We start from the raw sequence: 137,400 nt of genomic DNA, 5'->3' as shown, positions 1-137,400 counted from the left end.
CCTGTACTTGAGATAGGCTTTCTATTTCACTCATTCATTCACATTGTTATGATAGTTTTCAGTGTAGTTATTTCTCTAACTGCACTCATCACTCTATGTGGTGAGCTTCATGTCATGAGCTGCACCTACAGGGATAAATGGGGGAAAATAAGTGTTGGGACTTGGAAGTAAAAGATTAGAAATGAGCTTTGTAGGACAGTATCAAGGTCACAATACAAGATGAATATTATGCATATATAAACTATATGCATACAGTACTATCAATATATATTGTACACATGGTTTTTGGAATGGAGACCAAGGAGAATAAATTTCCAGTGACTGTCCCAACATAAACCAGTGCTAGAATGGCCCACCCTCCTCCCAAAGCGCATTCCCATTAATGTAGGGAGAGGTAGGGGGAAAGCCTGATGACCCCTATAGTGTCCTACTGGACCGGAGCCCAGGGAGGGCCTGGAATCCAGGGGAAAAAGAGGGGGGCGGCTGGGGCCCTGCGAAGAATCCCAGCACTCCCCAGGCTAGGGAGAAGGCCTCTGGCATGGGGCCTCCCCAAACCCCATACCTGACAAGAGCTGGCCTCCAGAATCACAGGGGAAACTGGAAGCCAGATATCTGCCCGTCCTCCTCCCCATGCACCTTCCCCCTGTAGTACGGAGGGAGGGGGGAAGCTTGAGGACCCCTAAGAGTCCACCTGAACCCACTTCTGGCCATCTGAGCTGGCACCTATGGAAGGCCTGGAGTCAGGGGAGAAAAGGGGGATGGCAGGGGGCCTGCCAAGCCTCCCAACACTCCCCAGGCTAGGGAGAAGGCCTTCAGTATGGGGCCTCCCCAAACCCTATACCTGGCAAGAACTGGCCTCCAGAATCTAAGGGGAAACTGGAAGCCATATAATGACTATTGCTTTGTAATATAATTTAAAGTTGGGGAAAGTGATGCCTCTTATATTCTTTTTCCTAAAGATTGCTATAGTTATTCATGGGCATTTATTGTTCCAGATGAATTTTAGGAGTATTTGATAAAGTCCACTAATTTAAAGATTAAACTCATCCTAGGAACACCTCCACAGAAAGATATAGAATAATGTTTGATACAGATCTGGGAGTGGTGATCCAATCTCATTGACAGAGGAAATTAACTATCATAGTATAAAATATATTATAATTTAATATATAATAGTATATAATACATTAGCATTGCATTGTGCATAGACATTTGTGTGGGAGTTCTGGCTGTGATCGGAGACCTGGGGATCACTTCTGAAGATTCTTGGCAGTGATACAGGCATTCAACGCAAGAGCCTAAAGATATGGAACTGCTCAAGCTCCTTAGTGCTGGGAACCTCGAAGACTGCTCCTGGCAATGCCCAGGGGATATTGTGGTGCAGTGAATCACAGTACAGTTGGCTGAGCATGCAGGGTAAGCAGCTTGGAGGTTACTGCTGGCTTTGCGTTCAGTAATCAACCCTAATAGGCCCAGAGGACCATATGATATGCCAGTGATTAAACCTAGGTTGGCTGCATGTAAGGCAAATGCCTCATCCACTGCACTATTACTCTGGCCCTTCTCTGTTGTTTTTCCATATCAGTGTTAACATTCCCTTTCTTATCAAGATTTTCTCTGCTTGGAAAACATAGGCAGAACTAGGAAGCTTGCCACAAAGAGCAAGGGAGTGCAGTTAAGGCAGAGAAGGAACCTCTCTGATAATGACAGATGGAAACAATCTGGTTGATCATTTCAGAAATGGGTGCTGAAAGAAGGTAAAGAGATACACATGATACCCTTTCAGTAACAATATTGGAAACCACAGTATAAGAAAGAGAAGAAAGGTGGACTCCAGGGCCTTCCTTGGGTGCCAGCCCAGAGAGCCAGTGAGGTGGGTGCTGGTGAGGAGTCTAGAGGGGACTCCAGGATTTCCCCACCTCCCATCCAGCACAAGAAGGGATGAGGGGGGTCAGAGGCTGGCAACATTTTTTCTCATCATTTCAAAACTGTGTGGGAGTGCTAACATATTATATTATAGTATATAATAGATAGCATATAGTATATTAATATATAATATAACATAATATAATATATAATAGTATATTATAGATAGTTGGATTTTCTAGAGATTAATGTATGGTTGCAATATGCAGAATGTCATTGTTGTTTTCTGTCCTTCCTGCCTTGGCACACCACCCTAACAATCTCATTTCTAGTCCTTTACTTCCTCACCCCCAACCATCATTACCCCACATTTAACCTCAGTTCTCGGCTCCTCAAAAAGCAGATCGTTACCCCCACACAAAGACAGCTGCCAAATAGCACCCTAAGTGATAAGATAGATTCTCAGGTTGAGAAGATCAAAGTTGCTATTGATCTACTCTCAAAGGCCTCCTTTTCTTCTCCTTCCTTCATTGTAGACCTTTGCTTGCTAAGAGACTCGGTTTCTGAGAAGTCTTGCCTCAAGAATTTTTTCTAATACAGGACTATTATGAGCTATTTATCAGACTGCACAGGCTGAATCACAGACCAAAGTGGTGCACCGGACTTAACATCCCCCCAACTAATTCAAAAGACATGAAAAGAACATGTATATATCCTTTGAATATGTTATATGTATTCCCATAACAGCTATAACCCTTACTAAATATTCTATTATATAATGACAAGTTCCTCCACTGTTTTGTTTTGTACTTATCTTTGTGATCTGTTCAATAAGGAATTCTGGTAGAAGAGTCCCTCAGTTTAGAACTTATGTTAGAAGAAAGTTATGGGGATTGCTGGATGTGTTCCCTCGACCCCCATATGCACCAATAGTACTTTGTGGCATTGTTCCTCTTTTGCATAGACACATTAAAATGGAAAAATATTACACATACAAACAAGTTCTTATCTAATAGAGATATGAACACACAAATCTTAAAATGCAGTGGGGTCTTACACCCTGAACATTGTCATAATGACCTGACTCAGGCCTCAGAAGAACGGGCATTGTCCATTCACCCCTGAACCAGAGATACCATCTATGAAACAACCATGGCTGTCAGTAATATCACCCGGAAGCAATCCTCTACCAGGAAAGACCCTACTGCTCCCTGGCATCAGACTTACTTCAAAGAGGGTTCCCTTAACACCCAGAAGACTTAACAGCAACAACAACCTGCTTTCAGGGCAGGGCTTTCTATATTGCCCTCTAATTGTGAGGTGAAACTAGAGGACACTCCACATCATCCTGACTTCAATGTAGGATATACACAGAATCCAGGATTTTTAACTACAGAAAACTGACACCAACAACAGCGAATGTGTGAAAAAATTTTTACTAGAACCACAGAGAATGACTCAGGTTGGACCAGAGCTAGTCTTATGCCAGAAAACTTCAGGGGTAAGGTCTCCTATTTAGGCCAAGACTTTTCCTTTCCATTTTCCCCATATTTTGCTGGGCCTATGCAAACAACAATTGCCACTCTGACACCATTTTTACTGTATTTCTTTAACTCTTATTCTACAACAAGAAGAAGAAGAAGAAGAAGAAGAAGAAGAAGAAGAAGAAGAAGAAGAAGAAGAAGAAGAAGAAGAAGAAGAAGAAGAAGAAGAAGAAGAAGAAGAAGAGCTTACTAAACCTTTAGTTGTGGCTTTAATGAGTTCATCGGTAATTCAATAATTTTCAAAAATATACTTGCTACTGAACTTTTCTTATTTCCTTTCTCTTTCATCTCTTTAGTTTTTCTTTCTATTTTTTAAAAAATTTGCTCTTGTTCTTCCTGAAACAAATGTATTATGATCAATTGTGTCAACTATATGATGTCTTTTCTTTAAATATAAAAGGGGAAAGGAAGGAAGGGAGGGAGGGAGGAAGGGAGCAAGGGAGCAAGGGAGGAAGGGAAAGAAAGAAAGAAAGAAAGAGGGGCGGGAGAGATGGCTTGGAGGTAGGGCATTTGCCTTGAATGCAGAAGTATGGTGGTTCGAATTCCATATGGTTCTCCGAGCCTGCCAGGAGCAATTTCTGAGCATAGAGCCAGGAGTAACCCTTGAGCTCTGCCAGGTGTGACCCCCCCCAAAAAAAAAGGAAAGAAAGAAAGGAAGGAAAAGAAAGAAAGGGAGAGAAAGAAGACAGAAAGGAGAGAAAGAATGGAAAGAAGAAAGAGAAAGAAAGAAAAAGAAGAAAGACGGGGCCGGGAGGTGGCGCTAAAGGTAAGGTGCCTGCCTTGCCTACGCTAGCCTTGGATGGACCGCGGTTCGATCCCCCGGTGTCCCATATGGTCCCCCAAGCCAGGAGCAACTTCTGAGCGCATAACCAGGAGTAACCCCTGAGCGTTACCAGGTGTGGCCCAAAAACCAAAAAAAAAAAAAAGAAAGAAAAAGAAAAAAGAAAGAAAGAAAGAAAGAAAGAAAGAAAGAGAGAAAGAAAGAGAGAGAGAAAGAAGGGAAGGAGAGAAAGAAAGAAAAAGAAAAAAGAAAGAAAGAAAGAAAGAAAGAAAGAAAGAAAGAAAGAAAGAAAGAAGAAAGAAAGAAAGAAGAAAGAAAGAAAGAAAGAAAGAAAGAAAGAAAGAGAGAAAGAGAGAAAGAGAGAAAGAGAGAGAAAGAAAGAAAGAAAGAAAGAAAGAAAGAAAGAAAGAAAGAAAGAAAGAAAGAAAGAAAGAAAGAAAGAAAGAAAGAAAAACAAAGAAAGAAAAAGAAAAATAAGGAAGGAAAGATAAAAAGGAAAAAAAGAAAGAAGGAAGAAAGAAAGAAAGAGATGGAAAGGAAAGAAAGAAGACGAAAAGAAGAGAAAGAAAGAAGAAAGAGAAAGGAAGGAAGGAAGGAGGGAAGGAAGGAAGGAAAGGAGAGAAAGAATGAAGGAGAGAAAGAGAGGAGATGGAGCCAATGCAATAGCACAATGAATGGCTGAGCTGGGTTTAATCCTCAAAATTTTATATGGTCCCCCAAGCCTGCCTGGATTAATTTCTGAGCACAGAGCCAGGAATAACCCCTAAGTACCACAGGGCTTGAGAGAGAGAGAGAGACAGAGACAGAGACAGAGACAGAGACAGAGAGACACAGACAGAGAGACAGAGACAGAGAGACACAGACAGAGAGAGAGAGAGAGAGAGAGAGAGAGAGAGAGAGAGAGTGAGAGAGAGAGAGAGAGAGAGAAAATAACTGGAATAGAGGCAGGCAAGGGGGAGGATGGGATGGAAATTGGGGACATTAGTGGAGGAGATGTGCTTTGGTGGAGCCATGGATGTTGGACATTGAAACTCAATCAGGAATGATTTTGTATCATGAATGACAATTGTGTATCTCATGGAGATTCAATTTAAAAAAATCTATTTAAAAATGTGACCTCAGCACCTCTCACAATAAATATTTTTCCTCTGCCTCTCTGGAATCATCTTTCAGGAAGGCTAAGACTATTGGAGCACTGAGAGTCTCCACATTGGAACCCAACTAAAAGCACCAGGTCAGAGCTGTGCCCTGGCAGGGAAAGCCTCCATGCACTCAGTTCTAGCATCACCTTCATCCCAGCCTAGGCCCAGGGTCTAACCCAGCCACCTGGCTACCTGGCTGCCCACACAGCCTCCTCTGTCCTTCTATGACTTTTCTTCTGATTCATACATAGACATGCTCACTCTTGCCACATCCAGCAACCGCCCTGATAAGTTCACATCTGTCCATATCTTATACCCAGGAGTGTATCACCATGACTACAATTTCTCCTATTTAACTATTTCTTCCAGGCTTTGCTCAAACCCTACCCTAAAGGTGCAGACCTCCTAACAATTTGATAGTCTCACCTCATCCCTTTTGCATTCTTTGGATGATCTTTATCCCTAAAAGTTTGTGTTCAAATTGCATCTAGGAGTCCATGTCCCCAGCCCTGGATTGTGAGCCTATCAGAAGCATGTCTGTGTTCCACTATTTCAAACTTTTCTTTTAACACCCAGCACAGCCAGTGTCTCTGTTCATTGGGGCTGCAATAGCAAAGTGCCATTGATTAGGAAGCTTAGTAACCAAAATTGATTTCTCACAGCTCTGCTGGCTGGGAGGCCCAAGAGCAAGGTGCCAGCAGATGGTATCTGGTGAGACCAGATGCCTGCTTTGCAGTTGACAACCTTTTCCTATGTACCTAATTGGTCATGAGCAGAGGGAAAAAGAAAGTTCTTTCTTCTCTTCTTGACAGGGTACTAATCCCCTTTCTGAGGGTCATACCCCATGGTCAAGTCACCAACAGTGTGACCTCCTAACAGTATCATGATGCAAACTAGCTTAAACCTATGAATTCTAGGAAGACACATACATTCGATTCACAGGATGTTTTTTAAACAAATACTTCCTCATTTTTCTGCATTTTTGCAATCTTCCCTAAAGCAAACATTTTTAGTGCTTCTTTCCACGTTGACAAAGCAAACATGGGTTTGAGACACATTCACAACACCCGAACTTAATTCTACAGGTGCAAAATAGGAATGGTAATGAGTTAGCTTGCTAAAGACATATGTTTTCTTATTTCCAGCTGATAAAATTAAACATAACAACAGCTTGAGGAAAGACATTTTGTTTGGCTTTAATTTCATTTGTCTGGGGGATAAATTGTCTATGACAATAGACTTTGCCTTATTATAGTGTAAAAGATGGTAACAGATGAGGTGTTCGTAGTCCCTTTACAGGTAACAAGATAGTGAATGGCTTAAAATATATCATATTAGTATGATATTCTCACCTAAGGCAAATCAATAGCACTATCTTCCTATTACTTGTGGTCATGTGGCATAGGATAAAAGTAGAGGCAGATTGTTTTGGAAGTGGCTCTATTCACTATCAAAATGTGCCATTTTATTTATTTAAAACATTGAAATCACCCACTTTATATATATATATATATATATATATATATATATATATATATATATATATATACCACAATTGTCATCTTAGTGTCCAGTTAGAAACTTAGTGATGTGCTTTTCTGCAGGAGTCAAAACCCTGGAGCTCTTCGTCTAATGCTACTCCAGGCATTTGTGTTATACAAGACCACAAAAGGAACGGATGCACCTGAGTCTCCTGGTGTCAACCCTGCCCTGAGCCCAAGGGAAATCTATCCTGGAATGAACTCAACGCCAGAGTCTGAATTTGTCCAACCGCTAAGACTAGGGGTCTCCTCACCATCTCCTCTTCTCTTTGTTGTCTTCTGGCAAGGACTTGTCCATGTTTGTCTTCATGGTGTGACTCTGCAGTAGAGCTTTGAGAAACAGTGATTTGGCAAAACTGTTGTAGGTGAATTCAAACTGCTGGAAGGAATTGTTTTATCCTTCCAAAGAGATCTTATTTCACACCCTTTGTGACTTGTGTCTTCGCCCCCTCTGGGCACACCCGTTTCCACTGAAAATATGTGAAAAATAAAATACAGTGAGCATCGCACACCATGGATCAGTGCAGGTTTGTCATTCCCCCACACTCCACTCCAGGGTGACTTTATTACTACAATAGACAGTAAGAACCAGGAAAGGTTCTGAGCCCAGAAGTTCCTGAACCCATTAGATATGCCTAAACACATCTTGAGTTCTTTGTACACACAGAAGTTAAACTGAGCCTTGTCATAGGGAAAGCTTTGCATTATTTATTTTTTTATAATCTCATCTGTTGCATTATTGATGGTCCCTTAACAACTTCATTCTTTGCACTGTTGATGGTCTTTTTCTAATCTCATAGATTCTTCAGTAGATTCTTTTCTGAAGAATTCACATTTCTCTGGGTAGGGCCTTAGCTTTCTGCATCTCAATGGTGCCTCAGTTTCTTCTCTCCAAAGAGCTCCAGATTTGCATTAAAGGGATGTGGTCTTCATGACTTTGAGCTACTTTAGAATTAGATCACTGCTTAAATTTTATTATTTCACAGAAGTACATTCCCCGAGCCCACTACCATGCGTCTGCAACAGATATAAACCCAAATTTGAGGGTTATCATAAGAAACCACTAGATTGAGAATGACTTGAAGCTACAGATTAATTACAACCTCTGGTGGCGCTGGAAGAGGGTTGGGGTTGTGTGGCTACAGGGCCTGCCTTGCAACTGTGAGGCCAAGCTTCATCCCTACCCTGGGTAGAGCACTAGGTAGAATCCTGGTTGTTCTGCTTGTAATCCCTGATGCCTAGAGTAGCACAGTCAAATGTAAGTGAACCCCACTACTCACCAGCATGCTCTCTGGCAATGTAGCAGTTAAAAGGCTGTGCAAACACAAGACAGGAAGTGAAAGCCCCCATGAGCACCACACCCCAGCAAGCATATGACACACATACCCCCAGTCATTGCAACAACAATATCAGCAGAGCAAAGGGGAGGGTAAATAAAAGAGCTACAGCAAGCGACCCATCCCGACTATCTGGTGTGTTCTCAAAGATCTGAAAAAGAGAATTCACAAAAATGCCAGCTTATGGCCTTGAGATCTTAAGCATGTGCTTCTTTGTATTATTCTCCCTTTGTTGGTTTGGTGAAGCAAGATAATTTTTATTCAAACTTACAAGAGAGATATGCGTTTAAGGCCCAACACGGGCTTGAAAAAATGAGCCTAGCTTTGTTGGTTTGAGATTAGATAAATTATGCTGAGGCTTATTTTTAAACACATATTCGGAGCAGAATGGGATTTCGCTGAACAGGGAGACTCAACTGAGCGTTCTTACATCTGCCTGTCAAAATTTTCTGGATAATCCAATGATTTTTCCTGACTTTGTTCTCTATGCACTTCACCTTATCCCACCACACACAGTTTTCTCTTTACACTCTCTTTCCCCAACCCAGACCCTAAGCCACCCCAGGCATCCTGGGGGTGTCTCTGCCTCTCCAAAGCTGTTTCCTTGGTTCAGCTCCCTGTCTTTGCTCATAATATTGTCACAGCAGCACTGGTTAACAAAGGCCTATGTAAATGATAGTCCTAAAGAGGAAAGCCTTTGTTTTATTTATTGAGGGGGATGTGTGTTTGTCAGAGATTAAACTCTGCACTTCACACATGCAAAGCACATGCTACCCACTAAACTTCACCCTCAAAATCTATTTTACTTTTTGTTTAGATTTCTTTTTTGTTGTTTTGTTTTTTTGTTTCTTTTTAAATATCTTTAAGCATGTTTGTAGTTGAGTTTTAGTTATAAATAAAAAAAGAACACCACCCTTCACCAGTGTAATATTCCTATTGTGGATGCCCTCCATTTCCCTTCTCCCCCGCCTTCTGCCTGTCTTCGAGACAGACATTTCATTTCTCTCACTCACTACCATTGTCATGGTAGTTGTCAGTGGAGTTATTCTGGTTTGCTTGTTTTTTTAATGCTAGGACTGTTTGGTGCATGTGGGAAGTTCCAGGAACCAAACTTGTGCTTGAAAGGCAAGTGCTTTTGACAACTGAATCATCCTTCATGTCCATCATTTTTTAGTTGGGTTGTTAGTGGGTTTTTTTTTTTAAACTATCCAATTTCAGAAATTAGATATAGAGATATATCAGATATATGCTTTGCAAATATTTTATCCCATTCTGTAGATTTTCTTTTCACCCTTTGTTTTTGAGCTATGCCAGGCTATGCTCAGGACTTAATCTTAAGGTTGTGCTCAGGGATAACTCTTCATGATGTGGGGACTAAATGTAGTACTGGGGATCAACCTGGGTCAGCTATGTCCTAGGCATGTGCCCTACTCACTGCACCATCCCTCTGGTCCCTCGGTCTATTTTAAATCTCTCTTTGATATCCTGAGTGAATTAAATCCATCTCTTCACTTTACATATGTTCAATTTTATTTTTACTTTTTTTTTCTTTTTTTTTTTTTTTTTGGTTTTTGGGCCACACCCGTTTGATGCTCAGGGGTGACTCCTGGCTATGTGCTCAGAAATCACCCCTGGCTTGGGGGGGACCATATGGGACACAGGGGGATTGAACTGTGGTCCATCCGCTTGCAAGGCAGACACCTAACCTGTAGCGTCACCTTTTTTTTTTTTACTTTTAAAACTTTGTTATATTTTGGTTTTGTTGTAGTCAATGACTACTCCTGGCTCTGTGTCCAGGGGTCATTCCTGGCTGTGATCTGGAAACCTTATAGTGCTGAGCTAGAACCCAGGTCTGGCACATGCCAACATGGGCTGCTGCCTACTGTTCTATAGCTCTAGGTCAAGAGTAACCTTTGAGGTATAATAAAACTGAACTGATTCTCTTCGTTTGCAATTATGCAGACAAGAGTTAATTTTAAATTTGACTTTCGTAAGTGACAAAGAACAGCAACTAACATGCAAACAAATTAGGAGGAAGGCTTATATATTTTAAAAGTTCCAATAGCTTTGAACACCTTCAAGTATTTTTGGACAGCCCCTCACCAATTAAATAAATAGCTGGTGTGATAATTAGAACCAAATTGCATTTATTTACTAATTACTAATTTATTCTCTTTTGGTCTCCCTAGGACTGCTCAAGGAGCTGTTTTGTGATACTAGCTAATCCCAACAGACAGTGGGCTTATATTCTGGATAACACTCTGTGGAGCTGGTGGGAAGCTAACCCCTAGTAAGTGGGTCCTATGGCTCTGGGGATTCTACTAGACCCGTGTTCCTAAACTTTGAGCTATCTCCCCAGCTCTAAAATTGTGTATTTAGATTTTGGAGCCACTCTAGGCACAGGCTTCTGGCTCTGTTCTCAGAGAACACGCCTGCTGTAGCTTGGGAATCATATGGGTGCTGGGGATCAAACATGGGTTGACCATGCACAGGGTAAATGTTCTACCTGCTGTACTATTGTTCTAGCCCCTCATGTATTTTTATTTTTTATTTTAAGTTTTTTGAGTCACACCTGCAATACTCAGAAGTTACCTCTGGCTCTACACTCAGGAATCATCCCTGGGGGATCATTTGGGATGCCAGGGATATAGCCCCAGGTTGGCTGAGTGCAAGACAAGTGCCCTACCCATTGTGCTATCTCTCCAGTCCTAATCTCTCTATTAAAGCAACAGTCACAAAGTAAAATTTTATTAATATGATTACTTAAATATTTATTTTACTTTCTCTCTTTCTTTCCTTTCTTTTTTCTTCCTTCCTTCCTCTCTTTCTTCCTTCCTTCCTCTTTCTTCCTTCCTCTCTTTTTTCTTCCTTCCTCTCTTTCTTCCTCTCTTCCTTCCTTCCTCTCTTTCTTCCTCTTTCTTTCTTTCTTCTTTCTTTCTTTCTTTCTTTCTTTCTTTCTTTCTTTCTTTCTTTCTTTCTTTCTTTCCCTTTCTTCCTTCTTTCTTTCTTTCTTTCTTTCTTTCTTTCTTTCTTTCTTTCTTTCTTTCTTTCAGCAGAGGAAAGTAGACACTGATGGAGGATAACGTTCTGGAATATGGGGCATGAAACTCTAATATGGACACCTATTTGTAATTTAATAGTGTACTAGGTACATTATGAACCATGGTACCTAAAATTACAATTTTAATTAAAATAAATTATCTCGGGGCAGATAAGGTGCTTGCCTTGCATGTGGCCTACCTGAGTTTGATCCCCAGCATCCCATATGGTTCTCCAAGCACCACCAGGAGTGATTTATGAGTGTAGAACCAGGAGCAACTCCTGAACATTACTGGGAGACTTCCAAAACAAACAAATAAACAAAACCTATACTTTTCCCTTATTTGAATGGCATTCAAATTAGGGCCAGTTAGAATTGCAAGGTCTTTTTCAGACAGTTTATTTATCTTTTTCAGATAGTTTATTTATATAGCTTTTATTGGCCACACCCTGTGACCCTCAGGGGTTACTCCTGGCTATGTGCTCAGAAATCACTCCTGGCTCTGGGGATCATATGGGACACAGGGGAATCAAACCAAGGTCCATCCTAGATTGGCCACTTTCAAGGCAAACGCTCTACCACTGTGCTATCTCTTCGGCCCCTGAACCATTACATTTAATTATTCCACAAACATTTTTAAAACACACACTTTGTGCTGGGGGATTTAGAGGTAGAGAAGAAATCATGTTTCCCCAATATTAAAACCACAATGTTTAAAAGGAAAAGGGGGGAATATATATATTCCCTATATATATATATATATATGTGTGTGTGTGTGTGTGTGTGTGTGTGTGTGTGTGTGTGTGTGTGTGTGTGTGTGCGTGTGGAGAGAAAGAGAGAGAAAAGAGAGAGGAAGAGAGGGAGGGAGGGAGGGAGAGAGAGAGTGAGAGAGAGAGAGATTGCCAATAAGGTATAGAAGATAATGCTTCTAGTACTATGAGAGAACATATAAGGGGGGTAGAAAGAATAGGAATAGTCAGTTCTTCCTGGAGTAGAGTCAGAAACCCAGGACGGGGCTGGAGACATACATTAATGATTCCAAAAGCTGGGACACAAGCTTTGTCGACAATGCCTCCAGGCTTGATTCCCTGCACCACATGGACTTCGGTGCACCACTAGGTGGGGCCCCAAATCCAAACAAAACCAAGAAATCCAAGGCTGAGTTACTAGGATGCTTTTCTGGCTCCGATTCAGTTTTTCCCTTCATTAACACTTATTTGTACGAATTATCAATGCTTTCATTCAAGATTTGTTATGAGAGGAACATCTTTAGGTTTACAGTAATAACAGATCAGCACCTTGTTATCTCTCAAAAGGCAAGATCCAATTGCCTTCAGGGTGTGTAGGGAATCGCTCTTTGGAGCCTCTGGGCTCCTGTTACCATCACCAGCTTCTTCAACTCTCACTTAAAAAAAAAAAAAAAAAGTAAGAAATTTAGTAGAATCAGTAGTTTCCTGTACCAACTTGTATTTTTCAAACAGTAAAGTGAGTCACTCATTTATGATCTTGGAATAAATTCACTGGGTTGAAGAAGAAAAAGCAGGAGGAGGAGACAAAAGGTATCTGAATAATTTAATGTAAACATTGCTGAAAACTTTTTTCAAATTTGTGGTTTTATGTGAAATCACAACATGAAATATGTGGGTTCATTTTTTTTTTTCTTTTTGTTCCTGAGTTACACAGTTTTGCTCAGAAATTACTTCTGGCTCTAAGCTCAAGGGTCACTTATGGCAGGACTCAGGTTGACAAGGATTGAACTCCAGGCAGTTAATACTTCTATTTTATCTCTCCAGCCTTCATAAAATGTATTCTTTAAAGTGCTACAGGCAGAAAGTTAGGCCATTGGGATTAGACTCTAAGTACCTTCCTGGAGATACGTGTAGCTGTCAGCAAATATTTGTTGAATTGAACTGATTATACAAATTTACAAAGTACACAAATTATGCGAATTTACACAACAAACACTTGCTAAGGCTGTGTAAGCAGCACTGACTATTGCAACCCCTCATTTACACATAGAAAAGGACAGAACACCAGCAGGCTCTCAAAACTCATCAGATTCAGCCAATGCTCCTTTCCAGGTAGAAATCATTCCACTCATTTGCATTGCTTCATAAGATTTCATCTACATTAATACCCCACCCCACCCCCCATTGCACAAAGTAGACCAGAAGAAGTGTAGACAGTGTTTGGTCCTTGTCAGCCCTTTGCTGATCCAACCCTGCCCCTCAGTCACTGAGAATTGATCTGTCCTTGTTCCCAGATGAGGCTATGATGGTCCTGGTCCTCATGTCTCTTTCTCTGTGGGCATGGAGTGCTTCTTTTTTCTCAAGTGGTGCTGGGGCTAAATCTGACTCTGCATCTTTGTACCACCTTTCAGGCCCTTCTTGTGTCTTAAATCCTTCTTTATAGACCTGGTCTCAAAATCCACACACTGTTTATAACTGAGATACCAAGGCCTGTAGATGACTATAGAGCTAGGATTCGACTGAGAGAAGTCAAGTTGTTCGCACCAGAGAGGAATCTAAGATTATGCAAAACAGACATTGCTCAGTTATAGCAAGTGACTAAGAATGAAGTGTTTCCAGTCTATAGATCCCATGGCTACCCTAACTCTAACCTTTTCTTTTTTCTTTCTTTCCCCTATTCCTCCTTCCTCCATTCCCCCACCTTCTTTACATTTCTCCCTCCTTCCTTCTCTGCTGTTCTTGGTGCTTACTCCTGACTCTGTGCTCAAGGATAACTCCTGGAAGTGCCTCCAGGACTATATCTGGTGTATGGATGGAACTAGGGTCATAAGTATGGCTACTTATCTGTTAACCAACCTGTTCCAGCTTTGCATTGCAGCATCCTCTCTAGGATGACTGCAGTAGGTTTAAGTGTTCCGTTGACAGGTTTCTTTCTTTTTCTTTCTTCTCTTTCTTTCTCTTTCTTCTTTCTTTTTCTTTCATTCTCTTTCTTCTTTCTTTTCTTTTTTCTTTCCCCTTCTTTCTTTCCATCCTCTTTTTCTCCTCTTTCTCTCATTCTTTCTCAATTTTTATTTCTTTCTATTTCATTTTTATTCTCTGTTTCTCCTTTTCTTTTTTCTTTCTTTCTCCTATCCCTCCTTCCTCCATTCCCCCACCTCTTTACATTCCTCCCTCCTTCCTTCTCTGCTGTTCTCGGTGCTTACTCCTAACTCTGTGCTCAAGGATGACTACTAGAAGTGCCTCCAGGACTAGATGTGGTGTTATGGATGGAAGTAGGGTCTGCCACATGCAAGGTCTTACCTACTGGTCCTATCTTTCCTGTACCATTTATTTGCAGCATTTACAAAGGATAATATAAAATGTATAGATAAATTATGTCACTGGTTCTGTAGATCTTGGATTGAAAAATGAACAAGACACAGGAGGAGCAAAATTTTTCCTAGGGTCAATCTTCCTAATATTTTGGGTTCTTTTTATTTACTAAAAGGACTCACCTCTCATTTTTAAAGTTCTAGTCTATGTATCTCAGCATTTTCACTATACAATTTAAAGATAACTGCTCAGTCTCCTATTCTGATAAATTAAATTAACCAAATACATAACATAATTATTCTGAAGTGGTGGAATTTTCCTACCCAAAAAAAAAACATTAGAGAAGACAGAAAATAATTGGGAAGGAGAACATAGTTCAGGGTTAGGGTAGATAGATATCAGTCACAGTGAACACAGCTATATCTCAAGTATGCTAATATGTTTTGTATGGACTGTACCTACTAGAGTCAAAGGCCTCAAAAATAGGAAAAATATAGTCTGCATTGTTACTAAAATGGATATCATCTCTTTATAGCAGACCATTTAAACACAGAAGTATATTGTAAAACCAGAATTGCTGATGATTGAAAGGCTGCCTGGAGCCCAATTATCAGCTACATACCTACTGGCAAGTTAGGCTGAACATCACATTCCAGGCCTAAATCTGAATCCTGACAGGTCCCATATTTCCTGAGTCAAAATGCATCAAACCTATGTGGTAGTCCTGTCCTCATGCAGGAAGCATCTGTCCTGACAAGCCAATTCACACCCACACTTCTAACTCTTCAGATCCCAGAATAGAATCTGAGAAGTGAACCATCTTGTTCTAGAAAAAAGCAGGAGCCCACTAAGTATCAGTCTCTACCTCAGTTGTATATCATCAGCTGAAAAAGTTGCAAAATTTGTCCAGTCCGATACAGACAGCTATCAGGGATGATTGGCCTTCCCCACACAGGTTTTTTTTTTTAATCTCTGTGAAGCAGTCATCTATCAAATATTAAAAGAAGTCACTTCTAAGAGTAATATGTGGACCTTCAGATTGAAGGTCACATTGAAAAGTTAGAATCCCAAACACAGATAGATTCATAGCCACAAGAAGATAAAAGTACATATATACAGGGGCCAACGTGATAGCACAGTGGGTAGAACATTTGCCTTGCAGCAGCAAACCCAGTTTGATCTCCAGCATCCCATTTGCTCCCCTGAATTAACCAGCTATAATTTCTAAGCACAGAGCCAGGAGTAACCCTTGAGAGTCATCAGGCGTGGTCCAAAAACTGAAAGAAAAAAAAATTACTTAAGGGGCCGGCGAGGTGGCACTAGAGGTAAGGTGTCTGCCTTGCCAGTGCTAGCCAAGGATCAGGACCGTGGTTCGATCCCCCAGTGTCCCACATGGTCCCCCCAAGCCAGGGGCAATTTCTGAGTGCTTAGCCAGGAGTAACCCCTGAGCATCAAATGGGTGTGGCCCGAAAAAAAGAACAAAAAAAAAGTGACAAAAAAAATTACTTAGACCCAAACAGTTTTTTCCTCTGAACTTTGGGTAAAGACTTATTTCCCACACCTTACTTTGTGTGAGAGGCCAACCCCAATTTCTCAATTATTTTGGGAATCAAGGAGCTAGCTCAGTGGACTGGACTGAATTCGAATTCTAGCACCTCAGGATCCTCCAAGTGTCACCTGGTTAGCAGTTCATGTGGCTCCTAGCATCGCTAAGCCTAAGCACCAAACCTTCAGTTGGCCCTTGGAATTGTCCTCTGGATGCCCAAGCATTTGCTGGGCATCAATGTCAAATTGTCGAATCTCTTTAATAGTCTGCTCAATTATCTTATCCTATCAGACATCAGTTTATAGACCTTTATCTTCTTGGAAATGATAATCTACTCCCCTTTTCTGCCCTCAGTAAGAGGAACTTCTCATCTCCACAGATGAAGGTCACAGCTCAGATTCGAGGCACTGGTCAGTAAATTGGTGCTGATCTATAGGCTGATCTGTGGATTAATCTCTGATCTATTGGTCTTTCACTGACAAACTAGAGGCCAGGCCATTTCTGGGAAAAGAAGAGGTTGAAAACCACTGATCTAAGGCTCCTCTCCATCCCAGCTCTTTGGTACATCCTTTGTCAGAGAGGTCTGAAATATTCCTAAGATTTCACCTGTTGACAAACACATACAATGGCAGCCTTTTGGAACCTCATTATCAATCTATAAACCAATTCTCATTTTTCAAGAATTTTTTTTTTTGGTTATTGGGCCACACCAAGTGGTGCTCAGAGGTTATTCATGACTCTGAGCTCTGAAATCACTCCTGGCAGGTTCAGGGGACCATATGGAACACTGGGGATCGAACCCAGGTTGGCCACGTGCAAGGCAAACCCCCTACCTACTGTGCTATCACTCCAGTCCCCTCAAGAACCTTCTTAATTGGGTTCCCTCCACTAGATCTTTTTTTCCCTTGCTGCATGGTAAAGTCATTCTTGAGGATCTTCTTCTTCTTCTTCTTCTTCTTCTTCTTCTTCTTCTTCTTCTTCTACTACTACTACTACTACTACTACTACTACTACTTCTTCTTCTTCTTCTTCCTCCTCCTCCTCCTCCTTCTTCTTCTTCTCCTTCTTCTTCTTCTTCTTCTTCTTCTTTTATTCTTAAGGATCTTCTGTTGTAATAGTCACGATGTAGGCAGAGTAGGAAGGGATTAAATTCCGACCAAGTGAACCAACTCTTGGAAGCCTGTGAAGCAAGTTATATCATTCAGTTGACTCTAATTACTGGAGCAGACCAGTAAATGAGAGGTAGGGATTATTGTACATCCAGCAGTTAATGAGAGGTATAGATGTTTTGCTTTGGTACAGATGAGAAAGCAGGGAAGGGCATTTTAATGGTTAAATCCTTTGCCTGGTCTTGCAAGCTTTTGAGCTCCTTCTTGAATATAAAACAATAAAACTCATTTTTTTTTTCATGGAGACTTAGAAATTGCAACATAGACTCCAGGGCAATTTATGTCAAAATGTTTTGAAGTTTACATAAGTTGAGGTCATGACACATATCCATGTGATTAGCTTATTGGTTATTGTTGTTGCTGTTCATATCCATTTTCACACAAATCAGAAAAGCTGTTATTAAAACCACACAGAAATACAAACATAAAAAGACAAGTGAGGGGCTGGAGAGTGTTTGCCTTGCATGCAGAAGGATGGTGGTTCAAATCCCAGCATTCCAAAAGGTTCCCCGAGCCTGCCCAGGGCGATTCCTGAGCTAGAGCCAGGAATAGCCCCTGAGCGTTGCCAGGTGTGACCCAAAAACAAAAACAAAAACAAAAAAAAGGGGGGGGGCCGGAGAGATAGCACAGTGGTGTTTGCCTTGCAAGCAGCCGATCCAGGACCAAAGGTGGTTGGTTCGAATCCCAGTGTCCCATATGGTCCCCCGTGCCTGCCAGGAGCTATTTCTGGGCAGACAGCCAGGAGTAACCCCTGAGCACACCATTTTTGGGTGTGGCCCAAAAACCAAAAAAAAAAAAAAAAGACGAGAGGCCAGAGCAATTGTCCAGCTGATAGGGAATTTAACTTATATGGGGCCACCCATGTGTGATCCCGGGCACCACATATGGACCCTAGAGCCCAACAGAAGTGGTCCCTGAGCATAGATTCAGGAGTAAGTCCTGAGCATAATAGGGTAGGAACCAAAATATGAAAGAAAATTAAAATTATACAAGTGACATTGGGCCAGTCATTGCCATTTCTCATCTGTAAAATGAGGAATTGTATAAACTATATGATTTCATTCTTCTCTTCTGACAATATTTTATTCTGTGCACCTCAAAAAAAACTTTACCATCTAATCCTTAAATTTGCACATTAATTAAATTGAGCATTTAGATTTAAGATGCTATACGCAGGGGCCGGAGAGATAGCATGGAGATAAGGTGTTTGCCTTGCATGCAGAAGGACAGACAGTGGTTCAAATCTCAGCATCCCATATGGTCCCCCAAGCCTGCCAGGAGTGATTTATGAGTGTAGAGCCAGGAGTAACCCCTGAGAGCTGCCAGGTGTGATTCAAAAACCAAAAAAAAAAAGATGCTCTAAGCACAGTAGGCAGAGCACTTACTCTGCATGTACTGACCTTGTTCAATACTCAGCACCATGTTTAGTCCCTGAGCCCCACCACAAGAGTGAGCCCTGAGCATCACTGAATGTGCTTCCCCTGCTTTACTCCCCCTGCCTCAAACGACAACAAAAACTAAAAAGAAAAAAGACAACATAAAGTCTAAAAAAAGAGAAGATTCTGTAAACTGGTAAAAATTCCCTTATCTCCAGTGTCTCCAATGATATAAGATTACAAGCCTTTGATTTTTGACAAATGAGTTTTTCAATACAACCTTCTACCATTATCATTGTTTCTTTTTCTACATTTTGTTTTAAGCTTTGAGCCACATCCAGCTGTGCTAAGCCTTTACTCTTAGCTCTTTGCTCAGGGATGATTCCTGATGGTCCTCATAGCAACATAGGAAATGCTGAGAATCATACCTGGCTCAGCTGCATAAAAGACCAGAATTTAAGCAACTGTACTATCTCTTGGACCCCTATCAGGTCATCATATCAAGACTTTTAAGACTAAAACTTTAAACTCTGGATGAAATATCACTCCACATTTAATGTACTGCTTATGAATGACCTTATTATATCTATAGCCTTACTTTTTTCATTCACCATAAATTATACTTGATCTCATCCTGACTCAGTGCTTTTTCCCATTGTGTGGCCTAGAATGTGGTCAGTCCAGCTTTCACATCTATATAACTTCCTCCTCTTGGAAAGGGACAACTATCAGCACTGGGAAATGCATTAAATAAAAGTATAGGTAATTAGGTCACCTACCCATCCATCCATTCATCACACATTCAGTTAAAAATGTTTGTTTTCCTTCCACTACTCTGCCACAGTACAATCAACCCAACAGCTGACAACTGGTCAGTTTCCTGATTCTTTTTTTGGTTTTTGGGCCACATCTGGTGATGCTCAGGGGTTACTTCTGGCTATGCTCTCAGAAATCGCTCCTGGCTCAGGGACCATATGAGACGCTGGGGATCAAACCCAGGTCTGTCCTGGCTCAGCCATGTGAAACGTGTTTGGGACACTAGCATCTGTATTTATTAGTGGTTCTCATGTATTTAAAAATACTTCATATAAAATACAACATAAAAATGAGAGTAGGGATTAAAAAGAACTATTTCTTCATTCTTCCTAAATCCTCACATATGATAAATGCCAAAGTTTACAAAGCTGATGTTTGACAAAACCTGGTTTATTTGGTTAATTATATGGTATTATTTGGTTTATTTATTATTATTATTATTATTAATGCTCTCAAGGATGAGTTCTCCAAATGTGCTTCTAATTCATTATCATCACTATCATCATCTGAGATCTTAATAGAAATGAAATATCTCAGCCTATCCCAGATTCACCGAACCAGAAATTGTGGTATTCAGTTGCCACATCTTGTTTACACAAGCTCTTCAGTGGTTTGGCTACATAATCAAGTTTAAGAATCACTGTCAATGGGGCCAGAGAGATAGTACAATGAGTAGGGTGGTTACCTTATAGATGGTCAACCTGGATTCAATCTCTGCCTCCCTTATGATCCTCTGAACCTGCTAGGATTAATTCCTAAAGTGGTTACTCAGAGCTGATGAAAAAAATTTTGATAAAACTTTGCTGATAAAATTTTTTATCAAAATCATGAATAAAAGTTACATGTTTATACCCTCAGGAGTCTACATTACAATATAGAAACAAAGAGGCTTTTTGGTGATAGATGTGTAACTTTATTATTTTTTATTTATTTTAACATGTACATTTACTTTGTCCCTCAAGCCCCCAGATTGTAGTACATTATAATATTTCTTACACAAAGCAATCCAAAACCACAAAATTTATGCAGTTCCCTTAACATTAAAAGCTGTAGTATTGTTGACACAATTAATCATAATACAATAATTCATTAAGAATGAGTCAAAGGAGCACAGTAAAGACTGTGTTCGTGTGGAAATTATTTACATAGGTCCAGCAAAATATAGGGGACATGGAAAGAAAAGGCCTTGGCCTAAAATACAAGGAGACCTTACCCCTGAAGTTTTCTGGCAGAAGACCAATTCAAGGCTTCAGGCATATTAGATTGTCCAACCCAAATCATTTCTGTAGTGCCAATAGCCTTTTATTTTTCACACAGTCACTGTGTCAGGTTTCTGTAGCCAAGGATCTCAGAATATGACCATGTAACTTTATTTTTTTAATTTAATTATTATTTTGTTTTGTTTTCTGGGCCACATGCAGTGGTGCTCATGTGTTACTCATGGCTCTGTGCTCAGAAATCATTCTTGGTAGGCTCAGGGGATTATATAAAATGCCTAGGATTGAACATGGGTCTGCTGCATAAAAGGCAAATGTGCTATCTGCTGTGCTATTGCTCGGTCCCTGGAAGTATAACTTTAAAAGCAATGTGTTATGAAGAGTTTACAGGAATGTTATAGCTGTTGAGTTTGCTTTAATTAGAAGGGGAAAATAGGATAGAGGAAGCAAGATGGTCAAAACATCAGCATTTGTGAAGTTCTGGGGGTGTCTTTAAGGGAAGTTGTCATATTGAATTCTCTGCAATGTGTATAATTATTTTTAAAAAACTAAATACTGTATATGAGGAGAAACTGAAAATACTACTCTTAGATATCTTAGATTACATAGACAGCTTTGTGGAGGATAGGACATGAAAGTGAGACGTGTCTTAAATAGAAAAGTTTCTTTGGTATGTTATTATGTAATATACAGCAAGTGCTCCTTAGAATGTTTTTTTACATTCAGAAGGTCTGGATTCAGAAACCCAACTGGCTCTAAGTGCTTTCTTCTTGCATAAGATCCACAGCACTTATGGTATAAGAAATTAGAGAAAGGCTCTGTATTGTTCTTAACCCCAGTGTTGCTGGGGATAAGCAGATAATTTATTACTTAGCTATTCTTTTTCACACACTTAACTTAATTGTGAATAAAAAATGTTCCTTATGACTTTTTCCTTGATAGTGTGAGCACAGAACTGACTTGGGAAATAGGTGTAAAATAGATTTTTATGACATTAAGTTGTAAGGAGAAAATTTTATGGTGGTATTCATTGGCTATATGATGCAGGCAGCACACTCCTCTGGCTCTGCCCTTTCTGGATGGGCTGACTTGCCTCTAAGGGAGGGGAGTCCTCTGTGGATGAAGCCTCACCCTGGATCAAATCTTAGGCCCGAGCATGCAACAGAGAAGACAGTCCGGAGAGAAATGCTTCTGTGATCCAGCACAGTTCTTAGTGTGATTTTTTCTTCTTGTTGCGATGGTGTTCTTTTCTTAGAAAGAGCGCACGGCCGCGTAGCAAAGCGAAGCAAAGCCTAGCAGGTTTTTATGTTCTGGAGTCCCGCCCTGGAAATGGCCTCTGGGAGAGCAAGTTTTCTGGAGCCTCTTTCCGGCCCACTCCCGAGAGGTTCACGCAAGAGGACAATAGACAGACATACACAGGTAGCACTCACAGTTTTTCACAGTCGGGCCCAACTGGGCAGGCGTAGTTTTGTCAGGAGAAAATTTTATGATGGAAGGCAATGAAGTCATTAAATTTATGAAGACGTTGAGGGAGACAGAAGAGAACATTCTATAGCTCTGCCTAAACACTGATAATGAACAGCAAGCTTGAATTTAGGTACTTTTCATACCTCCCTACATTCTTTTCTCCCTGTAAATCCAATAAATATACAAACATAACCATGTGCATTGTGTTGCTTTTTCATTTCATCTTTTCCCCCTTTATTTGATTTACATAGTTGTTACCAGTAGGTTTTATAATGTTCCATTTCCTATTCCCTTTGCTCTACCTCTTACCCCAGATTTCCTCTCACCCCCTAACCTGACTCTTTGACAGTTATATTTTGAAGTTTAAATTTTGCAGTTTGGGTCCTTTGCTTATTGTAGTGTTGGATCTAGAGGTTTAGAGATAAACAAGTACTTCTGCCTTTACATGTAACCCTTATCCTTTATACCCAAGGTCCCTATCCCTTATCCTTACGTTACTTCAATTGCTTTCTCCCTCCATTTCTCTCTTTTCTTGGTATTTTTATTTCTGAAATCCAGAGCCAATGTTTTGTAAATCACTGTTACCTACTATTTCTTAGACATATTATTCCATATACCACAGAGTAGTGAAAACATTCATTGTTTGGCCTTGTCGGGTCTGACTCAGAGATAATAGAGCAGGTAGGGCATTTATCTTGCATGTGGCTCACCCTGGTTTAATATCCAGCACCCCGTATGGTCCCCCAAGCACCAATAGGAGTGATTCCAGGGCGAAAAAACAGGAGTAAGTCCTGAGCACTGTTGGGGCGGGAGGTGGGGTGGGTGGGAACAAACAAAAATCCTTCAAGTCGAGCAGTGCTGAAGCAAGTTGCATGATTTTATCATTCCTTGTGACCAAGTAGTATTCCAATGTGTGTATAAACTAGAGCTTCATTATCCACACTTCTGTTGTTGGTTCACAGTTTACAACTTGGTTTCACCCAAAACAAAGACCATTCCTGGTTTCTTTGTATTTTTTTGTTTACAACTTGGTTTCACCCAAAATAGAGATTTTCCTACTTACCATCTTATTTTACATGTCTCAAGCATCCCTGGGCAGAACTGGCTCAGGATAGACCTCTTATTCTTACTCCCCCGCCTGGAGGTGGTCTCTGTACTCAATTAAAAACTGCAATTCTTGGGGTCTGAGAGATAGCACAGCAGAGATTGCCTTGCAAGCAGCCGATCCAGGACCTAAGGTGGTTGGTTCGAATCCTGGAATCCCATATGATCCCCCGTACCTGCCAGGAGCTATTTCTGAGCAGATAGCCAGCAGTAACCCTTGGTCACGGCCAGATGTGGCCCCCAAAACAAAACAAAAACAAAAACAAAAACTGCAATTTTGGAAGGCAATTCTCTTGATCAACAAGGCACAAAACTTCCCAACCACACGTGATTCACCCTCTCAGCCTGGTGTGGATTATTTGCTGTGGCAACCCCTGCTCCAAACTCATTTCCTCATGTGGGATATGAAGTGTGGTGCCTTTATATTCTGTCAACCGGTTTCTTTCCACAACTTGGTTACTGTACTAAGTATCACAACAATGGTAAGTAGACATACATTTTCTCCAGTGCATGCTTTTGCGTTTTGTGGGTAGATGCACATCCATGATTGACCCTCTTTTTTTAAGAAAAAAGAAAAAAAGAACCCCTGGCGGTGCTCAGGGGTTACTCCTGGCTGTCTGCTCAGAAATAGCTCCTGGCAGGCACGGGGGACCATATGGGACACCGGGATTCGAACCAACCACCTTGGGTCCTGGATCGGCTGCTTGCAAGGCAAACGCCGCTGTGCTATCTTTCCGGGCCCGAAAAAGGGTTTTTAACAATAGTACTATATTACTGTTTTACACGCATGGTGCTGCTACACCATATCTGCCACCAGAGTGCCAGGATCTCTCCACTATGATACCAAGGTCAAAGAAACCGTTTTTTACTTCCCAGATGGAGTGCATAAGGCCCTGAAGAGGTGTCCAAAAGGCCCAATAAAAACAGAAATATGCTGAGCCAGGAATAAGGAAGCTCTTCCACAAAGCCTGGATTCCAAGGAAGAGAATTCAGTGAAACAGGTGCCAGACTCAAATCAACAGGAAACTGGGAGAAAGATGGAGGTTTGGGTTGGGTCACTCAACAAACAAAAGAAGTGGGTGTGAGTCATTTTTGGTTAGGCCTGTGCTGTGGGAATTGATGCTATTATCTTGGGCTTGTGTGGGTTTGGCTGGTTCACCTGTGAAGTGGGAGGAGCCTTAAAGAGATGACAGCTGGCACACACTTGGCCAAGTGACTTCCTAAGAAAACTCTTTTTTGTTTTTGGGCCACACCTGGCGGTGCTCAGGGATTACTCCTGGCTGTCTGCTCAGAAATAGCTCCTGGCAGGCACGGGGGACCATATGGGACACCGGGATTCGAACCAGCCACCTTAGGTCCTGGATCGGCTGCTTGCAAGGCAAACACCGCTGTGCTATCACTCCGGGCCCTTTAAGAAAACTCTTAAATGGGCCAAATGACACCATGACATTGATGCCAGTTATCTCAAGATACCACTTATCTCAAAAGGGCACACATTCCTAACTTTATAAAACTAAGGTCTTAGGTAAAACTTTTGTATTAGTGATATAAAAATTGGGGAGTTGAACTTCATCCAAAAGCCACAATATTTTTTCTTGGGGTTGGAGTAGTAACATGGCTGGTAGAGCATTTGCCTTAAATGCAGCTAACTCACATTCAGTCCCTGATTGCATATGGTCCCCCCAGCCTTCCAGGAGTAATTTCTGAATGTAGAACCAAGAGTAATCCCTGAGCACCGCTGAGTATGCCCCCCCCAAAAAAAAGGCCAGACGAGAGATGGCACAGTGGTGGGGCATTTGCCTTCATGAGGTTGACTCGGGAGGCACCCAGTTTGATTCCAGGCATCCTATATGGTCCCCCAACCTGCTAGGGCCAATTTCTGAGTGCAGAGCCAGGAGTAACCCCTGAGCGCCTGTGAGTATGGCTCAAAATCCATCAATCAATAATAAATAAAGTTTTTTTTAAAAAAACAAACAAACAAAACCCTCAACAGTTTAAGGAATATTTGTGTTATTGAGGGTTAGAGACTTAAGGAATGACTGTTCTTGAGGTACTAAGGATGGAGGAAAATAGATACACTAATCTCATTTTAGATCCACACTGCTTTATCTGCCTTGGACTAGAAAACATTAATAATGAATGCTGGTTGTACCACTGGAAACTATCCTCCAATCAACTAGAGTCATTACAAATGCAGACTCTTTAAAAATACAAGAGAAAGCAAACAGTAGATCTGAGGATATTTGTACTAGAATCTCTGAGAAACAAGCCTATCTGGACGTGAGACATAAAAGCATTTGGTCTAGGAAAGTACTATCATTAAGAACAACAATGCTTTCTGTCATCTAAAAATACAATAAACTATGAATAATGATAATGATCTCCAGTAAAAGTACTAATAGATTCCAATTAAAAATAAATGCAACATTTTAAACTTTATTTTTAAAAAGCAAATTCATACCAAGAAAGCAGAATCTTTATTTCTCAAATATTTTGTGAAAATGTCTAAAACTGTGAAGAAGGTTAGCGGCCAGGAGATGTGAGGCTTGCCTTGCTTATGTCAGATCAACTATGAATTCAATTCACAGCACCACATGGTCCCCATGAGCACTGCTGAGTGCAGCTCTGGAGAACACCAAGCACTGTTGGGAGTGGCTTTGGGGCCACCAGGATCACCAGACTGACCTGAGTATTCCCTGCACCCCAAGACCCAAGAAACACAGTATCTTTGGGTCCTTATATTGAACAACTAACTGGTTAACTAGAATTATTGGGAAGAATCCATGTCTCAAGAGCACCACTTGGGAGTCCACACAATCTCCTAAAAATGTATGTTGAAGGATTATTAATCATAGAAGATAACAATAACTCATTAAGGAAAACAAAAGCTGTAACCATGACCCTATCTGATGCCTAAAACAACCAATTAGCCTAAATTTAACATATACGCTTTACTTTAATTTCATTTTTAACTTTAAACACAGCCAAACCTAACACTTACACAAACCTAACCCAACACCTACACAAACCTAATCAATTCTACCCCTAATCCTAACCCTATACTAACCTTGACTATAGCTCAGACCTATGCTTACCAATTATCCAAATTTACCCAATCACCCTTTACTTAATTTGCATTTTTAACTCTGTATACAGCAAAATCTAACACCTAACCTCTAATCGGTTGGCCTAAATCTATCAATTAATCAAATTTTACAATTGCCACATATTTGGCTTGCATTTCAAATTTTGAACAGCAAAATTTAACATCTAATCCCTACATAAGCCCTAACCTGAACCCCTAGCACAAATCTTAAAAATAACCCTAACAAGTACTAACCTTGACCCAAGACTATGCCTAAAATAATCATTTAGACTAAATTTAACAATTGCCTGGTACTGAAATTTTATTTTTAATTTCACAATAAAGCCTATCACCTAATTCCTACTGGGTCCCTAACATAATTCTAGGAGTCTACATTAACTCCAGCAATGAATTGGGATTATTCTGTTTTAACGGGCATTTTTAGGAAATTAGAACATCTGTCTCTCTTTATAGTTAAACTAAAATTAAACTGTACAGAACAACATACAATAAAATATTATTCCTTAAAAACAACAACCTTGCAAAAATCATATCTATGTATCAACTAATTAGGAGCACCAATTGGTGCAAACAGAATTGGTGGCTCATATCTTTAGGCTTGCAACCAGAAATGATGACTCATAGTTTTTTCTTACAGTACAAGATTCTTGAACTATTTTGTGTTGTGCAATGAACTTGGCTTATGTGCTGAAACTTACAGTTGCCTCATAGTAATATTCTTTTAAATTCAGAAAGCAAAATAGAAAAAAATGCTGGAAATATCCAGTTATGAAGCCTTTTTATCAAAAGATAGATAACATCAATAACTATAATAATAAATCCAAATAATTTTCAAAGTACCTACATCAATTTTGTGTTTTCTGTTACGACTAGTAGTTTGTCATCTATATTAATCATTGACTATAACACTAATCCAATTAGAGATTGATGAAATAAATTATTTTTCTAATTCCAAGTTCATGATCTTGTGGTGAAGAACCCTAATTTAATCTAAGTTCAACTAAATTCAACTACTACCTGTTAATAGTATGTGTTAGCTTGCCATATTGGAAAATAGTTATCTGTCGCAGCAATTTTTTTTTTGTTTTTGTCTTTGTGTCACACCCAGCAGTACTCGGGTTACTCCTGGCTCTACGCTCAGAAATTGCTCCTGGCAAGCTTGGGGGACCTTTCGGGATACCGGGATTCGAATCCCCATCTTTCTGCATGCATGGCAAATGCCTACCTCCATGTTATCTCTCTAGCCCCTGCAGCAGCAATTTCTATAGTCAGATCTCCAATTGCAAGATTATGTGGAGTTCTCTGACATCAGACCTTTTATCATTTTAAGTAAGTTTTATTCCATCTTTATGTCCAGCTCTGCTTTGACAAGTTTACAAGTTTCCTGTATGGAATCAGCCTTGTAGTACACTTGCAACATTATCTGATAAGCATTGTACTTTGCTGTTAAGTTGAAAATTGGCCAACATTTTCAGCCTCTAAGGTTTATAATTTAGGAAGCTTCCCTTAGTCACCTTCTGTAACTTGTTGTGAGGAATTTGTACATGATTTTGCCAGGGGCAAATCCTTGCTAGACATGTTAGGAAAGTAATTTATTACTGACATTCTTCTTCTTGGATTAATTGCTCCAGAATACTGTTTCTGAGATTCAGCCATGAGTGATTGTTTTTTTTTTTTTGCATGAGTAATTATTTTTAAAAAATCATCTAACATTTTTAATAGAAAACATATTTTACCTTTTTTGTGAAGACTATGGCCTGTTTATGTTTTCACAAGTTAGTCACTTTATCTGAGTAGGCTTGGAAAGAAGCAGTCATTATATAAGTTTGGGGAAGATAAACTAAAGAAAAAGGGGAAAGAGAGAGACAGAGACAGAGAGAGACAGAGACAGAGAGAGTGAGAGAGAGAGAAAGAGAGAGAGAAGAAAAGTATCTACCATAGAAGTGGATGGGGATAGGGGAAGGAGTGGGGGAATGGGATGATGATTGGGGAAATTGGTGTTAGGAAATGAATACAAATGAAGGGTTGGATGTTGGAACATTGTATGGCTTAAACTCAACTATCAACAATATAGTTTTTTTGTTTTTTGTTTTTGGTTTTGGTTTTGGTTTTGGTTTCTGGGCCATACGAGGTGGTGCTCAGGGAGGTTACTCCTGGTTCTGCCCTCAGAAATTGTTCATAGCAGGCTTGGGGCAACATATGATATGCCAGATTGAACCTGGGCTGGCCATGTGCAAGGCAAACTCCCTACACACTGTGCTATTACTCCCACCCCTCAATAATTTTTTAACTCTGTATCTCATGGCGATTTAATTAAAAAAAATAGAGAGAGAGATATAGCTGGGGCCGGAGAGATAGCACAGTGGTAGGGCATTTGCCTTGCATGCAGCTGACCCAGGACAGATGGTGGTTTGAATCCCATATGATCCCCTGTGCCTACCAGGAGCGATTTCTGAGCGCAGAACCAGGAGTAACCTCTGATTGACACGGGTGTGACCACCCCCCCCAAAGAAAAAAATTAAAAAATATATATATATATAATATATAGCTAAAGCTAGAAAAGAGAAATTGATTATTTCTGCCAGTACAAAACTACAAAAATCTCAACATATTCTGTGCTTTGGGGAGAAAGGAAAAGTGAGATGAGACTGTGAGAAGGAACATTCTGGAGCTCCTTTTGCTCAACTGCCTCCATGTTGCCAAGCACTTTCAATAAATAACACACAGCTGTTCCCTTCTTTATCCCAGACAGTCTGGCTTTCATTTCTACAACTTTATCAAAACTGTGCAAAACTTCCTCTTTTTTGGAAGAACTCAGACCTCTTTTTCAGATCTCAGCTTCCTTATTTTTGCAGCAAACTTTGCTGCCACTGATTTGCTCTTCATTATTGAAACACTTCCTTTTATTTCACTGGTACCATACTCCCTGGAATGTCTTGCTTCCATTGGCTCCTCTTCCTCCAGAACCTAATCATAAGTAGAATCAATAAAAATCACAATCTCAGGTGAGTTTCACCTTGGACCCTGTCTTTTGTCCCCAGAGGCCTACATGTTTTCAAAAAAATATTTGATTATCCCTACCCACAAGGGTCTCCAGATGATGGTGAGCACAGGAGGCAGGTGAAGAACTGAAGAGTGAGCTAGGCAGGAAGTGCACAAAATCTTCAGATAATTCAGTCAGTGCATACAAAATGAGTACAGAAATGTATAATGAGAACATAGCAAAGGGACATCTCACCCAACTTGGTTGAAATGAAGAAATTAATTTAATTCAATAGACATTAATTAACATTCATTCACCAAACAGGAAGGACCTACTATGTGCCATTACTAAACCAGACTCTAAGACTATTGAGAGTGAACATGGTATGCCTTGTCCTTGATTTCACAGAGCTTATAATGTACTAAGAAGGAGAAACAGGCACTAAATGAGCCATAAACTTCTCTAAATTTGACGTGTTACCAAGAGAAAAACAAAAAATACCTGGAGATGTTTAAGGGTGAGTTGTAATTTGGCCAAGCAACAAGGAATTTCCTGAGGAAATGTATGGACAATGAGGCATGAAACCTGAGAATAAATGAAGTAGGCAGTGTAAAGAAAGGGAAGTCAGAAATACCCTGATTAGAAGGAAGGGGTATTTGACATAGGACTTTGCTTGATGTTAAGATGAGGAGGAACGAGATAGGTTGGATCAAAGATGATTTTCAGGGTCTTAAGGTAAAATAATTTAGACTTGATCTCAATTTCCTAAACGAAAGCACACCACCTTTAGTGCCTGTATAGATGGTTGGAAATGTCAAATTTTAGTTCAGAAAAGATCAGTCTAACTGATGGTTGATTAGGAACAGGAGCCAACTAGGAAAGAGGCTATTTGAACCTTCTAGATAAAAATCAAGAAACGTTTGTTCTTGAGGTCAATAGATATGAATATGTGCAAAGATCTGAGAAGTGAGTAAGAGAGAGAGATATAGGATATGATGCCTGGAAGTTAGTGGTGAGATGTAGTGGTGAGATATAAAAACCCTCATAGGAGAAGCCATTCCTTTTACAAAAAGGTAGACTATAGCTGTGGGCCACATTTTGTATTTGTTCCCATTTTGTTTCTTCACTTCCAAATAAGATATATGCAGTGTGCATAGGAATTTGTTCATAGTTTTTGTTTTTACTATAGTCCAGCCTTCCAACGGTCTGAGGGACAGTGAACTGGCCCTCTGTTTAAAATTTTTGAGAACCCGAGCCAGAGAGATAGCATGGAGATAGATAGCATGCAGAAGGACAGTGGTTCGAATCTGGGTATCCCATATGGTCCCCCGAGTTTACCAGGAGCGATTTCTGAGCATAAAGCCAGGAGTAACCCCTGAGAGCTGCCGGGTGTGACCCAAAAATAAAAAAAAAAAGTTTGAGGACCACTGTGAGAGGAACATTACCTAGAAATGTTAGAAAGTTGAGGGTAGAAATGGTATGTCACATAGCAGGCCTGGACCTTCAGGGAGTCCAATAGTTGCCATGGCTATGGCTATGACCATAGTGGGGGAGCAGCCCAAAGGTCAGTGGATGGTGGGTCCCGAGAACACTTAGTTACTCCTTAGAAGTAATGGTGACTGGGGCCGGAGAGATAGCATGGAGGTAGGGCATTTGCTTGCATGCAGAAGGACGGTGATTCGAATCCCAGAAGCCCATCTGATTCCCCCGAGCCTGTCAGGAGCGACTTCTGAGCGTACAGCCAGGAGTATAACCCCTGAGCCAGGCTGCCCGGTGTGGAACCCCCCCCCCCCAAAAAAAGAAGTAAAGGTGACTTCACTTCTTCCTTTGTTCTCCTGCCCTAGGGATAGGGATGGCTTCCAGATCCTATTGATCTGGACAAACTCACTTAGAGATTTTCAGCTTTCCAGTGTCCTATAAGTAACTTCTGTAGCAAGTCAAGAAAGAGCCTGAAAAGGAGGCAGAGAAGGAAGGGTCTGAGTGAATTAGGGATGTGGATGAGGTGTCTCATGTACCTGCATGGCAGAGAGACTTTGGAAGGAGGGAATGATAAACTATTAAAAAGGGGATGTTAGGGGGCCGAAGCAATATAGCACAGCGATAAGACGTTTGTCTAGCATGCAACCAATACAGGAGGGACAGCTGTTCGAACCCCGGCATCCCATATGGTTCCCTGAGCCTGCCAGGGGTGATTTCTGGGCACAGAGCCAGGAGCAACCCCTGAGCACCGCAGGGTGTAACCCAAAAACCAATAAAAGGTGGGGGGGGGGGATGCTAGGATCCAGTTACTCTACTTTGCAGTACCATCTGCAAAATAAAATCTTTTAGTGGAAGTGGTCAAGTCACCGATGGTAGTTATTTATGAAGGTGTTCTCATGTAGCCTAAGTGTAGGTGTCTGGCCATCTAAGTTCATGTGACTATACTCTATGGAATTCACACAACAATGAAATTGCCCAATGATGCATTTCTCATACTGTATTCCTTTTGCTACATAATAATAATTTTATGTCTACATGTATTGAAAGCCAAATCTTGGGGAGAAAATTGCACACCTATCTCTGTAGCAGCATTATTCACGGTAGCCAAAAATGGAAGTTGCCCAAATGGAATATCAACAGATAAATGAGTAACAAAATGTTAAAAAGAAATATTATTTAGCCTGAAAAGGGCAGGAAATTAAAGAAACAATTATGAAAGTACACACTTCCAGTTAGAAAATAAGTATGGGAGATGTGATGATCAACACGATGCCAAACCGGCATATGACATATACTCGATCTAATAGTAGATCCCTGAAGTTCTCATTACAAAGAAAATATGTTCTCTGTTTTTGTTTGTATTGTGTTTATAAGAGATAATAAACTCTAAACTTCACTGTTGTAAAATAGATGCCAAATAATGATTTGACTTGTGCCTTATAATTTAGAGATGCACATCATTTACTGTATGTATATCTAGTTATATCTCAATCACACTAGAAAAAATATTAAGAAATAATCTGATGCATGCTACAACATGGATGAGTCTTAGGCTAAGCAAAATACGCTGGTCACTCAGAGACACATGGTGTGTGATTCCTCTACTACCAACTATCCAAAGTATATAATTAATTGTTATTAATAAAAAAGAAAACATTATTAACAATAAATATTTACATATAACTGTTAATGATTATATTGTTAATTGTATTAATAATAAAAGTGACTTTATTAATTAAAGTAAATGAGAGTGACCTGAGGCTGAGAGGACTGGGAGAAGTTTAATGCATATAGTTTCATCTCTGTAACATGGTTGCTTAACAGTGGGAACATGGGGCCAGAGTCATAATATAGTGGATAGGATGTTTGCCTTGTGTTTAATTGACCGAGTACCTAAAGCCCCACCAGGAATGACCCCAGAGCCAGGAGTAAGTTCTGAGCACTACTGTATATACTCCCCCAACCCAAATCCCAATGTGAATAAACTTAACACAAATTGTGTATTTAGAATGGTGAAGACAGTACACCATATATTATGTGTGTCTTACTATAATCAAAGAAGATTTTTTTGTTTTTGTTTTTGTTTTGCCTTTTTGTTTTTGGACCACACCCTTTGACGCTAAGGCCTTACTCCTGGCTATGAGCTCAGAAATCACTCCTGGTTTGTGGGGACTAGATGCCAGGGGATCAAACCACTGTCCATCCTAGGCTAGCGCTTGCAAGGAAGACGCCTTACCTTTACTGCCACCGCTCTGGAAGAAGATTTTTCTTATCTCATGCCTCAAAGTCAAGGTAGTGAGAAAAGGTGGGCTCTAAGTGAGAAACCTAACAAAAATTTAATTTCTTTTATTTTTAGGTCCTTCATCTTTCAAGAATTTGCAGCAGTGTCAGCATTAGTGAGGGAAGCCAGGACAAAGTTCAGGAGCTGGATGACTCTTAGGGGCTCTGGACTCTAGTTATGCAGGTCGGATGTCCTGAAATATTTTATTCATCTGTAGCCGAATCTGCTTACAGTTCCTCCAACTCACACAACTGGGTTCTGCGAGGGTACTTGGGGCTCAATGTGATAATGAATGTTCTGAAAAAGACCAAAGTCTAGAGTCCTCTCCTTCCCTCCTCTTTTTTTTGGGGGGGGGTTTGGGCCACACCCATTTGACACTCAGGGGCTACTCCTGGCTAAGCGCTCAGAAATTGCCCCTGGCCTGGGGGTACCATATGGGATGCCAGGGGATCTAACCGTGGTCCATCCTATGCTAGCGCTTGCAAGGCAGACACCTTACCTCTAGCGCCACCTTCCCGGTCCCTTCCCTCTCCTCTTATCCCCATCTGATGGCAAGGTCAGACTTTATCAATTGATTCCCGTGTCTCCAAGAGTGAGCCTTCCACAGAGTATTTTGTTAGCTTTGCTCTCTCATTGGGTTCTAAGTTCTTCTATACTTGCAGGGTCTCTATGAAGTCCTTCACTCAGAATGTCAATGGTAAAATGATGGATTTCCTCCAGACTTCCCCCTTTTTTTTCTGGTTTTTGGTCCACACTCAGTGATGCTCAGGAGTTACTCCTGGCTATGCACTCAGAAATTGCTCCTGGCTTGAAAGACCATATGGGACGCTAGGGGATCAAACCACGTCCATCCTAGGCTAGCTAGCGCAAGTGCAAGGCAGATGCCTTACTGCTTGTGCCACCGCTCTGGCCCCAGACTTCCAACTTTTTAAGTCTATGTGATGCCATTCTGAAAGAGTTTTCTGAATTGCGACAGATAAATGAAGGAGTCCCTCAGGTCCTGCCTGTATGGGCCAAAGCTCACTCTTCTACAGATCACACACATGACAATCATCATCTGTCCATACAACATCTCCTTTAAAGTTATGTCTGAGCCAAACCTCACTTACTATCCATCCCTCAGTCCGTTGGTGGATCTGGTGCTCAGCTGCTTGGAAAACCCTCACCTCCAAGATCTCAGCACAAACATTTCTCTAGGCGTTGCAATATTCTACATCTAATCTCTACCCTCATTTGCTGGGGACCTTGACTGTGTTCCTCACCCATCCAGTTTCCTCTCCTCCCCTGACTCAGGGAATATGAAACAGTTGGTTCCAATGAAAAATGCTGGATAGGCACTATCCAGTTATCTGCAATAAACTCAAAAGAACTCATTTGGATTTATAATTAAAGTTCATCCCCTGGATAGATTGACTGACCTCTGGACTGAAAATATGATGATATGAGAAATGATTAACATAATTTCCTGGAGCAGTGTACTCAAATGTGAAAGGTTTGTGGACTGAAGTGGAAACTATTTACCTGTAAATAAAAGTTGTTGACTAAACTCACTAGTAATGTTTTCATGGATTTAACAAGTATTTTTCAAGTATTTTTATATAAAGGAATGTACTAGGAAACATTTGCTATTAAGGGATAAAAATACTTATTGCTGGGCCCGGAGAGATAGCACAGCGGCGTTTGCCTTGCAAGCAGCCGATTCAGGACCAAAGGTGGTTGGTTCGAATCCCGGTGTCCCATATGGTCCCCCGTGCCTGCCAGGAGCTATTTCTGAGCAGACAGCCAGAAGTAACCCCTGAGCACCGCCAGGTGTGCCCCCCCCAAAAAAAGGAATGTACTAGATATTGAAAGGAATTAAAAACCAAAGGTACTTTCCTTGGCCTTATGGGTTTTGTGAACTGGAAAGAAGAAATAGGATGTGCACATGAGTTATTGTCATAAAAAGTGAAAGGAGAAGGGACTTAGAACTGTCACAGCAAAACATTGGACAGAAAGCAGTGTAAATAAGAAAACTAGGAAGGCTTGCATAGAAGAAATAATTTTATCTGAGCTTTAAAGAAGAGCGAGGGTTTGGGTTCTTTTTGAGGGGAATTTGAACAATACTGAATGGTGCTCAAAGGCTCTTCCTGCCTCTGCTATACTCAGAAGTGACTCCTAATAGGGCTTGGAGGACCACTTGTGGAACTGGGAATTGAATGGTGATCAGCTCCATGCAAGAAAAATACTATGCTATTTTCTCAGTCCTTGTACTTTTATAAAATGTTAAATATGTACTTGATTTTGGAGGGAAGCAGTTTTTAGATTCACAGCACAAGTATGTGAGGGAGGGAAGGGAGGATGCATTTACCATCTGCCCTCACACTATGGGATTGACCCTTCTATTCATATCTCCTACAGTGGTCGGCAACCTGCGGCTCCCGAGGCATATGTGGCTCTTTACACTTTTAATTTGGCTCTTCTGTGTGCCGGGTAGTCACTCCAGGAGTCAGGACTCTGCTCCTAGCCTCTGTCAGTGCGCGCCCTGTGTGGCTCTCAAAATAAATTTCAATCGTGGTTTTGGCGAGATTTGGCTCAGTTGAAAAAAAAGGTTGCCGACCACTGTAACCCAATGGGACATTTGTTATAGTTGATGATCCTCCACTGACACACGAACTTCATTGTAGATAATTCTTCACACTCTAGTCCTGAGGACAAAGGGGAAGCAGATCTGGAAAAAGGCCACCACAGAAGATAATCCAAACCAGACTGGTGAGATGAACCATGGATCTGGGGACCTTTCCACCACATGAAGAGAGAGAAGGAGATTCCCTGGAACCACAGTCTTTATTGGGAAGAATAGAACCACCCCGGCAGGTAGAGAAGAGACTGAGGTAGAGAGCCTATCCAGAGGTTCTTCCCTCCCAGGTAGGATTTAGATATGTAAAGAGGAAGCCATCTTTGATTAGGGTGAAAATAAGTTAACCCAACAGTCCATAGTTTAATTGAGGGTTTTCTTTTGGTTTTATGCATTCTATGAATTCGAACAAATGTATGGAAAGAGTCCACCATTGTAGCATGCACAGAATTGTTCCACAACCTGAAACTCTTCTGTCTTAATCCTTCTCCCCTTAATCACATAGAAGGGTCAATCCCGTAGTGTGAGAGCAGATGGTAAATGCAAACGCCCTTCCCTTCCTCACATACTTGTGCTGTGAACCTAAAAACTACTCCACTCTAAACATTATAATATTTATTATAGCAACATTTATCAAGTTGTTCATATTATAGTCATTTCAGGAATGAAATGTTTAAACACCAATCCTATTACCAGTGTGACCTTCCCTTCATCAGTGTCCCCAATTAAATTGACTTCTTTTATTTGATGATAGACATTCAAATCTTTCTTGTCTATTTTTTGTGGCAAACTAGTTTATTTTTTTTAGTGCTGGATTAACATTCCACTGCCTGATTGCATCATAATTTATTTACCCACTGACTTGGTGAAGGGCATATTATTTGTTTTAAAGTTTTGGCAATTATGAATAAAATAAATATAAAATTACATGTGGAGATTCTTGTATGGATAAAAGATAGGGCTCTTATAAGAAAAAATATGCATGCCAGACAGAGAATATGAAATCTTAGTACTTGTTGCATTAAAAGAAATTCAGAGGATGAGAAAGTGAGACTATGCAGGTTGAAGACTCAGATATGGAAACCTTGAATGTCAGGATACTCTTTTTTTGTTTGTTTTTGTTTAGGGGTGACACCTGGTGGGATTATTTCTGTCTCTGAGCTCAAGAATTACAACTGATGGTGCTTGGGAGACCATTTTGAATGCCAGGGATCAAATCCAGGTAGGCTGAGTGCAAGCCAACCTCCTGCTGTACTATTGTTCCAGCTCCAGAATAAATACTCTTGGTTTTGTTCTACAATCAGTGGAGGGTTATTAAAATAGAAAATTATTAAATATGTTTTGAGGATGAGAAGGTAACAATGATAATAGAGTCAAAATGTATTTGAGAAACTTTACCTCAAGTGAGATTAGAAACCAGGTGAACCAGAAAGAACAATCTAGATGAAGGCCTAAAAAGGCCTTTAGCATTAAGAAGGCCTTTATCAAGACCCTGGAAATTGCCCCATGGGCTGGAGCTTATACTCTTCATGTGGGAACCCTTATTTCAATCCTTAATGGTATCAGTTTCCTGAGAATGACATCTAGGAATGACATCTGCATACTGAGCAGCTCTTGGACCCACCAAGAGCTGTTGTTACAGCAACAAAAGAGCAAACAGAAGTAGGTCTAAAGTAGGACATAGAAATGGAAATGAAAAAGGAAAAACAGGGGCTGGAGTAATAGCACAGTGGGTAGGGAATTTGCCTTGCACGTGCCCAACCCAGGTTTGATCCTCAACATCCCATATGCATGCAGCAGATCCAGGTTCGATCTCCAGCATACCATATGATCCCCAAGCACTGTCAGGAGTAATTTCTGAGTGCAGAGCCAGAAGTAATCCCTGAGCTTTTCCAGGTGTGGTTCAAACACATGCCTACACACACCACATACATACATACATACACACACACACACTACCCCCACACAGAAAGAAAAAGAAAGGAAAGAAAGAGAAAAGGAAGAAAAAGGAAGGAAGGAAGGAAGTGACAAAGAAAGTAAAGAAAGAAAGAAAGAAAGAAAGAAAGAAAGAAAGAAAGAAATGTAAAGAAAGAAAGAAAGAAAGAAAAAAAGAAAGAAAGAAAAGAAAGAAAGAAAGAAAGAAAGAAAAAGAAAGAAAGAAAAAGAAAGAAGAAGAAGAAGAAAGAAAGAAAGAAAGAAAGAAAGAAAAGAAAGAAAGAAAAAGAAAAAGAAGAAAGAAAAGAGAAGAAAGAAAAAAGAAGAAAGAAAGAAAGAAAGAAAGAAAGAAAGAAAGAAAGAAAGAAAAAGAAAGAAAGAAAGAAAGAAAGAAAAAAGAAAGAAAGAAAGAAAGAAAAGAAGAAAGAAAGAAAGAAAGAAAGAAAGAAAGAGAAAAAAAAAAGAAAAAGAAAGAAGAGAAAGAGAAAGAAAGAAAGAAAGAAAAAAAGAAGAAAGAAGGAAGGAAGGAAGGAAGGAAGGAAGGAAGGAAGGAAGGAAGGAAGGAAGGAAGGAAGGAAGGAAGAAAAAGGAAAAACAGAGGACTGAATGTGTTGTTTTGAGAAGTTGTTCAGAAGTTCCAAGTGCAGTAAGTTTTAAAAAGAAATGAGAAAATGGAAAATAATCACTTCAGGTCAGGCAGTTCTTAGAAGAAAACAGGAGAGTTCTTAGAAAGGCAAATTCCTGTTTGTTGATAGAGGTCAACTCCACTCTACTGAGAGCTTGGGAAACAGTCTGGAAGCTTCTTTAAGCATAACCCTTTGATTTCTATAGATTTTGTGGCGAAATGAAAAAAATTTATATAAGAAATGTGTTGTTTTGGGGGCCAAGCGATAGCACAGTGGTAGGGCATTTGCTTTTCACGTGCTGATCAGAATGGACCTTGGTTCAATCCTAATGTCTCATATGGTCCCCAAGCCAGGAGCAATTTCTGAGTGCATAGCCAGGAATAACCCCTGAGCATCTCTGGGTGTGGCCCCCCAAACAAACAAAAAATAAAAATAAAAAAATGTGTTGCTTTTTTTTAAGGCCAGACCCAGAGGTGCTCAGGGACTAATCCTACCTCTAGGCTTATAAGTGAGCTCTGACAGTACTGTGGAGCTGGATATTTGAACTGGTATAAATTACATGCAAGACAACTGCCTAAACCCCCATGTTATCTCTCTGGCCCCCAAACTATGTTGTTTTTTAATTCATAGAAAAGTTATATTAATTAATTTATAGAGAACTAATTTCTGTAACATTTGTTACATGATTTGTCATGAAATTTTTTCTGGAAAAAGTTATTAAGTTTTCTTTGACTTAATTTTGTTTGTTTGTTTTTTGGGTCACACCCAGCAGTTCTCAGGGGTTACTCCTGGCTCTATGCTCAGAAATCACTCCTGGCAGGCTCAGGGGACCATGGGATTCGAACCACCAACCTTCTACTTGCAAAGTAAATGCCTTACCTCCATGCTATCTCTCCGGCCTTCTTTGACTTAATTTTAGTTTCACTGGCAACCATTACATGAAATGAGCTACCAGGACTTTCTCTCTGCCATTTGCAGCAAACTAGAGAAGAGATTTTTGTATATTCAGAGGCCCTGGAATGAAAGAGCTTCCAGGGCAGGAAATAAGAATGTCCATGTGACTCCCTGACCAAAGAAGGAGACAGCTATTTCACTGAGGGCCCAGAAATAGACTGTGTGAAATAGTGAAGGTCTCCATTTTGGACAACTTGGCTCTATGAAGAAAATCTCATGATGGAGAGCCTGGCCTCAAGAGAGCATCCAATTAAATAGTAAAGACATTGGAAGGATAATGCACTAGGTAAGTGGATGGCAGGCCATTTGAGACAGTGGGCTTTTTCCATTCAGACTAAGTCGGCATGTCAAGACAGTGTCCTAAGTCAGAGATATTTACAACCTGTCAAAGTGAATACAGCTATCACCTTCTCGGCAGAAGAAATGCTTTGGCAGAAAAAGATACATTTAGTTGTAGGAATGAACCCACTCATTTGCCGTGGAGAACAATTTCTAAAGAAATCAATTGGGTGGAGGATATTGGAGAGATATTACAGGGGTGAAGCACTTGCCTTGCATGCAAATGAGCCCAATGTGAGCCCCAACGCTGCATACGGTGATGCTCTGAACACCTTTAGGAATGATCTCTGAGCTCAGAACCAGGAGTAAGCCCTGAGCACAATCAGGTATGGCCCTATAACTCCAAACTACAAATACACACAAAGAAACTTAGAGGAAAAAAAAAACTTTCATGTTAGGGAAAAGAATGTGTAGCCATTTCTCAGATTTTTGTACTGCAGATTATCATGCTAGCTGAGTTCTCAAAGGGTAGCAAAGACCTCTCCTACCTCCTACCCAGCCAATGGACTTTAAAAGCAATAGGTGAGAGTAGAAAGGTGAAAAGGAAGGCGATCTTTGGACAAGGTTTCATCTGAAAGATAGCATACACCCATCCTCTCTTATCAATCTGATCCTTATTAGCATAGAGACAATTCATTTTGGCCTTTAACCCAGCTCATTTTCAACTTGCTCTTGAAATCTTCCCTCAGAGGACTTCTTCATGTTAGAAGACCTCTCCTTTATGTAAGGGACCTCTTTTTGTTTTGGGGCCACACCCACAAGCACTCAGGAGTTATTCCTGACTCTGTGCTCAGAAATTACTCCTGACAGGCTTGGTGGACTATATGGGATGCCGGGTATCGAACCCGGGTCTGTCCCAGGTCGGCAGTGCAAGGCAAACACCCTACTGCTATACTAGCACTCCTGCCCCAGGGACTTCTTTTTGTTTCTTCCTTTAAGTTACTGAGAATTCATCTCCTGTAGGGCACAGTTAAATGTGTCTGACATCTGATGTCCAAAGCCAGTGTTCGTGACAAAAAAAAAACAAAATAAGAATTTGGGGTTGGAGAGATAGCACAGCGGAGGGGCCGTTTGCCTTGCACTCAGCTGATCCAGGATGGTGGTTCGAATCCTGGCATCCCATAAGGTCCCCCCAGACAGCCAGTAATGATTTCTGAGTGCAGAGCCAGGAGTAATCCCTGAGCACCACTGGGTGTGACACTCCCCCCCCCCAAAAAAAAAGAAATAAGAATTTTACATCTTTTACTAACACAGAGGTGGAAGCAATCAGAAAGTGCCATAAGATAGGGTCAAATGACACTGTCAATAATGAGAAGGCTCAAATGAGGAGAGAATGCTCCTGGCTAGAAAGGTGAGGCAGCTTCCTGTGGGAAGGGATGTCTGCATTGATGCATTGAAAAAGAGAAGCCATTTAAGTATGCAGAAATGGAGCATTTGACCCATATTACATGAATCATATATACTCAAACCACGTTCACATTGCTCAGTTTAATTTCAGATACTTAATGTGTAAAGAATTTGTTGAAATGGAAAAATGGTGGTATATAAGCTATTTTTTTTTTAATTTGGGGTCTGGTACCAGGTCTTTTTTTTTTTTTTTTTTTTTTGGTTTTTTGGTTTTGGGTCACACCTGGCAGCGCTCAGGGGTCACTCCTGGCTCTATGCTCAGAAATCACTCCTGGCAGGCTCAGGGGACCATATTGGATGCAGGGATTCAAACCACTGTCTTTCTGCAAGGGGAGCATTACTTTTTTATCAAGGCTCCTAGATAATTCCATGGTATTTATTAACATGCTATTACATTCTGCTTCACTAAAGAGGTAAGATTACAATGTGTCCTTGATTGATAAAGAAAATGTTAATAAGTTTATGTAGGGGGTGCATTTCCACTTTCCAAATTGGGGATTGGGTAGCATAATTTTTTCCAAGAAAACATACTGTATATGAAATTTGGGGAGGGATTTTGGGTCACACCTGGCAGTGTTTGTTTTTTTGGGGGGGTGGTCACACCTGGCAGCACTCAGGGGTTACTCCTGGCTTCACGCTCAGAAATCGCTCCTGGCAGGCTCAGGGACCCATATGGGATGCTGGGATTCAAACCTGCTTGAAAGGCAAATGCCTTACCTCCATGCTATCTCTCCGGCCCCGTGGCAGTGTTCTTATTCCTGGCTCTGCACTCAGGAATCACTCCTGGAGGGTTCAGGTGACCATATGGGATGCTGGAGATCAGTTCCAGGTCAGCCGCATGCAAGGTAGGAGTCCTATATGCTGTGCTATTGCTCTGTCCCTGTATATGAAACATTCTTAATATTCATGGGACAGGAGAGGTAGTACAGCACATAGATGCTTACCTTAAATGCAAATAGCTCAGGTTCTATCCCTTGCACTACATATGGTCCTCAGATCTCTGCTGGCATAATCACTGAGCACATAGCCCTGAATAAACCCTGAACACTGCCAGATGTGGCCCCAAACAATCTTCAAAAGTTTGTTCTTCCCTTTAAAATACATAAGCAGGAAAATAAACTAGAAATGCAAAAATAGTAAAACCACTATCAACCACCACCACCTGAGGCTGTTGTCCAGAGAATTTGCAAGCATACACCTTGTACATCCTCCATGCATTTCAGTTGGATTTTCAAAATTTTCCTCTTATTGCCTCAGATTATCCACCAATGGAAACTTGGAAAGATAGTTCAGTTGGTATGGTAATGGTATCCTCTATGGTCCCCTGAGCACCTCCTGGAGTGATTCCTGAGTATAGAATCAGGAGTAACCCCTGAGCACAGCTGGTTATAGCCCTTCAAAACCAAAAATAAATAAATATAAAAAAAGAAGAAAAAGAAAAGACTATCCATTAATGGGAATTTCTAAGCAATGTGTTTTCCACTCATTGTATTCTTATTTAGTTATATTTCCAGTCATTTTCTAAAATTCCAATGCTATTTTCTTTTCTTTCTTTTTTTTAAGGCCACACCCAATGATGCTCAGGGGTTACTCTTGGCTATGCACTCAAAATTGCTCCTGGCTTGGGGAACTATATGGGGATGCCAGGGGATGGAACCATGGTCCCTCCTTGGCTAGCATGCCACCACTCTGGCCCCTCTAATGTCATTTCTAAAGAGAACCCTGCACCTAAGCATCTTTCATTCTCTCAATGAACATCCAGAAAATAGAAAAATCTAAAACAAGTTTAAACTAGAAAGTCCTCTTCACAAAGACACACATGCAGTTCAGGAGAAGGTAACAGCAAGTAACACGCTCCTTTGGTGTACGAGGTACTTAGTGACATATCAAATTACTAAATCTAAACAATGACAAGAAAAATACAAAAGTGATTGGGAAATGTGGAGAGCCACTAATAAAAACCTGGGACCTAAACCTTTTAATTTCTTTCTGCTGGTTTTCTGGAGACAAGAACTTCACTCAAGAAAAAAACTTCTTGGATAAAGACATTCTGCAACTGGTAGTTTTCTATATGATTGAAAACAGATGTGTGGAAGTTATTTGCATATATTTAGAATAATAATTACCTTAGGCTTTGAAATGTACTGTACGTTTTCTTCCTTTAGACTCTACCTACTCAGCTATTTTGTTTGTTGGGCCACACCCAACAGTTCTCAGGTTGGGTGGGTGGGGATTACTGCTGGCTCTGCTCTCAAGGATCACTCGGGACAGGGTTCAGGAGACAAGGGATCAAATCTGGGTCGTTCAGATGCAAGAAAAACACCTTACTCATTGTGCTATCTGCAATCTCCAAGCACACAAGTTTAAGAAATACATTTAAGGGATTGAGTATACAAATGAAAAGAAAGATCATTTGCCTGGCAAGTAAGAAAACATGAATTTAAACCTAGGTAATGAGTGTCCACACACACACCCCAACACTGCTGGGTGTGGCCCCTGTACAAATTTAAATTTAAAACCTGATATCTAATAGGATAGGTTGATATCTAAAATGAATATAGTTTTGTTACTATACTTTAACTTTGATAACCTCAATAAAAACTATTGAGTTATAAGCAGTTGAGGGAAATGGATATTTACATATATAAAAGATCATGACATTATTATTATGTATGTTTTTGTAAAATAAGTACCTTTATTTAGGGAAAGGGGAAAGAATCATAAACAAGAGAAAGCATGATCCCAACCTGATTATGTGAACAAGACCAGAAAACTGACTCTGCAGTTAATTAGGAGCTGCTAAAAGTAAACCACAAACAACAAAAGTCCCTCCTTGAGTTTTTTTATATAAAGACCTATTTCACAAAACAAAACAGGTAGAAACCGAGGCTGAATGTGATTCAACATGATCCGGGATCCTGGTTATTTCATCTTACCAATATTCATATACAAGTCTTTATATTGTTTATAGTCATCTTATGGGTATCATGTCCAAAGACTTCTGACAAAAAGGGGGATGGATATGGAGTAAAGCAACCCCCACAAAAATAATCAAAAAGCAAAGGCAAATGAGTCATCTCTTTGGAAAAGACTTCCCATTAGGAACATTCCATGGCATGCATATCCGTGTCTCTAGTCAGGTCCACTCTTGCTGCTCTATCCCTCAGAAATATAAGCAAACCACACTCCTATAATTTTAATTTTTCTAGTAGCCACATTAGAAAAGTAAAAGAATGATTTTAAAATATTTCATTTGCCCTGAAAGGCCAAAACAACTTCAACATGTGATTGGAATTTTTTAAATGAAGACATTTTTCACAGTTTTCAAGCTTGTGAATCTCAACTTAAACTAGCCACATCACTGGAGACTTAGGAAAAATGAATTGGGGTATAGGCAAGTCCACCAGTAATGGCTGACTCCTGGATATTAACAGATATCTCTTTTAGTAGGTAATTTGTTGATAATATCTGTAATGGTGCTACAACTTTCAACCAGGAGTCAGGCAAGCAAAGGAGAAATTGTCTTTCAGAGACATAATTTTATCGCTTCTGCCATTCCTTATATGTGTGTAACAGAGAAAGCGAGTACATATAACCCAGCCTCAGACATGCACAGCTTTAGCACTTTACCACTGACTTACTTCCTTAATTATCCCCCAATTTATTAAGCCAGTGTTGTTGATGATCATTTTCAAAGTTTCTCTCGTTCATTTTGCTGAATCTTCACAATACATGGCAAGCAGGGTTATTTGAGGTCATCTTTAGTTTTACTTTGGTGGTTACTATAGCAGCCATCCCTATCATTTACCATCTAACTACAGAGTTCAAACATGCCCCACCCTTGAATGCTCCAAGTGGCTCCAGATTTTACACAACTGTCAAAACATTAACTTCTGCTCAACTTTCTCTTACATTTTCCATCACGTCCTATTTTTCTTATTCTTCCTGCCTTGCCCTTTACACTTTTATTTGGAAAGCAGTAGCACGGGGCTTTGTTTCTAGAGTCCCCAAGATTTAGTTGCAGTAAAAAAAAAATTGTGTGATCCTTCTTGGAAATTAAAGAAAAGAAATACTCCCCCAACCAACTAACACTAGATTAAGTACAAGTGTCCTCTTATATGGTTCCCATTGCTTTCAAGATGATAATTTAGTGTCCTAGTACTTTTCTGAGACAGAACATTAAAAGTCTATTTATGGCGAATGGTGACAATAGAGATAATTGGCCGATTCCCTGTGGGTCAATAACGGTGCCAGCCGGCGAGGAGAGTGGCAATGAATGTGGCAGAAGAGCAAGTCCTACACCAACAGCAAATCTGCGAAAAAAAATTTTTTTTTTACCAGGACCACAGAGAATGAATCAGGGGTTGGATAGCCTAGTATGCCTGGAGCCCTGAGTCGGTCTTATGCCAGAAAATTTCAGGGGTAAGATCTCTAGGTACTTAGGTCAAGGCTTTTTTTCCCTTTCCATTTCCCCTATATTTTGCTGGGCCTATGCAAAAAACAATTGCCACCCACACTGTTTTTACTATATATTTTTTAACTCTACTCCTTTAAAAAAAAACAAAAAACAAGAGCCTACTAAACTTTCTGCTAATGCATGAATGAGTTCATGGGTGATTCAATAATTTCAAAAATAAACTTGCCACTGAACACTTTCTTTCCTTTTTCTCCAATCTCTTTAGTGTTTGTTTCCATTTTCTGTTTCTTTTTTGAATCAGGCTGCTTTTGGTCTTCCTGAAACAACTGTATGAGGATCAGTTATGTCAACTCTGGAAAGCATTTTCATCAATCAATAAAAAAAATATATATTAAAAAAGAAGATCATTGGTGGTGGGCATGCCCCCTGATTCAATGTCCCTAGGTACCTAAAAAAATTAGTGTGAAAGATTTGCAATCCACTTTGGTCAAAATAAAAATTAAAAAAAAAAAAAAAAAAAAAAAAGAGTGAGTCCTACACACGAAGAAATAGTTGGAGAAACTAAAGGCCGGGCCTAGCATTTTCCTGGGTGGCTATTCCCTCTTCTGCTTCTCCTTCCTCCAGCCCGGTGCGGCTCCATCCTCTCCGGGTCTGCGCCTCGCTGCCCTTGCAGGTTTCCACTCCAAGCCGTGCTCCGACTGGTACCCGCCGACCTTCCCCGGGGACCGCGTCCGCGCCTGCGCAGAACGTCTTCTCGCGCGACTCCTTCCTCCCGCGCCACCACCACGAGCGACCGCTGTAGGTCGGGACTCCTCCTCCACTTCCTCCTCTTCCTCGTCCGGAGCTCGGCATCGCGTCCCCACCCGCGGGCGCGCGCCCGGTCTCCCGCAGCTCCTCCCGACGCGTCTGAGAAGCGGGGCCGAGAAGGCAGAGCGCGGGCCGCGGAGCCCCGCCCCCGAGGCCGTCGTCCCGCCTCTTCATTGGTCCGAGCGCCCGTCCGTCAACACGGGTAGCGTAAGCTCCGCCCTCTCTGCAGGCTTTCTGCTTTCTCATTGGTCCGCGCGCCCGTCCGTCTCCGCCCCTGGGGGCTCCGCCGGCTCCGGCTCGGGCTCGCCTCGTTCACAACCCGGGTCTCGCTCAGTCAAGTCAGGCAGTCAAGTCGGGCGCGGCGCTGTCGCTCGGGCTGGCCTGGGCGCTGCTGTGCGAGGCGACGGAGCCGGAGCCGGCGCCCGTCGTGCGAGGCTCGGGCGCGGGGAGTGAGCATCGCTTCCGTGGGCCCCAGGGCCGCGGCCTCTGCGCGCGGCGGCACCACCTGTCGCGGGGGTGAGACGTGGGCTGGGGCGCGTGGGGTGCGCGGCGCGGCGCGGCGGGGTGCAGGCGAATGGCTGAGGGTGCGGGGTGCGGGGTGCGGGCGGACACGGCCGGTCGTCAGGTCGCGGTGACCCCCGCCCGGCCCGGCCCGGGTTTCGGGGCGCGACTCCCCGGCTCCCCAGGCCCCGCGTGGCCCCCGCGCTGCGCGAGCATCCTCTCTCCAGCCTCTCGGCTCCACCCGCGTCTCCGTCGCACCCCGATCCGCCGGCGATTGAGCTCCGCAGGCGCGAGTGGGGGCCGCGGGCTTGGGCCCCCGCATGGTGCCCGTCTGCGCCCGCCCGTGCGGCCGCTCGCGTGTCGCTGGCGGCTGCGCTTTCCAGGAAGTAAGTTGCTGCTGCAGGCCCCCAAAGTTATGAGTTTGGGGCCCCAGAGATAGCTAGCTAGCAGGTAAGGCGTTTGTCTTGCATGCAGGAAAAAAAAAAAAAAAGGACGGGGTTCGAATCCCCAGAGGGTCCCCCGAGCCTGCCCGGAGTGATTTCTGAGCGCAGAGCCAGGAGGAACCCCCTTGATCGCCGCCCGGTGTGGCCCCCAAACAGAACAAAAGTTCCCAGCTTGCTTGCAACGGTTCGGTGCCTGCACTCCGAAATGGCATCTGTCCTGGACCGGGGTTGGCAGGCAGGTGCGGAACTAGCCAGCCTTCCTTCCATCCATCCATCCATCCATCCATCTCAGCCTGCCAGGTGTCGTTGGCCTGCGTGGCCTCCCCGGCCTTGAACTTGTAGCCTGCCTGGAAAATTTTTTTGTTTTGCCTCTTGCTTAGAAAGGCGGTGGTTTCCTAGTGCGAAATTGCCATCAGGAATAATGGCTCTCAACAGAAGTGCTGCTTTCATATAAAAAATACTACGCCTGCCTCTTTGGTTTCCTATCCTTTTGTTTGTTTGGTTTTTGGAGGTTGTATTTTTTTTTGGGGGGGGTTCACACCCGTAGGCGCTCAGGGGTTACTCCTGACTCTGTACTTAGAAATCACTCCTGGCATGCAGGGTGCGGGGGATCAGATGGGATGCCGGGATTTGAACCACTGTCCTTCTGCATACAAGGCAAGCGCCCTACCTCTGTGCCATCTCTCCAGCCCGGGCTTGGTTTGGGGTGTGTGTGGTGTGTGTGTGTGTGTGTGTGTGTGTGTGTGTGTGTGTGTGTGTGTGTGTGTGCACTCAGCTGTGCTCAAGGGTTATTCCTGGCTCTGTACTTAGGGATTACTCCTGGTGGGGCTTGGGGGATCATAAGGGATTCTGGAGATCCGAACCCCGTTTGGCCACATGCAAGACAGGTACCCTTCCCACTGTACTTTGCTCTGGCCCCTGCTTTACCTTCCTAATGCTCTAATGCTTCTGGCAACCTTTTTTTTTTTTTTTTTTTTTTGGTTTTTGGGCCACACCCGGCAGTGCTCAGGGGTTACTCCTGGCTGTCTGCTCAGAAATAGCTCCTGGCAGGCACGGGGGACCATATGGGACACCGGGATTTGAACCAACCACCTTTGGTCCTGGATCAGCTGCTTGCAAGGCAAACGCCGCTTTGCTATCTCTCCGGGCCCCTGGCAACCATTTTTAAACAGTGCATTTAGTTGTCATTTCTTTTGGTTTCAGTGGATAAGTATATATTGATAATTATGACCTGGGCACTGTTTTCTATGTATATTGTCCCCAAAGAACTCTTTGAGGGTTGGTACTTTAATTAGCTCCAACTTACCGAGGCCTACAAAGGAAAAGTAACTTGCCAAAAAGTACAGTTTTTACCCGACAGCGCCTAGCACAGTGCTTCTCAAATAGTGGGGTGCGCCCCCCCAGGGTGGGGGCACGAGGCTCGGCAAACACTGTCATAACAAGCTAAGCCCCGTGTTTATGTCTCTGTATGTCTCTGGAGCCGAGAGTTGCTGTGTCCTGCTTCAAACCCCCGATTCGAAAAGCTATGCATTGCAAAACGTGCTCATTGTAGCCATTAATCCAGAGAAATGTTTTCTTCTTCCCGGGGGGGGGGGGGGGGGGGGGGGCATGACAGAAAATAATTGAGAATCACTGTCTTAGCTGCATTCAACTCAAGGGATATCATTGAAAAGCCCCCCACCCACCCACCTCTTAAGTCTGAATGCACCTTAAACATCGATCATTTGAAACTAATTGCAAATTTGTGCTTGATGACAGAAGTTTTCATCTTTAGTTCTTATGTTTTGCTCTGGATCTTTAGTTTTTTAAGCATTCGGAAAGTTAAAGTAGTTATTCCTAATACATGTACATAAGTGTATATACGGTAGTTATAGTAATCACTGTTACAGTTATGTAATCTGTCTACAGTCTTTTCTGTCTATAGATTTATGTACCTATAAATGTATAAACTATGCATTTTATGTAGCTACTCAAAATATAAACATAATCTTTCTGCATTTAGATGATAGATTATAGAGTTATCCTTTGTAATTACTATGGCAAGTTACATGACTATTATGTAGTCTGGAGAAATACAAGAAAAAACAGTTTAACCCCATTTTGTAATTTTGAATCTTTCCATTATCAGCTTTGAACACTGACGTGTATCCTGTATCTCATTTATATTTTTGTTAGTTTATTTTCTGGGAATTGAATGTAGGACCTCACAAATGCAAGGAAGTGCTCCATTGCAGAACAAAGAGTTATAAAAACTTAGAATTCAGACAAAGACTAGATGGTTGCTGGGTTGCTGTAACCTTCCTCATAAATCACTGGGAAATGTTGGGTCATGCTTTTATAGAAGTTTTTCTTTCTTTTAAGAATTGAAACTTTACCCTTGGAGGGGAGTGAAGGAAGTCCAGTGGTCTATAAGGTGGTGGTTGATTTTGGTACTTTGGAAATGGTATGATGTAGTAGGTAACATGTACATTAGAGAGCTGTAAATGGTTCCTTTAAAACATACAGTTTTAAAAATCAGTATTATTTCAACAAAATGAATTATTTTTAAAATAAGTTTATTTTTTAAATATACATAACAAGCTCGGAAACTTTTCCTGCAAACGAAATGCTTTAGGGTTTGCCCTAAGAAGGGCATTATATAGGGTTTTTATGATATTTGGTCTCATTACATTTGTTTAAAAACACATTTTGAAATTGTTTTAAGAGGGGCCGGAGTGATAGCACAGTGGTAGGACGCAGGACCGACCTGGTTTTGATTCCTGGCGTCCCATATGGTCTCTCAAACCAGGAGCGATTTCTGAGCGCATAGCCAGGAGTAACCCCTGAGCGTCACCGGGTATGGCCCAAAAACCAAAAAATAAATGCATAAATAAATAAATAAAATTGTTTTAAGAAAAAAATTGTTACCATTTGAGAACTTCTTTTGTAATACTTTTTTGTAAAATAACTCCTCCTATGATGTGTTTATGCATAACTTACATTTAATTTTATTTAAAATAATCTATTTTAAAATAACTGTTAAACTAGAAAAATATTTATGCTAGTTTCAGACAAATTTAATAACCAATACTTTAAAATATAACACTAAAACCTACAGTTACTTACTGTATATCTTCATATTATATAACTGGAGTTGTTTTCTACATTTTGATTTTATAAAGAGGTAATTATTTTACTAAAAATCTTTTAGGGATCAGAGTGACTCACTAGGCTGAGCAGGGAGCACTGAAATTTGCATACGTAGGCCTTACTTTCTATTCCCAGCACTACCTGTCCCCTGAGTTCTGCCAGGTGTGACCCCAAACAAACAAAAGTTTGAAAATCACCATTATGGTTATATGGCTACATATTCTACCTCCTCTGTTCAGTCTGTACAAATTTCAATAGAAATTAAATATATTTTGATTTTAAGATGAATTGGATTGTTCCCTGTATTTTGTGCTGTCTAAATTCTCACTTTGATCCAGATATCTCATTTGAGATAATTTAAATGTTAACTATGATTATTCAATTGAAACATGGATTTTGCATTAGAAAATGATGTAGAAACTAACAGGCACTTAGTTCTGGTTGCTTGGCCTTTAGCTACTAATAACAGTAATGCGTAGAGACTGACATTCATGGGAGGTTGGCACTGTGATAAGCATCTTGTGTGGATTATGTCATTTAAATCTTGAAACAGCCTGCTTTCCAGGTTCTGATGTTTATCATTTTCCCATCTGAATGATGAGAAAATTGCAACTCTGGGAGACTGAGGCTTTAATTTATTCCAGGTAACAGCCGGTAGTGACACAGCCAGGATATTTTTTAACCCTACTACTTAATTTTGGCATTTGTGTTTCACCACTCAACTAGACTGCCTTGATTCATTTTCTGTTGAATAAGCCTTCTAGTCAAGTAGTTTTTTTCTTTATGATGCTATAGCTCTAGAATCTTGATATTTTGGGGATGGAGGACACTCGAAGCTATTCTATTCTTGGCACTTAAAAATCACCACTCTGGTTCTCAAGGCACCATTTGGTGCTAAGGATTGAACTGGGTCTCCCACACGCAAAGCAAGTGCTCCAACCATTGAGCTATCTCCACTGCTCTAGGTCTTGGTAGTTTGTTTATATGATATGATTTTAATATACCGTTCTGAGAAACTAGTTCCCTTCCTCTGTCTTAATTGGTGAGAAAAGTGAAACTTCTGAGTCAGTTTTCCTTCAAGTGAAATGGATTAGTACCCAGACTTGGACTTCATGACCAATTAAAAAATATAGTGAGTGGGCTGGAGAGATAGCATGGAGGTAGGGCATTTGCCTTGCATGCAGAAGGTCAGTGGTTTGAATCCTGGCATCTCATATGGTCCCCTGAACCTGCCAGGAGCAATTTCTGAGCATTTAGCCAGGAGTAACCCCTGAGCACTGCCAGGTGTGACCCAAAAACCAAAAAAAAAAAAAATATATATATATATATATATTATACTTTTATTATAACTCAGGTTATCTGAGTTATAATAAAAGTTTTAAATTGTGATTTTATGACATTGGATTTAACAAAATACTACCTACTATATATGTACATATATAAAAAATAGATACATATGTAATATTAGTGTGTGAAATTAGGGAGCATTTGGGACCAGATAAACAATCTCCAAGTTTTACTCTTATCAAGGTTAAAGAGCCTGTTAAAAAAAACCGCTACAGGGGCCGGAGAGATAGCATGGAGGTAAGGCGTTTGCCTTTCATGCAGGAGGTCATCGGTTCGAATCCCGGCATCCCATATGGTCCCCCGTGCCTGCCAGGAGAAATTTCTGAGCTTGGAGCCAGGAATAACCCCTGAGCACTGCCGGGTGTGACCCAAAAACCACAAAACAAAACAAAAAAAAAAAAAAAAACCGCTACAGTTGACCATACCCATCCTTTCTGGAAAGAAAGGACATTTTGGGGGGCCAGATAGATAGCATGGAGGTAAGGCATTTGCCTTGCGTGCAGAAGGACGGTGGTTCGAATCCCGGCATCCCATATAGTCCCCCGAGCCTGCCAGGAGCGATTCCTGAACCTAGAGCCTGAGCGCTGCCGGGTGTGACCCAAAAACCAAAAAAAAGAAAAGAAAGGATATTTTTACCACCAAAAAGCTAGGACAATCATGATTATAAACTAAAAAGCTTGATAAAGTGAGAAAATAATCACATTGTTCTAGGTTGTTTTTTGTTTGTTTTGGTCATCTAGTCACAGAGTAGTGAAGAAAGTGTCCTTACCACACTAATTCAAGAACCATTGGAGAAAGCCTGGGTAATAGCTATTTCTAAGCTGGCATTAGTGAGTCCAGATTCAAATTTAAGTCTGTCTGACTGTAAAGATTGTGCTCACTAAGACATGACCTTTCTTTCATTTGGTCTCTAATTAACGCATTGATCTCCTCCTTTCTATCCCCAGGTATGGGGCCAAGGAGAATAATCTCCAGCAGCCAATGGCCTAACAGTTTTCAGTTTATAAACACCAGAGAGTAAGGTCCACTGCCTCCAAGGCCTAGGCAGTGTGAATGGCACAACAGGGAAGAAACCACAGACATATCTCAGTATTCAAGAAACGCTCTAGTAAGCAGCTTGATTTTACTTATTTACTCAACATTAATAGCTCCAACTCTTGGTTTTCTGTTTTTCTCACCTCATCCTTACTATTCTTCTGGCATTCTTTGGAGTGAGATATCCACTTTATCTTCCTGCCTCCAATTGTTATAATGTCTACTTATCTGTCTTGTCTTTCTGTCTTGATTCTAATTTTGGTAGATATTTTGTTCCTTGTTAATTTTTATTTAAAGACTTAAAATTACCTTTATATTTTAATTTCTGTTAATAAAACAGTATTTTGATGTAACACCCTACCCACCCTTATTTGGGGGGCCACATCCAGTGGCATTCAGGTTACTTCTGGCTTTGTGCTCAGAAATTATTACTGGCAGGCTCGGGGGATCGTGTTGGATGCCAGGGATGGAACCTAGGTCAGCTGCATGCAAGGCCCTACCCACTGTGCTAAGCTCTGACCCCTTTATCCTGATTTTTTAAATTGTAATATTTTGTATTAACTGTTCTACTTGGTCATCACAGTTATATATGAGGTAGATTTGCTGATTTTTTGAGATTTCAGATTTTTTGAGAACTGAATTCGCAGGCCTTGTTCAACTTTAAAAACTAAATTGGACATCCTGTGAGGTAGAAGATAGGGAAAACCTTGATCTCTCCACAGATGACTAGGAAATCTGTATCCTGATTGGCATGAAGCTATCCACTCACTCCACATCACAGAATTCAAAACTTGCATCTAAGTTGATTTTGTGTGTAATATTCTGTCTCTGTGCATAAACATTAGCACAGAAACTATAGTAAAAACTGGCTATAGGCAGTAAGCACTTGACATGTTGTCTAGACATAAACTTGAAAGTATTGTTACTGAGTTGGTTTCTGTTAACATATAACATATGTGAAACCAGTGCCAAAGATAGTCCTGATTTTTAAAAAATCAGAGTTCACAGACAAAAATTATGCTATTAAAGAATCTAAAAATTATATCCACTACTAAAGGCAAATATTGAAAAGGCCTTTAAATATTTAAAGAAACAGAAATTAGTATGAAAAGAACCAACTAGTAATGTAGATACAAAATGGAATAAACTACTTATCAGAAGTAATTAAGAGAACTATGAGAATTTAAATATGGGTTGGGGCTAAAATGATAGAAGAGTGGATAAGCCACTTGCTTTGCACCCGGCAGGATTGGGTTTGATCCTGGGCATCCTAAAATGTCCTGTGGGCTCTTTAGGAATGATCCATGAACTGAACCAGCAGCAATCCCTGAGCACTGCCAGTTGTTGCTCAAGAAAAAAAAACATTTATTTTTTAAAAATAGAAAATATTGTCCACTTAGCGAAATGAAATTTTAACTTGAAAATATAATTTATGAAGAAAAGAGAGGGAACTTCATAATCAAGAAGGAATTGGTACTATAAGAGGCTCAGGGGCTGAAAACTTTAGAATATAAGGTAAAATCAGGATTAGAGTATTGCACTGCCAGTAATATTGGGTATGGTGATCTATGTCTCTCAACTTTAGTTTTCTCATTGATGTTTAGAGATTTAAAGTTAATGTTAATGTTTAAGTTTAAGATTTACGTAAGTATAGCAACTATTGTTGTGATTTAATTTATTTTCTATTTTAGAAAAGAAAATCCCATTCACCAGTGCAACATTCCCACCACCTATGCCCCCATTTTCCTCCTCCCCTACCCCTGCCAGTATTCGAGACAGGCATTCTATTTCTCTCATTACCATTGTCATGAAAAATTGTTAGTGTAGTTACTTCTTTAACTGCACTCACTACTATTTGTGGTATGCTTCATATCATGAACCAGTCCTTCCAGCCTCATCTCTATTGTCTCTGGGTATCATTACAATACTGTACTTTTGGACTTTATTTTTCTTAAATCTCATAGGGGCAGTACTCACAGGGGACCATATGGGATGCCGGGATTCAAACCACCGTCCTTCTGCATGAAAGGCAAACGCCTTACCTTCATGCTATCTCTCCAGCCCTGATGAGTGAGGATATTCTGTGTGTATCTCCCTCTTACTTATTTCACTCAGCATATTAGTTTCCATGTCCATCCATATGTAGGAAAATTTCATGACTTCATTTTTCCTGACAACTGTATAGTATTCCATTGTGTATATGTACTACAGTTTCTTTAGCCACTCATCTGTTGTTGGGCATTTGGTTTTTTTCCAGATTCTGGCTATTGCAAATTATTGTTGTGATTTTAAAAAGTTATTTAATATATAAATAGGCCTGTTAAAATAGTTTATTTTAAGGTTTATGCTCTTGGTAATGTGATGCATGCATTAGGGAAGAAATTATATTGCTTATCATTACATATAAAACAAATACTTTTTGTTTCTAACACATGGCAGTGCTGGAGTGAGGACTCACATGTGTCCCCACATATACATACATATACAGGGCATGTGTCCTGACCCCTAAGCTTTCTTTCTTACCATATGAGTGAAATATTAACAGTGTTGGCAGACCTCCAGTACTGCACATTTACTGTCATAAACATCGTCCATACCAATGTGTTTTCTTGAGAGGCTAGGTCTTAACATAGTACATCAATTCTTCAAAGTCTGGTGGATGAAATAATAAGTGATAAGGGGACCAGAAGACAACCTCAGCCTGCCAACTGAATTGTTTACAGAGTCTGAGAATAATACTCATATGACATCCTGATTCATAATCTTGGTCTCTGAATTAAAAACTTTGTAAAACTGAACCAGTAAAGATCCAGCCACTGCCACACCACCGCTCAAATCTCATGTGTGGGATGTTTAGACTCTGTGGACTTGTGCATCTTTGTCATATACTGTTCTTTTAAAACCTTATGAAAAGTAAGAGCCATTTTTAGTTAAAGGATATTTCAAACTGACACCATAACCTGTTTCTAAGTCTTATCTTTGGGGCTGGAGAAATAGCACAGAATCAGGAGTAACCCCTGAGCACTGCCAGGTGTGGCCCAAAATCCAAAAAAGAAAAAAAAGACTTCAAGGACATGACAGTCTCTTATATAAGTTGTCAAATTCAGAGAACTTGATTATATAGCAAGTCTGTTTGAACTACCATATGTCTTACAGTTTTTCAGTTGTCTCAATAATAGCATTTTTTTCACTGTGTAGTCTAGATCTTAGCAGGATTTGTATTTACTTGTCAGATTGGTTTGGTCTCAATAGCAATAATTAAAACTAAGAGTGTAGTTTACCTGTACAATCCCTGGTACAACAAAACAGTGATGCCCAAGTTAGTTTTAAGAAATCCTATTAGTTTTGTTATGTTTCATCATTCTCACCTTCATTCTTGATGGTACTTAGTATATAAATATTTGTGACTTTTTCAGATGAAACACCCCTGTTTTTATGAACTACTCAAAATAAGTATACCCATAAACAAGTAGATTGTCAGTTGCAGGTATTAGGGGAAGGAAAAATATGGATTAACTGGGAGGATTAAGATTTTTTTGAAAGTGAAAAGAGGTAACATGACTGTACATGATGACTCATGAATCTTCTGAACTGCTCACAATAAAATAGCTAATTTTATGTTTTGTGACTTTTACTTCCATGAATATTATTATTATTATTTTTTGTTTGTTTGTTTGTTTTTTGGGCCACACCCGGCAGTGCTCAGGGGTTACTCCTGGCTGTCTGCTCAGAAATAGCTCCTGGCAGGCACGGGGGACCATATGGGACACCGGAATTTGAACCAACCACCTTTGGTCCTGGATTGGCTGCTTGCAAGGCAAACGCCGCTGTGCTATCTCTCCGGGCCCATGAATATTAATTTTTAAAAAGGGGCTGGAGTGATAATAACAGCAGATAGGGCACTTACTTTGCATGTAGCTAACCTGGGTTTAATCTCCAACACTCCTTAGTGTTCCCTGAGCTCCCTAGGAGTGATTCTTGAGTGCAGAGCCAGGAGTAATCTCTGAGCACCACCAACTGTAGCCCCAAAAGAAAAAAGATTTAAAAATTCCAGTGTAAATGGTTTTGCTGCACCTTCATATAAAGATCATGGATTTCTCTGCAAATAGAAATTTCATTAAAAAAATTAGTGCTCAATATTTGCACTGATTTTTAATGATTAAAGAAATAAATAGGCAGTACAAATTGACTTTTTTTTTTTTTTTTTGACATTTGGCTTTTGGCTTTTGGCTTTTGGGTCACACCCGGCAGCACTCAGGGGTTACTCCTGGCTCTGTGTTCAGAAATCGCTCCTGGCAGGCTCAGGGGACCATATGGAATGCCAGGATTTGAACCACTGTCCTTCTGCATGCAAGGCAAACGCTCTACCTCTATGCTATCTCTTCAGCCTCACAAATTGATTTTTATTAGGAAAATTGATACACAAAGAATCACTTCTATTTCCAGCAGTAAATGTTTAAGATTTAATTTATTTAAGAATTTTTATTATGAAAAATTCCCACATGTTTGTTGGATATGAAAGGACAAAAACATATTTTCTAGCCAATTTTTATGTATTTGAAATTATTTTAATTTTAGTATTTCAATATTTAATTATTTGCAATTAAATAAATTTTCCAAAGATAGAAAATAGCTCATTATAATTAAACATTAATATATTAAAATATAATACATTAATTTTATGAATCTTGATTAAGATTCTGGGTACCTTCTCTTTATCTAAATATGTATGCATCAGTCTTTCCTGTTACTTACTTCTCCACCCCTAATCTGAATTCCCATTCTCATCTAAGATGCAGTCATATGACTTCCTGGTTTAGTTTTGTTTTTGCTTATTATTTTGTTTTTGGGGCCACAACTAGCTGTGCTCAGGGCTTATTTCTGGCTCTGTACTCAGGGATCACTTTTGGCAGGAATCTGGTGGCCATATAGGCTGCTGGGAATTGAACTCAGGTTGGCCACAAAATTGTAAGCACTCTACCAATTGTACTATTTCTATAGCATCCTTTTTGCCTTTTTTCTCCCTTAAAATATGGAACACTCGGGCCCCGAGAGATAGTGCAGCGATAGGGTATTTGCCTTGCATGAGGCTGACCCAGGACCAACCTGGGTTCGATCCCTGGCATCTCATGGTCCCCAGAGCCATGAGCGATTTCTGAGCTCAGAGCCAGAAGTAACATACCCCTGAGTGTCACCAGGTGTGGCCCAAACAAACAAACAAACAAACAAAAGGAACACTTAATAACTTTGCATATCATCCTTTCATAGGCACAATGCTATACTTGTATCTTTTCCATTTTAGTGTATGTTCTGCTAAAGTGAACACTTGTTTTATAACTGATAAGATTTTCGTTAGTAAGTGGGAGATAGACATCTTGTCATATTAGTGTGATTTATAAATAGGCTAAATGTTTAATACAGGGTAGTAATTAAAACATAAAAACATGTCAGTGATATTCGTGGAGGGACACTGACACTGGTGAGATGTTTGGAGCTGACGTATTGTGTGCATTGTACTATATTGCCTGCATTGTAAATCATGGTGCCTAAATAAAGTAATTTTCAAGAAAAAATAGCAATGAAGATTATGCAAGAATTTTGAATACTATAGGGAAAAGTCTTCACTTTTTACCTATTTTTACCCTCTAACAACCATTATAACCTGTATAAACATAATTATAATTTGAAAAATATTCTAAATGTTTTTGGAAACTGCTTGTTGCATATGTATTTCTAGCCCATGTTTCACAGCAGCATTTTTTTTTCTCTTTGTGTTTCCTAGGTGAAAGAAAAGATGTTGTCCCGGCTAAGAGTAGTTGCCTCTCCTTGTTCTCTAGCATGTCGGCATTTAAGTACAAAAGAGAAAGGCAAGCCGCTTATGCTGAACCCAAGAACAAACAAGGTTTGTAATGGTAACATCAAGATACATTTTCCTTCTTCTCCCCCCCCCCCCCACACATTTTCCTTCTTCTTAATGAAGGTTTTATCTATTTTACACTCAAGAACTAAAATTTCGGGTTTTTTTTTTTTTGTTTTTTTTTTGTTTTTTTTTGTTTTTCGGGCCTCACCCATTTGATGCTCAGGGGTTACTCCTGGCTAAGCGCTCAGACATTGCCCCTGGCTTGGGGGGACCATATGGGATGCTGGGGGGATCGAACCGAGGTCCTTCCTTGGCCAGCGCTTGCAAGGCAGACACCTTACCTCTAGCACCAACTCGCCGGCCCCAAACTAAAATTTCTTTAAACTAAAGTTTTAGTCATTCAGTTAATGCTTTTTCTGCATGAACTTTATACACATGGTAAGACTCTTGGCAGCTGTTTACCTCCAAAATGTCACCTCTCCTAACTTCTATCAACAGAATGTGTTGGGCTCTATTTTCTTGTTCTAAGAACAACTGGATAGTACTTTTTGTTTGTTTGTTTTGTGAGTCAGACCCAGCAATGCTAAGACTTATCCTAATTCTGTATTCAGAAATTACTCCTGGTAATGCTCAGGGGATCATATGGGATACGTGGGGATTGAACCCAGGTCTAGGACAAGTGCCCTATCTGCTGTACTATCTCTCTGGCTCTGAACAGGACTTCAGCTAGAGTTGAGACATGTAGATAAATTCAGTTTAAATTCTACCAGTCACTAGGACCCTTGCAAATTGGGATTGTGAATAAAATATTATCTCACATCTGCCCCCTCTGTGCCTTTACCCAGATTTTATGAATACAATTTACCTTACACAAGTGGGTTTGTCCATTAATCACACTATTGCTTAAAGGAGAGAGACCTCTGATCTCTGGGGTGGAAGTGATGGGCATTATTAAGATAGTATTTCCTTACTCACTTATCTCTGTTCTCTCCTTATCTGGAGCCTTACTGGGTTTACTAGGAAAGTACATTCTTCTCTTTTCAGTGGCAGTAATAAGTAGTCAGTAAAATAATTTCTTTGATGAAGCTTGCAAATGGTTAGGTTTACTATAATCCAAAAAATCTATAAATTGGTACTATCATAAAAATTTACAGAGCACTCCATTGCAATTGCAGAATGTACATTCTTTTTTTTTTTTTTTTTTTTTTTGGTTTTTGGGCCACACCCAGCATTGCTCAGGGGTTACTCCTGGCTGTCTGCTCAGAAATAGCTCCTGGCAGGCACGGGGGACCATATGGGACACCGGGATTCGAACCAATCACCTTAGGTCCTATATCGGCTGCTTGCATGGCAAACACCACTGTGCTATCTCTCCAGGCCCAGGATATATATTCTTTTTTTTTCTTTTTTTTGTGAGTTTTGGGTCACACCCGGCAGTGCTCAGGGGTTATTCCTGGCTCCAGGCTCAGAAATTGCTCCTGGCAGGCACGGGGGACCATATGGGACACCGGGATTTGAACTGATGACCTTCTGCATGAAAGGCAAATGCCTTACCTCCATGCTATCTCTCCGGCCCCGGATATATATTCTTAAGCACACAAAAAATATTCTCCAGCATTGACAATATGCTCAACAATAAATATACAAAAATAAACTCAATAAATATAAAATTATTTAAATAATCCAAATATATCATCCTAATCATCCAACCACATATGGGACACTGATATTAAAAATAAATAGATGGCTTAATGGGCTGGAGTGCATACTTTGTAAATAGGAGGCCCAGGTTTGATCCCTGGCACCACATCGTCCCTGAAGAGCCTGAAAGTAGCCCCTGAGCACTTCTAGGTGTGATCTGAAAAAAAAAATAATAAAAGACTAGGCAGGTGGTTCAGAGGGCTGGAGCACATGCTAAAGAATTAAAAATATTTGGATAGCATACCATAAATAACCACTCAATTGAAAAGGAAGACATAATAACAATTAAAAGAGACTCTGACATAATTAAAAACACATATAGGGTTTGAGAGATAGCTCAAAGGATCAGGGAACGTGTTGCAGTCAGAATCCCAGGTTCAATCTGTAGCACTACTGACGTCCTGAGCATTACCAGAGGTGCTCCCCCCCCCCCCCCCGCATGAAACAAAAGCATCAAAAGCATCTACTAAAACTTATAAAAAGATACTGTAAAAGCAATGCTATGAGAAGACTGTACTATAAAAAAACCTATATTTTCGGGGGGGGGGGTTGGGAGGGTCCACACCTAGTGGTGATCAGAAGTTACTCTTGGCTCTGCAGTGGGTAGTATAGTATAGTGCCGACCTGAGTTGAATCCTCGGCACCACATATGGTACCCTGAGCCTGCTAGGAGATCTCTAAGCACAGAGCCAGAAATAGGCCCTGAGCTTCACCAGATGTGACCACCTACCTCCCCTCAACTTAAAGGTTAAATTACCAGAAAGTTGCAAGAATAATACAATGAATTACCAAAACATTTTCCCTAGATTGACATTTTGCGACAATTGTCTTATCTTTTTGTTTGTTTGTTTTGGTTTTGGCTTTTGGGTCACACCTGGCAGCAGCTCATGGGTTACTCCTGGCTCCATGTTCAAAAATTGCTCCTGGCAGGCTCGGGGGACGATATGGGATGCCGGGATTCAAACCACCAACCTTCTATATGCAAGGCAAACGCCTTACCTCCATGCTATCTCTCCGGCCCCACAATTGTTTTATCTTTTTTCTAAACTACTTAAGAGTTAGCTGCATGTGTCAAAAATGTTTACAGTCACTGTTTATATATAGGAGTCAGAGCAGTAGTATAATAGGTAGGACTTCTGTCTTACATGTGGCTAACTGGATTCAGTTCCTGACACTCAATATAGTCCCCTGAGCCTGCCAGGAGGATCCCCGAGTGCAAAGCTAGGAGTAAGCAAAGCCACTGGTGGTGATCCAAAGCTCAACAGAAAAAAATTTTTTTTTTTTTGTTTTTTGGGCCACACCCGGCTATGCTCGGGGGTTACTCCTGGCTGTCTGCTTAGAAATAGCTCCTGGCAGGCACGGGGGACCATATGGGACACCAGGATTCGAACCAACCACCTTTGGTCCTGGATCGGCTGCTTGCAAGGCAAACACTGCTGTGCTATCTCTCCGGGCCCTCAACAGAAAATGTAAATGTGTAAATCTCTTAATAAGGCTATTCAAATTAATTACAGCACAATTATAAAATTAAGAAGCTTAACATTATTTTATTGCTGTAGGGATGATACATGCTGGTGCTGAGATACGTAAAATACTGGGATTGAACAATAGCCCCGGCCTGGGTACTGAAAGGCATATCCTCTAGCACTATGCCACACTTCCGCTCCTAAGCTTAATATTTAAATGGTATTATAGGGGCCAGAACGATAGCACAGCTGTAGGGCATTTGCCTTGCACACAGCTGACCCAGGATGGACCTCAGTTTGATCCCCGGTATTTCATATGGTCCCCCAAGCCAGGAGCAATTTCTGAGCACAAAGCCAAGTTAACCCATGAGCGTCACTGGTGTGGTCCAAAAACAGCAACAAAAAAATGATATTGTAATCTAATATATAATCCATACTCAGATTTCAACAATAATTTTGAAAGTATTCCTTTAAAATATTTTATGATAGTACCAATTTATAGATTTTATAGATTATAGTAAATGTCTATTAAGTCTAGTTGCCTTACAATGACTCTTGTTTTCTTTTTTTTTTGTTTTGTTTTGTTTTGGTTTTTCGGGCCACACCCGTTAGATGCTCAGGGGTTACTCCTGGCTACGCGCTCAGAAATTGCCCCTGGCTTGGGGGGACCATATGGGACGCCGGGGGATTGAACTGTGGTCCTTTCCTTGGCTAGCGCTTGCAAGGCAGACACCTTACCTCTAGCGCCACCTCGCCGACCCCGACTCTTGTTTTCTTACTGATTTTCTGTGTAGTTTTCTCTTTTACTGAAATTGAACTATTAAAGTCTTAAACCTTTTAAGAGGTCTTTCTCCTTATTTCTGTCAGTTTTTATTTCTTCTTTTATTTTTATTATGAGTATAGGTATACTCATAATTGTTAAAATATTCGTAATGAATTGACCTCTTTCATCATTACAAGTATCTCTCTTTAACAATATTGTTTCAAGGTTCATATGTGTGAATAATATAGTTTTTCAGCTCTCATTTGATTACTATTTACCTGATGTTAGGCTTCATTTCCCCCCACACATCTTTTTTGCTACAATGTCATAGACTACAGCTTCATATATTGTGTGATCATCAACACAGATGTATAATTATTGTCTTATGAAGTTGTCTAAATGAGGAAAAAAAAGAGGAGCAACAAACAAATGTACATTTTTTCTGTCTCTTCTATGTATTATATGCTTATCATACCCATATTGTTATTGATTTGTGTAGACATTTAAGAACTAATTCTCCACTTGTGGCATATTCTACCAAAATTTCTGTTCGGTTAGTTCAGAGTCAGCTGGTGATTAGAACCAATTAGCCTCCCATGCTGGGCCCAGGGAATTTATCTGCACTGGTGAATACTCAGCCAGGCACTTTACTGTTTTGTCTCAACCTGCATTTCTGTTTACACAGAGGCTGAAGGTTAAACAGATATGGAATCTTGGGACCTTCTGGGAATTTCCAAGACCTGTTTACAGCTTATGCATTTGGTCTGGACTCTTAGGAATATTTACAAGCTTTCTTTCTGCATCCTCTACTTTATGTGCTCATCTCCTTTCACAGCTTCTTCTTTACATTTTGATTAGCATTTTGTTTCCCTTGGCTCCTTAAGGGAGTTGCTAAGTTAAACCACTGCCTTTGATGATTTCAAACTAGGTCTTCTGGAGAAAAGCCTGTTGAACTTCAAGGCCTGTAAAAGACAATTTTGCAGGTGGGCTCTTTTGGGGACCTATCAGACAGGTAAATTAATGACAGGGATTCTTTCTACCCTCTCCAGTGAATGGCAGAGGGTTTTAAATCATTGAAACAGAACTCACAGTGAATGGAACCAGACCAACTAAATCCCCTGAAATTTGCTGTAGTTCTTATCAGGGTTCAGCTGTTTTTATTGAATAAATGGTTTTTGATTGCCGGTTCCTAATTTCTCACATCTGAAAAAGTTGATTCTGGTTATTTGACCAGTTGTTTTTATTGTCCTAGTGGAGCAATAGGTTTTTGGAAGTCCTTATTCTGAGGTGTTTTTTTCTTTCTTTTTTTTTTTTTTTTTTTTTGGTTTTTGGGTCACACGGGGCGGTGCTCAGGGGTTACTCCTGGCTGTCTGCTCAGAAATAGCTCCTGGCAGGCACGGGGGACCATACGGGACACCAGGATTCGAACCAACCACCTTAGGTACTGGATCGGCTGCTTGCAAGGCAAACACCGCTGTGCTATCTCTCTGGGCCCCCTTATTCTGAGATTTAAGAAGTTTACCCTGGGGCTGGAGCAATAGCACAGTGGTAGGGCGTTTGCATTGCACATGGCTAACCCAGAATGGACCTGGATTCTATCCCCGTTGTCCCATATGGTCCCCCAAACCAGGAGTAATTTCTGGGTGTGGCCCCAAAACAAAATAAAAGAATTTCCCTCGGACAATCAAAGAAGAACACAACAAAAACAGCTCTCAAGTGCCTGCCTCTGCCCACAAGGACAGGGGACTAATTCCTGCCTGTCTTTGGGCTAAAGGGGACTCTTTAGAAAGCGACACCTGTGACTGCTTCCAGATTCCCGGTGATGATCAAAGAAGAACACAGTAAAAACAGCTCTCAAGTGCCTAACCTCAAGTAGGCTTGCCTCCACCCACAAGGAGGGGGGCTAATTCCTGCCTGTTTTGGGGCTAACGGGGGCCTTTAGAAAGAAACCTGTGACTGCTTCCTGGTGACAATCAAAGAACACAGCAAAAAAACAAAACAACAACAACAAAAAAAATGAGTGTCTCTGCTTTGCTCTGCGGCTGTGCACTTCTTATAGAACATGAACCCCATCGCAACACGTAGTAAGAAACACACTTCAAGCATGGCAATGTTGTCCAAACAGGACAACAGCATACATTGAGAATGAAGATGGTAATTCTGATGACCCAAAAAATACCAACCAATTAACCTCTCACATAAGGAGTTTAGAATAGAAATATGGAGGATGTTAGTAGAACTCAAAGTATAGATTGATCTGAACAGATCAAAATCTGTTCATATAGAAATCAGAAAATCCAAAATGAAATGACGGGACTGAAAAATGCGGTAGAGGAAATGAAAAACTCTGTGGAAAGCCTCTTCAATAGAATTACAGCAGCTGAAGACAGAATTAGTGTGCTGGAAGATGAAATGCATAATAACCCATACAGCAGAAGAGACTGGAAAAGAACCTTAAAGCAAATGATCAGACAATGGAAAAAATACTCAAAGATTGTGAACAGATGAAAATAGAAATGTTTGACAAATTCAACAGAAACAACATAAGAATCATTGGAGTCCCAGAAACCCAGGAAGAAAATCCCCAGGAAGAATCAACAGTCAAGAACATCATTACAGAAAAACTCCCAGAGCTAAAGACTGCATGCAACCAAACCCTGCATGCACAAAGAGTACCAGCTAAAAGAGACCCAAATAAAAGCACCCCAAGACACATCCTAGTCACGATGACAAATTCCACAGATAGGGATAGAATATTGAAAGCAGCAAGATCCAAAAGGGAATTTACATTCAAAGGAGCATCCTTAAGATTTACAGGGGAAAAAAAGAAGATTTACAGCAGACCTGTCACAAGAAACCCTCAAGGCTAGAAGGCAGTGGTGGGATATAGTGATAAAACTCCATGAAATGAATACTTCACCTAGAATACTACACCCAGCCAGACTCACTTTCAAGTTTGAAGGATGTATATATGGCTTCACAGATAAACAACAGCTCAGAAACTTCACAGACTCCAAACCAGCCCTAAAAGAAAAGCTAAAAGGTGTACTTTAAGGAAAGACCAATAGATACACCGAAGTTCTACACAAAAATGACACAAATCCCATGACAATTATCTCACCGTCAGTGGACTAAATGCACCTGTTAAGAGACACAGAGTGGCAAAATGGATCAAAAAGATGAATCCAATGTTTTGCTGCCTACAAGGAACACACCTAAATAGTCAGAACAAACATAGACCCAAAATCAAAGGGCTGGAGGAAAATCATCCAAGCAAACAACACCGTTAAAAAAGCTAGAGTGGCCATATTAGTATCAGGTGAAACAAACTTTATACTCAGAAAAGTTATAAGGAACAAAGGTGGTCATTTTGTATTAATCAAAGGATATGTACAACAAGAAAGAAATCATTTTTAAACATATATGTCCCAATGATGGACATGCAAAATATTTAATAAAACTCTTGACAAACCTGAAAGAAGATATTAATACCAGCACAATAATAGGGGAGATCTCAACACTGCACTGACACCCTTTGATAAATCAACCAGGTTGAAACCCAACAAGAATATATTAGCTCTGAAAAGAGAAATGGAAGAAGTGGACTAGTAGATATAGATAGGGTACTCCATCCCCAGAAAACTGGATACACATTCTCTAATGCACATGGGTCATTCTCCAGGATAGACCACATGCTGGCCCATAAAACATATCTCATAAAGTCAAGAGGATAGAAATTGTACAAACTACCTTCACTGACCACAAGGCACTGAAATTAGATGTGAACTACAAAGAAACACAGAAGAAAAACTTGAACACGTGGGAACTAAAGAGTTTACTACTGAACAACCAGTGGGTCAGAGATGAAATAAAAAAGGAAATCAAAACATGCCTGGAAACAAATGACAATGAAGACACAAATTGTCAGCATTTATAGGACACAGCAAAAGCAGTACTAAGAGGAAAATTTATAGCCTTGCAACACATCAAAAAGGAAGAAGGGGCCGATATAAAAAGTTTAATGACACAACTTTTAAAACTAGAAAATGACCCACGAAAGGAACCAAAATAGGTAGGCAAAAGGAAATAACAAAGCTTAGAGCAGAAATCAATGAAATGGAAATCCAAAAAACAATTTGAAAGATCACCAAAAGCAAAAGTTGGTTCTTTAAAAAACAGACAAGATCAATAAACCACTAGCAAAACTCAAAAAGAAATGGAGAGAGAGAGAAATCAAATACACTAGATTAGGAATGAAAAGAGGAGATCACAGATACTGCAGAGATTCAAAGGGTAATCAGAGACTACTTTGAGAAACTATGCCATGAAACATGAAAACCTGGAGGAAATGGATAAATTCTTGGCCTCTTAGAACCTTCTACAGTTAAACCAGGATGATCTTGCATTTCTAGTATATGTGCTACCGAAGCGAGCACAGATCTTGCATTTCTAAACAGACACATCACTCTGGAAGAAATTAAAATGGTCATCAAGAGTCTTCCCAAAAACAAAAGCCCAGGCCCAGATGAATTTATTAAAGAATTCTTTCAAACCTTTCAAGAGGAATGTCTACCAATCAATTTCTTTCATGAAATTGAAGAATCAGGAACACTCCCAAACAGTTTTTACAAAGCTAACATCACCTTGATACCAAAACCAGACAGAGATGCTGCAAAAAAAAGAACCCTATAGACCAATATCCCTGATGAACACAGATGCAAAAATTCTCAACAAAATACTGGCAAACAGGATCCAGTGCCTCATCAAGAAGGTCACTCACCACAACTAAGTAGATTTCATCCCAGGGAAGTAAGGAGGGTTTAACAAATGTAAATCTATCGACATTATACACTATATCCACAGAAAGAAAAATAAAGCCATATCATACCAATAGATGCAGAGAGATCATTTGATATAAGTTCCAACACCCATTCTTGATAAAATCTCTCATCAAGATAGGAATAGAAGCCAATGGCAAATATTATTCTCAATGGAGATAAACTAAAAGCCTTCCCTCTTAAATTCTGGTACAAGACAAGGCTGCCCTCTCTCACCACTCCTATTCAACATAGTGCTGGAAGTACTTGGCATAGCAATTAGGCAAGAAAAAGATATCAAGGGCATCTAGCTAGGAAAGGAAGAAGTCAAGCTCTCACTGTTTGCAGATGACATGATACTATATTTAAAAAACCCTAAAGACTCTACCAAAATACTTCTAGAAACAATAGATTCATATAGTAAAGTGGCAGGCTACAAAATTAACATGCAAAAATCAATGGCCTTCTTATACACTAATAATGATAGAGAAGCAATGGATATCAAAAAAACAGTCCCATTTACATTAGTGCCACACAAACCCAAATATCTTGGAGTCAACTAAAAATGTGAAGGACTTATACAAAGAAAACTACAAAAACCCTGCTTCAAGAAATAAAAGAGGATATGCGGAAATGGAGGCATATACCCTGCTCATGGATTGGGAGGATTAACATCATTAAAATGGCAATACTCTCCAAGGAACTGTACAGATTTAATGCAATCCCTCTAAGGATACCTATAACATTTTTCAAAGAAGTGGATCAAACATCCTGAAATTCATCTGAAACAATAAACACCCAAGAATAACTAGAGCAATCCTTGGAAAAGGTATATAGGAGGCATCACTTTCCCCAACTTTAAATTGTATTACAAAACAATAGTCATTAAAACAGCATGGTATTGAATTAAAGACAGACCTCAGATCAGTGGAATAGACTAGAGCCGCGATGGCGAACCTGTGGCATGCGTGCCAGTGGTGGCATGCGAAGGCCTTGCAGCTGGCACGCAGGAAGGTCCACAATTAAGATCTGCGGCGCGTGCCGCATAGTTTTTAGATGCATAGTGTTCAGATACTAAAATCTTGTTATTAAAGTTTAATTGATGTGCTGGCACTTTTGAGAAAATTCTTTGGTTTTGTGCGGCAGTTTAGGCACTCGGGCTCAAAAAGGTTAGCCATCACTGGACTAGAGTATTCAGAGAATGCTCCCCAGATATACAATCAATTCATCTTTGATAAATGGTCAAGAAATGCAGAATGGAGTAAGGAAAGCATCTTCAACAAGTGGTGTTGGCACAACTGGTCAGCCACTTGCAAAAAAAAAACAAACAAACAAAAACGAGAAAACAGACTCAGACCTCCAGCTAACACCGAACACCAAGGTCATATGCAAATGGTTAAAGACCTTGATATCAGACCTGAAACCATAAGGTATATAGAACAACACGTAGGTAAAACACTCCATGACATTGAAACTAAAAGTATCTTCAAGGAAGAAACAGCACACTCCAAACTTGTCGAAGCAGAGATAAACAAACAGGACTATATTAAGCTGAGAAACTTCTGCACCTTTAAGGAAATAATGCCTAGGATACAAAAGCCACCCACAGAATGGGAGAAACTATTCACCCAATACCCATCAGATAAGGGGCTAATGTCTAAGATATATAAGGTACTGACAGACCATAGCAAGAAAAAAACATTTTAACCCCATCAAAAAATGGGGAGAAGTAAATAGACAATTTCTCAAAGAAGAAATACAAATGGCCAAAAGGCACACGAAAAAATGCTCCACATCACTAATCATCAGGGAGATGCCAATTAAAACAACAATGAGGTACCATCTCACGCTACGGAGACTGGCACACATCACAAAGAACAAGAACAATCAGTGCTGGTGGGGATGTGGGGAGAAAGGAACTCTCATACACTGTTGGTAGGAATGCCATCTAGTCCAGCTCTTATAGAAAACAATTTGGAGATTCCTCAAAAAACTGGAAATCGCGTTCCCATTTGATCCAGCCATAGGGATATACCCTAGAAACACAAAAATTCAATACAAAACTCCCTTCCTCACACCTATGTTCATCACAATACTTTTTTTCAATAGTCAGACTGGAAACAACCAAGATGCCCTACAACAGATTAATGGCTAAAGAAACTGTGGTACATATACACATTGGAATATTATACAGTCATCAGGAGAGATGAAGTCATGAAATTTTTCTGTACGTGGATGTACATGGATTCTATTATGCTGAGTGAAATTAGAGGGAGAGAGAGACACAGAATTATCTCACTCATCTATGGGTTTTAAGAAAAATTAAAGACATTGAAATAATTCCCAGAAATGAGGGCCGGAAGGATCAGCTCAAAGATATGAAGCTCACTACAAAAAGTGGTGAATGCAATTAGAGAAATAACTACATTGAGAACTATCACAACAAGGTCTGTGAGGGAGGGATGTAGAAAGCCTATCTTGAATATAGGTGGGAGGTGTGGGAGGGAAGAGATCTGAAGGTTGCACGAGTAAAGGGGGTTTTCTTGTTATGACTGAAATCCAACTACAATTATGTTTGTAATCATGGTGTTTAATTAACAATAAATAAGTAAATAACAAATAACAACTAAAAAGAATTTTCCTGTTACATAATATTTTGGTTTTCTTTTTCATTTTCAGTAATTTTATCAAATTTATTAATTTGGTTGTTTGGATGTGGAGCGCTTTTGTAATTTTGTGTTTGTGTTTTGTTTTTGTTTTTTGTTTGTTTGGTTTTGGTTTTGGGACCATACCTGGTTGCACACAGTGTTTATTCCTGACTCTGTGCTCAGAAATTACTCCTGGTTGGCTCGGGGACCATATGGAATGCTGGGGATTGAACCCAGGTCAGCAGCGGCAAGGCAAACTCACTGTGCTATCACTCTGGCCCCTGTGTTTCTTTATTTGGGAATCACCTAGCAGTGCTCACTCAGGGTTACTCCAGCTTAGCTCAGTGTTCCTAGCTCTGTGCTCAGTGGTCCCTTCTGATATGATATCCATATCCAGGACATTGCATGTGATGTCTGGATCAGTCCAGAATTGGCTTCATATAAGGCAAGCACTTTGTGTTATCTCTTTGGTCCTATTTGTGATTTTTTAAATACATTTTAATACATTTATATTATAATGTTGGCTTATGACATTATAACATTATATGTCTTAGTTGTATTGCTTTAGAATATACACTACATCCTGATCACCATCAAAGTCCTGGTTTTTTCCCATCACCTTACAATATACCCCCTTTATCCACTGTACCCCACTAACACTCCCTTCCCCTCTGGTGGGAGTTTGTTTTTGTTTGCTTATTTGCTTGGTTTTTTATTTTCCATACATGAGTGAACATAGATGTGACATTTGACTTTCTCTGATTTGTTTGGGTTAACCTTAATTATCATTTGGGGGGGGTTCACTCCTGGCAGGCTTGGGGAACCATATGAGATGCTGGGCTTCGAACCACCGTCCTTCTGCAAGCAAGGCGTCTTACCTCCATGCTATCTCTCCAGCCCACTTATCATTTCTTTTTTCCCCTTTTTTCTACTCATCTCTACTCCTTTTTCACAGGAGTAGTCAGTTAGCAGTTTGGTTAGAATTCTTTTAAACCATAGACTCTCATTTCTCATGTGTGCCTGCATCTGTGGATAACATGTACTCTGTGTAGTTTTGTAAGCAAAATAGTTAAAAATGAAGAGTGTGGGACCAAGAGAGATAGCACAGCGGTGTTTGCTTTGCAAGCAGCCGATCCAGGACCTAAGGTGGTTGGTTCGAATCCCGGTGTCCCATATGGTCCCCCGTGCCTGCCAGGAGCTATTTCTGAGCAGACAGCCAGGAATAACCCCTGACACCGCTGGGTGTGGCCCAAAAACAAAAACAAAAAAGCAAAAAAAAAATGAAGAGTGTGTTTTGACTTGGAGTTTTCCCTTTTTGCTTGAATATTTGTCTTTGGGTTCCCAACACGGGTGCTTGGTGCTCAGTAGGCCACATGGTGCTTCGGTTTGATGCTTGCATGTGCTCAGCCTGTTGAACTATCTCTCTGGTCTACAACTTGCTTTTTTTCCTTAAGTGTGTGTCTTTGGGGGAATCTTCTACTGTACTCTTAGAATACTGGCTTAATTCTTTGGTTTTTATGGTATGCAAGTACCATAGATTTTCTAATTATTCCATAATAATTTTTATAGTAATTTAGTAATAGCCAGAGTGACTTTTAACAATAATATAACTCATATTCTGTCTCTTTTACTATGTGGGTAAATATTTTTGTAGGTTGTCTACCTCAAAAAATGTATTTACATTAACAAATTTAAGAATACTTTAAAGGGGCCAAAGAGATAGCACAACGGTAGGGCATTTGCCTTACAGGCAGTCGATCTAGGAATGACAGTGGTTCAAATCCCGGCATCCCATATGGTCCCCCGAGCTTGCCCAGGACGATTTCTGAGCACTTAGCCCTGAGCAAAAACAAACAAAGAAAAGAATACTTTAAAATTATCTTACAACAATCCTCAGATAATGAGTCTCCATAATGCTATGTGAGAATAATTCTTTCACCACACTCACAATATTACTAGATCTGTCTTAAATATTTTTACTGGATGAATGAAATAATACCTTTCAGTTTTTTTCTGGTGGCAACTAAATCACATCTTACAGTAAGTATATCACCATTACTGCTCCAGTCCATATTGATTTTAGTCCTCTTATTTGTCCTTCTAGGGGATGGCATTTACTTTACAGGAACGACAAATGCTTGGTCTTCAAGGACTTCTACCTCCCAAAATAGAGACACAAGATATTCAAGCCTTACGATTTCATAGAAATGTGAAAAAATTGAATGGACCTTTGGAAAAGTAAGAGTTGATTATATGTTCAGTTTTATGTAATTAATGTTCTAATAGGGAAAATTGAAATACATTTATTATGGCATGAGAAGTATATAGTTGCATAGAGTTTTACTTTAGTCAGTTAACAATTTTTGTAAATTTTCACTTCAGGGAATACTTCACTTGTGTTCACTGTTATAAAATAGATCAATTTTTTTATGCTTTAAATCATAGCATTTTAAGGTTTTAAAGGAATTTTAAACTAATGCTTTCATTAACTTTGTATCCATTTTATTCAACATTTTTGGATGATCTGTGTGCCACTGTATTAGACACTAGGGAAATAAAATGAGACTATATAGGATGACCATATATACTCTTTTATTCAATATTGGACACTTTGGAAAATGACAAGAGTAACTGAAACTATTTGGGAAAACTGAAATGATGAGCCATCCTAGTAGTATTGTGCCTTCTAAGTGTGTCAACATGTAGTTCTACTGTGACTGTCTACACTGCAGCAGTGTGTGGGACTCTCAGAAAAAGGTACATTCAGAGCATAGTAAAGCACAATTAGGGGTGAAGTCCAACTCTGGATCCTCAAAGAGAAATTATACCTGGACTGAAGTTTGAACAATATGTAAAAAGCAGCAGGCAAAATGAAAAAGAAGGGTAAAATATGTCTAGGTAAAGGCATCAGTCTGAAGACAGAATGAGAAATATCTTAGATTTATTAAATATGGGTTATTCATTATTGAGGACTAGTAAGAGTGGTTTCTTTGATAGTGTGATACAAAAAGGAGATTGTAGTAAATTGAGAAATGAATGAAAGGTAATATAAATTCTTTGAAAAAGTATAGACAAGAGGGGAAAGACAAGAATGTAAAGCAAGTCTTGTATATAGGGGACTAAATAAGTTGAGCCAACACTAATAATTGTGAGGAATAGGTCCAGGAGAAAGGTAATTGATAGAAAAAAATTTCTCAAAGAGGGGGCCAAAGATAGTCAGGCTTTTTCTACTATGAAGGAGCCCATTCTCTCTCTCTCTCTCTCTCTCTCTCTCTCTCTCTCTCTCTCTCTCTCTCTCTCTCTCTCACTCACTCTCACTCTCTCACTCTCACTCTCACTCTCTCATTCTCTCTACCTCTCTCCTCCACCCCCACTCTCCGCCACTCTACAGTTCTCAAAGTAAATGTCTTTAACAATTTTTTTTGCTGTACTAAGGGAAGAAAAAAGAATTGGGTCATCTGCTGAGGTAGAGAAGCTAGTCTTCAACAACCACAAAACTCATTTTCTGAGTAAGAGCAAAGATAATGCAGGTGCTAGATCAGAGATTGAGAGATTTCATAGTACCTATTAGGACCTTGATTTACTTTTTTTTTTTTTTTTAAATCTTTTTTTAATGTATTTAAACACCATGGTTACAGGGTTGTGCATACTACAGTTTTGTTTCGTTTTGTATTTTTTGGGTCACACCCAACGGCTCTCAGTAGCCACTCCTGACATGGGGGACCATATGGGATGCTGAGATTGGAACCATCCTCCAATCTGGTTCTGCTGCATGCAAGGCAAATGACCTACTGCTGTGCTATCTCTCCGGCCCCAGTTTTTTTTTTTAATAAAGTTGTTCATGATTGAGTTATAGTCATACAGTATATAACAATCTTCACCAGTGCACATTTCTCATCATCTATGTCAACGGTTTCTCTCTCACCTTCCTTGATGCCCTCTTCCCTCCCACCAACCCTCCCTGTCTAAATTCTCTCTCCCTCCCTCCCCACTTTTTTGACATTGTGGTTTGCATCACTGTTAATGAAGGGGTGTCATGCATATCCCCTTGATTTTCTTTATGATATAGAATATGATGGTCATATTCAGATTCAGAAGAGTCAAGGTTGAATAGAGTTAGGGATAAGAATGTGAATGGAAAAGCCATTTAACCATGAAGTGACGCTGAGGGACAGGATAAAGGAACAAATAGAACCTGAAGACCTAGTGCATGAGCTTGTTTTTTTTTTTTTTTTTTTTTTTTTTTTTGGTTTTTGGGTCACACCTGGCAGTGCTCAGGGGTTATTCCTGGCTCCAGGCTCAGAAATTGCTCCTGGCAGGCACAGGGGACCATATGGGGCGCCGGGATTCGAACCGATGACCTCCTGCATGAAAGGCAAACGCCTTACCTCCATGCTATCTCTCCGGCCCCGAGCTTGTTTATTTTGATGCCATTCTGCCCAACAATTTTTTTTCGACAGAAGAGTTGAAAAGTATGTAACAGTAAATCAAGTTTTTGGATTTGCTGGTCTGGCGAATATGCTAACTTAAGTCATTCAACTATACTCAGGACTGTAATGTTGTAGGCTTTGGGTCTAAAGTCTCTAGTAGTGAAAATGATAGTACTCATCCCTAGCCTTCAGATAATTCACAGGAGTCTGGAGAGAGAATACTATGGGTAGGGCTCATGGGGATGACCCAGGGTCAATTCCCTGAGCACCACTGGGTTGGGAGAGGTGAGAGAAGAAGCGAGGGAGAGGAGCTGGTAAAAAGAAAGAAAAGACACTGTAGGGTAGTGCAGTGATGAAGATTCATGTCCGTATGGTGAGAGGTTCCTAACAACCGTAACGTTAACCATTGTGAACATTCCATGCAGAATGGATTTTATTTTGCACCCAGAGTGGGAAAAGAAGAGGAACTAAAAGAGCTAAATGACATGGAGAAAATTAAGCCATCAAGGAGCTAGAAATCCCTTGAAAACTGGGAAGGAAGGGTGTTTGTTATACAGCTAGTCAAAGGGTACAGGACTATAATCAGAGAGAGATACTGGTATTCAAAATTTCTAAAATGTACCAACTAAGTGAGGACAAGAATCAGTGACCAAAGTAAAAAAAATTTTTTTAAATATGGAACACGTCACAGATTTGCATGTCATTTTTTTGCAGTAGCCATACTAATCTCTGTATCATTCCAATTTTAGTATATATGCTGCCGAAGTGAGCACCAAAGTGAAATATTGAAGATGATAGCATTACAGAGATTCAGGAATTGCACAGCTCTTGATCTCACATCCCTGATAGATCATTAATTCCTTTCTGTTCCTTAATTTTCTGATTTTGTTTGACAAAGCTATATTGTCTTATAGCCCAGTTGTTAATTTTTTTTGTTTGTTTACACATAAATAGAAAACCATCTAACTTCATTTTATGTTTTTAGTCCTAACGGGAGTTGTTTGTTTTTAATACAAAATATTTAAGCACCATGATTACAAGCATGATTGTAGTTGGATTTCAGTCATAAACAGAGCACCACCCCTAGTTGTTAATTTTCTTAGAAGATAATATCTTCCCTTTAATTTCTACCTATTAGCATTTTACCTATGGGAGTACTGTATAAAAATATTCTTCTTCTAAATGAAATTCCTTTTCTTTGTTTATTTACAAGGCTAGATATAGTCATAAAAACATTTGTACACCAGTTTTAGTCTTGTACACTGTTAGTTTCTGGAAATATAGATGTCTAGAAGTTAAGAGCAAAAGACCCCAACTCAAAGTATCATTTAGGCCAGACGGAAGACAAAGGCAAGAAGTGAAGTGAGATTTACAGAAGGGGAATAGGATGATGGGACCTAATAACAGAATATAAAATGTGGTAAATGTCTATGTAGGTAAGGGGAGCAAGCAGAAAGAACCCCCAGGGAACATGCTTGTGCCTAGATAGAAGGTGTTCCAGGCAAAAGGGACATCATGGGCAGTAACTCCAAGATAAGAGTAGTGATGCATTTGAGGAAGTTGAAAATTCATTATGAAGGAAATACTTTGGAAAGTGGGTCTTTTATCTATTTTAGGAGCTTACCATGGTATGCTGGCATATGGCAGTCATTTAAGAATAGAAATGATCAGTTACTGTTTTTAAGAGTTTATGTTGGAACAGATAAGCAGAATTGTGTGTGTAGAGTCTGGATAGAAAGATATTAAGATAGTCTGCAAATGAGAGACAGTAGTGGCTTGGACTGAGTGGAGGTGGAAGGACAGAGTAGGTATTTGAAAATGTTTAGTCAGATGATTCTGTAGGACATGATGGCTTATTTATTAGAGGGGATAGGGATATGTAAGAGAGGAAGGATAAAGATTTTACTTTGTGATTTCCATTAAGTCAGGTAACAGGAAGAAAAACAAGTTTGAGGAAAAGCTAAATCCATTTAATTGAAGATTATTTTTAGGCCACCATTTCCATTTTACAAACCCTTATTCTTTAAGCTATTTAATCTGTACATGAACAAATACACACATATATATACACATGTTTATATATGTAGAATTATTTCCTCCTTTGTGTATAGATATCACAATGATTGTAAATCTACAGATTATAAATTCCATGAAGACAAGGGTTACTTCTTGCTTTCCTCATTCAGAACAGTGCCTGGCACATAGGATTAGTAAATATTTGAAAGAATACCACAGTTTTCTTCCTTATTTATGCTTCTACTCCTTGAACATTAGATACTTAAGGGTATCATGACCTTCATTTCCAGTGCCTAGTACAGCGCCTGATTTTAAATGTTTGGATTTAATTTTCAGAGGTGATTTTTTTTAATGCAGTACTGGCTGAATTAGACATTATTTACTGTTTAATTTCAGATACATCTACATCATGGGATTACAAGAAAGGAATGAGAAATTGTTTTACAGAATTCTACAAGATGATATCGAAAGTTTAATGCCAATTGTATATACACCAACAGTTGGTCTTGCTTGTTCCCAATACGGACACATCTTTAGAAGACCTAAGTAAGGCTTATTTTTAAAATATTTTTATAATTGAATATTATATTTTTAAAAATTCATTCCATAACACCTATTATATTTCTGTTTAATATTTTATAATCATATTCTAGCCACATTTCATACCTCACAAGAGTTTAAAAAAGATTAATAAAACACATATGTGCATATCTTCTATTTTTATAGAAATTAATTTCCATACTTAATCTTTAAATTATGTTTACTATGGATTATGCATTATTTACTAAAAAATGGGCATTCTCAATTCTGATAGCAGGTTTTTTTTTAGAATTATCTTTAAAGTTTTTGACAATCTGGCCAAACTAAATTCTGATCACTTATTTATTTTTAAATTAGTTTGGATTTCTTGGCCCGGAGAGATAGTACAGCGGTGTTTGCCTTGCAAGCAGCCGATCCAGGACCAAAGGTGGTTGGTTCGAATCCCGGTGTCCCATATGGTCCCCGTGCCTGCCAGGAGCTATTTCTGAGCAGACAGCCAGGAGTGACCCCTGAGCAATGCCGGGTGTGGCCCAAAAAACCAAAAAAAAAAAAAAAAATTAGTTTGGATTTCTGTTGTTAATTCTTTCTATGGATTTTCAGTAATTTTCATGTCAAATAGTTCTGAACCTTGGGGCTGGAGCAGTAGGGTACTTGCTTTGCATACAGACAACCTGGGTTTAAACCCCAGCACCCCATATGATCCCTGAGCATAGAGCCAGGAGGTGTGAGGCCCAAACAAAAACAAATAGTTCTGTCCCCTCCATATTTGAAGTTGAAAGAACACTGGGATGGGCATTGATTCAAGCCCTTGTCTAAGTGACTTTATCCCTCTAAGTCTGTTTTTGACATTTTAGAATACCGGTACTTGTTAAAGGGTTGCTGAGGTCAGTGAGGAAACAGATGCAACCATTCTTTTTTTGGGGGGAGGGGACCACACCTGGCAATGCTCAGGGGTTACTCCTGGCTGTCTGCTCAGAAATAGCTCCTGGCAGGCACGGGGGACCACATGGGACACCGAAATTCGAACCAACCACCTTTGGTCCTGGATCTGCTGCTTGCAAGGCAAACGCTGCTGTGCTATCTCTCTGGGCCTGAAACAGATGCAACCATTCTTTAGAAATCTTTAAGCATTATGCACATACTAATTTTTTACTTAATTTGAATTTTGGGATTTCTTCCTCTAACATGTCTTTTTCTTTAGTCCTTGGCCGGAGAGATAATAGAGCGGGCAAGGCACTTGTTTTGCATGCAGCTGACCCATATTCAATTCCCAGCTCAACTCCCAGCATCCCAGATAGTCTTCCTAACACCATCACAAGTGATTGCTGAGTGCAGTCCTTACATCTTTTCCATTCCCTACCTACAAATTGGCATAACTATAAAAATTAAAACAGTGTGGGGCCAGAGTGATAGCACAGTGGTAGTTTGTTTGCCTTGCACGCGACTGACCCAGAACGGACCTCAGCATCTATGGTCCCCCCAAGCCTGGAGTGATTTCTGAGTGCATAACCAGGAGTAACTCCTGAGCATCACTGGGTGTGCCCTTCCCCCCAAAAAGAAATTAAAACAGTATATGATAGCATTTATTTTTCAGTCTCTCCTTATCTAGTTCAGCTAGATTTCTGATTTCAAAGTACATCCAAAACATTGATGGGGCTTATTTTAAAATATTTATGCTGGGCCAGAGAGATGGTACAGTGAGTTAGGTGCCTGTCTTGCAATGATTCACTCCAAGCATTATTAGCAATGATCCTTGAACACAGAACCAGGAGTAAACCCTGAGCATGAACCTAGATATGGCCCCAAAACAGACAAATGAAAGTTGATCCCTGTCAGTTTTCTTACTATTATAACATTTTGATGGAAAAACAAAAGGTCTGGATCACCAAATCTTTTTTTTTTTGGTTTTTTTTTTGTTTTGTTTTTCGGCCACACCCGTTTGATGCTCAGGGGTTACTCCTGGCTAAGCACTCAGAAATTGCCCCTGGCTTGGGGAGACCATATGGGACGCCGGGGGATCGAACCACAGTCCTGATCCTTGGCTAGCGCTTGCAAGGCAGACACCTTACCTCTAGCGCCACCTCGCCGGCCCCTGGATCACCAAATCTTAATGAGCACCATTGGTGATGGTTGAAAGAACTGTTTTATGTGCTGCCATCAGTTAATGTGTCAAGCATTGCTATGATGTAACTCAACTACTTAACTCTTATAAAAAATGTTTTACTTAAGATAGTGTTTATTAATCCTAACCTTAAGAGAGATAAGTGAACAAACCAAGTAACACTGATGTCTAACTAAGACCTACCCACAGAGATACTGATTTTGTTCATCTGAAATTGATCGTAGGTGCTGGGGTTTCATAAAAGCTCCTGGCGCCATTCTGCTGTGCACACAGAATTGAGAATTAAAGTGAAACATACAGAGTAAGGTCATTGGTGAGGTAGATGTTGTGTATCATTTACATCGTGAACTATGCACTGGTTTTGTTTTTGTTTTGCTTTTTATATTATAGAGGATTGCCAGGAAATCTTGGCTGGTTAACTGACCCAAACTCCTCACAAACAAATCAGAATCTCTGGGGGTGGTACTCTGGCATTGTTTTCAGACCCATCAGATTCTGTCTTGCAGCTATGGTTTACTGAACTGACTTGAACTATATTGGTAATGTCTATGAGACATGGGGAATTGGTGGCTCTCATCACTATTGAAGAATCTGGAAATTCCCTTCCCTCTGCCCTTTTCTTTTTACCTCTATTGCCTGAAATAAGGATTAGTTATCTCAGTTGGGTAGCATATACTCTATTTAAGATAATCTAATTTTTTCATGATGTCTCAATAATGTCATCTTTTATGTAAAACTATCTTATATTTTTCTTCTCTTTACTATTACATATTTTCTGTTTTAGTTTTAACAGTTTAGCCTTTTCTATGCTTGTCAGCATTGATCATTTCTTTTTAAATTGCTTTTTACTGGTAGTGTGTTGTGTTCATTTGAACATCAGGTGTGGCTACCTTTATCTTGGGTAAAATTATCATATCCCTTAGTAATCTTTGGTGCAGCTACTAATCTTTGTATTGTGTGAGCAGCAATACAATAGCAGTTTGAAGTAGTTAAAATGTTTAAAATTAAATTAGTGTCACCTAGCTAAAATTTGCTTGGAAATTATACAGTCATAATGTTTCACTAAAATATCTAAATATTCCAATTATAAAGAAATTAGAAAAATTATTGTGAAATGCAAAGGTGTTTTTGTTCTGTTGCAGGGGATTATTTATTTCAATCTCAGACAGAGGTCATGTTAGATCAATTGTGGATAACTGGCCAGAAAATCATGTTAAGGTACTAATAGCAAACCTTCCTTTACGCAATGTTTTTTTTTTTTCTTTCCTTATAAGTTCTAAGCTCAGAATAGTTCTAATTTTTTTTATTTTGTTGTTACTCTAATTTTGACTTACATGCAGATTTAGAACTGTAAGGAGTTCATAACAGTAATAAATACAAAATGGCTTATTGGTATTTGAGTTTGACTGTAGGAAAAATAGCAATCTATTTGGGTGAGCATGTTAGCTTTCTATATTATAGTTGTCTCCTAACTGATTTATATTCCCTCTCTATTTTAATTAATAGTACTCTAGATAGAGAAAATACATTAAAATATCTTACAAAATATACTTTTATTCTGGTGGGTGATGGAAACTATTTCTTAGACCATTTTTCTTCTAGACGTAAGGTAAATTTAAATTCTTACACAAATGTGAAACTCTTAAAAGTTAACAAATAGAAACCTTGTTTAATATGTCTATCTTCAGTGAAAAAAAAAAGTAATGTCTTATTAAAATATGTAGTAACTAGCTTCATGTTTCCTGTAGGCAAAAGTCTTCCTTTATTACATATGTTTCTGTTAGTCAGATAATTTGAGTATTCATTATTTTTAGTAATCTAAAAATAAAGGTCATATATAAATCAAACTCACTATATTTTCCATGTAGGTAGGTATATTATCTATTATAGGCCTTTTCCTCTCTACTATAACTAAACATTTTTTATTGTTTGCCCTAGGTTCTTAAGATGTTACTTTATAAAAAAAAAAAAAAAAAAAAAAAAAAGATGTTACTTTATAAACTTCTGATTTTCTCTTATAGAAATTTTTTAAGAAGTTTTTTTCACAATTCCTATGCAGTTTTCTGAATATATTTAAGTTGATCTTTTAGTCACATGCATTTCTATTGCTAAAACAGGGAATTTAAACCTAGATAATTCTCTTTTTTAGCATACTAGATTATAGAAACCTTGGAATATAACTATACTTGATTGGCTTACTTTTGGAAGTTAGTCAAAATCAATATTACTGTTAAAGTCAGAGTGAAAATATATGATAAGAGTCTTCTTAAAAATATTTTTCTTTTGGTGCCTTGTTTTGAAGTACTTTTAACTTTTTTTTTTCTTTTGTAATTAAGGCTGTTGTGGTGACTGATGGAGAGAGAATTTTGGGTCTTGGAGATCTGGGTGTCTATGGAATGGGAATTCCAGTAGGCAAACTTTGTTTATATACTGCTTGTGCAGGAATACGACCTGATAGATGCCTGCCTGTGTGTATTGACGTAGGAACTGATAACCCAGTAAGTAAAATCATGCTACTTCTTTGATCTACTCCTGTATTAAAAAAAAATTAAAAGTTTACTCTCTGAAAAAGTGAAATAATTTGCAATTAGATTTTAACTTCAATTAATATGAAATATAGCAAATAAGCCTATAAAAGTTTCTTGAAGAAGAGTGATAAAGCTTTTTAAAATTGCATTATGGTGAGGTATGGGGAAATGGATTAAAAGCTAAAATAATTAAATTAGGTTTTGTTTTTTTTTTGCATTTGCGTGGTTGGAGTGGGGAATCATATTTAGCGATGTTTAGTTACTCCTGGCTCTGCACTCAGAAGTCACTCCTTGTCATGCACTGGGAACCTTATGGGACACCAGAGATCAAACTCAGGTCACCCACATGCAAAGCAAGCACCTTACCTGTTGTGCTATCTCTCCTGCCTCACATTAGTTGTTTTGAACCTGTTGTGCTATCTCTCCTGCCTCACATTAGTTGTTTTGAACTTCGCAGTTTTGCTTTACAGAATATATATAAGTTGATCATTACTAAGTTAATTACATTTTGTCCTTTACAGGCGCTCTTAAAAGATCCTTTTTATATGGGCTTATATCAGAAAAGAGATCGCTCACAGCGTTATGATGATCTGATTGATGAATTTATGAAAGCCATTACTGACAGGTATTTTACAGAAACTGAGTAATGAAAATAGATCTTTAAAAATAAAAGGAGCCATGAACTTATTTTCTTTTCTTAATTTCTTGTGAAGATAGGTGGAAAGTTAATTTTTAAATTAATTTTTTTTTTTTTTTTTTGGTTTTTGGGCCACAACCAAAGTGCTCAAAGGCTACTCCTGGCTATGCCCTCAGAAATCGCTGCTGGCTTGGGGGATGACCATATGGGACGCTGGGGGATCAAACCGAGGTCCGTCCTAGGTCAGCCGCTTGCAAGGCAAACGCCCTACCTCTGCGCCATTGCTCTGGCCCCGAAAGTTAAATATTTTGAGGCCTTTGCTTCTATCCTGCCTGATTAGATTTGCTGAAATAGAGTGAGCTCATCCTTTCTCTCTTGTTATCTCAAGTTACCTGGTATCTTGAGGGAAGTCTACATTCACTGCTCCTATAGTACTCACTTTATCCAGCCCTTGAACCCTTGACCTCCAGGTTCACATCCACCATTGCACTAAAAAATGTTATGCTGTTCTCATGTTTTAAATTCATCAACCATTTTCTGTAGCTCTCTTTAGCTTCTAAGAATTTTCTACTCCTGTCTTGAAATTCTGTCTTTTCTTGACTACCAAAAGACTTTACTTGTTTTTTCTTACTTCTTATTTTTGTTGTTACCTTTAGTGGTTCTGTCTTGTTCTTTTGTTATTAAATGTGGATAGTATTTAGTGCTTTTATCTTTGAATCTTAGAATCTATGAATTTTCTCCATGTGACTCATATTTAAACCTACCTCCTGTCTCAGATCTGCTTTTTTTCTTTCTTTCATTTTTGTGTGTGTGTGTGGGGGGGGGGGGGAAGGGGATTATGTATGGTGGTTCCATCCATTCATTCTCAGGATTTAGTCCTGGCTCTATACTCAGGGATCACTTCTGACAATGATCAAACCCAGGTCAGCTATGTTCAAGGCAAGCATCTTACCCTCTGTACTCTCCTATGACCTGTCAGATCTGCTTTTCAATTAGAATCCTCTACCTAAATACTCTGTTGCTTCTTCATATTCAGTCCAAAATGAGTTCCTTCTTTTCAAACTGCCTATCTTTCTTCATATACAGTCTTTAATGATGGTAATATACACTGTATTATCAAACTTTTCATCTTAGTGTTATCTTGGACTCTTCTCAAGCCTCTAAAGAAATCAGTTGCAAAAAAAAAAAGAAAGAAAGAAAAAAAGGGGCCGGGCAGTGGCGCTAGAGGTAAGATGCCTGCCTTGCCTGCACTAGCCTTGGATGGACCGCGGTTCGATCCCCCAGTGTCCCATATGGTCCCCCAAGCCAGGAGCGATTTCTGAGCGCATAGCCAAGGAGTAACCCCTGAGCATCACCGGGTGTGGCCCAAAAACCAAAAAAAAAGAAATCAGTTGTCAAATCCATTTGGGACTCAACTAAATGCCTCAGGAAGTAAATCTTCCCTTTCATTTGCCTTTATGCAGATCTTTAGCTCTTTCATTTCTTTTCTTCTAAGCCTCCTTCTATTTGTTTTTGTTTTGGGGCCACACCAAGCTCTATACTCAGAAATTACTCCTGGCAGACTCAGAGGACCATATGGGATGCCAGGGCGGCTGGAACCTGGGCCAGCTACATGCAAGGCAAACATCCTACCTGCTGTACTATCACTCCCACCCAATAAAGTCAAAATTTTAAAACAAAACTTTTCATCTTACCAGAAATTTTCAACTCATCACTTCCCTCAGTTTCCTACTATGAGTAATCCAATAGCAGTATTTTTTTTTGTGTGTGTATGGTTTTGGGTCACACCCGGCAGTGCTCAGGGGTTATTCCTGGCTCCAAGCTTAGAAATTGCTCCTGGCAGGCACGGGGGACCATATGGGGCGCCGGGATTCGAACCGATGACCTCCTGCATGAAAGGCAAATGCCTTACCTTCATGCTATCTCTCCAGCCCCCAATAGCAGTATTTTTAATAATCCAGGTCACCTTGGCATTTTAGCAACTTTCCAATTGGTCCTTACCATCAGTTCTGCTTGTCCATTCTATAATAAATCAGATTCTTATAGTATAATTGTAATTAGGCTGTTGTGGTAACTGATGGAGAGAGAATTCTCGGTCTTGGAAACTGGCTATTTTAGGATTGGGAAGTCCTATAGGAAATAGGAAAACATTGTATAGATGCAGTGTAGAAAAACCAGCCTGATTTGTACCTACCTCTAAGTATTGACACGGGAATCAGTCTAGTGAATCTATAATTTTCCCTTTTTTTTTTTTATTGTTGTTTTGTTTTGGGAACACCCTCAGTGGTGTCAGGGCTTACTCTTGGCCCTCTGCTCAGGGATCTCTCTTGGCAGGCTCAGGGGTTCATGCAGGATGCCAGATTTTGGGTCTGCCACATTTACATGAGGCCAGTGCCTTACCCTCTATATTATCACTCCAGCCCCTGTCCCTTTCACTTTTCATAGCCTCAGCTGTAAATCTTCTTGTCCTATTAACATAATTATCTCCTGACTGTCTATGCCTTGCTCTTCTCTTTCCACACCAATATTACTGCACATCACTGACAAGAATCCTCTTTAAAGGAAGTTCTTAAAAGAATTTAGCTCAGAATCTTTAAGCAAATTCACTTTGGATAAAGAATAGAACCCCTAATTAGGCATGCAAGAGTCTTACCTTTTTGCTTCAACATATTTCAGAATAAACCTGCCTTGCCTTGCTCACCCTTTATGTCTTTTTTCTCTAACTTTATTTAAATACCATAATTTACAAAGTGATTCATAATACAGTTGTTTTGGGGGTTTTTTTTTGGGGGGTCACATTCGGTAGCACTCAAGGATTACTCCTGGCAGGCTCGGGGACCATATGGGATGTCAGGATTCAAACCTAGGTCCATCCTCTGTGCATCACTATTCCAACACTAATCACCAGTGTGTCCTTCCCTCTTTTCCTTTCCCTTCTACTCTGCTTTTTGTTCTTCATTCTTTGCCACCTCTTTTTCAAACCTTTCCTTATTTGCTACTGCTGCTTAGCAAGATGCCAATGAACCTGTAGCGGTGACTTTTTAATCTTTTTTTTTTTTAATATATTCTTGTATTGCTTTTTAAACTGTTAATTAATGCTAATGTGCATATCAAATAAATTATCTGAGTTACTCAGACTAATTTTTTAGGAAGTTAAGAGTATCTATGTACTGGCTACCCTTCTAGACATTTTGGAAAAGTTTATACAGATTGATATTTCATGGCCCATAGTGATGCTATATTCGTTTAGCATCATATACTTGTAAACATTAGTCATCACATAGATTTTTGTTTTTGAATGAGTAAAATAACTCATTTTGAGTCAACTCATTCATAGGTTCTGAAAATTGTCACAAGGCCTTAAATGAACTAAATATATTTGATTTTTTTTAAAAATACTGTCATGAGGAATATTATACAGGAAAACTGTCTAATGGTGGTATTTTCAACACAACCATTATGGGTTTTGCTGTTTTTAGATATGGACAGAACACACTTATTCAGTTTGAAGACTTTGGAAATCATAATGCATTCAGGTTCTTGAGAAAATATCGAGAAAAATATTGTACCTTCAATGATGATATTCAAGGTGAAGCAAGAAGAAAACTTCAGGTTTTTTATTCTTACTTTTTAAATGTTTTTAATTGCCCATTTTTTATTTTTAAAAATCTCTATTTTTCTCACAGGAACAGCATCAGTTGCTCTAGCAGGTCTTCTTGCAGCAGAAAAAGTTATTGGTAAACCAATCTCAGAACACAAAGTCTTATTTCTTGGAGCAGGAGAGGTATGTTTCTGGAAATGTTTAAATTTAAAATCTGAGCTCACCTTTAGAATTAGAAGGAGTAGAATGTTGACATTCTATAAGAGAATATAATATATGCTTATAATTTGGAGATAGAGGACATGAATTCAAACTCTCATAAAATAGTTCATTTAAAGTATGTCCGGAGAGAATATCATAAAGTGTCAAAGTTTTTTTTAAGGCAAGAAAGAAATGTGCTAAATGTTTCTCATAATATGTAATCTTTTAATTCAAACATTGCATTGTACTCTAGCCTTTATTGCTTAAATGTATGTTTGTTGTACAGGCTGCCCTGGGAATTGCAAATCTTATAGTTATGGCTATGGTAGAAAGTGGCCTCTCAGAAGAAGAAGCACAAAAGAAAATTTGGATGGTTGATAAGTTTGGTTTATTATATCAGGTAAGAAAGGTTTTTCTGGGCTGGAGAGATAGCATGGAGGTAAAGTGTTTGCCTTTCATGCAAGAGGTCATCGGTTCGAATCCCAGCGTCCCATATGGTCCCCTGTGCCTGCCAGGAGCAATTTCTGAGCATGGAGCCAGGAGTAACCCCTGAGCACTGCCGGGTGTGACCCAAAAAACCACAAAAAAAAAAAAAAAAAAAAAAAAAAAAAAAGAAAGGTTTTTCTGCTACTTTAGAGTAGCAAAAGAATGTTGCTAATGATATTTTATCTTTGGTTATTTTAAAAAGTAATTCTAAAGTTTTGTATCTTACTGTACTACTCAGTGCATCCATTGTGGACTGTTTATTATATTCTCAACAGAAATATCCCAACTCTGTTTGGGGTTAGGGGTAATTAGGGGAGTACAATACTTGGAGCACCATATGGCCCCAGAGATTGCAATCAGGGCCTTACATATCGAGGACTTGTGTGTTCCCATGTGCACCACATCCCTGGCCTTCTGTGCTGTAACTTTCATCTTTTGTAAAGACTTGTTTCAGAGTCAAATCATAATTTCTATGTGAGCACTAGTTTTCTTTTGCTTGCTTTGTTCTTTGACACTTTTTTTTTTTTTTTTTTACAAAAGTCAAATAGGAGCTGTGGGTTGCTTGGTGGTAAGAATATATGCCTTGCAAGCATGAGACCATGAGCTCAATCCAAGTGCTGCCCACATGTACCAAGCATAATTACAATATCTATGCTGTTTGGGATTTCCAACATTGCTGCAAACTGATCTCCAACACAATGTGTGCAAGTACTGCAACTAAAGTGTGCAACCGCTGGCAGGCACACAACCAAGTCATTTGCATGATTCCCAGTCTGAACCACAAAGGGAGGGAAAGAGGAATCAAATAATCTTACAGATAATGTTGCATATCACCCTTTTAAAATTTTTTACTGGAGCTTAGAAGTACTTCATTAAATTGTTCACAGAATATTTGCTCTTAGAGCAAAATGTAATTTTTCTCTTTTTTTGGTGTAGGGCCACACAAAAGTTCAGGGACTTCTGGCTTTTTGAGCAAAAATTCTTTTTCTTTTTGGAGATTATTATTCTTTTTTTTTAATTTTTTTATTTTGAATTATGAGAACAAAAGATGCAAAGAAAGAGGTCAAGGTAAAGTTACAGTGGAAGGACAATCACCCATAACATAATTCTCAGAAGAAGTCCCCTTGCTGATATCTTAACTTTGAACTTTCAGCCAAAGAACATTAAGATAAATAAAACAGAATCCATGTACAATTACTTTGTCCCGCAAGTCCCCAGATTGTAGCACATTATAATATTTCTTAACAGCACACAAGGCAATATAAAGTCATAAAACTTACGTAACTCCTTAAACATTAGAGGCATAGTATTTTTTACATTTCCATGCACATGCATATTAGCTTAAGTTAACCTCAAATTTTAAGTGGGTGCATTTTAAGGATTAGAGTCAAAGGAGCACAGTAAAAACGGTGTTAGAGTGGCAATTGTTGTTTGCATAGGCCCACCAAAATATGAGAGGCATGGAAAGGAATAACCTTGGCCTAAATACAAAGAAATCCTACCCCTGAAGTTTCCTGGCATAAGACCAACTCTAGGCTTCAGGCAAGTTATCGTCCGATCCAAGACATTTTCCATAGTGCCAACACACTTTTCACACAGTCTCTGTTGTTGGTATCATGTTTCTGTATTAAAGATTCTGGAATCTGCATATCCTACATTGAAGTCATGATGTGGAGTGTCTTCTCGTTTCACCTCACCATGAAAGGGCAACGCAGGAAGCCCTGTCCTGTAAGCAGGTCTTTGTTGTTAAGTCTTCTCAGTGTTTAGGGAAGTCTCTTTTGAGCAGGACGATGTCTGAGCAGTGGTAGGGTCCTTCCGTGGTAGAGGATTCCTTCCAGGTGATGTTATAGACAAACCTCACCATTAAGGGGCAATACAGCAAGCCCTGTCCAGTAAGCAGGTCATTGTTCTTGTTAAGTCTTCTCAGTGTTAAGGAAAGTCTCTTTTGAGTAGATCGATGTCAGAGCAGCTGTAGGTTCTTCCCTGGTAGAGGAATGCCTCCAGGTTATGTTATATACAACCTTGGATGTTTTGTAGATGTCTTCTCTAGATCAGGGGTGAATGGAGAATGCCCATTCTTCTGAGGCCTGTGCCAGGTCTTTATGTCAATGTTCAGGTTGTAAGGTCTCATTGCACTACAAGATTTGTGTGTTCCCATCTCTATTAGATAAGAACTTATTGGTATGTATAGTATTTTCCCATTTTAGTGTGCCTAAGCAAACAAGAAATAAAGCCACGTTGTGCTATCAGATATATGGGGGCGTAAGAACATTTCCAACAATACCCATGACTTGGTTCAAACATAAGCATTAAACTGAGGGATTCTTTCACACCAAATTTCATATTGAGCAGTTCACAAAGAGAAGATAAAAAACATGGGGGGTGGGGGATCGTCACTGTATAAGAAAATATTCAGCAAAAGTTATAGCCGTCAAAGAAAACACCCATAAAATGTTGAAAAGACATAAGTGCCCTTTTTATGCCTTTTAAAATAGTTGGGTGGGTGTTAACTCCAGGGCACCAATTTGGTCTGTGACTTAGGACTCTACAGTACTTAAGTTAGAAAGGGTAAATGAGGAGTAATGATGATAGGAGTTAAGGAAGTTAAAGAGAAATATGATCTTATGAAGGGGTATGCAAAAGGACAGAGTACAAAATGGACATTCTGTATACATAAAAACATAATTCAATGATAGTGAGTACTATTAATGTTTTTTGTGATTTTGAAAATATTGACTGGACAGAGATTACCAGTGACTTTAAGAAGCTGGGAGGCCAGAAGTTCAGAGCCCCACCCAGACCCTCCCTAAAGAGCAGAATGGATATTGGGGAAAGCCTAGGGTACCTTCAAGCTCCACCAAGAGGCCCAACTCACCGGCTTGCCCAGGCAGTGGCCCAGGGAAGCCCTGGAGATCTGGAGCAAGGCAGTAGAGGGGTGCTGGGGTTACCCAAGTCCCGCACCCCCACTAGGCCTAGTTAAGAAGGCCTCCGGCATGGCGGGGGCCTGCCAAACCCCCTCCTGCTAGACTCCCGGCTCCCAGGAAGTGGAGATTATTATTCTTTGCAGCAATTTATTTTTAAAAAGAACCTTTACCCAAAACAAATACATATTACTAAAGTCAATGAATAGAGTTTATTCCTCAGTTGAGTGTTCATTTGGTGTAAATAAAAACTGATCAGACATGAATATCAAATCTAAAGTCAAAGACAACAGAATTGATACCCATTCTACAACAAGCTGTACAAGGGGCAACAGTTGCACTAGCATTACTGGGGAAAAGGAGGGAGATGTGGGATGCATGCTGGGAACTGGGGTAGAGGGAGGACAACACTGGGGGCTGGAATGCCCCTCACTTATTGTCACTATGTGCCTCAAATGTTACTGTGAGAGAATTGTAATTCACTTCAACCACAATAAAGTAAAATAGAGTTTATCCCTAGCACCATCTATGATCCTCTGTGTCCTGCCTTGAGGACCACCGAGTCATGAGTAAGCCCTGAACTCCACCAGATGTGGCTCAAAGACCAAATGATAACAATAGTTATGGTAACTTTTCCAAAGAACTTTTCGGTTTGTTCTTGGGCCACACCCAGCTGTGCTTAGGAGTTACTCCTGGTTCTGCACACTTAGAAATTGCTCCTGGTGGGCTTGGGAGACCATATGGGATGCTGGGAATTGAACCCAGGTTGTTCCTGGTTGGCCACATGCAAGGCAAATGACTTACCTGTTATCACTCTGGCCCTCCAAAGAATTTTTCAGTTTGTAAGTGATGGAAGTAGGTAGCTTGTCAATGAAGCCTTTACTGGTGATGATCCAACTGTTACCCAAGTGAACTATATCTGCCTTATTCCATCTATATATAACTCAAGGATTATAAGACATTGTGCCTATAGGAGGCAGAATACTGGGGTGAGTCTCAATACTGGTACACAGTTTGATGTTTCTTTGGTCGTGTTTGTTTTAGGATATTTTTATATTTTTAATTCTAGAATGAATCTGGTATTTATTAGCACAAGTAGATTTCCTTGTTCTTTTCAGATTCAGACTGTATTATTCTTTTTATTTCGTTTTGTTTTGTTTTGGGGCCACACCTGGTGGTGCTCAGGAGTTACTCCTGGCTCTATACTCGAAAATTGTTCCTGACAGGCTCAGGGGACCATATGGGATACCGGGGATCAAACTCAGGTATATCCCGGTTGTCTGCTATGCAAGGCAAGCACCCTATCACTGTGCTATCACTCCGGTTACAAAACTATATCACTGTTTTGTATAAGTAGCATGACCCTTGGATTTTAGATTTTCATGTTCTCCAAGTAGCCAAAAACCTCTTGGCTACCTCTTCGAATTTCTTGTTGAATCTCCACAGGGTAGAGAGCAGTGACCTCTTGAGGCAGCTATAAGAATCTTCTGTCCTGAAAATCTGCATTAATATATAATTAATAATGATGACTTTTTAATTTCTCCTACTTGATTATTTACTGAAAAATACTGTATTTGATCCAAAATTTCAGGGGCGGAAAGCAAAAATCGAGAGCCATCAAGAAGCATTTGCTCACTCACCTCCCACAAGCATACCTGACTCTTTTGAAGAGGCAGTAAATACACTTAAGCCTTCAGCTATAATTGGTAAGTAAAGTTAGGATAAACATTTTATTACTTTTTTGTGGCCATTTCTTCTACCTTGCAGAATTACTGGGATGAAATGAAATCCATTCATTGCAGGTTTTACCCAGTTGTCAGCATCTGTGTTTCCTTGGTGATACCTTTTGCTTGCGGAGTCTGAAGTTCAGCTAGCAGATGTTGTTGCTTGTAGTCGTTAGGTGCTAGAAGCTAATACTTTGTTTCTAAACTTGGTATGATCATTTTATATATAATCAGAGTAAAACTAATGTAATTTGACAGACAGAACCAATAAAATTCTCTGCAGTAAAAGATTTTTATGGGCAATAAAACTGAAAATTTTTGGTACATTTGAGAGAATCATTACCTAACAGTAAATAATACCAAACACATGAATTAATAAACTCACAAGAAAAAATGTAAAAGTCTTTAAAAGAGGCACTATTTTATTTTCAACATAGTTTTTAAAATTTGGACTGGTTTTCTTATATTCTTATTAGTTTCATGTAGGAACCCTTTTGAATGTTAAACAGAAGGAAACATTTTCAAACTCTATGTTTTTATGGTCTGAAAGGTTGTCTTTATTAGTTATTCATTGGCCCTCAACTCAAAATTTTTAGATCAGGAAGAAATCATAAAGATAATCTACGGACTAGAGACATAGTACAGCAAGTAAGGTAGAGTGTTTGCTTGCACATTACTGACCCAGGTTTGATCTTTGGCACCATACGGTGCCCTGAGCCTGCCAAGAGTGATACCTGCATGCAGAGCCCTGAGCAAGACTATTTTGTTTATTGAGTATTCATAGGGTCCAGAATAACAAAAAGAAAAGGATAAAGCATTTTAATATTTCAAACTCATGGACTCCTAAGATTATGTACACATACTTCTAGATGGAGTTCATGAGTAACTTCTTTTTTTTTTAATATTAAAAAAAAAACATGTTTAGCAGCTTGCCCAAGAGTAGAACTAGAAGTGATAGGGCAAATACTTATACTCTGGCTTTCGATTCATATTGTTCCTCATTACACATCCATCGAAAAGATACATGTAAAATGAAGTTATTTTGACTAGTGAATACAAGTAATCTTAGAGAATGTACTGAGTAAGTACTTGATTGAGGCACCACTTGCTCATCATAAATGCCCATCCTGGACTAAGCAATCATGCTCCTCTTCACGGGTTTTCTAATTTTTTTTTTCTCTAAACTATAGAAAAGGCCTTGGGACTGGATCAATAGTTTGGTGGGTAGTATGTTTGCCTTGCACCAGGCCAACCTGGGTTAACCTTTGGCATCCCATATGGTCCTCAGGCACTGCCAGTAGTGATTCCTGATTGCTGCAGGGTCAGAAGTAACCCCTCAGTATTGTTGGGTATAGCCCAAACAATCCCATCTCTCCACTCCTAGGAAAAGCCTGTATTCTAATAAAAAAATTTTTTTTTTTAAGTTTTGGGCTGCCTGGTAATATTTAGGGTTTACTCCTCCTTCCTGTGCTCAGGGATCACTCTTGGTAGAATTTAGGAGACCATTAAGGTGCCAGTTACCAAACATGAGTGAGCACCATGCAAGGCAAGCAAACTTCTTACTTGCTGTACTATCTCTTGGATCCCCTAAAATTTCTTTCCTTTTTGTTTTTTTGGATCACACCTGGCAATGCTCAGGAGTTACTCCTAAGTCTGTACTCAGGTATTACTTCTGGTGGGCTCAGGGTACCATATGGGATACTGGGAACTGAGCCCAAGTTGACCATCTGCAGGGCAAATGCCCCACCCATTGTACTAGCACTTCAGTTCCTCCCTGAAAAATTTTTATATCCTACTAAGATAGCACATTGAGACATTGCAGGGGCTTAATAAAAGGCATGTAAACTGAACTATATCAAGGAAGTAGATTGCTTTAGTCAAGATGATCTTAGCACAGATCTAACAACTTAACATTTGAGAATTTTTATTTGAATTATGGTAAAATATACGTAACAATGACTTATAAGGGTTAGTGTAATGCTACAGGAGTTAAGGCTTTTGCCTTACAGCTGGCCCCAGTTCAATTCTTGACACTATATATAAATCCCTGAGCACCCAAGGGTGGTCCCAGAATACAGATCTGAGTGTAACATCTGAGCATCACTAGGTGTGGCAAAAAAGGGGCAAAGAATTGCAGTGCTGTCATAACCATTTTTAAATGCCACATTACATAGATTAAATGCACTCATATTGGGGCCAGTGTGGTGGCGCAAGCAGGAAGGCATCTGCCTTGCATGTGCTAACCTAGGGACAGACCATGGTTCGATCCCCCAGCGTCCCATATGGTCCCCCAAGTCAGGAGTGATTTCTGAGTTCATTGCTAGGAATAATCCCTGAGCGTCACAAGGTGTGGCCCAAAAACAAACAAACAAACAAAAAAAAGTGCATTCATATTGCCGTACAATTAATTTTCAAAAATTTTCATCTTGCTAAATTGAACTCTGTATCTATTAATGACTCCACATTTCCCTACACTCAAAAACCAGTCCTTCTGTTTTATCTATAAATTTGAAGACTCTACAGTCACCTCACGTAATAAATAGAACCATACAGTTTTTGTCTTCAGTTTTTGTCTTCACTTTCATCTTCAAGCTTCTTGATTAGATGAAAGTGATGAAGAGAGTCGAGTCAAACTTTTGCATAGTTTCTGTGTTTGGGGTAGAGAAGGAAATGTTTAAGGGAAAACTTAGAAATTTTAAAGACTGGTTTTAAGTGGTGTCCAGATAACATTGTATCAGCAGAATAAAGTCTACTTTTGTAATTAGACTTTGTTTTCTTGTGCTTTTGTCATGTAAATCTCTTACAGAAATACTGACAGTAAGAATTACTTTATATTACCTATAATGAAGTTGTTTATCTCATTTATTATAGGAGTAGCAGGAGCTGGCCCCCTTTTCACTCCTGGGGTGATCAAAGCCATGGCTAACATCAATGAACGTCCTATAATCTTCGCATTAAGTAATCCTACAGCAAAGGCTGAGTGCACTGCTGAAGAAGCATATACGCTTACAGAGGTAATAATAATAATTGTATATTATATACTACACAATTATATGTAATTGTATAATTAATAATTATATTAACATTCTTGGCTAATTTTTTTTCATAAAAGCCTTAGAGATTACAGCATGTATCCATAGATCATCAATTCTTTTTTGCTTTGTTTTGTTTTGTTTTGTTTTGGGGTCACATCTGGCAGCGCTCAGGGATTACTCCTGGCTCTATGATCAGAAATCGCCCCTGGCAGGCTCAGGGGACCATATGGATGCTGAGGTTCGAACTACCTTCTGCATGCAAGGCAAACAAACGCCTTACCTCCATATTATCTCTCCGGCCCCAGATCATCAATTCTGATATAAAGCATCACTTGTCATAATTCTGGAAAAGTTTCCTTAATAATCAGCACTTTCTCTGCATTTTCATTTCCCCTTTTTCCTTTTGAGAATGAAGAAAAATCATTTTATTTTGAAAATGTGAGAGAGGAAGAAAAGGAAAAAGAACTTTGTAAAGAAAAGGAGGGGCTGTGCACCCGAACCATAGTACAGTTTATTCTCCTTGCATGTGGCACACCTGGAATTGGATTTGGCACATCATGTACTCCCTGAGCCTGCCAGAAGTAATTACTGAGTGCAGAGCCAGGAATAACCCTTGAGCGTCACTGGGTGTGACCCTGCCAACTCCCCCCAATTAAAAAAAGGAAAGAAAAGGAGTTCTACATTCCGAGTTGGCTTGCAAATGACCCTTGCCATGCAGAGTATCTTTCAAAAACGGAGGGGAATGTTGCACTCCCAGAGTAGTGCGGCATGGTAGCTCTACAAGTGGGAGCACCTTCCTAGTTGTTTTCAACCCAGAACATATCACTGTTTTAAAGCAAAGCTATTATTTAGTTTTACCTACATTTTAACACTTTATATTGCTATATTTTCCCACAATGATTCTATCTACCTAGAAACATTTTCTGTATGCCAGAGGAACTTTCCTCAAGATCTGTACTATACTGAATGAATTCTCTTGATAATTTATTTTGAAGAATATTTTTACTGTTCATAAAAATAGAAATTGAACTGTGAGTAGGCTTTATTGTTCTCTAGCTTATATTTCCTTTGATAATAAACAGTAGGGTATGTACCTTGTATGCATCCGATCCAGAACAGATGGTGGTTTGAATCCTGGCATTCCATATCATGCCTGCCAGGAGCTATTTCTGAACGTAGAGCAGAAGTAACCCCTGAGCGCTGCTGGGTGTGACCTAAAATAAAAAATAAATGAATAAATAGAAATCACTCCTGGCTCAGGGGACCATATGGGATGCCGGGATCGAACCTGCGTCCGCCTTGGGTCAGCCATATGTAAGGCAAACGCCCTACCACTGTGCTACCACTCTGGCCCACATGTGTTGACTTTTTTAAATGATTTAAAAGTATGTCACTGGGCCAGAGAGATAACATGGAGGTAAAGTGTTTGCCTTGCATGCAGAAGGTTGGTGGTTCAAATCCCCGCATCCCATATGGTCCCCCGAGCCTGTCAAGAGCAATTTCTGAGCCTAGAGCCAGGAGTAATCCCTGAGTGCCACCAGATGTGACCCAAAAACCAAAAAAAAAAAAAAAAAAGTATGTCACGAGTTGATTTTTAATGTTATTTGAATTAATATCACATTTGTATATTGAAAGCCACCTCTTATTGTTTATAGAAAAGAAATGGCTTGGTGTTACTCTAACCCCCTTACTGTTTGAGAAAAATATTTTCTTTTGAAAAACTTCTTAGTGTAATTTTGGATTATGTAATTTTTTAAACTGTTGCTTTTATGTTTTAATGACTGTTTGCTCATAGACGAAAGAATAGGTCAGCTTGGATTTCAAAATAGTTATTATGATCTGGCCAATTTTAGTTATAGGTTTATTATGAGGTGGGAAAGGAGACAGAAAAGATGACCTGGAGGCGATGAATTAGAATAGACGTTTGCCATTCAAGAGAAAGTTTTAAGTCCACTAATATCATAAAAGCCTAACAGTTTTTTTTTTTTATAAAGAACTGTTACATAATCTATCTTTAGAAAATGATTTAGCTGTTTGGAGTTGCAAGACCATGACAATCAGTTAGTCCTTGCACAAGTAGTATAGCTAACTTTCTTCCACACTGAAACCATATATCATTTGAAGTTGAAAGTGTACACCTGTTAGTAATAATTACTGTACTTTGTGGACCTTCCTACCACTGGACCAGATCCCTAGTTGTTAAATCTGCTAATGCCACATATGCATCTTTAGATTGGAGGGGATTGGGGAGTGAGGGAATTTGGTAAAGGGAATGATATCTAAAGGATTTAGTTTTTAGATACTTTCCAACCTCATAGGCATCTAATTCTCTTAGAAACACTGAATGAACAAGTAACTTTGCTTTATTCCATCATATAATACTAAAATTGGTCAATACCTTGTTTAGACATTTTTCTTTAGAAAGTAAAGCACTTATCTGGGTTGACAGTGTGGTTATAGCATATTAACTGTCTATTGGGGATAAGGATGAGGAAATAACAATAATAGCTTTGAAGTTACAGAATTTTTATTTCAAGTTTAAATGCTAGCATCATGATACGTGAATTTTTACAAAGTATTTGAAAATTGTAATTGCCCTAGTTTTATGAATTATTAAAATGGAGGTAATGATGACCTTGTAAAACTTTTATGTAGACTAAATTAACTAAGATAGCACATTTTAAGCAACTTATAAAGAGTCAATTTAACAGAGGTACAGTATGTGACAGCAGTTTAATGTTTATTTTCCCCTTTTATTTAAAGATCTGTTTCTATATGCAGTTTAGAAGGTAATTTTTGGTCATACACATTTAAAAATAAAAGGAAGGGGCCAGAGAGAAGATAGCACAGTGGTAGGGCATTTGTCTTGCACACAGCCGATTCAGGACAGAAAGTAGTTCAAATCCCGGCAACCTATAAGATTCCCTGTGCCTGCCAGGAGCTATTTCTGAGCACAGAGCCAGGAGTAACCCTTGAGCACCACCAGGTGTGACCCCAAAACTAAAAAATACAAAAAATAAAAGGAATAGAAGAATATATACTTAAGTAAAACAAACCTCAAATCTACTAAGGTTGGGGCTGGAGTGATAGTACAGGTAGGGTGCTTGCCTTGTACAAGGCTTACCAGCGTTCAATCTCTGGTATCTCATATGGTCCCCTGAGAACATCAGGAGTGATTCCTGAGTGCAGAACCTGAAATAACCTCTGAAACCACCAGATATGAACCCAAAACAAAACAAAACAAAATCAATTTATAAAAACCTACTAAGATCTTTAATAAGATAATTATATAGTTAATCATGTAGTTGTATTTCCTTAACTGTACGATTTAGTTTTGGTTTTGAGATCAGTTTTATTTTTTAGTGCTAACAAAATTGAATTTATTTCTTTATTAACAGGGAAAGTGTTTATTTGCCAGTGGCAGTCCATTCGGGCCAGTGAAACTCAATGATGGGCAACTCTTCACTCCAGGCCAAGGAAACAATGTATATATTTTTCCAGGTAAATGCCACCATTGCTGATAGAAAAATATTTCATGAAATTCCTTAGAGTAATATTCATATGACTTTGATATGATTGTATAACGAAATTAATCAGCATTCCAATTTACTTTTTCACTTTATTTATTATTCTTGCATATTGGTCATTAAACTTGTTTATATAATAAGAAATGATGATTTTAAATTTTATTTATTTTATTGGTTTTGGGGCCATACCCAGCAGTACTCAAGAGTTACTCCTGGCTCTGCACTCAGAAATCACTCCTGACGGGTCCCTCTCGAGTCAGCCGCATGCAAGGCAAATGCCTCACCACCTTACTATCTCTCCAGCCCCAGAAATAATGATTTTATTCTAGAAAGAATTGAGAAGTACATTTTATTATAGAAATGTTATATAGTTTTTAAGAATGTAAAAGCAAAAAATATCATAGACTCATTAACCCTTTTATTTCCTTTGGTTCTTCCTGGTCATATTTCTCAGTTGTAATCACTTTCATTGTTCTGCTTTCAATTTACTTGATGACTGAAATCATTACTAAACACTTGTTGTCCTTTATATTGAGTCTTTTGATTCTAGATTGTATTATGAGCTCTGCACTGAAAAATAGTAATACTGGTGCATGTATAAAAATATACTCACATACTTTGTTTATATCTCTACCACTCAATTTATATTACTACTTTTTATTTTCCTAGTAGTAACGGTTACTTTTATGTAACATCTGAGCTTTAATTAGCAACTTACGTTACATTTTAGTAGTTTATCACCATGAAATGAAAAAAGAAAGGAAAGAAAAATGTGGGATTTAACATTCTTATTTTTTATTATTCCATTTCTCAAATATTTTTTAAAGAAAAATTTCTACCTTGTAGAGGTTTAGTGGTTTTTTTCTTTGACATTTGAGTTGTGTTCTTCTTTCTTATGTTTCCTTCGCCTTTTGAGTATGGAGTGATTCTAAGTTATGTGATTATACAAATGCTACTCAGACTAAACAATTTTATAACTGTAGTGGATTTGAGACTCTCAATGTCTTCCAAGTGTCAAGTATAGTGAATCCTTTCATGTCTTGCCTGTGTTTTTATTTCTTCTTGATTCTACTCCAGAGCAAAGCATTTCTTGTGACACACATACTGTTTTCACTCTTCTCTTGTGTGCGTGTGCTCTTCCTCAACATCTCACTCTCATTTTTCTGAAATAATCTTTGGAATGTTTTTATTGTAAATCAGGGATGAATACTTCTGGCAGGTGGGTGTCAAACCTGGCAGCACTCAGATTATTCCTGACTCTGTGTTCAGAAATTGCTCCTGGCAGGCACCATATGAAATGCTAGGATTCGAACACTGTTCTGGGATGGCTGCATGCAAGGCATATGCCCTACCACTGTGCTATCTATCTCTCTTGCCCACTGATGACAACTTTCTGAATCTTTTACATATCTGAAAATGTTTTTATCTCTTTTCCAGATGGTTCTATCGGGTATCAAACTGTAGATTAAAAATCCCTTTCCTAGGACCTTTAAAAATGTTGTGTTTTTTGTGTTTTGTTTTTGTTTTTGTTTTTTGGGCCACACTCGGCACTGCTCAAGGGTTACCCTGCCTCTGTGCTCAGAAATTGTTCCTGGCAGGCTCAGGAGAGCATATGGGATGCCAGGGATCGAACCCGACTCGGCTGTGTGCACCCTACCCAATGTGATATTACTCTGGCCCCCCTATCCAGAACTTTTTAAATTTCTCTTTAAAGGTTTGGGTAGTATGTTTGCTTTGCATATGACCAATCCAGGTTCAAACCCCAGCATCTCATGAGTATCACCAAGAATGACTCCTGAGTGCAGAGCTAGAAGTTAGACTGAGAGTTGCCATGTGTGGCTCCAAAACCAAAAGGAAAAAAATGTAGGGCCGGCATAGTGGCATTAGAGGTAAGGTGTCAGCCTTGCCAGCACTAGCCTAGGATGGACCGCGGTTCGATCCCCCGGCGTCCCATATGGTCCCCCAAGCCAGGGGCAATTTCTGAGCTCATAGCCGGGAGTAATCCCTGAGCGTCACCGGGTGTGGCCCAAAAACCAAAAAAAAAAAAAAAAAAACCAAACTTCTTAACAAGCAGTTTTATAGTTACATGTCCTGGCATGTTATAACTTATTAGAGTAAGGATGTTCAACCTGGGGCCCAGAGAGATAGCACAGCGGTGTTTGCCTTGCAAGCAGCCGATCCAGGACCTAAGGTGGTTGGTTCGAATCCCGGTGTCCCATATGGTCCCCTGTGCCTGCCAGGAGCTATTTCTGAGCAGACAGCCAGGAGTAACCCCTGAGCACTGCCAGGTGTGGCCCAAAAACCAAAAAAAAAGATGTTCAACCTGTGTATGGATCTAGTGGTTTTTCATATCAAATCTAGCTCAGACATGTACAAGGCAAGCACCTTAATTTGGCCCTGGATCTAGAGATTTTGAGTATGGACTTAGTTCTATTTTCTGGCCAATATGATCACAATTGTCTAGAGCATTGTTTCTCAACTGGGGAGATACAGTTGCATGCATGTATTCACACACACACACACACACACACACACACACACACACACACACACACAACACATCTTGGAAAACACTATCTAGAGCAGGGGTCCTCAAACTTTTTAAACAGGGGACCAGTTCACTGACCCTCAGACCATTGGAGGATCTGACTGTAGTAAAAACAAAACTTATGAACGAATTCTTATGCACACTGCATATATCTTATTTTGCAATGAAGAAACAAAACAGATACAAATACAATATGTGGCCCGCGGGCCATAGTTTGAGAACCACTGATCTAGAGCATTATTTTCCAACATGGAAAATGCTTACCCCCTTGGGATACTAGGTGGACCGATTCAACCCAGTGCAGTTTCTTTCAGGTTCACTTCTAAAAGTTTGTTTTCAAGGGGCAACCTTTTGAAAAGTGCCTTTCCCACACCAAGGGTTTTCATTTTAAATAACAAAAGAGATGTGTGTGGGATTTAGGAAATGGATGCAGATTAGAAAGAAGCAGAAGGATTCTTCATGATAATAAAGGTATTTTCCAGAATGACATCTCTGTATTGCAAATGAAGAGTCAGCTCAGATTGGAGCTTGGCTGTATTGTGGATGTGTTGTGGATATTAGGTATTAGACAATACTTGAGGAAGCCAAAATTCTAGATTAAACAACTTAGTGTGAGTTTCAAGGTAAAATAAGTTTTAGTGATGAAAAATGGAAGAAAAGAAAAAGGACAGGAGCTGGAGGGATAGTAAAGTGGAAAGGGCATGTGGCCAACAGGGTATAATGCCCAACATTCCATAAGGTTCACTGAGCTTGCGAGGAGTAATTTCTGAGTGCAAAGCACAAGGGAGCAACCCGTTGCTTCACTGGGTTCGGACCAAAAAAGAAAAGAAAAAGGAAAATAACTCTAGAGGGAAAAGTTAAGCAGAAGAAAAGTTATCATGATAATATGTTAATCTCTGACTCAACTGTGACTGGTGCTTATGAAGTCATAGTCATGAACATGATTATTAACTAAACCAAAATTATACTTTAAATATGTTGAGAGGGAATGATAAGATTGGAAATGTGAAGAAAGCAAAATACTTTATCACAAGAAAGAGCCAATGATCCATAAAATGAATTATTCAAAAGAAACCACAAGTAGGTTTTTTGTTGTTGGTTTTGTTGTTGTTGTTTATTTGCGGGCCACATCCAGCTGTGCTCTGGACTTATTTCTGGTTCTGCACTAAGAAATGACTCTGGAAGTGAGGGAGGGGAGAACTATATAGAATGTCAGGTGTCCAGCCTATGTCAGCCCCATGCTGTCATCACTCCAGCTCCAGCAGGTTGTCTTAAGAGTGAGTTAAATAGGGAAATAATCACTTTGAGGGGCCAGAAAGTACAGAGCTTTTTCCTTACAGTGTAACTGACTATAGTTTGGTCCCCAATACCACCTGTGGTCCCTTGAGCTCCACCCAAGATTACTCCTGAATATAGAACCAGGAATGGTCCTGAGCACTACTAGGTGTGACTCCACGACCACCATCCAAAAAAGAAAGAAAATAAACATGTTGGGGCCAGGAACATGACTCAAGGGAAAATGCCTTATATCTGCAGCACCTGGGTTCACACTGACACTGCATGACCTCTGAGCACCAGGACCTTTGGAGAGGTCCTGGTGGCCTCTAAGCACTGCCCAATGTGATCTCCCCAAAAGAATATAGTTTTTGTCACAGCGTAACTCAGAGCTTACTCTTTAGCTTTGTGCTCAGGAATCACTCCTGGCAGGCTTGGGAGACCATATGAAATGCCAAGGATCCAACCCAGGTTGTCTGTATGCAAGGCAAATCCCCTACTTGGTATGCTACCACTCTGACTCCCCAAAAAGAATTTTTTTTAATTACTATTTAGCAAAAGTGGAAGTTTAAGAGTGGGCTGGTAACTGATATTTTTATAACAAATAGTGATTAATCATATGCATTTGTGATTTGATAAATATAAAAACTAAATTATTTTAGCACTAGTATCATAAATAGGACTCTTTTGTTGTTGTTTTTGGGTCAAGGCAGCTGCGCTCAAGGGTTGCTCCTGGCTTTGCACTCAAAAATCGCTCCTGGCAGGCATGAGGATGCCAGGATTCGAACCACCGTCAGTCCTGGATCAGCTGCGTGCAAGGCAAATGCTCTACCACTGTATTATCTCTCTGGCCCCAATAAGTAGGACTTCTACATGCAGACAACTCAGATTTGATCTCCATTATCCCATATGGTCTTCCAACCACCTGCAAGAGTAATTTCTGAGTGCAGAGCCAGGAGTAATCCCTGAGCTCTGCTGGGTGTGTCACCTCCTCCTACAAACTCTCCCTCCCCCCCCAAAAAAACACTAAATTTTGGAAGCAGCAGAGGTGCTTGTTTTGCTTCCCAGCCTGCCAAATTGATCACTGAGCACAGAGATAGGAATAAGTGCTGAATACTGGAGGGTGGAGGGGATGAAGGAAGGAACTCACTGATAAAATGTCATTTGATTATTACCATTGTAGCAGTGAGAAATATAATTTGATCTTAATCTTGAATTTCTGTTATATCTTGGCTTCTTATATTTTGGAGGTGGTGTGGATTACTGTTAATTTCCTTAAGTTTAAGATTTTTCTGGGGGCACACACCTGTCAGTTACAAGGGGTTACTCCTAGCTCTGCACTCAGGAATTATTCCAAGCAAACCTGGGTTGGCCACATGCAGGGTTAATGCCCTGCCTGCTGTACTGTCACTTTGGCCCCTAAATTTAAGAATATAAATGACACCTTTTACTTTATGAAAAGTAGCCTTACTAATTAAACTATTTGTAATGTATTCTAGGTGTGGCTTTAGCTGTTATTCTTTGTAATACCCGGCATATTAGTGACCATGTTTTTCTAGAAGCTGCAAAGGTAAATGTTATATTATTTTTTGGTTATTTTATAAGTAGTGAATTATAAAGATTAATGTATCTTTGGGGGGGGGCGCACCCAGCAGCACTCGGGTTATTCCTGGCCCTGTGCTCAGAAATCACTCCTGGCTTGGGGGACAATATGGAATGCTGGGGATCAAACCCATATTCGTCCTGGGTCAGCTGCGTGCAGCAAATGCCCTACCGCTATGCTACCACCCCAGTCCCAGATGAATATATCTTAAAAACAGGATATAAGTGGGTGTGGGTTAAATCTGCCTTATGAATAGGAAGAAATGACTCATCTGTTGCTTTTTTGCATTTGCCCTTGGACTTTTGTATAAAATGGTAATCATGAATTAACATTGTTGATTATCCACTATAAATCTTTTCCTGCTTGTAACTTATATACCTGTGCCATATACTTTTGAAGTAGTGCAACAGGATAAAATTCTTGAATTTAAAAAAATTTTATATAGGAGCCAGAGATAGCATAGAGGTAAGGCATTTGCCTTTCATGCAGAAGGTCATCGGTTCAAATCCCGGCATCCCATATGGTCCCCCGAGCCTGCCAGGGGCGATTTCTGAGCATGAAGCCAGGAGTAACCCCTGAGCGCTGCCGGGTGTGATCCAAAAACCAAAACAAAAAAAAACTATATAAACACCACGACTTACAAAGTTGTTCCTAATACAGTTATTTCAGGCATTTAGTGTTCCAACACTAATCCCATCACCAGTGTGAACTTAGATCAGTACAACTTGATTTGTGGATGTTATCATGGTGTTTACTAAAGTCATTGTCTGAGGATTTACTGAGCTGGTTGAAGCTGGTTGAGTCTCTGTATTACTGTTTTTTGCTCATTGAGCTTAGTGGGCTTCTACTTAACTTTCTCATCAGATTTTCTATGCTCTTTCTGGGCTGTCATTAGGGTGAAATTTGGAGGTGTTGCACAGCCTCATATGCAGCCACACTCTAGGAGCTATGGGTGTGGGTTGATTTGACAGCTTGATGAAGTTCACTTGTGGAGGTGGACCCTTCTACGCCAAAGCATACTGGTGTGGGGTGGGGGTTGCTGGGCCTTCTGGCAAGGAGGGGAATCTGCCCACCCTCATTCTGAAAAATACCCTTAGTTTTAAGCTCTTAGATGATCTACCTGGAATGATTTGGCCCTTGATCCTTGCATTTTATTTTTATTTTTATTTAATTATTTTTGCGTTTTATTTTTAGCGGACAAGAATTGGTTTGGAATGCTGACCTACTCCAGACTTTGCAGGATGAGTTCTGAAGAACTCACATTGATAATTTCATATTTACATTACATACTGTTATAGTAATTGTGGCAACTATACCAAACACCTGTATGAATTTAGACTCGAGAAGTATTAAAATCTGGTTATTTTGTTGTTGTTTAGTGATGAATAATGGTCATTTCCATTGTGGTAGAAGTGAATTCTTGCTAGAAATAAAGAGAATTACTTTACTTGTTATCATTGTCCACTCCTTGCACACATTTTTGGTAGCTTCTTATTTCTATATATTTAAACAAAAGTGAAAACATTTTTCTCATCAGGCCCTGACAAGTCAATTGACAGATAAGGAACTAGCTCAAGGAAGGCTTTACCCACCACTTGCTAATATTCAAGAAGTTTCCATTAACATCGCTGTTAAAGTAAGTAATAATATATTACCTCTACCCAAAAATTTCTTTGTTGGGAACAGAAATTTGTGGGGGGGTCTGGGCAGTTCGTTGCCAGGGCCGCAGTTATGTCCACATGCAGTCACAGAGCCAGTTTCTGATGAGTTTCTCATCACACATTTGTCCACTTGCTATACTTTAAACCTATATTTTGGGGATACACCTGATAATCCTGGAGGCTACATCAAGATTGGGTCTCAGGGGGACGTGTAATACCCTCAAGTTTTAACCTTTTTTTTTTTTTTAAGTTTTAACCTTTTGAGCAATCTCCCTGGGCTTTTGGTGGGGGGTCCCCACACCCAGAAGTGCTCAGGGCTTAGTCTTGACTTTGTGTTTATGGATGTCTCCTGGAGGGACTTTGAGCAATGTATGTTGTGCTAGCAATCAAACCCCAGTCAGCCACATAATGGCAAGTGCCTTATATGCTGTACTAGTACTTCTTTGGTCCCACCTGCCCCTTCCCCTTTTTTCTAAATCTTTTAAAGGGGTTTGCTATTTTAGTTTGTCAAGGTTATCTTCAGCATCATGAAATTAGGGGGCCAGAGTGATAGTGTCTGCCCTAGCCCAGCCCTTAGCCATTGATCGCCTGTGGCTACTATCTGCTTGTTGCATGCCCCCTTGACCAGGGTGAATGCAGTCCACTCTCCCAATCTTGCTCCCACTCTTTTCTAAGGATACCTTTGGTGACCTATGAAAAGAGATTACAAGAAAAGAAAGCCACCTTTCGTTTAGGGCTCAAAGCTACTTCAGACTGAAACATTAATTCATGTTTACCTTTGGCACAACACCTCAGGTGGTCTCTGCCTGCTCGGGTGGCTGGCACACGATTCCCAGGTACCTCCTGATTCCCTACTGAATCTCTCTGACACCTCCCTGCTGTGGGTGTTGGGTGTTGGGCTGCCCCCTGTTGCCTGATGGGGATACTCTCATCACATCACCACTGCTGAATTGGATGGCCTGAGTAGTGTTTAGCAAGAGCAGGGTTGATGCTGTCCAAATAATTTCTCTTGCTAAACCAAGGTGTTTCAGATTCTTTACCAGAAAGGAAGGTTTTTTTTTTTTGTTTTTTTTTGGTTTTTTGCTAGGGCTTCTGAGGTCTGTGCCTAATGGTGTTTGGGGTTGTTGGCTTCCTCAGCTCCCAGACTAAGAGATGTGAAGACAAAAGAAAACCCAGAGAATTTGCTACCACGCTGTTCCTCAGCTCTCAGGGTCTCTTGCCATTCTTATCGTCTCATAACGATATAAATAATGTGTATGGATTTTAGTAAAAAGTATATTTACTACAACTTCTAGGAAGTAGAAAATCCAGCTTTTCACATGATATAGTGCAATGCTGAAAATAACATTTAGTCAGTTCTCTGTACTAATAGCATGTATATTGTGTTTTTTGGTTCTTGGGTCTTATTTTCTCAAGACTTGAATGCTTGTTACTTGCCACTAAGAATGTAGTCCTTTGGGTGTACTTGTATAAATATTTTTCACAGTAGACTAGAAAGTTAAAGAATATTTTCTGTCACAAGATAAAGGAGTTTGAGCTCCTAAGACCAAGAATTCTTTTTAATAGCCACCATTTTAAATTTATTATTTCAGAAAACTAGACTTTTAAACTTTTTTAGGGGGCCAACTCCTGGCAGTGCTCAGGATTTATCTCTGGCTGTGTGCTCAGATTCTCGGGGATCACTTCTTGTGGGCCTCAGGAGCTAATAGGCTGCTGGAAATTGAACCTGGGACAATCACTTGCAAGGCAAGCACATTATTCACTGTACTATTGCTGTAGCCTATTAAAATATAAAACTGTAATAGTAATCACCACTTATAATAGAGCTTGTAGGAGGAGGAGGAGGAACACATAATATTTTGAATTTGGGCACCATGTGACATTACATATCCTTAAAGACAAAGTAAAACCATAATCTTAGAACTTCTATGCAGAAGGGACTAGGCTGACGTTGCAGAAGCTTTTTATTCCACTTGATTTTATATCTGAACTGAGGCTTACAAGGTTTATCCTCACATCCAGTCATGGTGTATCTAAGTTATAACACTCTGGTCAGGCCACTTTGGATGTGAATCATAAGCTAGTTTAACTTATAGTTATAACTTAAGGTCTGAGATACCAGATCCAAACACTAAAATTACCTAACTGCTAAATTACCTTGGACACTTTTATTTTAATCCCTTGTACTTCATTGTCCTCTTACATAAAATAAGTTCTTATTTCACCAGGTTCTCATAAAATTTAAAATATCATGAGAACATAGGACTAGGACATGCTTAGCACTTTGTGATGGTGGTGAATTGCTTTATCTGTTAAGTTCCAACCCTATCTGTATCTGACCTCACATGATACTTTTGATGGCCAGCACCTGATTCCTAATGATCTATCTCTGAATCCAGAATCTAGAGCCAACACATCTGGCTTACCTTGGGCTAGGTTTTTACCCAGTTCTGTTAACTTGTATCTGTGAGAGCAGAGCTGCTGGGGAAGGACATGGGTTGTGCAGATTAATTGCCCAAGGAATCAGTTAATCTAGCATGGTAGAGCTAAAAATTGTTGTTTTGTGGGGTTAAAGAAATATAATAATCTGGGGCCAAAGTGATAGTACAATGGTAGGGCATTTACCTTGCACACTGCCAACCTGGATGGACCCGGGTTTGATCCCCGGCATCTCATTTGGTCCCCAGAGCCTACCAGGAGCAATTTCTGAGCACAGAATAACCCCTGAGTGCTGCTGGGTATGGTCCAAAAGAAAGAAAAGAAAAAGAAGAATTGTAATAACCTCACTAAGAAGTAGCAAATAATTTTATCTTTTATACTTTCCATAGCATTCAAATATTTTGAAATTAGAACTGGTTTTATATTTTGAAAAAGAAAATGTCATTGTGGGGTCGGAGAGGTGGCGCTAGAGGTAAAGTGTCTGCCTTGCAAGCGCTAGCATAGAATGGATCGTGGTTTGATCCCCCAGCGTCCCATATGGTCCCCCCAAGCCAGGAGCGATTTCTGAGCTCATAACCAGGTGTTACGTAACCCCTGAGTGTCAAACGGGTGTGGTCCAAAAACCAAAAGAAAAAAAAGAAAATGTCACCATTCTAGCTTCATGTTTCTCTGCTTCACCAGTATTTTTTCTCTCAATAGGTTAACATTCAGAGCCTACACTGTAATTTTGCTTTATTTTTCAGGTTACAGAATACCTGTATGCAAATAAAATGGCTTTCAGATACCCAGAACCTGAGGACAAGGAAAAATTTGTCAGAGAAAGAATATGGCGAAGTGAATATGATTCTCTGCTGCCGGATGTTTATGAATGGCCAGAAACTTCATCGAGCCCTCCCCAGATAACCGAATAGAAGAATTGCAATTAAAAACACTTTCCACACCTTTCAGGGAACACTCCCCCAGCCCAGACAAAAAGAGATAATGTTCTTAAATTTCCTTTTCCCCTCTGTTTTATTTTTATCACTTTGCTTGACTTTCTCCATGACTCTCACAGGGTAAATGTATTGGCTTCCCTTTTAATTCTTTCCAGTACTCCACAGTCAAATAGCCATAGTCCTTCACTCTTTACTTGTAGCCCTTATCACAACAAAGAGCTGCTAAAAATGTATTTGTGAATACCCTTACCTGTACTTCTGTTCACACTTGCCAAAGTATTTGCTATTTACTATCTGGGTACTTTTCTCTTACTCAGCTCTTTTAGGGCTACTAAAACAGAAATTTACTTCTGTGATATGAAAGAGCACAGGATTATGAGAAGCCAGAATAACCAAATTCTAAGGATAAATCATCAGTATCAAAAAAAAGCTTTTTATTTATGCTTCATTTCACCTTCACGCTCCAAAATTCCAGGATAATAGATAAGCCTAGAGAAATACAAAAAATATAGCATATTTATTTTCCAATATCAAATTGAGGCTTAACTATAACATTTTGAGAGGAAAAATGGGTACTTCTGCTGCATTTAGAGAAATAAAATAGATATTGTTTTCAATGGTGTATAAAAATCATAGTGTAACTATTTAATAAAAGAAATACCTTAAATTTAATTGCTTCAGTTATGCTATTTTATTGCCCAACTAGAAACTTAGATGTGTTTTTATGAAAAACATTTTTATTTTGTTTACTTATAGAAGATCTGAAGTATGGGAATACATGATACAGTTTTATAAGTTATGACTGGTATCATGTGACTTTTAACAAATTAGTCATGTTTCACATCTACATGAGTCATTTAACTGGCATTGTTATACCCCTGTTCCAATAGCGATGTTCTTTATTACTTGAAGTAATTTTGGAATGTCCCTAGGATACTTCATTGCATGTTATTAGTAACACATCCTTCTCCATTGAAGATTTTTTTTAACCACTCAGAGCTAACTATTAGGGGTGAGTGAGGTAGGTAGGTGTTCAGGCAAGCAGTTCCTTTTTTAATCCCACTAAGATGGGAAATAATCACTTGGTAAGAGCAGTTTTCTTGTGTGTCACGTATTGAAGATTTCTAACAGCAATTCCAAAAATATTTTGAGAAATAGTAAAATTCCTATGTATTTACCTAACATAGTTGCTTTGAAGAAACATAACTTTTAAATGTTCTAGAATTTAAACTAGAAAAAGATTATTGCTACATATCAACAGTTAATATTTATCACCAATATCATTATTATGTTAAATGTGATATTCTGTAAGTGAAAGAGAGTGGTCTTCATGTTGTTCAACTTTCTGCCTGTAAGTAATTGCTTCATAATAGCTTTGAATAAGTCAGTGTTTCAAGAATGCTTGAAATGGAATTGCCACTTGTATAGGAAAGTACAATTGATAGTTTGCTCCTAAGACAGTCAAGTTGGAAGTATGCTTACATAAAAATTTGTTTTGTAAAATGAGCAATGAGGTCACAGTTTTTTTTTCAATTAAATATAAAAGACTTATGTGTTCATGATACCTTTGTCAGAACAGAATCACCTCCAAAATACCCAAAAATTTTATTTTTTGTTTGGAGCCATAACAAGTAACACTTAGGGATTACTCATGGCAGTCCGCAGAGGATCAGATCCAGGTCAGCCATGTTCAAAGCCAGTGAATGCCCCATCCACTGTACTGTCACTCCAGCCCCAGTATTCTGGATTTAAATTTGACATTACAAGTATAATCATTATAAACGTACTGTTTTCTTAAAACTCACCATAGGCAGAAATTTATGTTGAGTTAAATTTTACTAACATGAGCCAGAGCCATAGTTTTAGCCTGAATGGTGTTTGGCATGCATTCTACTGGCCTGGGTTATATCCCAAGCATTGCTGGCTGTGGTCCAAAAGTCAAAAGACAAAAATGCAAGGCAAAAGTCCTACCAACTATATTATCCTATGGCCATTAAATTAGATTTTTAATGTACTTAGTGGAATTTAGCAAATGGTTTTTTTTTCTACTCTATTACTGTTTCTGATAGTAATATTTCTTATAGCTTTTGACATCTCCCTTATCCACTGGTGAAGTTCGGCTCCTTTGGAAAGGATTTTCTCATAAATTAAGAACAAAGCATAATAATTATTAACTCATACATGATGTACTGCTCTCAGCTAAGAAACCAATGGGTGCTAAAGGAGTGGGAAAAGTCTTGTCAAAAACGCTTCTTTCTAAGGCTTTTGTAGCATTTCCTCAACTTCAATATCCTTCACAGCTTCATACCTTCACACAGTTCCAGGCTACTGTGGAATTTACCAGATGGGATCGGCTCTGTTGAGCAAACATAATACTTGAGAGCATTATTGTAAGTCCCAAAGTTCCCTATTGGGGTCCCTTTAAAAGGATCATTTTAAGGATGAAATAGCACCAAAAGGATATAGCACCAGCGCATTTCTTCGTCGGCTCTCAAGCCCTTTTTGTGATTGTGCCTCTAAGGTTAAAATGAAGTCTCCGCCAAATTTAAAGTAACAAAATAGTTAAAATATTCAACAAAGTAACAAAATTAAGTTGAAATATTTAAAATAATTTTAACAGCCATAAACTTCCTCCTATAAAATCAGAAGAATTTGTATTAATATAAGCAGAGGGGGAAAATGCAGTGCTTCATTTCAAATTCTAATAAATGCAACTGTGCCTAATTAGGACATGATATTGCATAATTCTCTTCATCCTTGCCAGGAGTACTCAGATAAATCTGTGATTAGGTGTTGAAACAAAGAACAAAGACTGACAGAAAAAATTGTGCCACTCAAAGATAAGTATAGGAAATGGTAATTGTTTCGCAGTCAAGGTGCATTAATATGCAAACTAAATTAAGCTAGCAACTGCTTTGTATCTTTTTTTTGTAACTTTTTTTTTCTTTGCCAATAAACCAATCCTTTATCATACATACTTCACCTTGCGTTTTTTCAAGTAAAAATCGTTTTGCATTGGCAGGAATTTATCTGTACACTGTGTTCTTTGTAAAGCTTCAAAACAAGGGAAAAAGCACTGGTATATATTCCTGTTTTAGCTGCCATTCGTTTTTAAAGAAAAACTATTTTTTCTATTTATTCTAGCAAATCATTGATACCTAACAATAGTCATCGAACTATCACCAATACATTCTGTATGTCAGCAAATGAATGTAGCAAACGGCAGCTAATTTGTACAGGGCATAGGTGCAAGCATCTACTTACATTGATAGATTGAAATTTCAGTCTCCCTTTGCCCATAAGCCTCTTGAGCTGAAGATTGGAGGCACACGAGCTGGGACTCAGCCCTCAGCTCCTCTGGAACAAGGGTCTGAGCAATAGGCAACTTTTATTTGCATCTTAAATACTTGTAAGAATTGTTCTCAGAGGCCAGAGAGGTAGCACAATGGTAGGGTGTTTGCCTTGCATGCAGCTGATCCAGGACTGGCGGTGGTTTGAATCCCAGCGTCCCATATAGTCCCCCATACCTGCCAGGAGTGATTTCTGAGCACAGAGCCAGTAGTAACCCCTGAACGCCACTGGATTTGACCCAAAAACCAAAATAAATAATTTTTCTCAGATGAAAATCCTCCATCTCTTCTAAAATTAATCTTAGGTAGGTTTTTTTTTTAACAGTTTATCAGTTCATTTGATTCTGTAATTCACATTTATAGTTAAAATTCAAATATAAATCTGTTTTTCCTTGGTCTTCAACATCTTAAGTATTGGATGGTAAAGTATTATGTATTGGATATAAACATCAGAGATTTCGTTTTAAATTTGATCAGTTACACCAAAGATTTTCGATAACCAGATCACTAGCTTTTTTGATTCAGTAAATTGTCACAAACTACCAACTTCTGTGCAAATCTGTTTTAATAGTGCTTCTAAGCTTTGTGAAACTACTGATGTTGTGAATTTTAATTGTAAATTATATTTTGAATGTATATTATGCATAAATAAGTTCTTCCATCACAAGGTAAAGACTATAAGAAAACAGTAATATTATGTATGAGATAAATAAGGAGTGCTTTTGGCTTAAAAGTTGATCAAATTTCTGCCTGATGTTTTATTATACTTTGTTTAGTGTCCTTAATTGAAACTTAGGACCAGAAAGATAGAACAGGAAGTAAGGTGCTTGCCTCACATGCAAGCTGACCCTGGTTCAACCTCTGACATCATGTAAGGTCCTCAGCACTAAAATTGTTACTCAGGAGAACAACCCCTGAGCACTTCTGGATGTGCCCCCCCCCATTAATTTAAAAGAGCATTTTTGCTGTTGATATATTTTGTGTTTCCTTTGGTAACATCCAAGCATTTATTATGGATTTCAAGGAAACCATGTGCTGCAAAAATCTTTGTTAATCTTTCTCATCTTTCAAAGATGAAATTTAGTCATGTGATAAATATTGACGGGAAATAATAGTTTATGAGGAATACCTTGTGTAAAGTATATTATGCCTGATCAACTTATTAAAGTGGTTCAAGGACTCAGATTAAAAACCTTATAATGATGTGAATTGTTTTTTCTCTTTTGTGATACATTAATTGTAATGAAATGTATTTTCTTAGTAAACTTTTTCTATGCATAAAAATGTGTTGCGAGCCCTGTTTTTTAAAGCTTGCTATATATAGGGCACTATTAAAACTGTGCTATCATAAAAATACACATGTCCCAGAATACCTTATGCCTTGCGAACATATTGTAAGACTTAATGTCTCATCTGGAGCAATACTTAAGCTTCTCTTCATTCCAGCTAGACTTCCAACTTCATTTCTCTCCTTTAGCTTTATCTGAGCAGTAAAGAAATTATTTTCCAATTGTCCCATCACCCATACATATTCCAAGAACTAAATACTAAATACAAATAGTCAAATACTAAGTAAGAGTGGTTATCTGTTGCTAGTTCCTGATAACTAATCACTCATTTCATCTTCACAACAACCTGGGAACTACAGATATTAAAATTTTTCAGATATGGAGTTCAGGCAGAGAGCTATAAAGCTTTGTATTGCTTACCTAAAATGTCAAAGTGAGGGTTAAGGTCTCTCATCTGGCAGCCTGGGCTGATAGTAAGGTGCTTGCCTTGCTCACGGCTGACCTGAGCTTGACCCTGAGCACCACCAAGAATGATCCTGAGCGCAGAATCAGGAATAACCCTTCAGCATCACTGGATGTGGCTCAAAACAAAAATAATACCTTGCATCACAGTTTCTTTTTTTGTTTGTTTGTTTTTTTGTTTTTGTTTTTGGGTCACACCCGGTGGTGCTCAGGGGTGACTCCTGGCTGTCTGCTCAGAAATAGCTCCTGGCAGGCACGGGGGACCATGTGGGACACCGGCATTCGAACCAATCACCTTTGGTCCTGGATCGGCTGCTTGCAAAGCAAACGCCACTGTGCTATCTCTCCGGGCCCAGCATCACAGTTTCAACAATAATCCTGGGCCCAGAGAGATAGCACAGCGGTGTTTGCCTTGCAAGCAGCCAATCCAGGACCAAAGGTGGTTGGTTCGAATCCCGGTGTCCCACATGGTCCCCCGTGCCTGCCAGGAGCGATTTCTGAGCAGACAGCCAGGAGTAACCCCTGAGCACCGCCGGGTGTGACCCCCCCAAAAAAAAAAATAATCCTGATCCTGATTAAATCAGATTCTGCCGCACAATCTGCAGAGAGAGCCCTTGCAAAACATGGCAGTGTTGTGCAGAAAAGCAATGTTATTCTGTCTCTTAGAGCCCTAGTCACTGACTCATTGTACTCAGCTTGTACTTGATCCTAGGCGCCTTCTTTGAATGTCCTTTCACCTTCCCCATCTCCTTCACTTGGAACCAGACTTTTTTCATGCTGTGAAATTCTCACAGCTCCCTCCCCACTTCCACAGGCATTTCCCTTTAAAAAAAATAAAAAATGGAACCGGAGAGATAGCACAGTGGTAGGGCATTTGCCTTGCATGTGGCCAACACAGGATGGACAGTGGTTTGAATCCGGACATATCATATGGTCCCACAGCCTGCAAGGAGCAACTTCTGAGCGAAGAGCCAGGAGTAACCCCCAAGCACCACTGGGTATGACCCCAAAACAAAATAAAACAAAATTAAGAAAATAAGATTATATCAGATTAAGAGGCTTCTGCACCTCAAAAGCAATGATGACTAGACTAAAAAGATACTGCACAGACTGGACAAAATATTTGTTCCTCACTCTTGATACATTAATATTCAAGATATATCAAGAATTTGTAGAATTTACAAACAGGAAAATAAGCCCAACAATAAATGAGGAGAAAAGATTTTCCTTAATTAAAGAAGACATGAGAGGGGGCTGGAGCGATAGCATAGTGGGTAGGTTGTTTGCCTTGCATGGCCAGGACCTGGGTTTGATCCCTGGCATCCCATATGGTCGCTCAAGCCTACCAGGAGTAATTTCTGGGCGCAGAGCCAGGAGTAACCCCTGAGTGCTGCCGAGTGTGGCCCAACAACAAAAACAAACAAAACGATACATGGATGGCCAATAGGTATCTGAAAAAGTACTCCACATCATTTATTAGGAAAACACAAACCAAAACAACAAAGAGATATCATCTCACACCAGTGAGATTGGCACTCAAAAAAAGAACCAAAGCATTGAATGCTGACATGGATATGGGGATAAAGTCACCCTCATCTACTGTTGGTAGAATGTGGCCTGGTTTAACATCTTTGGAAAACAATAACAGACACATCAAAAAACTAAGTATTTGGGGCCGGAGCAATAACACAGCAGTAGGGCATTTGCCTTTCACGTGGCTGACTCAGGATGGACCTGGGTTCAATATGGTCCCCCAAGCCAGGAGCGATTTCTGAATGCATAGCCAGGAGTAACCCCTGAGTGTCACCGAGTGTGGCCCCCAAATCAAAAACAAACAAAAAAGAAAAACCTAAGTATTAAAGGGGCCAACATTATGGTACAGCAGACCTATATGGTCTCCTGAACCTGCCATGAGTGATCCTTGAACATAGAGCCAGGAGTAAGGCCTAAATATGAACAGATGTGGCCTTAACACAACAACAACAACAACAACAAAGCAAAAACTAAGAATTGGGCATTTGTATAATCCAACATCCACCTCCAAGGTCCAAAAATACTATTTCAAAAAAGAAATGTGCCCCATGTTCATTATAGCCAAGATCTAGAAACCATTCAAGTGCCCAAGAACAGATGAGTGGATAGGGAAATGGTGGGTAGGCTCTTGCCTTGAATGTGCAGACCTGAATTTGATCTCCAGCACCACATATGTTTCCCTGAGCCCTGCTGGGGGAGGATCTCTGAGCACAGCTCTGGAAATAAGTCCTGAACTGAGATAAAACAACTGGTGTAATTTTAAAAAATCAAACACACTAAACCAACAAATAAATGAAAAGAAATCATGGCATATAGAAACACACTGGACTCAGCTATTAGAAAAGATGAAATCAAGCAATTTTTCACTATATGGATGGATATAGAGCACATCATGCTGAGTGAACTTAGCTGGAAAGGGAGAATAGATGCAGAATACTCTGTGTGTGTGTCTCTCTCTCATCTATACAATATAAACATTGTGAGAAAATAACAGGCACCAGAACTAGAGCTTTGAACTACAGAACTAAGCTTACCTGGTTTGGGGGGCGAGGGTAAAGGAGGGTAGGAGGACTCCTTAGGACATTGGCAGAGGGAAATGGGCATTTTGGTGGTGGTTATGTTTCAGGTTGTGGTTATGTTTCAGGTTATATTTATGTGCATAAAGTTATCATCAGAAGTACTGTGAATCACTGTATCTCAATAAAAATGGAGGAGAATATCATGTGCACGTTTAATCCCATCTTTGTGTCTGCCTCTTGAAAAAAATCCAAATTATTGGAGCAAGTGAATGCAGATGTAGGTCTCTAGAGGTTAGAAACACTGAAACTATTAAAATCTTTGGTAAAATCACTTTATTTTCTAATGCTGTTTCTTTCTAGTTAAATGTGCAACCCCAGACCTTGTTGTCAATTCATTTGAGCCCAACTAGACTTGTGGTTTCAGAAGACACAATGGAGTCAATAAAAGTATTCCAAAACTGCTTTAGTGAGTGAAGGGGCAAGCACCCACTACAGCCTTACTCAGCGTGAATAAAAACAAGTCTCAGACAAAATTTCACTATGCATGAAGACATGATCAGCAGGTATTCACTAGCAAACAGTCATGAAGCAATTCGTACTACTGTACAAACCTGCTCTCCTGTTAATCAGGGCCTCTGACTATAACTCCCTCAAAGAAAACAATATTCCAGAGGCCATATTTGATGACCTCTTGTTGGTCTCATGAAATTAGAAATTGCTTCACTGAGGACAGAAACATTCTTGGGTGTCACCCCAAGAGTAAAGATTAGAGTTTCATGAGATTCTTTAATCGGCAGATGGCAAGGACCTCTGAATTGTTTTAACCAATACACGAATACTGAAAAAGATCTCAACTAAAGATGAGAGCTCATTTATAACATTTATAACACCATATAACAAGTTATTAGATTCACACAAACAAAACAAAAATCCACTTTTGGCATTCAAATATACTATTAAAACATTGATTTTTTTTTTAAGAATCAAAATGATGTCAGCAAAAAAGTGGTACTTTCCACTAAAAAATGAAGGTAAAATTTCAACCTGAAACTGAAGCTTAAATGAACTGACAAATAAAGGAACTATAATAAAATATTTAATAGAATTTCAGCCACTGGAATATAGAATCTCTCCAAATTTGTCTTAGAAAATGATCATCACAGATTTACGAGAATGAAATTAAACAATACTACTAAGGCAGATAAAGAAATAGTTCATTTGAATTAAACAAAATTGCTGCTATTTCAAAAGAAAACACTATCAAGTGACTTGAAGGTCAAGTAGATTTGAATGAAGAAAACAGAAGTTGTGCAGGTGCTGGAGAGATAGGACAGTAGAATTTGCCTTGTACCAGCCAATCTGGTAGAGGTTGCAGCGTGCCTGTATGGTCTTCTAGCACTACCGGAAGTGATCCCCAACACAGTCAGGAGTATGCCCTGAATACTGCTGGGTGTGGCCCCAAAACAAAAACAAAAATGTGCAGTTGGTCAGTGAAGTCTGAGATATATATTAGACCTACTCAGAGTGGCACTGCTTCTTCCCTTTTCTTTGTGGAATGAGCCTCTACTGTACAGAGCACTACAGGACATAGTGTATGTATTAGAGGCAAAGCTAATGGGGAAAAAAATCATCCTTCGCTCTACTGTATGGCAGCTAAAAGCAGGATACACATCAGGAACAGTGCTGTCAATGGCAGTGCTGTGACATGACTTTGATTGTGGCTTCTGCCACCACCATTAGTTCTTGCTTTCTGTCCATTCTGTGGCTCTCCTTCAATGTGCTTAAATGAGCCCAAATTTATTTTATATGTAAACAATAATTCTAACTGGCATCTAATGAAGATGACAACAATTTATAAGTGTGTTCACATTAGCCCATCCTAGTAAAATTTCAGCAAATTGACAGGCTGATGTTTTTTGTTTATTTTGTAGTCATGAAAATCACCTTTGGTTTTGTGCCACAGCTGGCAGTGCTCAGAGGTTACTCTTGGCTTGGTGCTCAGAAATCACACCTGGTAAGCTTGGGGGTGGGGGATCAAATGGGATGCCAGATATTGAACCCGGGTCAGCCACATGCAAGGCAAATGCTGCAATATCACTCTGGCCCCTCAAAATTACTTTCTTAGCCAGTTCAAGGATCCTTCCATTTAGGTTTAAAACTGTCCTTAATTTTACAAAATCAAATGTTTTTTTTTTCTTTTTGACTTATTTTGTTGTGTGTGTGGGTTTTTTGTTTGCTTGTTTTGCATATTGTTTGAGGAATTATATAAGGGAAAGAAAGTCTTGGAATCTTCCATGTTAATAGTTTGTTTCTAAAATTTTCCATTGCCTCTTACTGGTAACAAGGTATATTATCTTCCCCCTCTATTTCCAAGTTAGTTACACCTATCTGGGGAGGAGAGGTTGCTAGGTTAGTTCCTCTGATTATTACATTATATTATATTTATTATATTATATTTATTATATTCCACAATGATACTACATGTAGGTTATCTCTAAGCAGAGAATCAAAGGGAAAAGAAAAGGCATTTTTCTCTTGTATAAATATTATTAGATGTGCTAGGTATCACTTTGTAGTGCTAACATTTGAATAACACTTTACAAAGTATTTTCAACAAAAACACCATTTAGTCCTTACAACAAAAGTTTCTGTCAAGAAGAGCAATTAATATCCTCATTTCACAAATGAAAAAACAGAGGCTCAGAAAAGTGAGTAACCTGACCAAGGTTGCAAGAGACAAAGGACAAAATCAAGACTCAAATGGCATTTTGACTCAATAAGGAAAAAAGTGACAGTTGGAAAAACAACGCAATTATGTCATAGTGAAAAAAATGTTATTCATGATGGTGGAAAGTATATAAAACTTGAAAAGGAAAAGTCCACCAAACCATAAAGATTATACAAAAAGTTCTCAGACAAATACAACTTACTACTAAAATAATATAAACTTAAATGTCAACCAACATTCACTTGAATGCCAACAAATGAACTTGTTTGTTAGTTTGTGAGTTGCACCTTTGAATGACCATAGATAGAATTCCACAAAAATCAAAATAGACTGTGAAAACCAACTGGCTATATGGAATTCACAATTGTAGATACTATGTATTTTTTTATTTTTATAAACTGTTGTGATGTACATCTTTTATACCAGTAAAATGCATAAGATATCTTTTTCTTTTTAAGTAGAGGGGCCTTCCGGTGGAGACCAGAAGGCCTGCTGGACAAATTCTAAAAGAGCTGTAACACTAAGATATCATTTTTATAAATGCAAGAACAACCAGTACTGGCACAGATGTGGGGAGAAAGGGACTTTTATTCACTAATAGTGTGAATGTCAACTGGCCCAGCCTTTTTGGAAAACAATATGAACATTCCTCAAAAAACAAAAACAAACAAACAAAAAAAACACCATAAATTGAGTTTCTATATCACTCATCAATGCCACTCCTAGAAATATACCATAGGGGTTCAAAAAACACAACAAAGAAAAGCCCTCTGCTCTTGTGTTCATCCCAGCACTATTCACAATAATCAAAATCTGGAACAACCCAAGTACCTAAGAAGAGATAAGTGGATAAAGTAATTAAGGTAAATCTACACAACTGTTAGGAAAATGAAGTTCAACTTTGAGTTGCAAATAAGATTTGCTTATTCACAGATTAATATGGAGAGTATTATGATGAGTGAAATAAATCAAAAGGAGAGAGATAGACATAGAATGCTGCACTCATTTGTCAGATATAAAAATTATAAAAATGTATATTTTATAAATATATGTGTATATATTTTTATCCAGAGAGCTCATTGTTGAACATTATTATTTCACTAATGATAAAACAATTTTTCATTACAAAAATTACATTAAATCTAAAGTTAGGGGCTGGATAGCACAGGGGTAGGACATTTGCCTTGCACGTGGCTGATCCAGGATGGACCTGAGTTTGATCCTCAGCATCCCATATGATCCCCTGAGCCTTCCGGGAGAGATTTCTGAGCGCAGAGCCAATGAGAATTGCCAGGTGTGGCTCCCTCCAAAAAAAAAATTACAACTCTTTAGTAGTTTAACTGCTACTAGCATTGCCGTTATTTCTTAAAATTAGTATAGGTCTATTGAAATATAAATAAAATATATTATGTTAATGTTATTAAGAATAATGGTTTTAGAAGTCAAAGCAATAGTATAGCGGGGTGGGCACTTGCCTTGTATGCAGCCAATTTGGATTTGATTCCAGCCACTCATATGGTCCCCTGAGCATCACAAGGAATAACCGCTGAGCACTGGTGGGTGACCAACCAACCAAACTAAAAATAAAGGTTTTAGAGACCAGAGTGATAGTACATCAATCAGGTCATAGTGACAGTCAGGTGTCATTCCCAGCTGGCTTGGAGGATCATATGTGGTGCCTGGGACTGAAACTATTTTGGCTATAAAGAGCAAAGAGTGCAGTTAGAGTAAAGGTCTACTATGAAAGGGACATGCATGGCACCTTTCATTTGCAATAGTTCAAACCACAGTGTCAGAAAAAGAAGAGAGAGAGAGACAGAGATAGAGACAGAGAGACAGAGAGAGACAGAGACAGAGAGGGATGACAGAGAAGTAAAATTCCACCCCAGAGGGTGAGAGTGAGGGAAGAAGACATCAGATAGGGTGAGAGGGTAACTGTTAAAGTTAGTGGTGGGAAATGTAAAGGTAATGGTAAAGGTTGTTGTATATTGTATGATTATAACTCAAGAACAAATTTATCTGTGGGGGGGGAATACTGTATTATGAACAACCTTGTTCATAATGGTGTTTAAATTAAAAAAAAAAAAAAAAGGGTGCCAGAGAGATAGCATGGAGGTAAGGCATTTGCCTTTCATGCAAAAGGTTGGTGGTTTGAATCCCGGCATCCCATATGGGCAATTTCTGAGTATAGAGCCAGGAGTAACCCCTGAGCACTGCCAGGTGTGACCCCCCCCCCAAAAAAAAAATAGGGCCCGGAGAGATAGCACAGCGGCGTTTGCCTTGCAAGCAGCCGATCCAGGACCAAAGGTGGTTGGTTCAAATCCCGGTGTCCCATATGGTCCCCCGTGCCTGCCAGGAGCTATTTCTGAGCAAACAGCCAGGAGTAACCCCTGAGCACCGCCAGGTGTGACCCAAAAACCAAAAAAATAAAATAAAATAATAAAAGAGTTTGTTCAAGCACAAGGCAAAAACCCTCCCTACCCGCTATTTTATTGCTCCAGTCTTATTTTTTTTTGTTTGGGTTTTTTTGTTTTTTGGGGTTTTTTTGTTTTGTTTTTGGGCCACACCCGGTGGTGCTCAGGGGTTACTCCTGGCTGTCTGCTCAGAAATAGCTCCTGGTAGGCACGGAGGACCATATGGGACACCGGGATTCTAACCAACCACCTTTGGTCCTGGATTGGCTGCTTACAAGGCAAATGCCACTGTGCTATCTCTCCGGGCCCCTTATTTTTCTTTTTTGAAAAAAAAATTTTTTTACCATTTTTATTGTGATACCTGAATTTACCAAATTATCAAATTGACTTTTCTTCATCTCTGGGCTATGGAACTCCCTTATTCCATGTTCTCAGAACTCACTTTGCCTTCTCCTTTGTTCTCTCACATTGTGAAATGAGTGTTTTCTCATGCATCTTTTCCCATTTTTATAGACAGCTCTCATGCAGTATTTTAAAAATTGCTGCAGCATAAAAAAAATGTTACTAGCCACACAGCCACGAAGATGACTCAAAGGGCCAGTGTGCACACTTTGCATGCAGGTGGCCCTTATTTTTGAACCAGCACTGAATGAGAAGGACCCCCAGCAACATGGTGAACTTTGAGTGAGGACTGCAGCATATGAACCCAACACAGCAAAAAATGATAATAACCACGACATTCATGGTTAATTCATGAATAAAGAAAAACATTGAAGAGAACAACAAGCAAACATTTTACGGTTGGTTGAGCAAAGCAGTAGGGGTGGGGACAGAGTGGGGTCAGAGGGTTCTCGATCCTACTCTTCTGGGATTCAGCTAACAAACCCAGGGGTTGAACAGATCCTATGAGGGTTAGGGGACCCTGTGGACTCCAGTCGGATTCGCCTGGTTCTCTGAGCATCACTGGATGCTTCCAGGAGCATGGCAATGAAACTATCATCTGGGTTGGCCCAGAATCTTGCAGAAGGGGAGGGAGTTGGGAACTGGGTCTCATGAGTATGGACAGTATATGTATGAGTCTCTCTGTGTGTATGTATGTATGTGTGTGGGGGGTGACTGAAAAATGTTCTGAAGCAACTGGATACTTTGACCACCTCTAGTATGTTAAGGACAAATATCAGGGCACGTTGCAGAAGAGCTTGCCATACTTTTTTGTCAAGCTGGGATGGAAAGGGGATGCTTCTGCTTCCTCTCTCTTCCCTCACGGTTCTTTAGGCCAGCATGCCTTCTGATTTTTAGTAAATATTCTCCATCAGCAAAAGTGAATCCAGACACAGTCGCATGTTCCAAGGAATGCTGATGTCTATGATATGAAGCTTAGCACTAGGAGTGGTGAATGCAGTTACAGAAATAACTACACCAACAACTATCATGATAATGGTAGTGAGTGAGAGAAATAGAATGCCTGTCTGGAATACAGGCAGAGGGTGGGGGGAGGAGAAAAATGAGATGCAATGTTGGCGGGAAGGTTGCACTGGTGAAGGGAGTGTTCTTTTTTTATGACTGAAACCCAACTACAAACATGTTTGTAACCATAGTGCTTAAATAAAGATAATATATTTGTAAAAAAAAAATAATAAAGGAATGCTGATGTGAGCACCTCTTCCAAGTCATTGCTCTCTCATTCTGAAGCCACCACAACCTTAAAATTCTTAGGTCTAGTGACTAAAACACGAAAAGTTTCTCCCACAATACAACAAGGGTAAGTAAGTACCAGGGTGAGCTCCTATTTGCAAGGCCAAGTACCATGGTGAGCATTCCTTTGATATCATGGCCTGGAAAACAAACCCAGAACAGTACACATTTCCTCTTTGGGCTCTCTCAGCCTCTCTGATTACCACTGCTACCAATTGATGCAGCTGGCTAGTGTGTGCAAAGGTCCTTCCCAGCCCTGGCCTAAGAGAGTCAGTCTCACCAACAACAGTGAATCCTGGTAAAATTTTACCAGGACCACAGAGAATGAATCAGGAGTTGGACAGCCTAGCCTGGAACCCTGACTCGGTCTTATGCCAGAAAATTTCAGGGGTAAGATCTTCATGTACTTAGGCCAGTGCTTCTCAATTATTTTCTGTCATGCTCCCCTAGGAAGAAGAAAATATTTTTCGTGCCCCCCCCCCCCGCGTGACTGTAAATAGTATCTTTATTTAAAAAAACTTTAACCTGCAAAACAAAAATATATAAAATAATTTGAGCTGATTTTTTAATCAGAGGTGATGTCTGGATTAATGGCTACAATGAGCACGTTTTGCAATTCATAGCTTTAAGCAGGGTTTGAAGCTGGACACAACTCTCAGCTCCAGAGACATAAACACGGGGCTTAGCTTGTTATGACAGTGTTTGCCAAGGTCAAACACACCCCCTTTAAGGAGCTTCTAGCCCCCCACTGGGGGCGCGCCCCACTATTTGAGAACCACTGACTTAGGCCAAGGCTTTTTTCCTTTCCATTTCCCCCATATTTTGCTGGGCCTATGCAAAAAACAATTGCCACCCACACCGTTTTTACTGTATTTTTTTTTAACTTTCATCCTTTAAAAAAAATAAGAGCTTACTAAATTTTCTACTAGTGCATGAATGAGTTAATTGGTGATTCAATAATTTTCAAAAATAGACTTGCCACTGAAAACTTTCCCTTCTCTCCCATCGCTTTAGTATTTCTTTCCATTTTCTTTTATTTTTTTTTAATCATGTTGCTTTTGGTCTTCCTGAAACAACTGTATTAGGATCAGTTATGTCAACTATGTGAAGCATTTTCATCAATAAATGAGAGAGAGACAGAGACAGAGAGAGAGAGACAGAGATAGAGACAGAGAGAGGAGAGAGAGAGGGAAGAGGGAAAGAGGAGAGAGGGGGAGAGGGGGAGAGAGAGGAGAGAGGGAGTGAGGGAGGAAAGAGAGAGGGAGGGAGGGAGAAAGGAGAGAGAGAGGGAGAGAGGGAGGAGAGAAAGAGAGGGGGAAGAGAGAAGAGAGAGACAGACAGAGACAGAGAGGAGAGAGAGAGGGAAGAGGGAGAGAGAGGAGAGAGGGGGAGAGAGAAAAGAGAGAGGGAGGGAGGGAGAAAGGAGAGAGAGAGGGAGAGAGGGAGGAGAGAAAGAGAGGGGGGAGAGAGAAGAGAGAGACAGACAGACAGAGACAGAGAGGAGAGAGAGAGGAGAGAGGGGGAGAGGGGGAGAGAGAGAAGAGAGAGAGGGAGGGAGGGAGGAGAGAGAGGGAGGGAGGGAGGGAGAGAGGAGAGAAAGAGGGGGGGAGAGAGAAGAGAGAGACAGACAGAGACAGAGACAGAGGAGAGAGAGAGGGAAGTGGGAGAGAGGGGGAGAGGGGGAGAGAGAAAGAAAAGAGAGAGAGGGAGGGAGGAGAGAGAGAGGGAAGGAGGGAGGGAAGGAGGAGAGAGGGAGGGAGGAGAAAGAGAGGGAGGGAGGGAGAGAGGGAGGGAAGGAAGGAGGGAGGAAGGAGAAAGAGAGGGAGGGAGAGAGGGGGGAGGAGAGAGAGAGAGAGAGAGAGAGAGAGAGAGAGAGAGAGAGAGAGAGAGAGAGAGAGAGAGAGAGAGAGAGAGAGAGAGAGAGAGAGAGAGAGAGAGAGAGAGAGAGAGAGAGAACTCTCTCCAGCGCCAGCGATATGGGCGGACACCACCGAGTGTGGACCTCCCGCGCGTCCTAGAGCGGCCGCACGTGGCCCGAGCCGGCGGCGCACTTCCGCCCGCGCCCGGCGCCATCCCGGGCCTCGCTGCGGCCTCGCCTCCCTCGGCCCCTTGCCTCGGCGGGCCTCGGGGAGTGGGTGAGTGGGGCCGGGCGCGCGGCGGGGGACGGGCCTGGGTAAGGGCCCTTTCGGACTGGAGACTCAAACCTGCGCGTGTAGGAAGGAGGTTGAAGCCTCGGTCCCTGGCCTGGCTCTGCAAAAGGCTAGAGAGCCGCCCGCGTGGCTGGTGGTCAGGACCCGGCCCGCATTGTGCAGCGTGCACTTGATTCCCGGTGCATTGGGGTCCGGACTAAGCCAGGGGCGGCTGGCTGCTGAGTTCCTGCAAAAACAAGACCACATGGGGTCACTGTCAGTTCCCTGGTGCCTAAAAAAAAAAAGGCACTTGGTCCTTCCTGTTCACACAGAGATCAGTGGTGGGGTCCATCATCTTCTGAGCTAGCTAGTGGGAGTTTTTTTTTTTTTTTTTATTCTGTGACTTGTATCTAGACCTTTAATTAAGCCACATTTCAAGCATACAAAAGGAGAGCTCAGCTTTTCATCTGTGATCTTCTGTACCCTCCTTCCTCCACAGTGGCTTATTTTTGTTGTTTTGTTTTGGGGTCACAACTGATGACGCCCAGTGTTTGGTTTCCTCCTGGCTCTGCACTCTAGGAATCACACTTCGGTGCTGGGGTACCGTATGGGATTGCCTGGGATCGAACCCACGTTGACTGCCTGCAAGACAAGCACCCTACACTCTGTACTATCACTCCTACTTTTGTTAATTTTATCTTACTTTTGGTTTGGAGGGGTCACATCTGCCCAAAGTAAATGCACAAGAATCACTCTTGGTGAGGCCCATGGAACCATAAGGGATGCCAGAGATCCGAACCCAGGTCAGCCATGTGCAAGGCAGGTGCTCTACTCTCTACACTATCATTTTTCTATTGTTTTGTTTTCATTTTGTTTTGCTTCCACACCTGTTGATGCTCAGGTGTTATACTCCTGGCTTGGGGGACGCTGGGAATCGAACTCAGGTCTGTCCTGGGCAGCCACATGTGAGGCAAATGTCCTCCCACTGTGCTGTCGCTTCAGCCTCTCACTTTTCTATTTTATTTTTGCTCTTGATTCTTGCTCTTTTTTTTTTTTTTTTTTTTTTTGGTTTTTGGGCCACACCCTGTGACGCTCAGGGGTTACTCCTGGCTATGCGCTCAGAAGTTGCTCCTGGCTTCTTGGGGACCATATGGGACGCCGGGGGATCGAACCGTGGTCCGTCCTAGGCTAGCGCAGGCAAGGCAGGCACCTTACATCCAGCGCCACCGCCCGGCCCCCTATTTTTGCTCTTGAACCACACTTGGCAGGACTCAGGATTACTCTCATCTCAGTGCTTGGAGTGACCCCTGGCAGTGTTTTAGGGTCTGTGCAGGATTGAACTGGGTGGGTCCTTCTGCATGCAAAATATATGCACTAAGGGTTTGACCATCTCCCTGATCAAAAATTATTAATATATTACTTTAGATTTCTGTGGAAAACCATTAGTGCACAGGAACCTAGACCATTCAGAACAACCAAGAATAAACCCTAGTAAATCTCTAAGGAACCTGTGGTTGGTGGTTTGGGGCAGGGATGTTAACCCCTGGTGATCTCTCTGTTACAGGGTAGACATGGCGATGGATGTGACCTTTTTGGGCACAGGTGCCGCGTACCCGTCCCCAACCCGGGGTGCCTCTGCTCTGGTCTTTCGGTGTGAGGGCGAGTGCTGGCTTTTTGACTGTGGAGAGGGAACCCAAACACAGCTTATGAAAAGCCAGCTTAAAGCAGGTTAGTATGCAGCAGTGACCTGATTCCAGTGGTCTCTTCTGCTTTCTTTTCTTTGTTCTCTTGGGGCCTTTGATGAAAAGCAGACCGAGAGTTGACCCTACTTCTGTGCTAGCTCCATGGCAAGATGGGAAAGGCCCTCAGGCATCCGGCCACACCTGCTGGGTGTCATTCATCCTCCTGTTGTGAGCAAGGATTTATGTAGGTTTACCAAGAGCAAGTGGAATGGGCAACAGGCATGTCAGGGATACTGCCAAGTCAGTCAGCAGTGTACACCCTCATTTCCACTCAGAGACAGTTGTGGGTTTCGTGTGTAGGTGCATTGGACAGTTGATGTCTATAGGGACCCGGCTCTTTTCTATTTGAGGTGAGTGGAATAGGCGTCCCAGAGAAGTGGACCTCTTGAGTTGTCACCAAAGACAACACCATGCCCTGGGCTGGAGAGAACAACGTTCTAGGGCAATGATGGCTAACCTTTTTGAGCCCGAGTGCCCAAACTGCCGCAGAAAACCAAAGAATTTCCTCAAAGTGCCAAGCATGTCAATTAAACCTTAATAACAAGATTTTAGTATCTAAAAGCTTTATAAATTTTATAAATTTATTAATTGCGGACCTTCCCGCGTGCCAGCTGCAAGTTCGCCATCTTGGTTCTAGGGCAAGGGCAGGAGTAAGGGGAGAATCAGAGGAGGTCAAGGATGAGAAACCTTGACCCAGAGTCAGCCAGACCTGGCTTCTAGATTTGGCTTCCAGACCCATGTAGGTCACAGCTTGGGTTCTTAGCAGATCAGCAAGCAGTAGTTTTCCTTTCTCATCTCAGAGATGGGCATGAAACTCTACTGAGCAGGAATACCAGGGGAATTACCAGTAATAATTAGTTTCCTGGGGCCGGAAAGATAGCATGGAGGTAAGGCATTTTGCCTTGCATGCGGAAGGATGGTGGTTTGAAGCCGGTATCTCTTATGGTCCCCTGAGCCTGCCAGGAGTAATCCCTGAGCGCTGCTGGGTGTGACCCAAAAAAAAAAATTAGTTTCCTCTTATCAGTTAAGTCTTGCTCAAATGCTGACTCCTCAGAAGCATTCCCTGAACCTCTGAAGTGCCATTCTCCACTCAGACCTTCTGCTCTGTCCTGTTGCTGACTTTACCATCATTATCTAAAGTTAGTTTATTTCAAGAGTTCTTTCCATGTGTGACTTCTCCCGTACTCAAGAGTAAGTGCTGATTACTTGTTTTTGATCATTGTATATGACCGTGTCATATACCTAGTATTTGCCTGATAAATATTTGTTCAGTTAATGCTCATGTAAAACTGTCAGCACTTCACACAGTAACTTTCATTTCTTAGGTCTTGAAAATTGTCCGTGAAGTTACTCTTCCTTTGATTCAGCGCAGGGCAGGGCATCTGATAGTGAAAGAAAAGATAAATCTAGTGTCCAAAGATCTCATCTAGTAGAGAAAAGTAGCATGCAAGCAATCATAGTATATTGTATTGAGTGGAATAATGGAGGAGCTTTCTAAGTAATTCTGGAGCACAAAGGAGAGTGATGCTGACTGGAGCTGTGTGTTCAGAGAAAGCATCCCAGGCATTGGATTAGTGGGATTAGGATCTAAGGGCTAACTTGAAGTTGCTCTGGGAGAGAAGTGGGGGTGGACACATAAGGTACAGACAGCAAAATCTCCAGGGTGTTTGCAGGAGAAAAACAACAAATTTGAGAAGCAGTGAGATAAGATGCTGGAAAAATAAATGAGGTAGACACAAACATCTTCCTTCAATTCTGTAGCTAAGGTAATTGGACTTTTTTTTTTCTTATTCTTTTAGCAAAAAGAAACCATAATAATTTTTAAGCAGAGGCATGATATTTGTTTGTGTTTTAGAACAGAAGATTCTAATGGCAAATGTTCAGAGAACAAGAACAGCATCAGGGACACAGGGACACCAGTTCTGGCAGAGTTGTGTTATCTTAGAGAGAGCTGGGCATGAGAATGTGACAATGTTGAAGCAGGGACCAGGAGTCCGAACCATGACAATAGATATTTAGTGAGCCATCAGAAGGTGGTGACTCATGAATTCTAGGGTGTAAAGAAGTGAAGGCTTAAATTTCACATTCCAGTTGAAGATTGTGATGTCCAGGGCTCTTGTACACTTTGGGAAAGAGCTACTGGAAGAAGGAACCAACATGTTTATGTTTCTCTTAGGACTCTGGGACTTGTCTTTTTTTTTTTTTTTTAAACTATGGGCCACATTTAGTTATGCTCAGGAATTTCTTCTGGCTCTGCACTCCGGTCATTTCTGGCAGTGCTTGAGGACCATATGAGATACCAGGATTGAACCCAGGGTAGCTGCATGCAAGACAAAGGTCCTATCCATTGTGCTATTGTGCTATTGCTGCAGCCCTGAGGGACTTGTAGTCTTAATGTTGTACCTTTCAGTCTTAAGTTTACTGTCTTAAACTGAAGCCTGGGATGAGGGCAGGCACTCGGCATTACTTCCCATTGGTTACAGAACGTTTCTTTCCCAATAACTTCAAAAGAAGCAACCAACAAGGCTAGAAATTGCTGCTGAACATTTTATTTAGGGCTTGGTTTTCTGCTTCATGCTACATGGGACATTATAGGGTTTTTTTTGGTGTGCTTGCAGTTTTTGTCTACCAGTTTCTATAAGTCAGGGAGTTTGGCCTTCACCTAGTGGGGTTCTCTGCTTCAGGTTTTTGATAGTAGGTTGCAGCCCTGGCTGGATTTGAGAGCTCACCTGAGGACCAACTTGGGGAAAGAGATAACCTGAGAGACCACATTGGATGCTGCAGAATTCTCTGTGAGGCTGACAGCTCCAAATCATAGGAATTTCGCTGCATGGTAGCTCTAGAGGGAATCTTACAACATCCCACAGACTTGCTCATCCCTGTGTGTTAGTTCCCCACTGGTTAGAAGCAAGTCACCAGTCTCTTCCAAAGGGTGAGGACAGGGGACTATTGGAGATGAACCCAGGAGGCAGGGACCATGGGTACCACCTGAAGTGTATCTGCCACACTGTTTCTCTCAGACTCTTCATTTCATAACTGGTTCATATCATAGTTTATGTAGTGGCCAGACCCTTCAGTGCTGAGAATGAAGGACCAAGGCCAATCCTAGAGATGCTCACTCAGCCCACCAGCCTGACGCTTCAGAACTCAAAGCTTTCAGGAGCCATGTGGGGACATCTGGTGCCAGTGATGGAACCAGGGACCTCAGTGCATGCTTGGCACTGAGTCACATTGAGCCCTGTTGTGTATAAATTTGTGTGTATTTAAGCAGATTATAAAACTAGATCTGAAATTAAATATGTAATAAGATAAAAAAAAAAAAACCTAAGGAAACCTTTAGTTTACTGTGTCAGAAACAAAAAAAACTTTGTCCTTATAAAGAAGTGTAAGAAGAAATTCCAGAGCTTGATCGGTGAGACTCAGGTTTGAAGTAGCACACTCCTCATCCTGGTCGTCAGTAGATTTACATTTACCTGTATTGACACTGATACAGCCTTGCATCTTGGACTAGCTCCTGAGGCCTGGTGTTTTGCTATTTTCCTAAGGCAATACTTTTGATTATCAAACATTCTTTGAAGTTTTCTTGGGTTCTCTATATAGGCATCTGATTGCCTAGTACAAGTTTACCATGTTTGTTTTGTTCATAACTTTAAAGAGAGGGCTTAAGCCTATTTTAAAAAAAATAGGCATCACACCTGGTAGCGATTGAGCCCTTCAGTATTTGTAGCCATCATGGCCATATTCGATGGTTTGGGGGGACCATGCACTGGCAACATCCAGGTCAGGGCTTTGCAGAACTACTTAAACTAAATCCCTGGCCCCACACTTACACCTTCATTTCCCTAAAAAAATTTTTAATATGAGAATATTTTGGAAGTCATTATAAAACTGAAGTCATTATAAAAACTGGGCCAGGGAGGTAGAGCTGATTCCTGGTATTGTATGAGCCCTGACAACTGACTAGTCAAAACACCAGAAAGGAAAAACAAGATTATAGAAATAATACATGTGGAGCTGGAGTGACGGGTAAAGTGGATAAAGAATTTGCCTTGCATACAGTCAACTCAAGTTTGATTCCTGGCATCCCATATGATCCCCTGAGCACTGCTAATTCTGAAAATTGAAACAGGAGAAAAAGAGTGTAAGATAGCTATCCCTCATATTTAAATTTCCTGTATTTGGATGTTCTATAATGGTATAAGTGGGGGTGGGGTGGGGGGTGTTTAAGTGGAATCATTATATGGTGTAAAAGGCTTGTTTCATTTGAACTTTACATATGAACACTATATTGCAGACACTTTTCTCAGACGGTAAGTATAACTGCAGCATCACTTAGAACACTTTTCCTCAACCTTTTTCCAACTATGTTTCTTCCTATGGTCTCCTGTCCTACTCCTTCCCCACAGGCCTTGCCATTTGCATGATTTTTAGCTGTGCCCCTCCACCCAGAAAAATATCCTGGGGGTGCAAATAGGGCCTCTGATCCTTGGTGACTTCCAAAGTGTTCTTCCCTCTTCTCTGGACAACAAATTCCTGGCAAATTTCTTGTCCTCAGGTAACAAGAACTGCTTTTATCTCTCCTTCATTTGGTCATTGTCACCGTTCTTTCTCCACTCACATCATTTCTTAAAAAAAACCAAAGGTTTTTTTTTTTCTGAAACTGTTATAACTGTGGGAAACAATATTTACTGACTTCACTTATCTCCTTTACTTTGGGTTCATGGATTGTTTTGACTTTGCTTTGCTGTAGATAGAAAAGGGACTAGAAGGTCTGGCCTGTCAGCTCTGAGGTCGTGATGAGACGAGTACCCTGTGACCTTGTCGTTCTTTATCTGAGAGGCCCTGGGTCCCACAAGGGAGTGCTTGTGGGATCCAGACAGCAGGAGGAAGGAAGAAACAGCAAAAATAAAGGCTGACCAGAGAAAAAGCACATACGGGAAAAATTTCCAGAGTGCCTCCTGGGGATTATCATGGTTCACAAGCAGCCTTTGCCAAGTCTCTTGTTCCTTGCCACCCTTTGTATAGGAATCCTAAAGGACTCACTTAGGGGACACCTTTGCCTGAATATTCAGGATTAGTCGCATTATAGGAAACCATTACTGCTCTTTTATGATACCAGTGAGCTGTTCCTGTTGTTTTGTTATCAAGTAAGTGTTTGCCACCGGTTATTCATGAGCTAGGATAAGCAACCTCTGTATATTAATTAAGGTTGTTACTTTTAAGTGCTCTATGGTGCCTCTCAGAAAAATGCTGATGTGACATCCTGTAGATTCAGTTGACCATTAGCTAAATCAAGGAACAACTAAACGGCATGCGCAGCAAAGCTGCTGGGGTAATGCCCGTGAAAGGAAGGGATGGGCCCGAGGAGCAAGGGGGACCTGCCCCAGCATTGCCTGCCTCCCTGCTTCTCCCTTACTTTTTCTCTCATCCCTCTTACCTTCTTCTTTTATTTTTTCCTCTTACCTTCTTTTAACTCTATCCAGAAAAGTTGATTTCTGACTTGGTTAGTTCATCTCTTTAGGGCAGATCATTCCTTAAAGGTAGTTTTGGATTCAGATACTGATTCAGGCCAGATAAATCAGGAATGTAAGTTCTGTGGAATCACCTGGTGCTATTCTCAGTAGAAGCAGTAGGGGACAGTGTAACTGCTGGGTGCTTTTGACATTTTGCAGGTAAGAAAGAAAAGGCTCTTAAAAATATAATATCATATACTTTGAAGATTTTTTTTTTGGGGGGGGGAACCTGTCCCATTAAAACAGTTGAATAAAGGGTCTTCTAGAATTATAGGAAATGTAAAGAGGTACATTATGGTGATAAGTACTTCTAAATTTGCCTTGTAGCTTTTTTTTGTTTGTTTTGTTTTGTTTTGGGGTCACACCTGGCAGCATTCAGGGGTTACTCCTGGCTCTGTGATCAGAAATCACCCCTGGCAGGCCCAGTGAACCATATGGGATGCCGGGATTTGAACCGCCATCCATCCTGTGTTGGTTGCTTGCAAGGCAAATGCCTTACCGCAGTGCTATCTCTCCGGCCCCTTGTTTTTATTTTTGTTTTGTGCCACACTCGTTTATGCTCAGAGCTTATTCTTGGCTCAGTGCTAATGGGTCACACCTGGTAGGGCTCCAGATACCACATGGGGTACAGGAAATCAAACCTTGATTGGTTGCATGAAGGCAAGCATCCTACCTGTTGTACTGACACTCGGGCCTCCACTAGACTGCTTTATTATGCAAGTTGTTCTGCATATTTCAAGTGTCTCATGTGGGTTTTTATTTCTCTGCCTCAATCCAAAGGGAGAATTACCAAGATCTTTATCACACATCTCCATGGAGACCATTTCTTTGGCCTGCCCGGCCTCCTGTGCACAATCAGCCTACAAAGTGGCTCCACAGGCACTAAGCAGCCCATCGAGATCTACGGCCCTGTGGGGCTCCGCGACTTTATCAAGAGAACCATGGAGCTCTCGCACACGGAGCTAGTCTTCCCCTATGTGGTCCATGAGCTGGTGCCAACAACAGACCAGTGTCCTGCAGAAGAACTGAAGCAGTGGGCTCACGAGACTGGTGCAGACAGCTCTCCCGAAGAGGGACAAGGCAGAACGATTCGGTTAGACTCGGAAGAAAACTCCTACCTCCTGGTGGACGATGAACAGTTTGTGGTCAAGGCATTTCGCCTCTTTCACCGAATCCCTTCCTTTGGGTTTTCAGTCGTGGAGAAGAAGCGTGCAGGTAAACTCAATGCACAGAAGCTGAAGGACCTCGGTAAGTATTTTCCCCTCCCAGCAGGCTCACTAGCAGTAGTACAACTTATTAGAGGTGCCCTAGTGCTTTTAAGCTCTTGTAGCCAAAACCAGGCACTTTATTTCCTTTGCTCATATTAGCATAGTGGAAAAAATATTTGGGGGCAAAGAATGCCATTTCAGTGCAAAGTCCAAGTTTGTTTATGAATTCTTTCTTTAGTTCTCTGGATGCATGGTCGAGTCCATCTTTAACACAGACAATCGGGGCCAGAGTGGTGGTGCAAGTGGTAAGGCTCACACTAGCCTAAGACAGACCTCGGGTTCGATCTTCTGGTGTCCCATATGGTTCCCCAAGCCAGGAGCGATTTCCAAGTGCATAGCCAGGGGTAACCCCCAAGTGTCACCAGGTGTGGCCCAAAAACAAACAAAAAACCACATACAGATAATCTGGTGATCAGGGATTAGAGGCTTTCATTTTAGGCTTTTTTTCTCCTTTTTGGAAGATGGTTTCATTGGCGTGGGCCTGAAATGCCTTGCCCTAATGAACATTGCAGTCATAACTACTGTGAAGTCCTTCTCTATCAGTCTTACCTACTCAGCCTGGATTAGGTTAACTTGGTGTTCAGAACATTGCTGTATCAACCAGTGCTGCCTTCCTGAGTTCTGCACACTAGGAAGCAGTCACATGGGGATGGCTATGCTTTCCAAGTCTTCCTCCTCCTCCTCCTCTGTGCCAGGCATCATGCCAGAGGGATCTTGGCATACTTCTTGGAACAATGTACAGGCCCATTACTCCTCTAGCACCATTGCCTTTCTTGACACAGTTGTGGCAGGACCTACAAAAAGCATGGTAATGGTTTGTGTGTTTATTTCTTAATTTCAGTAATCTCTTCCCCAACCTAAACAAGGTACTAGCAGTTAGGAGTTCTGACTTAAGTCAACAATACTTTGTTTTCTAAAAATGTGGAAATGCTTTTTGATAAATGCACACTGGTAGGGAGGTGTAGGGTATGGCAATGATCAAAGTCAGGACTTCACACATGTAAAGCATGCATTCTTTTTTTTTTTTTTTTTTTTGGTTTTTGGGCCACACCCAGCGGCGCTCAGGGGTTATTCCTGGCTGTCTGCTCAGAAATAGCTCCTGGCAGGCACTGGGGACCATATAGGATGCCGGGATTCGAACCAACCACCTTAGGTCCTGGATCGGCTGCTTGCAAGGCAAATGCCGCTGTGCTATCTCTCTGGCCCCTAAAGCATGCATTGTATTGCTGTGCTACATCCCTGTCCCAATATCTCTGCTGGAACCTTTAAGCCTGATACATGTTGAAATTAATGATCACACTCTTTTTTTTTTTAAAGCCAGTCAAATTGAGCAGGGGCGGGTGTTATATACCAACTTTTGTGATACTGACGTTAATAAGTTCTGATAAACCACTGCCATCAGACCAGCCAATGATCACACTCTTGTTTGGAATGGCTGGAATGGTGATTGAGTATTCTAGACCTAAATGAGGTTTAAGCCCCATTTGGTATGCTTAGAACTGCCTCTGCTTATATATGATTGCCTGAGATTCTCCTTGGTGTTGTGATTGTAACAATCTTCTTTTACAGTTTTTAAGTTACTCATTTGTAGTAATTTATTGTTACTTAAGTGGACTCAAATTTTACGCATCAATAAGCTTATCAAATAAAGCTCTCTGAAAATGTAGATTCTCTGCACGGCAGAAAATTGAGATGATCCACTTGACTGTACTAAGGTCTTAGTGGGACTTCGAGCTTATATGTCATTTGACCCTTGCTTTAAGGAAATGAAAGTGCCAGGACATTGCTAATATCAATACTCAATACTGAACGTTCACAACAGTTTTCCAAAGGTAGTAAAATATTTATAGCCATTCTAAAAAGAATTGGATGCCTTTTCATTTGCTGTGCTATAAAACGGTCTCTCTTTAAAAAGCATAAATTCCATTCCCATGATCCGATGTCATCTGCCTCCATCATTAGGTGTTCCGCCAGGTCCTGCCTATGGGAAGCTGAAAAATGGAATTTCTGTTGTTTTGGAAAATGGAGTTACGATTTCTCCCCAAGATGTCTTAAAAAAGCCTATCACAGGAAGAAAGATCTGCATTCTGGGTGATTGTTCCGGGGTTGTGGGTGATGGAGGAGTGAAGCTGTGCTTTGAAGCGGACCTGCTGATCCATGAAGCAACCCTGGATGACTCCCAGATGGACAAAGCAAAGGAGCATGGCCACAGCACCCCGCAGATGGCAGCTGCGTTTGCAAAGCTCTGCCAAGCCAAAAGGCTGGTTCTGACTCATTTCAGTCAGAGGTACAAACCAGTCGCCTTGGCCAAAGAAGGAGAAACAGATGGGATTGTAGAACTGAAAAAGCAAGCCGAGTCCGTGTTAGAACTCCAAGAAGTGACTCTGGCGGACGATTTTATGGTAATTGGCATTCCGATCAAGAAATGAAAGCTGTGACATAGCTGAGTACATACCTTTACTATTGTTTCTAAAACAACGGTTCAATGTGTTGTTGTTGTTGTTATTGTTGTTGTTGTTGTTTTGGTCTAAAATTATTTGAGTATTAATAACCTTAACCTAGATGAAGCTGCATTGTTGTGCTGACACAGCAGTAAGTGGGAGCAGGATTTTTTTTTATAATAAATTATTTTTAAAAAGGAAACAGCATGCTTCTTAGAGTACACACTTGATAAAATGACTTGGGTATACTTAATGGTTTTGTTGGGGCTTTTTGTTTGTTTTTGTTTTTGTTTTTTGGCTGCTGCCTTAAATAGAAGCCAGTACCCTAATGCTGTCAGGGACTTTGCTTCATTTCAACATTATTGCTGCTGTTGGCAAAGTGTGCAGGGCTCAGTCCTCTTGGCTGAAAATGGTGTTTTGGCAGTTTGCATCAGAACTGTTCATATTAGCATAGGCCAGAATAGAAATAAACATTAAGGAACAACTCAGACATATAGGATTGAAACTGGCTTGTTCAATCTTGGATTTTTTTGCTAGAATGCTGGGTTGAACTAATATTATTATTCAATTAATATTTTATTGAACTTTCAGCTTTGCTCTGGATCTGCTGTACTTGGCTGAAGTTAATACTTTGTTAGAGTGAGATTTATAATAGTGGGGCTATTTTCATGTCACGACAGTGGAGGATGGGGAGTACTCCTGGACATTATTAATTCAGAGTAAAGGATACTATATCCTACACAGTTTGGTTCAGCCCTGTGCAACAAAGAAGGAACTCAGCTAAAATGTAAATAAAGTTCAGGCCTTTTGATAGGTACAGCAAATTAAAACTTACACACTCTCAATATGAATATATTTTATCAAAACTAGTTATATAGCCGGAGAGATAGCATGGAGGTAAGGCATTTGCCTTTCATGCAAAAGAACAGTGGTTTGAATCCCGGCATCCCATATGGTCCCCCGAGCCTGCCAGGAGCGATTTCTGAATATAGAGCCAGGAGTAACCCCTGAGTGCTGCCGGGTGTGACCCCTCCAAAAAACTAGTTATATAATATCCAATTATTAGGTAAGTGAATAGTTGGAATGTCAAAGAAAATATTTGACAGAAATGAGCTGGAGTTTACAATTTTTTTTTTTTTTTGGTTTTTGGGTCACATCCAGAGATGCTCAGGGGTTACTCCTGGCTGTCTGCTCAGAAATAGCTCCTGGCAGGCACAGGGGATCATATGGGACACCAGGATTCAAACCAACCACCTTTGGTCCTGGATCGGCTGCTTGCAAGGCAAACACCACTATGCTATCTCTCCAGGCCCTGGAATTTACAAATTTTAAAACCAAGAAATAACTACTAAACTTAGGTATAATGCATATATCTATTAATTCAAGAGCACATTTTGATTGTGTTCTTGATGAATAGGTTTTCCTTCAAATTTTCTTCCACCTCCTTTCTGTCTGACATCTGATTCATTTGCCACAAAATATTTCTCAAAATGTGTCCTTGGAAAACTAATTCCAAATATTAATTCATTCAAAATGGTTCCATAATCAAATCAGTTTGGGAAGCTTCTGGTTCTTATATTACCAATGTATTAAAAGCAGTGTTGGGGCCGGAGAGATAGCATGGAGGTAAGGCATTTGCCTTTCATGCAGAAGGTCATCGGTTCGAATCCCGGCGTCCCATATGGTCTCCCGTGCCTGCCAGG

At 40.1% G+C, this 137,400-nt stretch overlaps 2 protein-coding genes, 2 non-coding genes and 1 pseudogene across 5 annotated transcripts; 2 read left to right on the top strand and 3 right to left on the bottom strand.

The window, feature by feature from the left end:
- Window positions 1–46,543: 46,543 nt before the first annotated feature.
- Window positions 46,544–109,620, top strand: ME2 (malic enzyme 2). 2 transcript variants are annotated; one of them, XM_049781547.1, is made up of 16 exons: window positions 46,544–46,691; window positions 58,413–58,532; window positions 71,990–72,123; window positions 76,728–76,877; window positions 80,136–80,211; window positions 81,330–81,491; window positions 82,043–82,146; window positions 85,638–85,747; window positions 85,845–85,942; window positions 86,247–86,360; window positions 90,959–91,073; window positions 93,963–94,105; window positions 97,525–97,627; window positions 102,976–103,046; window positions 104,617–104,715; window positions 107,923–109,620. In XM_049781547.1, exons 2-16 carry the CDS (start codon window positions 58,425–58,427, stop codon window positions 108,088–108,090), a joined length of 1,755 nt encoding a protein of 584 aa, XP_049637504.1. In that variant the 5' UTR covers window positions 46,544–46,691; window positions 58,413–58,424; the 3' UTR covers window positions 108,091–109,620. The 2 variants fall into 2 exon arrangements, with proteins under 2 accessions (XP_049637504.1, XP_049637505.1); XM_049781548.1 differs by lacking the exon at window positions 46,544–46,691 and adding an exon at window positions 52,564–52,703.
- On the bottom strand, window positions 57,854–57,954 carry LOC126020998 (uncharacterized; annotated as a pseudogene).
- On the bottom strand, window positions 74,985–75,088 carry LOC126021758 (U6 spliceosomal RNA). Its single transcript, XR_007500233.1, has one exon. It is a non-coding gene; the product is annotated as a U6 spliceosomal RNA (small nuclear RNA).
- A 9,336-nt stretch (window positions 109,621–118,956) lies between the features above and the next one.
- On the bottom strand, window positions 118,957–119,018 carry LOC126021000 (U7 small nuclear RNA). Its single transcript, XR_007499628.1, has one exon. It is a non-coding gene; the product is annotated as a U7 small nuclear RNA (small nuclear RNA).
- Window positions 119,019–124,684: 5,666 nt separating this feature from the next.
- ELAC1 (elaC ribonuclease Z 1) lies at window positions 124,685–135,886 on the top strand. The gene is made up of 4 exons (XM_049781565.1): window positions 124,685–124,739; window positions 126,298–126,461; window positions 132,769–133,236; window positions 135,219–135,886. The coding sequence occupies exons 2-4, from the start codon at window positions 126,305–126,307 to the stop codon at window positions 135,683–135,685; spliced, it is 1,092 nt and encodes a 363-aa protein (XP_049637522.1). The 5' UTR covers window positions 124,685–124,739; window positions 126,298–126,304; the 3' UTR covers window positions 135,686–135,886.
- The last annotated feature ends 1,514 nt before the right edge of the window (window positions 135,887–137,400 follow it).

The sequence above is a fragment of the Suncus etruscus genome, chromosome 10 (assembly GCF_024139225.1).
Source record: "Suncus etruscus isolate mSunEtr1 chromosome 10, mSunEtr1.pri.cur, whole genome shotgun sequence".
Classification (NCBI taxonomy): Eukaryota; Metazoa; Chordata; class Mammalia; order Eulipotyphla; family Soricidae; genus Suncus; species Suncus etruscus.
This window is presented reverse-complemented; position numbering and strand designations above follow the sequence as displayed.

Bases quoted from the DNA above. Each gene is read 5' to 3' on its own strand.
- ME2 (XM_049781547.1), top strand. From the start codon at position 58,425: ATGTTGTCCCGGCTAAGAGTAGTTGCCTCTCCTTGTTCTCTAGCATGT. The intron at 81,492-82,042 runs GTAAGTAAAATC...TGTCCTTTACAG, and splicing joins ACGTAGGAACTGATAACCCA to GCGCTCTTAAAAGATCCTTT. The intron at 103,047-104,616 runs GTAAATGTTATA...TTTTCTCATCAG, and splicing joins TTTTTCTAGAAGCTGCAAAG to GCCCTGACAAGTCAATTGAC.
- ELAC1 (XM_049781565.1), top strand. From the start codon at position 126,305: ATGGCGATGGATGTGACCTTTTTGGGCACAGGTGCCGCGTACCCGTCC. The intron at 126,462-132,768 runs GTTAGTATGCAG...CTCAATCCAAAG, and splicing joins GAAAAGCCAGCTTAAAGCAG to GGAGAATTACCAAGATCTTT. The intron at 133,237-135,218 runs GTAAGTATTTTC...CTCCATCATTAG, and splicing joins ACAGAAGCTGAAGGACCTCG to GTGTTCCGCCAGGTCCTGCC.